The sequence below is a fragment of the Dipodomys merriami genome, unplaced genomic scaffold, assembly GCF_024711535.1.
Source record: "Dipodomys merriami isolate MVZ:Mamm:240054 unplaced genomic scaffold, mDipMer1.0.p SCAF_6, whole genome shotgun sequence".
NCBI classification, from domain to species: domain Eukaryota; kingdom Metazoa; phylum Chordata; class Mammalia; order Rodentia; family Heteromyidae; genus Dipodomys; species Dipodomys merriami.
Genome location: NW_027206179.1, coordinates 9,221,621 through 9,365,799, shown reverse-complemented (window position 1 = coordinate 9,365,799; position 144,179 = coordinate 9,221,621). Strand labels below are relative to the sequence as shown.

The 144,179-nt window shown below is 37.8% G+C and overlaps 5 protein-coding genes across 5 annotated transcripts in view; all 5 read right to left on the bottom strand.

The window, feature by feature from the left end:
- Nucleotides 1–12,135, bottom strand: part of LOC138814272 (vomeronasal type-2 receptor 116-like) — a 21,327-nt gene extending 9,192 nt beyond the window's left edge. Inside the window, 2 exon segments of the mRNA XM_070003276.1 lie at nucleotides 9–141; nucleotides 12,081–12,135. Coding sequence (XP_069859377.1) covers nucleotides 9–141; nucleotides 12,081–12,135 — 188 coding nt within the window.
- A 12,216-nt stretch (nucleotides 12,136–24,351) lies between these two features.
- On the bottom strand, nucleotides 24,352–50,610 carry LOC138814271 (vomeronasal type-2 receptor 116-like). The gene is made up of 9 exons (XM_070003275.1): nucleotides 50,568–50,610; nucleotides 47,187–47,409; nucleotides 45,323–45,469; nucleotides 36,880–37,168; nucleotides 35,025–35,828; nucleotides 33,217–33,444; nucleotides 32,077–32,200; nucleotides 28,078–28,080; nucleotides 24,352–25,274 (listed from the first exon to the last, which is right to left on the bottom strand). Exons 1-9 carry the CDS (start codon nucleotides 50,608–50,610, stop codon nucleotides 24,352–24,354), a joined length of 2,784 nt encoding a protein of 927 aa, XP_069859376.1.
- Nucleotides 50,611–55,641: 5,031 nt separating this feature from the next.
- On the bottom strand, nucleotides 55,642–74,477 carry LOC138814270 (vomeronasal type-2 receptor 116-like). The gene is made up of 7 exons (XM_070003274.1): nucleotides 74,362–74,477; nucleotides 67,922–68,086; nucleotides 61,638–61,926; nucleotides 59,696–60,502; nucleotides 58,474–58,701; nucleotides 57,438–57,561; nucleotides 55,642–56,558 (listed from the first exon to the last, which is right to left on the bottom strand). Exons 1-7 carry the CDS (start codon nucleotides 74,475–74,477, stop codon nucleotides 55,642–55,644), a joined length of 2,646 nt encoding a protein of 881 aa, XP_069859375.1.
- Nucleotides 74,478–89,624: 15,147 nt separating this feature from the next.
- LOC138814268 (vomeronasal type-2 receptor 116-like) lies at nucleotides 89,625–120,232 on the bottom strand. Its single transcript, XM_070003273.1, has 9 exons — nucleotides 120,074–120,232; nucleotides 117,579–117,690; nucleotides 114,340–114,412; nucleotides 114,027–114,173; nucleotides 104,937–105,225; nucleotides 103,052–103,855; nucleotides 101,603–101,830; nucleotides 100,387–100,510; nucleotides 89,625–90,547 (listed from the first exon to the last, which is right to left on the bottom strand). Exons 1-9 carry the CDS (start codon nucleotides 120,230–120,232, stop codon nucleotides 89,625–89,627), a joined length of 2,859 nt encoding a protein of 952 aa, XP_069859374.1.
- A 3,753-nt stretch (nucleotides 120,233–123,985) lies between these two features.
- Nucleotides 123,986–143,785, bottom strand: LOC138814267 (vomeronasal type-2 receptor 116-like). The gene is made up of 6 exons (XM_070003272.1): nucleotides 143,688–143,785; nucleotides 130,967–131,255; nucleotides 128,028–128,834; nucleotides 126,817–127,044; nucleotides 125,780–125,903; nucleotides 123,986–124,902 (listed from the first exon to the last, which is right to left on the bottom strand). The coding sequence occupies exons 1-6, from the start codon at nucleotides 143,783–143,785 to the stop codon at nucleotides 123,986–123,988; spliced, it is 2,463 nt and encodes an 820-aa protein (XP_069859373.1).
- Nucleotides 143,786–144,179: the final 394 nt, after the last annotated feature.

Below are 144,179 nucleotides of genomic sequence, written 5' to 3'. Positions count from 1 at the left end.
AGAATCACACCAAGTGTGCCATCACAGTACAGAGTTTGGCCAGAGAAGGAAAATCCACGCAAGGAGACAGATCTGAGCATTTGCCGGTAGCTGCAGATACTGTGGCTGTGGTGGCAGCGGCTGCGGTCATAGCCACCATACCTACAGAGAGAGTCCAGGATAAAGGAGCCAGAAGCAGTGGGTGAGTAGATTCTACTCAACACTTGCAAAAACTGACAAGGAGCAGTTATCTTCATCCTACAGATTGCAGACCAGAAACAACCCAGGAATCAAGACTCTGGCATGAGTAGAACCCTGATGTCCTCACTCCTTCTCAGGGAGCAAAGGAAGGAAGGCCACCCCTCCCCTCAACACCAGAGATGTCCATCTTTGATACTGACAGAGGCCCGACTGAGCCTGACCAGCCATGTTCAGCCCCACCCAGGGGAAAGTCACCCAGCCCAGGCAAAGGAAGCTCGGCCCCTGGACCAGTGACTTTCTTGACTGGGTAAATAGAGCCAGAGGCTTCCCCTTCATACAGCAGCCTTGGCAATCAATTGAAATTAGTAAACATAAACCCTGAGAATGGCTCCAGGCTGGGTTCTGTGAGTGTCTCAGAAACTAGCCCCTCAGAGAAAAGCTAGTGTTTGCTGAAAGGCCTCAACTCTACCCAGAACCTACCCTCATCAGAGCATTTCCAAACTAGAGGAAACAGCCATCTCCCTCTTTTGTGATACTCAAAGCAGATCTCCTTCCCACTGAACTGGCCTGGGAAGAATATCACAAAATCCTGGATAAGACAGAGCATTTTTCTGCCAGCTCAAACAAACTGACTTAAGAAACTAATCAAGCCACAGGAAAACCAAACACCACTAGCAGACCAGAGACTCCACCAAGAGACTGGGTACTGACACAGGGGATATACAGGATCTTCCTATTACCCCCCCCCCCGAAAAAAATCAAAGAACTCTTTTTTGTACCTTTAAAAATTATTTAAATTTTTTTTCTATTAATCCTTTTTATTTTCCTCTCATAATTTTTATTTTAGGTGCATATGTGTATGTGCTTTTTAAAAATTTTCTTCTGAACTTTTTGTCAGTTTTTTCTTTTCTTTTTTCTCTTTCATTCTTTCTTGCATGACTTAATTGCTATTCTGCTCATCCCCAGATATATACCAGTTGTAGATTTTTAGACCTAATCCCCCATTGTGTACATAGTCCAGAAATTAATTACGCAATTCACAACCTCTTAGGCTTAACTTCTTTAATAGCAGTATCATCTCTGTATATCTATATAGAGAGATATTCTCAAGTAACTAATTTTAAGAATTTTTATGTTTTATTTTTTCATGTCTCCTTTCTACCCCTACCCTCCTCTCAACCTATCCTTTCTTCTCTCAATATCATTTCTTTAATCTTATGTAATTTATAAGTTTTTCACTTTTAAAATTCAAATTTTATCCTCCCATTTTTTCTTTCTTTTTTTTTTAAAAATCTCTCTCCTATCATTCTGTCCAATCCATTTCCCTCACTGAGCTTAGGACTTGGTTAAATTCACTCTCCTTTTATTTCTCCACATCCCTCTAATCCTATTTTCCTCACATTTTCCCCTAAACCTAATAATTTCTGGTTTGCCAAATTCTTCCTTGTTGTTCTTACCCATTAATCCATAGTTGTTTGATATTGAAAGATTGTATCTATTGAACTAGATTGTATCTGCAGCCATTTAGACTGTGCAACTTCAGTGCTTTCATTGATGCTTGCCTTCAAATTGTGTTCTAGCAAAAATTGGTGTTACTTTCATACTATATAGGCAGAACAAGCCAGAAAAACAAGCAAAATGGCAAGTCCAGGTATCTCAACTTCCACTCATGGTAATCAGGTGACAGAACACTTAATGAATAATCCAGTGGAGAGTTCCCAAAAAGCTCTACAAACATTACTGGTAAACAGGGTGAATGAAAATATTGAAAACCTGCAAAGGACTCAGAGTGAGCATGATAGTGAGAAAGAGGAGGCAAACCAAAGATTAATACAGGAATCTTGTGAGCATGAGGAAGCTAGTCAAAGATTAATACAGGAATTGAGTGAGCAGGTTGAGAACAGTTAAACAGAAAGACAGGAATTGAATGAGCAGGCTGAGAACAGTCAAAGAGAAAGTTAGGAATTGCGTGAGCAGGCTGAAAACAGTCAAAGAGAACTACAGGAACTGAATGAATGTGAGGAAGCTAATCAAAGAGTAATACAGGAATTGCAAGAGTGGGATGAGAATAGACAAAGATCAATAGAGGCATTCATGGAATCTATAAACAGAGAGCTGAAAGAATTCAGGGAGAACACAAAGGGAATGCTGAATGAGCTCAACAGAAGGAATGAGAGTCCAAGGAAACCATAATCAATCAACTAAGTAATTTGAGAATAAGCAGTGAACACCAAATTAAGGAAGTAAAGAAGGTCATACAAGATCTAAAACAAAGTTCCAACAAAGAATTGTAAGCAATCAAAGCTGATCAATTAGAAGGAAAAGAAAATTTTAAAAAAGTAGAAAGTCTTGACAGTAGGTTAGACCATACAGAAGATCAAATCTCGGGGATTGAAGACAGCCTAGATATTATAGAGAAAGAACATACAACTATCCAAGACAAATCCAAGAGATATGGTAGATCCATTCAACATTTGGAAAACACCATCAGAAGGCCTTATCTGAGGATAATGGGTGCACAAGAGAACCTAGAGGCAGAAGTTAATGGTCTAGGAAATTTGTTTAATAGGATCCTAGCAGAGAACTTCCCAAACATGCAAAAAGATAGGCCTATTCAAATACAAGACACTTTTAGAACCTCAAATAGACCAGACTAGAACAGGACATCCCACCATCACATTATAATCTGCACAGGATCAATTCAGACCAAGGAAAAGATCTTTAAAGCTGTCAAGGAGAAAAGATCAATCACCTACAAAGGGAAACCAATTATAATCACCTCAGATTTCTCATCAGAGACAATTAAAGCAAGAAGAGCCTGGAATGATATATGCCATGCCCTATTGACAAACAACTCTTAACAAAGAATACTGTACCCGGCTAAACTCTCCCTCACAACTGAAGGTCAAATAAAAACCTACCATAGCAAAGAAAAACTGAAGCAATATATATCCACCAAACCAACGCTACAAAAGATACTTAAAGATGTCCTACACATAGAAAACCAAAAAGACCACAATAAAGGCCAAGAAACTGCACGCAAACTGAGAATCCAAGAACCATAGGAAGAACCCAGTGTTCGCAGCCCCCAAGAAGGTGGATAACATGGTAGTAACTACCAAATACCTCTCAGTCCTAACCCTCAACATTAACAGATTTAACTCTCCAATTAAGCGACATTGACTAGTTGGATTGAAAAGCAAGACCCTTCTATCTGCTGTTTTCAGGAGTCACACTTTGCCCATAAAAACAAACATTTTGAAAGTAAAAGGCTGGAACAAAATCTACCAAGCAAACAGCCCCCATAAACAGGCGGGAGTTGCAATCCTAATATCAGATAAAATAGACTTCAAATTAAAATTAGTGAGAAGAGATAAAGAAGGTTGCTACATACTAATTAAGGGATCTCTCCTTCAGGGCGATATTACAATTCTAAATATCTATTTGCCAACAATGAAGCACCCAAATTTATCCAAGAAACACTACGTTTCCTCAAATTTCACAAAGATCCAAAGACATTAATTGTTGTGGACTTTAACACACCACTATCCCCACTAGATAGATCAACTTGGCAAAAACTCAACAGGGAAACCGTAGATCTAAAGAACTGCATAGATCAACTAGATTTAACAGACTTCTAACGAATATTTCAACCAGCAGCATCAGAATACACTTTTTTCTTAGCAGCATATGGAACATTTTTCCAAAATAGACCAATGTGGTCGAAAAGCAAACGTCCAAATTCAGAAACATTGAAGTTATGCCTTGCATTCTCTCAGACCACAAGGGAATAAAATTAGAACTCAACACCAAAAGCCACTAAAGAATGTCCTGTAACAACAAGACTGAGGCTGAACAACAAACATTTGAATCACCAGTTGGTCATGGAAGGGATTAAAAAGGAAATTCAAATGTTCATGATATTCAACAAAAATGAACACACAAATTACCAGCTCCTCTGGGACACAGCAAAGGCAGTACTCGGAGGCAATTTTATAGCTCTGAGTTCCTACATCAACAAATTTGAGAGATATAAAACCAACAATGTGACATCTGAACCTCCTTGAAAAAGAGCAGCAAGATAAATCCCAATCCAGTAGATGGAGAGAAATAATTCAAATAAAATCAGAATTATTATTATTATTACTGTAAAAATAACATAGAGAGGTGAAAATTGCATGGGCAAGATAGTAAGTCCATTTTTTATCAAGCATTGTTGCCTCCTCATTTGTTACCCCATACCATACCTTCCCCTCTCCACCCTCCCACCCCTATACTCCCTACCACCACTACCCCTATGCCCCCCCACACCACAAAGTAGTAAAGCGCGTTTTTTAGATTAAACAAATTAGAATCCAAAAAAAAACATAGAAAGAATCAACAAAACAAAGAGTTGGTTCTTTAAAACTATTAATAAAATTGACAGACCCTTAGCAAATCTTATCAGAAAAAGAAGAGAACACACCCAAATAAATAAATTAGATTGGAAACATCACCAGAGAAACAACCAAGATTCAGAACAATAAAAGGGTATACTTCTCAAACCTTTATGCTAATAAGTTTGAGAACTTGGCAGAAATGGACCATTTCCTAGCAAATATCGACATGCCACAACTAAACCAAATGAGGTAAATCATCTTTTTTCCAGGGCTGAAGACTGAACCCAGGGCCTTGCCCACGCCGGGCAGGTGCCCTTCCGCTGGGCTAAACCCCCAGCTCCCGAGGTAAACCATCTTAACTGGCCAATATCAAGCATGAAATAGAAACAGCAATAAGAGACCTTCCATCTAAGAAAAGCCCAGGAACAGATGGTTTTACAGTGAAATTCTATAAGGCATTAAAAGCAGAGCTAACACCAATACTCCTCCAACTCTTCAATGAAATTGAAAGAGAAAGTAAACTACCAAACGCATTCTATGAAGCCATCCTAACTCTCATCCCCAAACCAGGCAGAGACTCAGCACAGAAAGAGAACTTTAGACCCATTTCTTTGATGAACATTGATGCAAAACTTCTCAAAAAATTTTTGGCCAATCGACTTCAACAATTCATCCAAAAAATCATACACCATGAACAAACAGCATTCATTTCAGGGATGCAAACTGGTTCAATATATGCAAATCAATTACTATAATTGATCATATCAACATGAGCAAGGATAAGAACCACATGATTATCTCAATAGATGCAAAAACAGCATTTGACAAGATCCAACATCCTTTATGATGAAGGTTCTGGAAAAACTAAGATTCCAAGGAACATTCCTCAATACAATAAAAACTGTAAAAGATAACCCTACAGCCAGCATTATACTTAATGGTAAAAAAATAAAGCCATTTCCTCTTCACTCAGGAATGAGACAAGGATGTCCACTCTCTCCACTTCTCTTCAATCTAGTATTAGAATGCCCAGCTACAGCAATAAGACAAGACGTAAACATAAAAGGGATCCTAATAGGGAAAGATGAAGTAAAACTTCCCCTTTTCAGATGACATGATATTGTATTTAAAGAAATCCACTGATTCCTCTCCCAAATTAAGCTGATTTATAACTTTGGCAAAGTAGCAGGGTATAAAATTAACCCTCAAAAATCAATGGCTTTTCTGTATGCCAACAATGAGAAAAGTGGGGCTGAAATCAGGAAAGTAACTCCATTCGTAATAGCCCCACAAAAATAACATACCTAGGAATTAACTTAACCAAAGAAGTGAAGGAACTCTATGATGAAAACTTTTAAAACCTGAAAAAGGAAATCAAAACAGGACTTAGATAGTGGCAAAACCTCCCATGCTCCTGGATTGGAAAGATTAACATCGTGAAAATGGCAATACTTCCCAAAGGTATCTACAAATTCAATGAGATGCCTATCAATATTCCAACCTCATTCTTCAAGGAAATAGAAGAGGCAATCCAAAAATTCATATGGAACAATAAAAGACCCCGACGATCCTTAAAATAAAGAATAGTGCTGGAGGAATATCAATAACAAATTTCAAACTCTACTATAAAGCCATAGTAATCAAAACAGCTTGGTACTGGCAAAAGAACAGACCTCAGGACCAATGGAATAGAATTGAAAACCCAGAAATGAACCAACAGACGTATAGCCATCTAACCTTCGATAAAGGAGCTAAAAATAATAGAATGGAAGAAAGACAGCCTCTTCAGTAAATGGTGCTGGCAAAACTGGTTAATCACTTGTAGAAAACTAAAGCTAGATCCTTATATATCACCCTGCACCAGAATCAACTCCAAATGGATCAAATACCTCGGAGTCAAAGCAGACACTCTGAAAACATTACAGGATGGAATAGGAGAAACCCTTTGTCTCCTTGGAACAGGCTGAAATTCTCTTAAAAGAGACCCAGAAACAGAACAAATCAAAGAAAGGTTGGACAAATGGGATTACATGAAGTTGCAGAGCTTCTGCATGGCAAAGGACATTGCTAGCAAGATCAATAGAACGCCCACGGATTGGGAGAAGATCTTCATTAGGCATACAACAGAAAAGGGTCTCATATCTAAAATATACTTGGGACTCAAAAATTAAATCCCCCAACAACAAATCCTCAAAGAAACAACTGCCCAATAAATAAGTGGGCTAAAAACTTAAAGAGAAAGTTCTCTGAAGAGGAAAGAAAGATGGCCAATAGACACATGAAGAAATGCTCAACCTCTCTAGCCATAAAAGAAATGCAAGTCACAACAACATTGAGATACCACCTTACCCCAGTTAAAATGGCTATAATCAAGAATTCTAATAACAACAGATGCTGGAGGGGATGTGTACAGAAGGGAACTCTACTGCATTATTGGTGGGAATGTAAACTTGTTCAACCACTTTGGAAAGCAGTATGGAGGTTCCTCAAAAAACTCCACATAGAGCTCCCCTATGACCCAGCAATCCCACTTTTGGCCATTACCCAAATGATCACAAACAAGACCATACTTAAAGCTACCAGCACAACTATGTTTATTTCAGCATTATTTACCATAGCTAAGATATGGAACCGACTCAGATGCCCCTCAGTAGATGAATAGATCAAGAAAACGTGGTATATATACACAATGGAATTCTATGCCTCCATCAGAAAGAATGACATTTCCCCATTTGGTAGGAAATGGAAAGACTTGGAAAAAATCTTAAGTAAAGTAAGCTTGGCCCATAGAAACCCAAGTTCCATGGTTTCCCTTATTTGCAATAACAGTATGTCTGAGACAAGCACTATAGGTCAGATAAGTTGATTTTAGGTAAAATGAACCCCAAGATACGTATTCAAATGTTTTTCTCTCTTGCAATTGTTCCTAACATGTTTATAAGATGATTTCTTTGTTGCTTTGTATGTTCCTCCCCCACGGTACAAGCCCTGCTTTCATTGTGTTTGATGTTGGTATAGTTTGTGGAGGGTAAGAGCAAAAACAAACCTTTTAAATAGTGATTCAGGTGGACCCATTGCAACAATGAGATGTACAAGTCGTTATGTCGAAAAACAAACTTTACAATTTGGTAGGAGGGAGGGTAGGGGATGGGGGTCGATGGGAAGGGGTAGGAAGGGGAAACAAAGGAGGTGGCAACAATACTTGATAAGAAATGTACACATTACCTTGACCATGTAATTGTAACCACTCTATATGTTGTTTTTACAATAAAATCTTAAAAGAACATAAATTACTGGGAATGGTCAGAAGAGGTTTTTGTTTGTTTATTTCTTTTACTTTTTTTCCATTTTATCTACCTCTTGTTTTTTTATGAATATGTTTTTGTGAGGGAATGGGGGCACAGAAATTGTGGAACAAAGTATGAACAAATGGAACAAATGTGAACTTGTGGCTCGGAATTGGAAGGAAACATAGCAAGGGAAGGGGTGACATTGTTCCAAAAGTAATGTACTCTTACTTAGGTAACTGTAACCCCACTGTACATCATCTCTATAATAGAAAATACAATACATGAAAGGACAAAAAAGCAGTGGAATAAGGCAGCCCCCCAAAAAGCATAATCATCTATCATATATCACACCAAACAGTTTAATCAAAGCAACCAAATGTGACAAGTTTGTAATGTAATGATGGAAGGATCAAATCAACAAAATGACATAACAATTGTAAATGTATATTAACACACTATCCAGGCACTTAACTGCATTTAAACACCCTTTGAGATAGTCCTCAATATAATAATATTTGACTATTTTCTGTAGAGTTCATGTATAGAGAAAATCAACATGGAGGTATCAGAATTGAATTTCACCTTTGATTAGATGAGCCTCACATTCACCTATAGAACATTGCATCCAACGTCTGACTAAACCATCTTTCATCAACATACTGAGCATTTGATCTCCAGGAGATATCATGGGGTAACACACAAAACCAGCCAGATTTAAAAAGCATTGAAAGCATATCAAGTACACCTGCAGACCATACTGTAGTAAGAGTAGAAATTAACCTGAAAATATGCCCATAACATGGAAATTAAATGAATTATTTTTCAGCCATCAATAAATAATTTAATTTAATTAAAATATTCAATTTAATGCAATGATTAATACTCGATTAAATAATTTGTTTTCAAGCCAAACTTCAAGATGATAACAGTTTTTTGGCACAAATAAAAATGAAAACAATATCAGAATCTACAGATACAGAAAAAGAGGAATGAATTGACACTGTAACTACGTTTGCTGAAATCAGGAGTACAGACACTGTACTAAAGAATCTATGCTGCATCTCATGGAACTAGAAAAATAAACCCAAGGTAAGTAGAAATATTGAAATAATCAAACAAGGAAAGGAATTAGAGAATAAAGAATATAATAGCAATAATCACTAAAGCAAAGAGGAGGCTTTACAAAAACAACAGGATAATACTGAAGTAAAAATCGTGCACTATCAAAGGCAAAAGCAACAAAATTACACATATCAACACATTTACCCCCGCCCCTTATTTTGGATCCCACTATCAGTATGTTGAAAATAGCAGTATTACTGAAAAACCAGCTACAGATTCAATGGAGTCTCCATCAAAATTCCTATCAGTTCCTTCACAAAAATAAGAAAGTCACAACTAAATTTTATGAAAAGGAAATCCTCAATTAGCCTGAGCTACCTTAAGGCAGAAGAACAACATGACAGTATCTCTATATCTGTTTTTCTCTTATACTGCAAAGCTATAATAGCAGAAAAAATTCTGATTAAAACAGACATATGGATCAAGGAAATATAAGACCAAAAAGTAATTGCAAACAATAGATATCTGATTCTTGGAGAAGGTGCCAAATAATACATGACTTAAACCCGACACCCATAGGAAGGGATGACATTGTGAAATGGGCATGCGTGGTACACTAAATCTAGACCATGTATTTTTTTTATGTGTTGCAGTTATTTGTTTTTGTTATTACTTTTTTTAAAGTATGAAAATACCATACAGAGGAGTTACAATTACATGGGCAAGGTAATGAGTGCATTGTTGCCTCCTTTGTTTCCCCTTCCTTTACCTTCAAATCTCCCGCCCACACCAAAATTGTAAATTCATTTTTTGACAGAACGTCTTGTACATCTCATTGTTGCAATGGGTCCACCTCTATCCCTATTTAAACAATTATTTTTCCTTTCCCCTCCACACTGTATACCAACATCAAATACAGAGAAAACAGGGACCATGTATTTTTTAATGTCAAAATTGATTAGTACTTTGCACTAAGCACTTGGACTGTTAAGAACCCAGGAGGCAACAATGCTTGATAAGAAATGTACTCATAACTTGCTCATGTAATTGTAACTCCTCTGTATGGTATTTTCACAATAAAAAGTTATTAATAATAAATAAAAACCATGCTGAAAAGAAAAAAAATAATATCATATACATATTCTAGTTCTGACAAATGAGGGAAATCATGTGACCTGCCTTTCTTTGGGTATCGCTTACTTCACTTAATAGAAGTTTGTCCAAGTCTTTCCATTTCCTTATTTTGTTTTTAATTGTGAAAATACTGTACAGAGGGGTTACAATTACATGGGCAAGATAACGAGTACATTTCTTATCAAGCATTGTAGCCTCCTCCTTTGTTTCCCCTTCCCATCCCTTCCCATCCTTCCCCTGTCCCCCCCACCCAATCCTCCCCGCCCCCTCCGCCAAAGTTGTAAAGTTTGTTTTCGACATAACGACTTGTACTTCTCCATTTCCTTATGTACCACATTTTCTTGATCCATTCATCTACTAAGGGACATTTGTTTTGATAATAAAGCATATGTACATGAACTACAGGTTGTGGAAACAAGAGTGTCTCATTAGACCCTGTATATAGTTTTTTTTTCACTTCATCATTGTTTTCTACTTTCTTTATTTCTATTAATTTTTGTTCCTTGTGTTTTGCATAATAGACAATGCAATATGGGGAGGGCAAAGGGAATCACAGAAACAGCAGAACAACGAATGAACCATACAAACGTTGTTACTCACTTGATACTATGTGGGATATGACATTTCAACTTTTGGGGTGGGGAAGAGGGAGGTATTAAGTTGGAAATAAAGAAGGATGGGCAAACACTGATTTAAACAAATGTACTTATAGCCTTACCTATGTAACTGTAACCCCCCGCTTATCACCTTCTCAATTAAAAAAATAAAAAATAGATTCATTCTTAATAGAGACTTGAACTTTGCATGTAATAGAGAAAATGAGGGGCCGTACACACACAGGTAACTTAAATAGAATTCAAGTAGCTCATAAAATAATAGCAAGAATTAATCTCTGCTTTTGATTGTGTGCTAGAATCCATTGTTTCATATACAAGGCCCTAAATTCCACCTCTAGCACTGAAAATGTAAAGTAGCTGTGGTGGTATCCAATTGAAAATCTACAGCACAATGAAAGAAACTTTGAAATAGCCAATTGAATAGTTAAAAATCTTGCTAGCTATTCATCTCAGAGAGGATTGGAAAAAATTATATTAAGTGAAGTAGGCCAGGCCCAAAGAAACATTGGTCCCATGGTTTCTCTTATTTGCAATAACTAATATATGTCTAAGACAAGCAGAAAAGGTAAAAAGCTATGTACATATGACCATATAAGATGATGCTAAGTTAATTGAACACCAAGATGGGTACACAAGAGGTTTTATCTTTCTTGCTGCTGTTTTTAATGTATTTATAATGTACTATGTGATTTTTTGTTTCTTTTGTATGGTATTCTCCCATGGTTTAGCCCCTGTTTTCACTGAATTTGATTCTTGTGCCCTGAATCTTGTATATATATTTTTCTAATTTAGGGAGGGGAAGGGAAATAACAAAGTACTGAAATAAGGATAGAGGTTGACCCATTGTAACAATGATATGCACATGACAATATGCTGAAATGAGCTTTACAACTTGTGGGGAGGATGGATTTGGGGAGGTGGGGAGGGAAGGGATGGTAGGGGAAAACAAATGAGGAGGTAAAAATTCTTGATGCAAAATGTACTCATTACCTTACTCATGTAACTGTAACAAAAATTGTCAGAATAGTGGGAAATAACTCTAAAACATAAGTAGAGACAAAATCTAATCAAGGAACAGACATGTAAAAATTAGAAATAGAAAATCACATCAGAAAAAATGTTCAGTAATTTGAGCAATCAGGACACATATCAGTTATTCATCAACCCAGACAAAAAATTGCAATTTTGGTAAAGGTAAACAAAAAGTAAAGCTTGGAGATTCTTCAAGAAATTGAAGCTGGGAGTTCCGGGAAGATGGCGGAGAAGAAGCTGGAGGCTAAACAAGCTCTCGCATAGAAAGTTTTAGTGTTCCAGTTAACAGTCCTAAGCGAGAGAATCACACCAAGTGTGCTATCACAGTACAGAGAGTTAAGCCAGAGAGGGAAAATCCAGGCAAGGAGACAGATCTGAGCACTTGCCAGCAGCTGCCCCTGCGGCGGCAGCTGTGGTAGCAGCGGCGGCCAGAGCCGCCATACCTGCACAAAGAGTCCGGGATGAAGGAGCCAGACTCAGTGGGCGAGCGGATTCTACTCAACACCAGCAAGAACTGACAAGGAGCAGACATCTTCAGCCTGCAGTTTGAAGACCAGAGATGACCCAGGAACCAAGACTCGACGTGAGTAGAAGCCAGATGTCCTCACTCCTTCTCAGGGAGCAGAGGAGGGAAGGCCACCACTCCCCCCCCACTACCAGAGATCTCCATCTTTGAAGGCCTGGCTAAGCTGCTAGCTCCAACTCGAGCCTTGGAAGAAAACTAGAGTCATTTAGCAGGTCACCAGAACCTAAGCTGACCTGCCAGACTCAACTCCACCCAGGGAAAAGTCACCCAACTTGGGCCACCAGCCCCAGGAGTGGCTTTCTTCACTGGGCAAATGGAGCCTGAGGCTGCCCCTCCCTTTAGCAGCCTGGACAATGTATTGAAATTCAGTAAACATAGCCATGAGAATGGCTCCCGGCTGAGCTCTGTGAGTCTTTCACAACCTAGTCCCCAGGGAATAGCTACTGTTTGCTGAAAGGCCTCAACTCTACAGAACCTAGCCTCATCACAGCATCGCCAAATTTGAGGAAACAAACATCTCCCTCTTTTGTGATACTCAAAGCAGATCTCCCTCCCATTGAACTAACCTGGGATGAGGAACACAAAATCCTGGGTAAAGCAGAGCATTTTTCTGCCTGCTCAAACAAACTGACTTAAGAAACCAACCAAGCCACAGGAAAATCAAACAACACAAGCAGACCAGAGACTCCAACAAGAGGCTGGTTATGGACACAAGGGAGATTCAGGATCTTCCCACCCCTTCCAAAAAAAATCGAAGAACTTTTTTTTCTACCTCTTATAAAATTTTTTTTTCTAAAACTTTTTATAATTTTTAATGTTTACCTTTTTAAAAATTGTTTTCTAGTAACTTTTTTTCCTTCCTCTTATAATTTTTATTTTAGGGGTATATGTGTGTGTGCGTTTTTCTTTCTTTTTAAAAAATATTTTATTTTTTGTTTTTTCTTTTGTTTAGCTCTACTGAACTTCTGATCTTTTTTTCTTTCTTTCTCATTCTTTTCACCTTTTCTTCTCTTTCGTTCTTTTTTGTGTGACTTAATTGTTGTCTGCACATCCTCAGATATAACCGTAGTCGATTATTAGACCTTATCCCTCATTGTGTACACACTTAATCCAGAAATTTATTACTCAATTCAAAACCTCTTAGACTTAAATTCCTTAATAGCAGTACTACTTCTTTATACCTATACAATATTTTAAGCATTTTTATTTTATAATTTTCCATGTCTCCTTTATGTCCTTTCCCGTCACTCATTATATACACGTTCTTCTCTGAATATATCGTTTTTATCTTGCATAATTGTAAGGCATTGCACATTTTAATTTTTAATTTTTGATTTTCTATTTTTTCTTGTCTCTTTTTTTCTCTTTCTCTTTCTTTTTTTTCTCTCTCTCTCTACTTTCATCCTATCCAATCTATTTCCCACTTCGAGATTAGGACTTGGTGAAGTTAATTCTCCCTGAGCCTTACCACATCTCTCTATTCCTATTTTTACCCACATCTCTCTGGTTTGTCAAAATCTTCTTTGCAGTTCGTAGCCCATTAATATATAGTTGTTTGAGGTTGAATAGATATATCTGTTGAACTAGATTGTATCTGCAGACTGTGCAACTACAGACTTTGGTTGATACTTGCCTTAAGATAGTGTTCTAGCACAAAACTTGTGTTACTTTCATCCAAAATAGGCAGAGTAAGCCAGAAAAACACAAGAAAAATGGCAAGTTCAGGTATCTCAACTCCCACTCATGATAATCAGGGGACAGAACAGATAATGAATAATCCAGAGGAGAGCTCACAAATAGCTCTACAAACACTGTTGGTAAACATGGTAAATGAAAAGATTGAAAACATAGAAAAGACTCTGTATGAGCGTGATAAGAAGAGAGAGGGGGCAAACCAAAGGTTAATACTGAAATATCATGAGCATGAGGAAGCTACTTAAAAACTGATACAGGAATTTCATGAGCAGTTTGAGAAGACTCAAAGGGAAAGGCAGGAATGGCGTGAGCAGGCTGACAGCATTCAAAGAGAACTACAGGAATGGTGTGAACGTGAGGAAGCTAAGCAAAGAGTAATACAGGAATTGAGAGAGCAGGATGAGAATACACAAAGATCTCTAAAGGCATTCATGGAATCCATTAACAAGGAGCTGAAGGAAGTCAGGGAGACCACAAAGGGAATGCTGAATGGAACCCAACAGAAGGAAAGGGAATCCAAGGAAACCATAACCAATCAACTAAGTGATTTGAGAATAAACATTGAACTACAAATTAAGGAAGTAAAGAAGTCCATACAAGATCTAAATCAAAGCTTCAACAAAGAATTTGAAGCCATCAAAGCTGACCAATTAGAAGGAAAAGAGATAAAAAAAGTAGAAAGTCTTGACAACAGGTTAGACCATGCAGAAGATCGAATCTCGGGGATTGAAGACAGCCTAGATATTATAGAGAAAGAACATACAAGCACCCAAATATGATAGATCTATTCAGCACTTGGAAGAGACCATCAGAAAGCCTTATCTGAGGATAATGGGTGTAGAGGAGCACCTAGAAACAGAAGTTAATGGTCTAGAAAATTTGTTTAACAGGATCCTAACAGAGAACTTCCCAAACATGCAAAAAAGATAGGCCTATTCAGATACAAGAAGCTTTTAGAACTCCAAAGAGACCAGACCAGAATAGGACATCCCACCATCACATTATAATCCACACAGGATCAATTCAGACCAAGGAAAAGATCCTTAAAGCTGTCAAGGAGAAAAGATTAATCACCTATAAAGGGAAACCAATTAGAATCACCTCAGATTTCTCAGCAGAGACAATCAAAGCAAGAAGAGCCTGCAATAATGTATGCCACGCTCTAAAGATGAACAACTATCAACCAAGAATACTGTATCCAGCTAAACTCTCCTTCATAACCAGAGGTCAAATAAAAACCTTTCATAGGAAAGAAAAACTTAAAAGTCTATCTCCACCAAACCAGCTCTCCAAAAGGTACTTAAAGATGTCCTACACATAGAAAACCAAAAAGACCACAATAAAGGTTAAAAAATGATGTGGTTTTTATCTTTGCTCTTTTTGATGAATTACATTGTTATGCGTACATTGAACCTGCTTTGCATCCCTGAAAAGAATCCTGTTTGATCGTGGTGTGTGATTTTTTTTTTTTTTGATGAGTTGTTGAAGTCGATTGGCCAAGATTTTGTTGAGAAGTTTTGCATCGCTATTTATCAAAGAAATGAGTCTTTAGTTCTCTTTCATTGATGAGTCCCTGCCCGGTTTGGGGATGAGGGTTATGCTGGCTTCATAAAAAGAGTGTGGTAGTGAATTTTTGCTTTCCATTTCATTGAAGAGATGGAGAAGTATTAGTGCGAGTTCTGCTTGGAAGGCCTTGGAGAATTCAGCAGTAAATCTATCTGGTCCTGTGCTTTTGTTGGGTGGGAGGTCTTTTATTGCTGCTTCTATTTCGATGCTTGGAATGGGTCTGTTAAGTAATTTTAAATCATGTTGGTTTAGTTTGGGCATGTCAATATTTGCTAGAAATTTGTCCTTATCTTTCAGATTCTCAAATTTACTAGCATACAGGTTTGAGAAGTATCCCCTTATTATATTCTGAATCTTGGCTGTTTCTGTAGTGATATTTCCATTCTCATCTCTGAGTTTATTTGGGTGTGTTCTCTTTTTTCTCATAAGAGTTGCTAAGGGTCTATCAATTTTATTAATTTTTTGAAAAACCAACTCTTTGCTTTGTTAATTCTTTCTATAGATTTTTGGGACTCTAATTCATTTAATTTGAATTTAATTTTAATTATTTTTTTCTGTCTACTGGATTGGGGTTTAGCTTTTTGGTTTTTTTCAAGGAGATTTAGGTGCCTCATTAAATAGTTGATTTCAGATCTTTCCAATTTGTTGATGTAGGACCGCAGAGCTATAAACTTGCCTCTGAGTACTGCCTTTTCTGTGTCGCAGAGGAGTTGATAGTTTGTGTGTTCATTTTTGTTAAATAACATGAAGATTTGAATTTTCTTTCTAATCTCTTCCATGACCAACTTGTGGTTCAACAGTATGTTTTTCAGCCTCCATGTGTTACAGTATTTCTTTGGTGGCTTTTGGTGTTGAATTCTAATTCTATTCCCTTGTGGTCTGAGAGAATGTAGGGCATAATTTCAAGCTTTCTGAATTTGGAAAGATTTGCTTTGTGGCCTAGAATGTGTTCTATTTTGGAGAATATTCCATGTGCTGCTGAGAAGAAGGTGTAATCTGATGCTGCTAGGTGAAATATTCAGTATATAATCTGTGAAGTCTAGTTGATCTATGCAGATTTTGAGATCCAAGGTTTCTCTGTCGAGTTTTTTCTAGGTTGATCTATCTAGTGGGGATAGTGGTGTATTAAATCAGCACCAATTTATGTCTTTGGATCTATGTGAGATTTGAGGGAAAGTAGTGTTTTTTTTTTATTAATAAGGTTTTTTTTTTATTGTGAAAATACCATACAGAGAGGTTACAATTGCATGAGCAAGGTAATAAGTACATTTCTTATCAAGGATTGTGGCCTCCTCCTTAGTTTTCCCTTACCATTTCTGCCCTCCTATATCCCCTCCCCCCACCAGCTTCCCTCCCTTCCCCCCTTCTCGCCAAAGTTGTAAAGTTTGTTTTTCAATATAGCGTCTTGTACATCTCATTGTTTCAATTTGTCCACCTATATCCCTATTCAAACAATTTGTTTTTGTTTCTTGTATAAATTTGGGTGCTCTGTTACTTGGTGAGTAGATATTTAGAATTGTAATATCCTGCCAAAGGAGAAATCCCTTAATTAGTATGTAGTGAACTTCTTTATCAGTTCTCATTGATTTTAAGTTGAAGTCTATTTTATCTGATATTAGGATTGCAACTCCCACCTGTTTATGTGGGCCATTTGCTTGATATATTTTATTCCAGCCTTTCACTTTCAGAATATGCTTATTTTTGTGGGCAAGGTATGTCTCTTGAAAACAGCAAATAGATGGATCTTGCTTTTTGATCCAACTGGACAATCTGTCACTTAATTGGAAAGTTAAGACCATTAATATTGAGGGTTAGGATTGAGAGGTGGCTGGCTGTCCCTACCTCTTTGTCCCTTTTTTTTTGGGTGGGGGGACGGGAAATTTGTGTCTTGGCTTTTCTTGTTGTGATTATGTATTTCTCTGTTTGTGGACAGCTTTATTGCCTATATTCTGTTCTTGTTGTTTTATTTATATGAAGAAGGTCTTTGAGAATTTTTTTGATGAGCTGATTTGGTAGCGATATATTGCTTCCAATTTTCCTTGCTGTGGAATTTTATTTGTCCTTCTACTCTGAATGAGAGCTTAGCTGGGTAGAATATTCTTCGTTGGTAGTTATTTGTCTTTAAGGCAGTAGGGTTCCCTTTTGGCATCATCCCCTCCAGCGTCTGTTGTTATTAGATTTCTTGATTATACGTATTCTAATTGGGTAAGGTAGATCTTGATGTTGTTTTGATTTTGGTATCTTTTATGGTGAGAGAGCTTGATCATTTTTTATATGTCTATTGGCCATTCGTATTTCTTCTTTTGAGAAGAATTTAAATTTTAGCCCACTTATTAATGGGATTGTTGTCTCTTTGAAGATTTGTTTTGGGGGGATTTAATTTTTTTAGTTTAAATATGTTTTAGTTATGAGTATCTTTTCTGTTGTCTGGCTAGTGAAGCTCTTTTCCCAATCCATGGGCTTTCTATTGATCTTGCTAGCTATGTCCTTTGCCATGCAGAAGCTCTGTAATGTCTTACAATCCCATTTGTCCAAACTTTCTTTGATTTGTATGTTTCTGGGTCTTTATTGAGAAAATATCAGCCTGTGACATGGAGCCCTAGACTTTCTCCTATTTCTTCCTCTAATGTTTTCAGGATTTCTTCTTTTACTTTGAGGTCTTTGATACACTTGGAGTTTAAGATGATGCATGGTGACACATAAGGAACTAACTTTAGTTATCTATAGGTGTTTAATCAATTTTTCCAGCACTATGTACTGAAGAGGCTTTCTTTCATCCATCCTATTTTTTTGTGGCTCCCTTATTGAAGACTAGGTGCCTCTAGGTCTGCAGGTTCATTTCTGTGTTTTTAGTTGTATTCATTAATCCTCAGGTCTGTTCTTGTGCCAGTACCAACCCATTTAAATTACTATGGCTTTGTAGCAGAGTTTGAAGTTTGGTATTGATATTTCTCCAGCACTTTACTTTCTGGTAAGCATTGTTTTTGCTGTTCTTGGTCTTTCATCGTTCCATACAAAATTTTATTTGCTGCTTCTATTTCATTGAAAAATGAGAATGGGATGTTGATGGGTATTTCAATGAAATTGTAGATAGCCTTTGGCAGTATTGCCATTTTCATGATGTTAATCCTCCCAATCCAGGAGCATGGGAGGTTTTTCCACTTCCTGAGATGTGCTTCACAGTTTTCTGACTTTTATCAAGTTTTACCACACTTGAGTGTGCATATAGTGTGAGTGGGCATGGTGGACTCCTTTGTCAAATTTATTTTGAGGTCCTCTGATCTATTTTCTGGTTTAAATGTTTGAGTTTGGGAAAGTACAACGCTGAGTATATTAGTAGGGCTCTGTAGTAATCTGTGTTGTAATCACTCCTGCATTACTATTTTTGTTTTAGATCGCCTTGGCTTTTGGGGATCTTTGCTTCTGTATGAGCTTTTGAACTGAATTTTCAATTTTATGAAGAGTAACTTTGGGATTTCTTATAAGAATTGCTTTAGATCTATATATACTTTTGGGTAATACAGATGTTTTCACAATATTCCTTTTCCCAAACCATTACCAATAGAGACATTTTATTTCTTCCTATGTCTTCTATTTTGTTGTGTTTCTTAGCTTATCTCTTTCCACTCCTTGCTTACATTTATTCCTAGGTATTTCAGATATTTTGTGTTGGGAAGTGGACATTGATGATTTTCCTGACTTCTTCCTCAGTCTGGTGATTGCTGTTTTGTTTAAATTGCTTTGTGATTATTTTTTAATATATCACAATTGTCATTCCTTTTTTGAAAGTGACATTTTTGAGGCACTCGGTGATATTTGATAGATTGTATTTTGAAATTGAATCTATTTGCACCCATTTTTCCAGCATAGGAGCTCAATGTGATCTTCAGTGAAAATTTTAGAGGTCTGACCCCTTAGCCTCCCAGCCTCACACAGTTTTTACCAGCCTGTGGCTTTTATTTACCCCAACTCAACCATCCACTCACAGTTTATTCTGCTCTTGGCCATTGTTTTCCTCCTTGGAAGCTGCTGAGCTACAGTTCCACACATAATGATGTAGCTGGCCCCAATGTCCTGCCCACCTGAAGCCTCTCATCTTGTTTTTCTGACAGATTTTATGTAGGTGTGTTCATTGTTTCTCTGCTAAAGTCTGTGGGGATGTACAGAAGCTTGTTCATCTCTTGGAGTTCAGGAGATGCAACAACTGCCATGGTCGTGTAGTTACTCTATCTGAAATCCACTCTGGTGCGATTTATTGATTCCAAGCTACTTTGCTTCCTGGCCTCATTTTCTTAGCTCTTCTGCTTTAAGTCATGTGATAGACTGGCTGTTTTACTGGAGGGTTCCCACAGTGAAGACTAAAAGGTAATGTTACTTTATCATAACCCTGCTAAGTCTCTTCTCTTCTACTCTGTCTTTTTTGGTTTCTTTTTTTTTTTAATTTTGGTACCATTTCTGGACACTCAGGACCTGGGAACTGTTCTTGAGTTTTTGTGCTCAATTCTAGTGATCTACCACTTTGAGCCATATCTCCATTTCCACCTTTTTATTAGTTACTTGAAGATAAGAGGCTCACAGTCTTTCCAGTCCAGGCTGGCTTTGAGCCACAATGCTCAGATCTCACCTGCCTGAGTCACTAGAATTATAGGACTGAGTCTCCAACACCAGTTTGCTCTGTGCATTATTTTTTTGTGATTTTATGCTCCCTTCCTATCAGTGCCAGCAAAGGGACTTCAATGCTTTTTTACATTCCCATCATAGCGGTGATTATAGGAATGCACCACTGTTGAGACTATCATCTGCACATGACTGTACTGGAGCTCTGATTCCTTCAATCTCCACCTTTTACAGAGCTGGGATGACAGACATCTGTCACCCCATCCAGGTAACAAATACATTAGCTTTTTTATCTCAGTTTGGATTCAGAGAGGATATTCTTATTCTCAATACAGATTATATGTGTTCAAGACTGGATTTTTGCTTAGGATTTTTCAATTTCTGCAAAACATACACTGTAATTTTCATTGAAATACCATTGAAAGTATAGTTTACTTTTGAGATTATAGTCACTTTCACAATTTTAATTCTGCCCATCTCTGAAAATAGGATGTGTTTACATTTTCTGGCTGTTATACAATTTCTTATTTCATAGTTTTGCTTTTCATTGTAGAGGTCTTTACAGATCTTTTCATAGGTTTTGAGTTCTAGGCATTTGTTTTTATAAAGCCAGAACTTGAAGGTATATATGGAAGCAAATTTGAGTCCATCTTTAGTTTCTTTTATTTTAAAGAATTAATTTTTTTTAGTCCAAATAGACAAAAGAGATATTATTTTTCCAACTCTAAGTAGATTGATTTTCTTTTGTTGGTCTTGGGGCTTGAACTCTGGCCTGGGTGCTGTCCCTGAGCTCTCCAGCTCAAGGGAAGCACCCTACCACTTGAGCCACAGCACTTCTTCTAGTTTTCTGGTGGTTAATTGGAGCTAAGAATCAAATAGAGTTTCCTGCTTGGACTGGCTTTGAACTGCGATTCTCAGAACTAAGCCTCCTGAGTAGCTAGGATTGAAGGTATGAGCCACCAACTTCAAGCTAGTGTATATAGTTAAAATGGGTTTCATTATGATCATTTTATATGGGCACATGCATTTTTTCTCCAAATGTGCTTATATCCATTACTTTTTATTTCCTCTAAAAATTGAAATTACCTTAATGGCTTCCATTACGTCATTTTCAATGATGAATTGAATCTGTAGTTCTTGATAGAATATATCTAAACCTTTTGAAAGCAACAAAAATCATATAAAATATGACATATGATCCCAATACCACACACACACACACACACACACACACACACACACACAAGATAGGCAAATCATGATTCAAGGGCCACCTCCAGCCTTCTTCTTATGAGTAAAGTTTTATTTAAAAACAAACGAAAAAAATTTATATGGCTACATTTTCCTTGTTCATTTCTCCCTACCACTCTCCTATTTTTCCATGAACTATTCCTTTACAGTCCATTAACTTTTTCCTTGTCTTCCATCCATCCAATCTTACTTCAACACATCAAATCCATCCATGCATTCTTTTTGTTTCTTCATTTAAGAGAAAAAGTGTTTTGTTTGTTTGCTGAACTCGTAAGAAAAATTAGCAAAGTCTATAAAATATTATGCAAAATCACTGAAATCACATGTTCTCACAACAATTTCACATTGTATAATCCCCATTGTCACTGTATTTGATTCCAGTGTCCTGCATCTTGTATATACATTTTTCTAATTTGGGGAGGGGAAAGGAAGAAACAAAATGCTGAAATAAGGATATAGGATGACCCATTGTAACAAGGAGATGTACAAAAGGAACTTTACAATGTCAGGTGGGGAAGAGAAGCATTAGGGAGGTGGCAAGGGAAGGGAGGGTAGGGGAAAAGCAAAGGAGGAGGTAACAGTGCTAGATAGGAAATGTACTCATTAACCTACTCGTGTAACTGTAACCCCTTTGTACAGTATTTTACAATAAAAATATATAAAAATGTGAAAAAAGAAAAGTTAGCAAGGACTACAAAATATTGTGCAAATTCACTGAAATCACATGATCTCCGAACAATTACAAATCACACAATGAAGATTCAATATTTTTTTTTCAGTTGTGGGGCCTGGACTTTGGGCCTGGGCACTGTCCCTCAGTTCTTCAGCTCAGGGCTAGTGCCATACCATTTGAGCCACAGTGCCACTTCTGGCTTTTTTTTCTGCTTATGTGGTGCTGAGGAACCGAACCCAGGGCCTCAAGCATGCAAGGCATGCGCTCTACCAATGAGCCACGTTCCCAGCCCCAGATTCAGTATTTTTTAAATGTGAAAATAGCATACAGATGGCTTATAATTACATGGGCAAGATAATGAGTACATTTCTTATCAAGCATTGTTGCCTCTCCCTTTGTTTACTCAATAATATAAACTCATCCCTATTAATGAAATTACTAACACAAAAAAAGGAAGATCGAAAAAACTGAATAGAAACTGAGGAGTATTATTTATTTATTTATTTATTTATTTATTTATTTATTTATTTATTTATTTATTTGGGGTCCGGTCATGTGTGGGGCCTGAACTATGGGCCTGGGCACTATCCCTCAGCTCTTCAGCTCAAGGTTAGTGCTCTACCACTTGAGCCACCGTGCCACTTCTGGTTTTTTCTTTTTGCTTATATGATGCTGAGGAGTCAAACCCAGGGCCTCAGGCATGCAAGGGAAGCACTCTACCACTGAGCCACCTTCTCAGCGCTGATGAGTATTTTTATATATCTAATTAACATACTGAAGAAGTTGGAAATTAATTACATTTTCATTTGTTAAACAGTATGCCCTCAACCAAAACAATGCACGAAATTTCCCCCAAATATTGTTATATTTTCAAAAAATTAATTTATAGAAAACTAGAGTCAGTTACACAGTCATTTTTTTTATGAGAAATGTAACTGTGAGAAGAGGTTGCCATCAGTTTGGGCCGGAAAGTCTATGTGGGCAGGAATGTCAATGAAAGACCAAAAGAGCTAGAAATGGAGCTGTGGCTCAAGTGGTAATACAGACATGACTGAAAAAGGTAAGGTACAGTATAGTTCAAGCATGAAAAATTTAATTAATTTAATGAATTTAATTAATGTAAGAAGAAACTTGTAATGAACACTAGAAGAGATGAGAAATGAGTACAATTGTGTCTATATGACTTGAATATGGGATTCTGTAGAAATAGTATAGAATCTACTAAGTCAACCTATTTGAAAGAATAAGTCATGCTTTCCTTATCAAATTGAGAGTTTTGAAATGTTCATATTTCAGCCAGGCACTGCTGGCTTATGCCTGTAACCCTAACTACTCAGGAGGATGAGATCTGAGGATTTTGGTTCAAAACAAGCCTGGGCAATAAAGTCTGTGGGACTCTTATCTCCAACTAACCACCAGAAACCTGGAAATCGTGCTGTGGTTCAATGGTAGATTGCTCATCTTGAGCTGAAGAGCTCACGGAGAGCACACAGTCCCAGAGTTCAAGCCCCACAACCAACAAGAAAATTAAAAATTATTCATCTTTCAACAGATTGTAAGAAGTGCTACATTAAAAGAAATAATCATATATATTCATTATTTAAAATTTTATGTATTAAATGAGTAAAAATTCATTAATGAACAACAAACTAAAAAGTATATCTAGACATGGAGAGCAAGCTATGACGCATTACAGAATTTAATCTTAGAAGAGTCAAAAGATCTTCTACATTATAATCTTAAAGTGAAGAATATTTTTGTAGCTTATCCAAGTCATTCCTAATGCCATATGAGGAAAGCAGCATGAGAGGGAGGACTGCTGAGAGAGAAGGAGATGGAGAGTGGCAAAAAGAAAGACAGACAAAGACACATCAAGAAAGGTGCCACCAAAGAGACTCAGCATACTTGCCAAAGGTGAATGTGTGAATAGAAATACAGAAGTAGTGACCAAAACAATCTCTAAGGATGATATTTAAAGAGGAAAATTTGTCAAGAGTAAAATACTAATGAAACATATTAGAGGACTCTCTATCATGGTGGTATGCAGAGAGGAAGCTAATATATTTAAAAATTTAGAAAAGTGATTTCGAAAATCATCAGTGAAAAAGACCCTAAGAAGAGGGTATGACAGAATAATGTTTAGATTGAATAGGAGGAAGCAAAAATATAGCAGAAAAACTCCACTTTAAATGGTAAATACTTGTGACTACGACGACTAGGAAATGCACAATAGATCCTTATTATCGAAGTAAAAATTTCATAATACTAAACATTACAAGAAGAAAAAAATTACTGCAAAAAAGTTAGTAATCAAAATGTGAGTATAGTCTTAAGAATGTTTGTTTCTCCTACTAAGTTTTTTATCACTGAAACCATGCAGAGAATTTTTATTTGGCACTAACAAGATGTTGTAACACTTTGGGGCAAATATGCAGCCTAGGAGTCCTGCACCAGAGGCCAAGATGGAGAAAACCTCCACAGCCACCATGACCTTCCCCGTGGCACTGTGGTATACAGGCAGGAAGGTGATCCACACACTGCAAAACACCAGCATGCTGAAGGTCAGGAACTTGGCTTCATTGAAGGTGTCAGGCAGGTTCCTGGCCAGAAAAGCCACAGTGAAGCTGGCCAGGGCCAGAGAGCCCAGGTATCCCAGGACACAGTAGAAGGCAGTGAGGGAGCCCTTGTTGCACAGGATGATGATATGGCCATGTTCAGATTGTGCATCTGTGTCCACAAAGGGAGGATAGGTCCCCAACCAGAGTCCACAGAGGGTCACCTGGATCAGAGCACAGATGGGAATGATGAGGTTTGGAGCCCCTGATACCAGCAGCCACCTCATCTTTCTCCCTGGGGAAGTGGCCTTGAAGGCCAGGACCACAGTCACTGTTTTAGCCAGCACTGTGGAAACAGCTACAGTGAACACTACTCCAAATGTAACCTGTTGCAAGATGCAGGTGACTGTGTTGGGATGGCCCAGAAAGAGCAAGGAACAGAGGAAACAGAAGATGAGGGAGATGAGCAAGATGTAGCTGAGAGTCCGGTTATTGGCCTTGACAATGGCAGTGTCTTGGTGTTTCACAAATATCCCAAGAACAGCAACAGTTAGCATAGAGAAGCAGATAGCCATGCAGGCCAGAGCCATGCCCAAGGGATCTCCAAAAGCCAGGAAACTTGCATCTCTCAGGAGGCACTGATTTCTCTGTGTGTTGACATACTGATGAGCTGCACATTTCACACACTGGCCCATATCTGGTGGGAAGGGTAAGCTACCATTAGTTCTTGTTGTGAATGTCTTTTACTTCAAAGAATTTAGGAAATTTTTCACTTAGAAGTTATCCTAACCTGTAAGCATTTACAATAAAAGTATTTTTTTCTTTTCTAAACCATGACGTGTTCCCATTATCATCTAGTTCTTTATTCAGGCTTTTACAGAAAAATTCGACTTTGTTCCTTCAGTGATTATCACATATATTAACATCATGACAGTTGGGGTATTCTAATATCCTGACAATTTTCTGCACTTTTCCTCACTCTTATGAACTGAACTGTGCCCTATTTTCCAATCCTACTGAAAATTGTAATTGTACATGTCACAATTTCCTGCATGACACTGTAAAACAATTTCATTCCTGTGGCACACACTTGAATTCATCTAATTATGTTCATCTTGCCTATTTATCTGTGAAACAGTTGGAACAGAGAAAACCGTCTTGGAAATTCTATAGTAATGCTCACTTCTTCAACTGAATCTGCCTTTCTGAACGCTTGTCCTGTGCCAAGAAGAGTTGTGGGCACTGAAAAATAGCAATATGCATGATTCATTTTTTCTGTGTGGACAAAATTGTAACTTTAAACAATCACTGTGGAATCTGTAGGAAGATGGCAGAGGAGAACCTGGAAGCTAATCCAGCTCTTGCATAGAAATCAGTTTTAGTGTTCTAGTGAACAGTCCTAGGCTAGAAAATCACACCAAGTGTGCCATCACACTACAGAGAGTTTGGCCAGAGAAGAAAAATCCCGGTTGCTTGGTCAAGGAGCACTTACCAATGTCCCTGGTGGAGGCCATCCTATCAACAGAGAGAGCCCGAGACAAAGGCACCAGACATGGTGTATGAGTGGATTCTACCCATAAGGAGCCAGAATCTTCATCCTGCTGATCACAGAACATAGATGGCCCAGAAACCAAGAGGCTGATATGAATACCTCCAAGACATCTTTACTCCTTCTCAAGGAGCAGCAGTGGAACGTAGCACCTCCACCAACACTGGAGAAGAACCCCATCTTTCATACTGACAAATGCCTGTCCCAAGCAACTAGCTCCAACTCAGGTCTTGGAAGAAAACAATAGGAGCCATTCAACAGGTCACAGGAACCTGATCCAACATGCCAGGCTCAGCTCCACCCAGTGGAAAGTTGCCTTTCCCAGGCAGAGGGAGCTCTGCCACCAGAAGAATGACTTTCTTCCCTGGGTAAAGAGAGGCAGAGGCTGTCCCTTCCCACTGCAGCCTAGACAGGACCCAGCAGCAGGAGGGATAAAAGGCAAACAATTGAAACTCAGTAAACATAAATCCTGAGAATGGCTCCAGGCTGGGCAATGTGCTTGTCTCCAGAGCTAGCCACTCAAGGAAAAGCTACTGATTGCTGACAGGCCTCAACCCTACCCAGAACTTTGCCTCATCACAACAACTCCAAGCTAGAAGAAACAGCCATCTGACTGTTTTGTGATACTCAGCAGATGTCCCTCCGACTGAACTAGCCTGGGAGGAGGATCACAAAGTTCTGGGTAAGGTAGACCTTTTTTCTGCCTGCTCAAACAAAGTGACTTAAGAAAACAATCAAGAAACAGGAAGACCAAACACCACAAGCAAACCAGATACTCCACCATGAGACTGGTTACAGACAGATTGGATATACAAATCTTCCCCCTAGTACCCAAAAAAAATCAAAGAACTCTTTTTCTACATATTTTTTAATAAAAAATTTTCTCTTTTTTTCCTTCATAATTTTTATTTTAGGGTGCGTGTATGTGTTTGTGTGTGTTCATGTTTTAAATCTCTTTTAACCTTTTGGTCCTTTTATTTTTTTCTTTATTTTTGCCTGACTTAATTGCTGTTCTGCTCATCCACAGATATATACCCGTCGTCGATTATTAGACTTTATCCTTCATTTTCAACGTACTTAATTCAGAAATTGATTACTTAATTCACAACATCTTAGTCTTAACTTCTTTAATAGTAGTATTATTTGGTTATACCTATATAGTTTTTAAGTATTCCATTATTAAATTTTTTATTTTTTATTCCTTTCCCTTTTCCTTTTTCTTTTTCCTTCTCTCATTCTATCCTTTTCTACTATCAGTATTATTTGTTTATGCTTACATAGTTTTTAAGAGTTTCATTTCTAAAATTTAAACTTCTGTTTTTTTTCTATTTTTTCTGGTTTATTTCTCTCTTTATTCAATCTATTCTACCTATTTCCTCTCTGAGATTAGGATTGGGTTAAGTTCAATCTTTCCTTTTACCTCTCCACTACATACTAATATCTCTCCTTAAGGAGGATATTGTGATCCTTAAATATCTATTCACCAAACAACGGAGCACCCAAATGTATCCAAGAAACTCTACTTCCCTTCAAATCTCACATAGATCCAAAGACATTAATTTTTGGAGTCTTTAACACACCACTATCCCCACTAGAGATCAACTCGGCAAAAACTCCACAGAGATTCTTCAGATCTAAACAACTGCATAGATCAAATAGATTTAACAGACAGCTACCTAATATTTCACCCAGAAGCATCAGAATACATGTTTTACTCAGCAGCACATGGAACATTTTCCAAAATAGACCGCATTTTAGGTCACAAAGCAAACATTTCCAAGTTCAGAAACATTGAATTTATGCCCCCCATTCTCTCAAACCACAAAGGAATAAAATTAGAAGTCAACACCAAAAGCAACCAAAGAAAGTCCTGTAACTCATGGAGGCTGAAAGCATGAGAAAGGAAAATCAAATGTTCATGATATCCAACAAAAACGAACACAGAAATTACCAGCTTCTCTGGAACACAGCAAAGGCAGTACTCAGAAGCAAATTTATAGCTCTGAGTTACTATAGCAAGAAACTGGAGATATCTAAAACCAACAATTTAATGAGACATCTGAATCTCTTTGAAAATGAGCAGCAAGCCAAACCCTAATCCAGTAGACAGAAAGAAATGAATAAAATTAAATCAGAATGAAATTAATTAGAATCCAAAAAAACCATAGAAAGAATCAACAAAAAGAAGAGAACACAACCTAATAAACAAACTCAGAGTTGAGAATGGAAATTTCATAGCAGAACCAACTAAGATTCAGAATATTATAAGCAAATACTTTTCAATCCTTTATGCTAATAAGTTAGAGAATGTAGAAGAAATGGACTATTTCCTTGCAAATATCAAGATGCTGAAACTTAACCAAGATGAATTGAACCAACTTAACAGACCCGTATCAAGCCTTGAAACACAAAAAGCAATAAGAGGCCTCCCATCTAAGAAAAGCTCAGGATGGATTTACAGCTGAATTGTACAAGAGCTTAAAAGCAGAAGTCACACCAATACTCCTCCAATTCGTCAATGAAACTGAAATTGAAATTTCACTACCGAACTCTATGAAGCCATCTTAACCCTCATCCCCAAACCAGGCAAGGACTCATCAAAGAAAGAGAACTATAGACTGATTTCTTGGATGAATATTGATGCAAAACTTCTTAACAAAATTTTGGCCAATCAACTTCAACAATTCATCCAAAAAAATCATACAACATGATCAAACAGGATTCATGTCAGGGATGCAAAACTGGTTCAATTTACACAAATCTATTAATATGATTCATCAAATCAACAGAAGCAAGGATAAGAACCACATGGTTATCTCAATAGATGCAGAAAAAGCATTTGAGAAGATCCAACACCCCTTTATGATGAAGGCTCTGGAAAAACTAGGAATTCATGGAACATTCCTTAATACAATAAAGGCCGTATATGACAAGCCTACAGCCAGTATTATACTTAATGGCAAAAAACTGAAGCCATTTCTTCTAAACTCACAAATGAGAAAAGGATGTCCAATTTCTTCACTTCTCTTCAATTTAGTATTAGAATGCCTAGCTATAGCAATAAGACAAGATACAAACATAAAAGGGGTCCAAATAGAAAAAGATCAAGTAAGACTCTCCCACTTTGCAGATGACATGATCTTGTATTTAAGGAATCCCATAGACTCCACTCCCAAATTATTCGACCTGATGTGAAACTTTAGCAAAGCAGCAGGGTATAAAATTAACCCTAAAAATCAATGGCTTTTCTGTATGACAACAATGAGAAGAGGGCACCTGAAATCAGGAAAGCAACTCCTTTTGTAGTAGCTCACAAAAAATAAAATACCTAAGAATTAACAACTAAAGTGAAGGACCTCTATGATGAAAACTTTAAAAACCTGAAAAAGGAAATCAAAGCAGAACTTAGGAAGAGGAAAAATCTCCCATGCTCCTGGATTGGAAGGATCAAAATCATGAAAATGGCAATAATTCCCAAGGGTATCTACAAGTTCAATGTGATACCTATCAATATTCTAACCTTATTCTTCAAGGAAATAGAAGAGGCAATCTAAAAATTCATATGCAACAATAAAAGACCCTGAATAGCAAAAACAATATATTACAGAAAGAACAATGCTGGAGGAATATCAATGGCAAATTTCAAACTCTACTACAAAGCCAGAGTAATCAAAATAGCTTGGTACTGGCACAAGAACAGACCTCAGGACCAATGGAATAGAATTGAAATTCCAGAAATGAACCCACAGACAGATAGCTAAATATTTTTCAATAACAGGACTAAAAAATAGAATGGAAGAAAGACAGCCTCTTCAGTAAATGGAGGTGGCAGAATTAGTTAATCACCTGTAGAAAACTTAAGCTAGATCTTTATATATCACCCTGAACCAGAATCAACTCCAAATGGATCAACGACCTCGGAGGCAAAGCAGACTCCATGAAAACATTAGGGGAAGGAATAGGGGAAACCCTAGGTATCCGTGGCATAGGCTGAAAGTTTTCTAATAGAGCCCCGGAAACACAACAAATCAAAAAAAGTTTGGATAAATGGGATTGCATGAAGCTGCAGAACTTCTGTATGGCAAGGCACATAGCTAACAAGACCAATAGAAAGTCCATAGCCTGGGAGAAGATCTTCACTAGCTATACAATGGACAAGGGTCTCATATCTAAAATTTACTTGGAATTCAAAAAAGAAATCCCCCAACAACAAATCTCAAAGAAACAACTGTCCAATAAGTTGGCTAAAGACTTAAAGAGAAACTTCTCTGAGGAGGAAATAAGAATAGCCAATAGACACATGAATGGCTCAACGTCTATATCCGTAAAAGAAATGCAAATCAAAACAAAATTGAGATTGCACCTCACCCCTGTTAGAATAATCAGCGGGGCGATGGTGGCTCACGCCTGTAATCCTAGCTACTCAGGAGGCTGAGATGTGAGGATCATGGTTCAAAGCCAGCCCGGGCAGGAAAGTCCGTGAGACTCTTATCTCCAATAAACCACTAGAAAACCAAAAGTGGTGTCGTGGCTGAAGCAGTAGAGTGCTCGCCTTGAACCGAAGAGTCCAAGGACAGCGCCCAAGCCTATGGTTCAAGACCCAAGACCGACAAAAAAAAAAAAAAAAAAAAAGAATGGCTATAATCAAGAACACTAACAACCATAGATGCTGGAGGAGATGTAGCCAGAATGGAACCCTACTTCTCTGTTGGTTGGGGTGCAAACTCGTTCAATCATTCTGGAAAACAGTATGGAGGTTCCTCAAATGACTCCACATAGACCTCCCCTGTATTCCAGCAATCCCACTTTTTGGCATGTACCCAAATGATGACAAACAAGACCATACCAAAGCTAACAGCACAACTATGTTTATTGCAGAATTATTTACTATAGCTAAGGTATGGAACCAACTCAGAAGCTCCTCAATAGATGAATGGATCAAGAAAATGTGATACACACACACACACACACACACACACACACACACACACACACATACACACAATGGAATTCTATGCCTCCATCAGAAAGAATGCCATTGCCCCATCTGTTAGAAAATGGAAAGACTTGGAAAAAATTATATTAAGTTTAGTAAATCAGGCCCAAAGAAACATGGGTCCCATGATTTACCTTATTTGCAGTAACTTATATGTCTGGGACAAGCAGAAAGATGATTATGTACATATGACCAGATAAGATGATGTTAAGTGAAATGAACCCCAAGATAGGGACCCAAGTGGTTTGTTTTTTCTTGCTATTGTTTCTAACCTAGTTATAATGTACCATGTGATTTTTTTTCTTTGTATGTTCCTCCCCCACGGTATAACCCCTCTTTTCACAGTATTTGATGATGGTGGCCTACATATTGTATATAACTTTCTCTAATTTGAGGAGAGGAAGGGAAAAACATAATTCTTAAATAGGGATACAGGTTGACCCATTGTAACAATGAGATGTACAAGACATTATGTTGAAAAATGAACTTTACAATTTAGGTGGCGGTGTGGGGGGCAGTGTAGTTGTGGAGGTGGGTGGGTAGGATAGTAGGGTAAAAACAAACTTGGAGGCAACAATGCTTGATAGGAAATGTAGTCATTACCTTGCTCATATAACTGTATCCCCTCTGTACATTATTTTTACAATAAAAACAGTATCAACATAAAAAAGATCACTGTCCTTAATAAAACTTACATTTAATTTATTTCAGTTCACCCTTGTCCAATGATTCATAAGAGGCATTCTTGCAAATAACTTTGCCTGCAGTATATCAAAAATATTACTAAATATGTAATTCAAAACAATGATATATTATATTTCACTAGCAATACCACCATACCAGAGAAAAGGTAAATGGGCTGGGCAACCCTAATGCACAACTTTCGCATTGAGTTTGTTTGACTGAGGAAAACAGGAGAGAAATGAAGAATTCCTTACTAAGACATGGACTTACCTGTCCCATTAGTGATCTCATTCTGTTGGCAAGGGTTACAAGAAAAGCAACAGGCAGCCTTTCCCTCCTGAGGAGATTTCCTGAATCCTGGACCACAACTCTCACTGCAGACAGAGTGAGGAGTCTGACGAAAGTCAGAGGTGTGTCAGTAACTGTTTAGACTCATACCCCACACTCCAAAAAGTCCATTGTTTTTTTTTTAAATCAGATTATTAAGGATTATGTTTCTATGTGGGTAAATGTAGTCAATTATTTGAATTCTGTTATAGATTCTAAATGTCATTATTCTCAAAGGCTTATGAGATGCAAACTTGATTAGTAGCCTGTTGAACTAGTGAAAAGTATGGGAAACTCATTGTGAGAAAGTAAGTCCCTGTGGAGAGCCTAATGAACTGGCTTGAGTTCATGTCATTATGTGTTGTCCCCTTCTCATGTGTAAAATGGAGAAGAGCCTGGAGGAAAACCTCCTTTTTTTATAGTTTTGTGAACCCCAGAATCATCTTTCTCTTGGTTTTCTAGTGACCATGAAGTGAGACTCTTTTCCCAGGCATCTTCAATGGTTCCTCTTCCCAAAGATGCCTATGTAGCAGGTCAACTTTCTATGGAATGAAAACGCCACAGAATAAACCATTCATCTAAATACAGTGATTCATCAGGAAAACATTAAAAAAATTTTTTGATGGTAGTCAGACCTGGGGCTTGAACTCAAGACTCTAAGCAGTGGCCTTGAGCATTTTTGCTCAAGTTTAGCACTCTACTATTTGAATTACATATCCACTTCCTGATTTTTGGTGGTTAATTGGTGATAAGAACTTCATAGATGTTCATGAGTGGACTAATTTTAAATTGTGATATTCAGATCTCTGCTATCTGAATAGCTAAGTTACAAGTGAAAGTTGCTGATAGTCAGACAGGTGTAACGTTGAATGATGACTTTTACTTACATAGATGTCCTTAAAGTTATTATGATTTTAGTGATATGGGGGAGGGCAGGAATAGTGGGAGAACAACTAGGGAAAGGGAAACAATGCTCGATAAGAATTGTACTCATTGCCTTAGTGATGTGACTCTAACGCCTCTATATAGCATCTTTACAATAAAATGAAATTTAAAAAATCATTATGATTAGAGCCAACCCACCTCTGTTGTTCCTATGGCCCACTCTACCATATCTTCAGATAAAGACAGTTGATTACCATGGAGAGCATATGGAGAAAATTTTCCTACTTTCACCTCCAGTTGAAGACCTTCTGGAAAATTCCAAATGTTCAGAATGTCATACTCTGGCTCCAATTTCCTTTTCTCATCCAAAATCACTTGGTCTCCAGCAGGGTTGTAAAATTGGATGTTTTTCAGAAAAGGGTGCAGCTAAAAGAGATACATCATTTTCTGGTGAAGTATATCTGAGTTAAGACAGAAAACCTGAAGTAAGAAAAGCTCCTGATTGCCTTCAAACTCTGTCTCTCAATCCAAGCATAGCATAGCCACCTAATGAAGTATAACAGAAGAAATTCTATGGAGGAATGAAATAATCTCTCTGAATCCTGATCTGTCAGAAAAGGATCAGAAGGCTTTTTGTTTAAATAAGAGAAACCAATTCCAAACAAACAGCCAGGAATGAGATAATACTCAGTTGCTTATCTACAGTTTTTCCCAACTATCATTTTTTTATGAATGCCTATACTTGGAGTTTGCTAAACTTTTAATATGGAAGTTGAATGAAACTAGATCACATATGAAAAATATGGATAATTCTGTTGAACAGATGATCCTTTGCTATTATTCAAGAAACTCATAGAAAGAAGCTGAATTTACAGTTTTCAAAACATTAACTATGAGCATGTTGAGGTTATTTGTAATGAAACAAACTCATAAGCCAAGATCTGGTGGCTCATGCCTATAATTTTAGGTACTCAGTGGGGGACCTGCTTTCACTATATTTGATGTCAGTATAACTTGTGGAGGAGATGGGGAAAAACCAGTTGTTTAAGGATACAGGTCGCCCTGTTGCAATAATGAGAAGTACAAGTTGTCATGTCCAAAACGAGCTTTACAAAGTCGGTGCAGGGGTGAAGGGGGGGAAGGAAAAGGATTGGGATTGGGAGGGGAGGGGGGAGTCTGGGAAGGGATATGAAGGGTAAACAAAGGAGGAGGCTGCAATGCTTGGTAAGAAATGTACGCATTATCCTACCCATGTAATTGTAACTCCTCTCTACAGTATGTTCACAAATAAAATTAAATTAAATTAAAAAAAATTTTAGGTACTCAGGAGGATGAGATCTGAAGATCATGGTTGGAAACCATTCCAGGCAGAAAAGCCTATTAGACTCTTAAAAAACTACTCAGTAAAAGCTGGAAGTGGTGGCATGGCTCAAGTGGTAGAGCACTAGGTATGAGTACAAAGTGATCTTGGAACAGCATCCAGTCCCTGATGTCAAGCCCTAGGATCCGCAAAAACCAAATTAATACAAAATACCAACAAAGGCACAAAATGCATTATAAAAATATGAATTATATTTAATTTTTGTTACTGGCCTCTTTATTTGTAAGAAAATTTGCACATATATCTAATGTATCTCTAAGACATTTGAACAAAAATAATTTCCTTGCGTAGCACTGGTGGCTCATGCTTATAATCCTAGCTACTTAGGAGGCTGAGATCTGAGGATCGTGGTTCAAAGCCAGCCCCGGTGGGAAGTCTGTGTGACTCTTATCTCCAATAAACCACCAGAAAACTGAGAATCATGCTTTGGCTCAAGTGGTAGAGAGCTAGCCTTGAGATGAAGAGCTGAGGGACAGCGCCCAGGCCCAGAGTTCAAGCCCCATGATAGATAAAAAAGTAATTTCCTGGGTTTTGGAAAAACAATCCAAATATTTAATTTCATCCAGTACATTCTCCAGGAAGTGCTTTTGCTCATGATGTGTCCCAACCAGTAAAGAGAAAGTACCTGTACAGGGGAATGCACTGTCCCTTTTCTATTTCCCATTGTTTGAACTTCTTTTTGATGAAGAAGCATCTCATGGAGAGCCTGGGCCACAGCATACACAGCATTGTATATATTGTAACTGTCTCTAGACATGGTAATGTCAAAAATGTGCCTAGGCAACCAATCCAAGGAGGCATCACGAGGACAACTGTCCCATGTTACACAGTCAGAGTCAGCATCTGAGCAGTTAAAAGAGAGAAACCACAGCTTTGCAAGAAAAAAGTCTTCTGGGTATTTGGAAGGGTGAACTGCTTTGACAAAATCTGTGAATCCAGAAACATCTGCATGATGGTGTGAGAAAATAAGAGGTACAGGGAATGAGCCTAGCATGAAATATCTCCTCGTTTTTAAATCCCATTGTGAGTTCATGATACAAACTTTGCCTTTTATTAAAAATTGCTCAACAAACAGCATTAAATCTAATAGTGATTCATTATCACCATAAATGATGAGGACATTGGCTGAAGATTTATTTATCTCATTATAAACGGCCATAATTCTGATTATATGTTCAGTGCCTTTGCTTGATATTGGTAGCTCATAGGCTACACAAACTCTATTCTTGGCCATTTCTTCTTTAAGTTCAGGAAGCATCCACAAGCCATTCTCATCTTGTGAAGTGAACAGTCCAACCCAGCTCCAGGAGAAGTGAAGCAGTAATGACACCATGGCAGTGGCTATTGATGTGTCCTTTGGGGCCACCTGATAGAGAGCAGGAAACTTGTAATGGTCACTCAGGGAATGATCAAAAGGCCCAAATGTAAGCTAAATGGAAAGAAAATTGGATGCTCCATGAACGAGAAGGTTGCCATCCATCATAATCGCAGTCTTGAAATATGTTAAGAAACAGTTGAAGTAGGTGAAAGCTAGGGTTTTGGGTTAATTTTTGAAAGAAATATTTGAATTATTTAATAGTTGTACAATCTAACCAATTACTTATAAAATGTCTCTTAATCTCTGTCACTATTTCTATCAACTTCTCCCATCTATATCAACCCTACCCATGCCTTGAGTTTTCTTTTCTATTTTCAAATATGTACATTGAATACTGTGTTGTTTTCCCTTCCAATCCATTCCCTATTCTCTACCTTTTCCCCTTAACATTTACCCTCCTCGCAGAAGATATGCTTCATCTTTCTGGAATTCCAGAAATTTTACCATGGTGTTCCACCTTTATGTATACCATACTTTAGTTGGATTGATCATGTATATATGTAAATGGCTATGTATGTGTCCTATATATTTTAATATGGCATGCTCACATTTTAGATCTAACTTTTACATATGAGAGAAAACATTTCCACTTCTCGTTCTGAGTCAGAATTGTTACACTCAACATAATATCTTGTGTGTGTGTGTGTGTGTGTATATGTGTGTTCATGTACTTTTGTTTGTGTGAATGTGCATGCTAGTACAGGGGCACAAACTCAAGGCATCAGACACTTGCTTGGCTTTTTATTTCAAGGCTTGTACTCTACTGTTTGAGCCACACATTCACATCTTGCTTTTTGCTGGTTAATTGGAAATGTTTCCTGAGTAGCTAAGATTTCAGGTACAAGTCACCAGTATTCTGCTCATCATATCTTCACACAACAAGGAAATTATTGGTAAGACTTGAAATAATAAATAATACATTGGTTAGTCTAATTCTTCTATTTTCCCAAACAGTAGGAATATACATATCCCACTAGCTTGGGGTACTTACTTTTGATACCATAAAACTTGATAGGCACATAAATTCAGGTTCTTCCTATCATTATCTTCTAACACCGAAAATGCCACCAATTAGACATTTTTGTATCCCTCCAACCCTCACCTGTGGAAATCTGTAGAGTTGTAGCAATGTCCCAATAAGGGCAGATGTTATTCCAAATGGTCCTGTTAGTACTGCTCTAGATCTGTTTTCTCTCAGACAAGAGTAGTTTGGAATCTTGTACTTCCCAAAGAGCCAAATGAAGGGATTCTTAAATATTCTCCAAGTTCCAAATTGGACATCATAGACATCAAATCCCAAAGTCAAGTTATGTAAGAGTTCAGGGTTTTTGTTGATCTCCTCAATAGCAAAAGCCAAGGCCAAAACAAACTGATAGTTCTTGAAGACAAACCTGCATAATGAGCATAGAAACTGTGGAGCATTTCAAGACTTATGACTTTGCTGCATTGAATGCTTGCTTCTTTGCTAATGAATATGTTAAAACATTATCTTCATTTGGGATGGAATAGGAATGTAGTGTTTTATGGTTGTATACAGAATCAGGTAAGGACATGAAGAGAGTATGTCATGAATGTGATTCAGAAACGTATTTAAGCAAAAAGAGCATGCATTTTCCTCACTATCATATGCACCACAACAAAAAGCTGTTGTCTGTTAAACATGGATTAGGCTTTCGTGATCATCAAATATTCCAGTTCCCTTATCATAGGATAACTAATTCTATCTGTGTGAAAAATTAATCTTGTTTTTAAGCACCCAATTTATGTTTTGTAGCTGGCCAGGCTAACTAACCAATGTTCACTTTAAGAGCAACTTTCAGAAGCAAAGTCTTATTTGCGAAAGTTTCTATACCAAGCTGTGTTCACAAACCCAACATATTGAACAGCTCTCCCAATATCATTCAGAAGAAGAGCTCAAGTATCAGGTGAGGGAATTTTATTCTTCTTTATGTAACTAAAAAATGTATGCATCCAACTCCAATGAACTCATTATGGAGAGAGGAACCTCAAACACAGTGGATGACGAGAGAATTGTAAGCAAGCTTTACATTGAAATCCTAGTACCAAAGCCAATATTGTAAAGTACAGTGATCACTACCCTCTTCCCAATATATTTAGATTGAAATACTGAAAAGAAAAGAATAGAGAGGAATAAAGGGGATCAAAGTACTCTTTTTCCTTTCTCTGTGTCCTTCTGTGTGTACAAGTGTGTGTTTGTGTGTGTATGTGCATGTGCATTATAAAGAAATTAATATCATGAAATCAACACCCATTTTTAAAAGGAAACAATATGCTTGACATATACAGTCATATGTGAAATCATCCGCATGGATGCCTATCATGTGGGTGATATCTTCTAAACAGAAGAAAATAGTGAGATTGAAGAAAAGCTGATTGATCATACACATATGGACGAGTAAACTGGAAGCAAGAGTGAAGAGTGAATAAAAGTTTCATCACCGGGCACTGGTGGCTCATGCCTGTATTCCTAAATACTCAGGAGGCTAAGATCTGAGGATTGCAGGTCAGAACCAACTCGGGCAAGAAAGTCCATGAAACTCTTGTCTCCAATAAACCACCAGAGCTGTGTGGTTCAAATAGTACAGTACTAGCCTTGAGCTGAAGAGCTGAGCGACAGCACCCAGGCCCAGAGTTCAAGCCCCATGACCGACCAAAAAAAGGTTTTGTTAAATTTTAACAACAGTATTTCAGAAAAGCAAATATTAGTGTTTTGGGGATCCACTAACTGGGTAAAAATAGAAGTAAGCACCCAAGTAGTTATAAATGAATTTATTGAAGTATAGGAGACTTTATAGAGGACAAAATTAGTATAATTCTTTAGAAATATAAAGTGAAAGCTCAACAAAATGTGTAATTGGAATCTGTGTGTGTCGGGGGGAGGTAAGACAAAAAGAAGAGGGATAGAAGTTTGAATAGGGGAAATGAGTAGGCAAGAATGCATTGTATAGGCCACAGAACTTAGAAAACAGGGATGGATAAAGGAGAGCATGTTAAAAGAATGACAGTGATGAAATGTATTATATCCATAAATTTCACTGTTAAACGACAAAATTCAACACATAATCTAATATTAAGAAAGTGAAGGAGGGCTGGGAAGGTGGCTCAGTGGTACAACGCTTGCCTTGCATGCATGAGGCCCTGGGTTCAATTCTTCAGCACCACATAAGAAAAAAGCCAGAAGTGCTGTTGTGGCTCAAGTGGTAGAGCACTAGCCTTGAGCTGAAGAGCTGCGGGACAGCTCCCAGGCCCAGAGTTCAGGCCCCATGACCGGACCCCCCCAATAAAAAAAAGTGAAGGAAGAGGAGGTGTAGGAGGGGTAGGTGAGAATGTTAAAAGTGGTGACATTGATCAAGAGGCAGTGTATTCATAAAGTTTTATGTTGAATATTAATTCCTGTTTACTAGAATCTAAAGAAAATGAGATTAAAAATTATATAAAACCTATTGGTAAGAATGAAAATACAAGCTGGGAAGGTGGCTCAGTGGTAGAGTGCTTGCCTTGTATGCATGAGGCCCTGGGTTCGATTCCTCAGCACCACATAAGTAGAAAAAAATGCTGGAAGTGGCACTATGGCTCAAGTGGTAGAGCGCTAGCCTTGAACTAAAGAGCTGAGGGACAGTGCCCATGCCAAGCATTCAGGCTCATGACTGGACCCTCCCCCCCCCCAAAAAAAAGAGTGACAAGACAACTGATCTGAGAATGTTCTAACCTAGTAAATATTCTAGACAAATTGTAAGGATAATTCTTCTGAAGAGGGAAAATTATTAATATATGTAGTGATTACTATAGAGCAATGTAAATTTGGATATCCAATATTACAAATGATGGGAGGAATACAAGGCAGTTACAGTTTTCATTTGTATTTCATTAATATTGTATCTTAAAATATTAAATGAAAGCTGGGTGGTGGTGGCTCAAGCCTGTAATTCTAGCTATTTAGGAGGCTGAGATCAGAGGATCATAGTTCAAAGCCAGACGGGGCAGGAAAGACTGTGAGACTCTTATCTCCAATAAATGACCAGAAAACTGGAAGTGATCTTATGACTCAAGAGGTAGTGTGCTAGCCTTGAGCAGAATAGTTGAGGGACAGCACCCGGGCGCAGAGTTCAAGCCCCATGACAGACTATCTATCTATCTATCTATCTATCTATCTATCTATCTATCTATCTATATTAAACTTTTTATTACATATATAATATATATTATATAATACTATATATAATATACATGATATATTATATACATAATTTATATTATGTATATTATATGTAATATATAAGATACATTATATATGTAATAATATTATGATAATATACATTATATATAATAAAAATCATAAAAATTAATGAAAAATTTCATTATAACATTTCTGCACATGTAGATGGATTTGATCATAACTCTCTACTATTTGTGTGTATTTTCTCTTTTTATTTCATCCTCATCATCATGGATTGCTGTCATCCTTCTAAAAGAACTTGTTGTAACCTATTTTAATACCGCTAAGTACCACAAAATCCAAAACGGACAAATGGGAACTCCTAATCTGGAAATCCATGTTCTCTACTATTGAACTCAATAGCCATTGAAGTCTCTAAGAAGAGAGAAAGTGTAGAAGAAGTTTTAAGAAACCTGGAGAACAAGGTACATAATGGCAGTAGTGAGATGTGATCTGTCAATAATGACTGGGATGGAAATGCAGGAAAATCTATCAATAGAATGGCTCAATGAATGAAAATTTGAGGCCAAATGATTTGTTGGTTCCAAGAAACTTCAGTTCACCATCAATGTCCCTCAATGACTGGAAGAAAGAAATGTAAGCCATACCCAGGGAAATGAATGTGCATATAGAGTGTTCACATAAATCTGCAAGTAAATAAACTAAATATAGAAACACCCCATTGAGACATGATATAGTTTACAACTATCTAGGCATTCTGCACAATGAGAATAGGGGAGGATAATCTTAGGAGAGGAATGCAAAGGCACAATAGCTATGTGCATCTGACCATATAAAATAATATTCATTGAAATGAGCTCCAGGAAATGGAAACTAGAGGTTCTTTTTCTTTGTTGTTGTTTTGATTTATCTTGTTTTGTTCATTCATATGTTTTTTGGGATGGAATGGGGACACAGAAACAATGAGACAAAGCATGAACAAGTTCAACAGTAGTACTCACTAGACAGCATATTCAAAATGAACTATATAACTTGTGGGTGAGGATGGGAGGGAAAGACAGAGCGGGATGGAAGGAGTAATAATGGTCCGAAAGCAAAGTACTCTTTATCTGACTCATGTACATGTAACCAGGCTGTACATCACCTTTATAATAACAATATACAATTCGTGAAAAAGGAATGGAATAAGGCAGTCCATGCAAATGAAAAACAAAAGAAAACTGAAGTACCCATCATATATCAGATCAAATAGACTTCAATCAAAGCACCAAAATGTGACAAGTTTGTAAAGAAATGATGAAGGATAAAATCAACAAGATGACTTAGCAATTCTGAATGTATATTAACAGACTATCAAAGCATTTAACTATATTTAAGCAGACTTTAAATAATCAACACAATAAAAGCTGAAGATTTTACGGAGAGATCATCGTAAAAATAAACAGGGAGGTACTGGAATTCAGTTTCACCCTTGACAAGATGAGCTTCACATTCACCTATTGAACAGTTCATCCAAAGTCTGAATAATTCATCTTTCATGAACATACCAAGAATTTTCCAGGAAAGATCATGGGATAGGACACAAAACTAACCAGATTTTTAAAATATTGAGTCTATCATGAACATATACAGATCACACAAGAAAAAACAGAAAATATATGCACATAACCTTTGAAAAATTTTCAACTATGAATAAATAATAAAATCAAATTACCCAATTTAATTAAATGATTACCACAAAATTAAATGAACTGTTTTTCAAAACAAATTTCCTTGCAAAAGAGAGAATATCAGAATCTGTAGGTACAGAACAGGGAGAGAAACAAATGAAAGGGTAACACTCTTTGCTTAAATCAGGAGTGCAGAAACTGTTCTAAAGGCCCAAAAATGCATCTCAAGAAACTAGAAAAATAAATCCCAACTCAGTAGAAGGTATTGAAATAATCAGTAGAAGAAAAAGTATCAGAAAATAATAACACAATAGTAATATTCAATAACGCAAAGAGGAGGTTCTACATAAATAACAGTGTGATCAGACTGAAGTCAAAATCATGAACAATCAGAGGGTAAAGCAACAAAATTACACATACCAACACAAACACTCCATTATTCTGGATGTGAGAGTCAGTCTGGTGAAAATAATCATTTTTATTGAAAAATCATCTGTAGATTCAGTGCAGTCTCCATCAAAATTCCCCATCACTTCCTTTATAGAATTAGAACAAGGAAGACTAAATTTTATGAAAAAGTAAATCCTCTATTAGCAAGAGCTATCTTAAGGCACAAGAACAATTCTGAATTATACTTACATCTGTTTTTCTCTTATACTGTTTTGCCATTTTAGCATTCTGAATTATACTTGCATCTGTTTTTCTCTTATACTGTTTTGCCATTATAGCAGAAAAATCAATATAGCAGACACATGGATCAAAGAAATATAAAACCAACAAGTAATTGCAAACAACTACAGATATCTGATTCTTGGAGAAGTTGTGAAATAATACACAGCTTACAGATGGCATCCTTATTATGGGATGGCATTGTAAAATTGAGTTTCCACACAAAAAACTAGTTTCTATTTTCAACTTGTTTTTTTTTTTAAACTAAAAATTGGTCAGGTCTTAATAGAGCCTGGAACTTTGAAAGTAGTAGAGAAAATAAGAGGATATGTACGTACACAGGTAACTTAAACAGAACTCAAATAGCTCATAAAATGACAGCAATAATTAAGCTGTGGGTTGGACTAAGTGATAGAATACTTTACCTCATTCCCAAGGCACTAAATTGCACTTATACTGTGTTGTCATAATAGTAGAAAAAATCAACAAAACAGACACATGGATCAAAGAAATATAAGACCAAGAAGTAATTGCAAACAACTACAGATATCTGATTCTTGGATAGGGAAAGAAGCTGTGGTTGTACCCAATTGAAATCTTTGGTACAATGAAAGAAATGCTAGGGCAGCCAAATGCATTGTTAAATATCTTGCTAGCTATTCATTTCATAGAGGAATAATAGCATAGTGGAAAACAGCTCCAACACTTATATACCAGTAGGATAATTCACTAAAGGAACAGACAATTTAAAAATGAAAAAGAACAAATGGAAAACCAATGAAGAAAAAAAGGCTCAACCATTTGAGCAATTAGGAAAATACAAATCAGTGATTATGTGTTGTCTATCAACCCAGACACAGATTGCAGTTTTGGTGATGGTACATAAAACTTAAAGACTGGTGATTTCTCAAGAAATTAAAACTACCTCCACTGGTGGCTCATGCTTGAAATCCTAGCCTAAGAGGAGGCTAAGAGGCAAGGGTCTTGAGACAAGGCCAGCAGTGGCAGAACAGTCCATGACACTCTTCATCTCCAGTTAACCAACAAGAAGCTAGAAGTGGAGGTGTAGCTCAAGTGATAGAGCATCAACCTTGAGAGAAAAAGCCAATCAATAGTGCAAAGCAAGCCAGTCACCATGGCTCCTGCCTCTAATCCTAACTACTTTCAGGACTCTGAAAATGAGCAGAAGAAATGATAGATATGCAGAGTGAAAAAGGACGTGGGAAAAGATATAAAAATGATCATAAATATAGTGAATGCCTCTACTCAATGTATGAGGCATGCATGGTGCAACTACAATATGGACCAGATAATTGGCACAAGCACCACATTTTATAAAAATTGGGAAACATTTCTGTAACATCAGTGGGTATAGAGTTCAGTCAAATCTCTCACCTACTGATGTCTAGTTGCCATGCTACATTTATCTACAAGAAAGTCTTATTGAATAAATACTGCTATCCATAGCCAATACTACACATAAAATTTTACTACCCCAGACCAGACTTCATTTCATATCTATGTGTAGATAAGAAACATCAATTGGCTAAAACCATAATACTTAATGCGGTTATATTAGCACATGATAAAAAGTACTCAAAAATTTTAGGAAATTAAGAGAATGAAAATCAAGTAAACTTGGTAAAATAGTGGATAATAAAAATAAACTAAGCCAGGCACTAGTGATTCACACCTGTATTCTTATACACTTAAGAAGCTGTGTTCTGAGAATAGTGTTTTGAAGCCAGCTTGGGCAGAGATGTCTGTGAGACTCTTATCTCTATTTAACCACCAGAAAGTGCCAGAAGTGGAGATGTGGCTGAAATGCTAGAGCACTAGCCTTCACCAAAACAGTTCAGGGCCAGTTCCCAGTACCAAAATAAAAGAAAGAAAGTTACCCACATCAGTGACATATAAGACAAGGATATACATCTTCTATAGCAGGGAAAAGAGTAATTCCTGTCCTGTGATCTCTGCTCTCATCTTCGGGCCCCTACATTAGGTTATACTTATAATGGAGGCACTTGAAAAGAAGTGTAAATGATGAAAACAATGACAGTAGAAACAATGCAGTAGGAATCAGGTCATTTGCCAGAATTTTTTGAAGTTCTTCATGGTCATTTTCCTTTTTTCTTTATTGGCTTTTACTTAATGAGACCCTGGAACCAACTAAAAGCCAAGAATATGCATTTGCACAAGTAAAGCAGAACTCATCAGGGCATATAAAATTTTCCCATAAGGGAAAATTTACCATGGAGCTGCCTGGTAATGCTTGGAATGTGGAGCATTTCTGACATGAAATAATGACACAAGGCTTAGTTTGCAACAGTATCTACTTGTCTTTAGTAATAATATAAGTGTGTGTCTTTGTGTGTGGCAATCCTAGGGCTTGAAATCAGTGCATCAGAAACTGTCCTTGAGTTTTTTTACTCAAAGCTAGCACTCTGTCACTTGAGAAATATCTCCACTGACAGCTTTTGGCTTGTTAATTGGAGATAAAAAGTCTTGAAGATTTTTGTGCCTTGACAGGCTTCAAATCTCCATCCTCAGACATCAGCCACCTGAGTAGTTAGGATTACAGGCGTGAGTCACCCAGCCTTCAATAAGAATTTTTATCCATGTCTTCAAAATATAGGTTTTAATAAGGAAAAGTTCTCAGATTACTGGCCCAGGGTCAGAATATGTAGCTGCATCCTTTGAGTTCCAGACTCATTCCAGGGACTCAGCTTGATTGTAATAACATTCCTTCATTTTCTGTGATGGCACCTGGGATAGAGAAGTGATAAGAGTTTCTGGACTAAAGTGAAGACCCTACCAACCTGGAAAGTAGAAGATACATGGAACAAGATAGAGTCCTTTCCTACTAGCTGTAGATATAAAACTAAATTAAGAAATTGAGCTGTTCCTGGTGCAATACGGACAGGAGGTCAGTGGAGAGGAGACAGAACATTGAGCTCCCTCAGAAACTGCCCATCCGTAGAACAAAACAGTAAGGATGAGTTACTTACGGTGTGTGGTCTTCTTTCCCAGAAGAATCGCTATTGCTATGATCAATTCCCAAAGTGTAGAGAGGGAACAATCCAGTGATCATCACATCTCCATCCATGTGTGCTCGGTGCTTCATAGTGGAGAAGCAGCTAGTGCCAGCCAAGGACCTGACAGGGAGGGGAAGCTGGAGAAGTAGGAGTGTGAAAGACAAAAGGTACATGCCTGAAGCCTCTGCCACTCTGAAATTCTGTCTAGAAGTGAGGACCCCAAGACAGATATGTTTTTATGTGCATATGTGTCCTTTTATTGATAGGAATCTATACTATAGCTCACCTTTCATCAAAGCCTCCTGTGAGCCCCAGAAGTCATGTGTAAAAGTATTCCCTGGGGCTCTACATCTGTGGCCTTTATTCAAGAGAAAACCATGAGTTGGGAAACATGTTTGTGGAATTACCCCAGGTGCTATGATTTCATCTAAGATTACAGATTGTGAGGCCCAAGAGATGGAGTTACCTTTGATGGTTTTTTTGGTCAACATCTGTGTCAAGTAGCTGTTTTCATGAAAGCCATTTGGGATGATGCAACTGGATTTCCTCAGAGGATGCCATTTGATGTGCATGGTGAAATGTCCACAAAAGTCTATACCACAAGTTACGTTACAAGGGTATCATACCAAGAAGGTTGATTCCCACCCACAATGTCCATAATAGCCACAGCACATTTGTGGTTGGTACAGGGATGTTCTCACAAGAATTCCATATGCAGTGGCCTCTAGAAATGTACCCAGTTATTGTTGCCTGAGGAAGCAATGATGCTGCTGAAACTAGCAATTACATGTGAATAAATAACTCAAAGTCAGTGTTGAGATTGAGTTCCACTTTTGCATTCTGAACATTCTCTTTCAAACAGATAATGACTAGTAAATATGCTAACACACATCGAGACATTTTCAGGATGTAGTAGTCTGAGAACGCATGATAATAGAGGAAATTTTTTCTATCACAAACCTAAGTCAATATCAAAAGCAACTCTGTGTTTTCAAGTTGTCAACATATTTTAGATTCAAATTCCATGTAGACTTCAGTGGCCCTGGAGAACAGAGATACTTCAGCATAATGAACAGTCTGTACAAGGCTGTAGTGTTGGATGCACGTTGTGGGACACTTACCCATTGTCATGCACGGGTGTCTGAAAATATATCATACATGTACTTTAAAACTGCAGGAGGAAAAAAACTTTTCTAATCATATTACCAAGAGTCATTTACATTTGTTTATTTATTACATTGATAGGATTTTATCACTTACTTTTAAAATTCTTAGTTGCATATGGTAGCTGGGCAGAGGATTCATTTAGACAGAGGGGGTAGAACCTGAGAGGGTCTAGATCCTGAGAGGGGCAAGATCCTGAGACCCTCCTTTTGGCCCAGCCTGAAACTGTCCTCAAATTTTATGACCTGTCCAGTTTTTTTTTCAGTGAGATTTTGCAGACTTTTGTTTTATAATTCCAAGATGCCTGGCTAGCTGCAGGTTGAGCTGCAGTATTCCTGGATGCTGAGCTTGTTTTTGTTTTCTGGAGAGATGTGTGGCCTTCTCTCCCTGACCCTGTCTCCCCCTGAGTGGAGCTGCTCCCCTTCCCCTGGAGTCAGATTTTTTCTGCCAGAGAGGGGAGATGCAAGGACACCAGAGTCATTTGCCATTTTGAAAAATGTCACTGTTTCTCCAGCAAGTGTTACTGTCCAGTTGCTCTGGTAGTCTCCATGCCAATATTAAAGATGACATTCTTCTCTGGTAGGGGGAAGAATTTCCTTCCAGGTGTTGTTCTTTGGAAGGAAGGGATTATGTTCTTGGTGGGGTGGTCACATTTTCTTGTGGTGTTTCCGACCTTCCACAATGTGGTGAGTTCTTTCTGCATGTGTCTGTGGCCAGCTGGGTTATGGATTTCCTTTCTTGGTAAAGTGGAAAGTCCAAGTGCATGCTGTCTCTGCTGCCATCACAGTATGTCATGGCTCCCCCAGCCACCATCTTTGCCACTGCTGACACTGGCAGGTTCTTAAATCTGTCTTGGTATGCAGGCTGCTTATAATTTTCTTCTTTTGTATTAATCCCTGTGTAATTGCAGCTTACGTCATGTAACCATCCGGACTCTAAAACTCTGCTCTTCAGAGAGAGTTCTGTTGGTCCCCTGTTAATTTTCCACCATCTTCTGGAACTCCTTCCATTCCTAGAATTTTAAAGGCAATGTGGAGATAGGGAGAGATTGAACCAAATAGACTCAAGAATATTTTAGAATGCAAATATATGAATAGACTATTGAACCAAACATACTCCATGAGCACTTTAAAATTTAGAACATTGATAAGTAGGAAATATCTTAGAGAACTAAGCAATATAATGATAGAAGGGCAGAACTTTAGTTTACATATTTAGGAAAGCAATTAGAGAAGACACAAGAAAAGGGGTAATATATTAATTTAAAAGGGTAGTATTAAATGCAGACTAAGGCTAAATTTGCAGTACAAATTAAGATTTTTCTTATAGGTAGAGCACCCTGTGTCCAGAGCAGCAAGGATCAGCAATGTGAAATCACAGCAACCAGATGCAGAAAACTTTCAAAACGTCAGGACCCCAACCAGCACACACAGTGACACAGGTTAAGGTGCGACCACAGTATCCAGATGCAGAAAACGTTCATGGTGCTAGGAATTTGACCAGCACACCCAAGGACACAGATCAAGTAGATGAGAGTCCAGCATCCAGGGGCAGGATACTTTCATAACGCAGCCGGTCAGCCCAGTACGATCATGGGGACTTGTGAATACCCACGTGAGGACCAGTCACATGGGAGGCCTGCACTGCTAATGACCCAGAGTGCTAGGCCCAGACCTCTCCCTCCCAGGACACCATACTCGAAGAGGATAAAGAGGCCAGAAACCATCTTCATCCCTCTCATTTGTCTGCTTCCAGCAAGAGACCATTGGAACTAATACTGCTTCAGAAATAAGACCAAACACCTTATGTAATCCTGGCTGCCTGTGGAAGCCTGATTTGCTAAAAAGGCAGCGGAGGCAATTTCCCTCTCACCTGTTGGGAGCATGCCCCTTCCAAAGCTCACGATCACCCCTGAGGTCTGAATTTAGACTCCCTCAGACCTTACTTCAGGCCAGCCAGATAACCCACCAGTCTGAGAAGAGCTTGCCAGCCTGGGGGCCAAGCACGTGCTAGTGCACCAGCATGAGTTAGCCCAGGGCTATGCACGGGCCACTTGCCAGGCTTAGGCCAGGGCGGGACCAAGCACTTACTACCAACCAGGTGCAAGCCAGCCAGCCCAGGGCCAAGAGCCTGCCAGTCCGATGCCTCACACCCACTCTCCGAAGGAAGTAGAAACCAACCCAGGGTCAGGAAGATGTCAGGCTAGGATACAAGTGAAAACAATTTCCTGAACCAGAATGTGGGAGCCCGCACCCTACAAGACCCACATCTGTCTCAATCCAGGACTTTGTGTGGGAACAATTTCCTGTGAAAGCAAAGTCGAAACCAGTGCCTTCCCTCCTACATCTCAAATGAGATCTGAGTGCTGGAACGCTGCTACTGGCCCCTCTGGAAATAATGTGATCCATGACTAGGGCCATAATGAGTTGCCATCTCCCTCCTTCCCTTCCCAGTATGACTAGCAGGAATTTGCCTATCCGAGACACAAACTGGGCCAAGACAGTGGTCTACTGTGTGCCACAAACCGAGAACAAGCCAGGGGGCTTAAATATAGGCCAGACATCCAATCCTTTCGCACATTTCCATCATAGGAATGATTACAGGAGTGCACTACTGTGGACACTAACATCTGTACAGGACTGCACTGGAACTCTGATTCCCTCAAGCTCCACCACTTACAGAGCTGGGAGGACAGACATCTGCTATCCACACAGCAAGAAATCCCACAAACTTTTTTTAATTGTCAAGGTGATATATGGAGGGGTTAAAGTTACACACGTAAGGTAATGAGTACATTTCTTGTCCACCATAAACTTTTTGCCCCACCTAGATTCGGAAAAAGATTTCCCTTTTTGCTCCAGCAAAAAAAATGCCCAGAAATTTTCAGGGGAAAAGCATTGAATCTATAATGTCTTTTAGGAACATAGCCACATTCAGAATTTTAATTCTTCCAGTTTGTGGACACAGGATTTCTTTCCATTTTCTGGTTTTCCAATTTCTTTATTTTCCTGTACTTTCTTCATTATTTTTTTAATTTTTTATTGTGAAAATATCGTTCCAGATGCCCCTCAGTAGATGAATGGACCAAGAAAATGTGGTATATAAACACAATGGAATTCTATGCCTCCATCAGAAAGAATGACATTGCCCCATTTGTTAAGAAATGAAAAGACTTGGAAAAAATTATATTAAGTGAAGCATGTTTTTATTAATTTTTTTTATTGTAAAAATACCGTACAGAGGGGTTACAATTACATGAGCAAGGTAATGAGTACATTTCTTATCAAGCATTGTTGCCTCCTCCTTACCATCCCTGCCCTCCCAACACCCCGCACCCAAAGTTGTAAAGTTCGTGTTTCCACATAAGGACTTGTACATCTCTTTGTTGCAATGTATCCACTTGTATCCCTATTTAAACAATTTGTTTTTTCCCTTCTCCTCCACAAATTATACCAACATCAAATACTGTGAAAACAGGAATTACACCAAGGGGGAGTTTTTCAAATTTCTTACATCAAAGCTTTACCCTTCAGTATAGGGGTCTTTTACAGGTCTTTCATTAGAATTTGTATCCTAGGTATTTTTTTTTCGTAAAGTCAACATTTGAAAGTATGTATGCCAGTCCAGTGGCTGGAGTCCCTCACTCCATGAGAAATAGAAACAAACCTGGAACAAGGAAGATGCGGGCCAAATATATGAATGAAGATAATCTCCTGCACCAGCCTGTGGGAGCTGGTCCCACGGGTGATCCACATTGTGAGAACAATCTCCCTTTAAATCATAATGGGAACCAGTGCCTTCACCTCAGATCTCAAAGGAGGGCTGGGTACTGGAATGCTGCTCCCGGTCCCTCTGGAAATAGATGCCAATCCAAGACGAGGGCCATAACAAATCCCCCGCCACCATGACTAGTATATACCATAGAAAATAAACCAGACCAAGAGTCTTGTCTTCTGTGTGCCAAATGACACCAACATGTCATCCGGGATAAACATAGGCCAGGACTTCAATCCTTTTGTACATTCCCATCATAGCTGTGATTCCAGGCACTCACCACTGTTGACACCAACATCCACTGGAACTCTGATTCCCTCCATCTCTGATTCTTACAGAGCTGGGATGACAGATGTCTGCTACCCCACCCAGGTAAGAGATCTTATAAACACTTTGTTCCAGCTGAAATAAGTCAAGCATCTTCATATTCTCAACTAAGATTATGGTGTTTGTCATTGGTTTTTGGTTTAGGATTATTTTTTTTCTATTCGTGAAAAAATTTCCAGTAATTTCAGGGAAATAGCATTGAATCTATGGTATACTTTTTGGAACATTGTTACATCCATAGTTTAAATTATGCCAGTCTATAGACACAGGAATGCTTCCCATTTTCTGGTTCTTATCCAGTTTCTTACTTCAAAGCTTTACTTTTCAACATAGAAATCTATAATGTCTTTTATTAGATTTTGGATCCTAGATTTATTTACTCTTTGTAAAGCCATCATTTGAAGTTAATATGACATCAATTGTGTGTTTGTTTAGTTTAGTTTATCTTAATGGAGTAAAAATTCAATTGGGCCAAACAGACAAAAAGAAGTTATTTTACCAACTCTAAGTAGATTGACCTTTAAATTTAGTTTGTGTATTACTTTAAATTTTCTAGTGTATATGGTAAAATCGATTTCTGTATGATATGGGCACATGAAGTCTTTTGATCCAATGTGCTCATATCAATTACTATTTATTTATTTCCTTTAAAAATTTAAATTATCTTAATGCCCTACAGTGTTTTATTTTCAAATTATCTTAATGCCCTACAGTGTTTTATTTTCATTCATGCATGTGAAATCCCTAATGTTTTAATAGAATATATCTAAGCCCTTGAAAGCAACAAAAATTAGATAATTTTTTTCATATGGCATTTGATTCTCAATACCACACACACACACACACACACACACACACACACACACACACACACACACACACACACACACACACCACCAAGATAGGCAAAACATAATTTAGGAGCCAAATCCAGCCTACTTTTCATGAATAAAGTTTTATTGTAACACAAAAGAAAAGTAACTTCATATTGCTACATTTTCCTTGTTCCATTCTTCAGGTTTCTGTCCTTTTTTTTTTTTTTAATTGTATTTTATTTTATTTGAGAACATACTGTACAGAGGGGCTACAATTACATGGGCAGGATAATGCATGCATTTCTTACCAAGCATTGGAGCCTCCTCCTTTGTTTACCCTTCACTTCCCTTCCCCGCCTCCCCCTCCCCCCACCCAATTTTACCCCCCTCCCCCACCCAATTATACCCCCCTTCCCCCCCACACACCGACATTGTAAAGCTGGTTTTGACATGACATTTTGTACTTCTCATTGTTGCAACAGGTCCACCTGAATCCTTAAACGACTTGTTTGTCCCCATCTCCTCCACATGTTATACTGACATCAAATATAGTGAAAGCGGGGGTTACACTGTGGGGGAGGGACATTCAAAGCAACAAAGAAATAATCTTATAAATGCGTTAGAAACACATTCATGAAAGAAACGAAAACATTAAAATACATATTTAAGGGTTCATTTTCCTAACATCACATTATCTGACCTTTTCCGCTTGACTCATACCTATACTAGATATTGCAAATAAGGGAAACCATGGGACCTATGCTTCTGTGGGCTTGGCTTACTTCACTTAATATAATTTTTTCCAAACCTTTCCATTTCCTAACAAATGGGGAAGTGTCATTCTTTCTGATGGAGGCATAGAATTCCATTGTGTATATATACCACATTTTCTTGATCCATTCATCTACTGAGGGGCATCTGGGTTGGTTCCATATCTTAGCTATGGTAAATAATGCTGCACTAAACATAGTGGTGCTGGTAGCTTTAGTGTGGTCTTGTTTGTAAACATTTGGGTAAATGCCCAAAAGTGGGATTGCTGGATCATAGGGGAGATCTATGTGAAGTGTTTTGAGGAATCTCCATACTGCTTTCCAAAATGGTTGAACAAGTTTACATTCCCACCAACAATGAAGTAAGGTTCCTTTCTGTCCACATCCCCTCCAGCATCTGTTGTTGTTAGAGTTCTTGATTTTTGCTGTTCTAACTGGAGTGAGGTGATATCTCAATGTTGTTTTGATTTGCATTTCTTTTATGGCTAGGGATGTTGAACATTTCTTCATGTGTCTATTGGCCATCCTTCTTTCTTCTTCAGAGAAGCTTCTCTTTAAGTCTTTCGCCCACTTATTTATTGGGCAGTTGTTTCTTTGAGGATTTGTTGTTGGGTGGTTTAATTTTTTGAGTTCCAAGTATATTTTAGATATGAGACCCTTGTCCGTTGTATGGCTAGTAAAGATCTTCTCCCAATCGGTGGGCTTTCTATTGATCTTGCCAGCTATGTCATTTGCCCTGCAGAAGCTCTGCAATCTTATGCAATCCCATTTGTCCAACCTTTCTTTGATTTGTTGTGCTTCCGGGTCTCTATTCAGAAAATTTCGACCTGAGCCAAGGAGACCTAGGATTTCTCCTATTCCATCCTGTAATGTTTTCAGAGTGTCTGCTTTGAGTTCAAGGTCTTTGATCCATTTGGAGTTGATTCTGGTGCAGGGTGATATATAAGGATCTAGCTTTAGTTTTCTACATGTAGTTAACCAATTTTGCCAGCACCATTTACTGAAGAGGCTGTCTTTCTTCCATTCTATTGTTTTAACTTCCTTATCGAAGATTAGATGGCTATAGGTCTGTAGGTTCATTTCTGGGTTTTCAATTCTATTCCATTGGTCCTGAGGTCTGTTCTTATGCCAATACCAAGCTGTTTTGATTACTATGGCTTTATAGTAGAGTTTGAAATTTGGTATTGATATTCCTCCAGCAGTGTTCTTTCCGTTGAGGAGCGTTTTTGCTATTCGGGGTCTTTTATTGTTCCATATGAATTTTTGGATTGCCTCCTCTATTTCCTTGAAGAATGAGGGTGGAATTTTGATAGGTATCGCGTTGAATTTGTAGATAGCCTTGGGAAGTATTGCCATTTTCATGATGTTAATCTTGCCAATCCAGGAGCATGGGAGGTTTTGCCATTTTTTAAGTTCTGTGTTGATTTCCTTTTTCAAGATTTTAAAGTTTTCATCATTGAGGTCCTTCACTTCTTTGGTTAAGTTAATTCCTAGGTATTTTATTTTTTGTGGGGCTATTACAAATGGAGTTGCTTTCCTAATTTCACCCACACTTTTCTCATTGTTGGCATATAGAAAAGCCATTGATTTTTGGGGGTTAATTTTATAACCTGCTACTTTGCCAAAGTTTTGAATCAGCTTGAGTAATTTGGGAGTGGAGTCTATGGGATTCTTTTTTTTTTTTTTTTTTTTTTTTTAATCAGTTATTTTTTTTTAAATTGTATTTTATTTTATTTGAGAACATACTGTACAGAGGGGCTACAATTACATGGGCAGGATAATGCATACATTTCTTACCAAGCATTGCAGCCTCCTCCTTTGTTTACCCTTCACTTCCCTTCCCCGCCTCCCCCCTCCCCCCACCCAATTTTACACCCCTCCCCCCACCCAATTATACCCCTCTCCCCCCCCCACACCGAAATTGTAAAGCTGGTTTTGACATGACATTTTGTACTTCTCATTGTTGCAACAGGTCCACCTGAATCCTTAAACGACTTGTTTGTCCCCATCTCCTCCACATGTTATACTGACATCAAATATAGTGAAAGCGGGGGTCACACTGTGGGGGAGGGACATACAAAGGAACAAAGAAATATTCTTATAAATGCATTAGAAACACATGCATGAAAGAAACGAAAACATTAAAATACATATTTAAGGGTTCATTTTCCTAACATCACATTATCTGGCCTTTTCCGCTTGACTCTTACCTATACTAGATATTGCAAATAAGGGAAACCATGGGATTGAAGAGAAGTGGAGAGAGTGGGCATCCTTGTCTTGTTCCTGAGTTAAGAGGAAATGGCTTTAGTGTTTCACCATTGAGTATAATGCTGGCTGTAGGTTTGTCATATACAGCCTTTATTGTATTGAGGAATGTTCCATGGATTCCTAATTTTTCCAGAACCTTCATCATAAAGGGGTGTTGGATCTTGACTTCTTTCTTATGTACCATTAGCTTTCTCCAGTCCTGCCATCCATGCACTCTTGCTTGAGCAAATTAATCCATCCATGTATACATTCTCTTTATTCCTTCATTTAAGAAGACAGAGAGCATGAGGCAACTTTACCGAAATCCCAACTAATAAGAAATGAGCAGGGTTCAAAATATAGGCAAAAGCACTAAAATCAAATACTCTTCCCACCATTTCATTTCACACCATGAGGATTCAGTATTTTACACAATAATATAGGCTCAATTTGCTTAACATCATCCTAAACAACAATAATTAGAAAGTTATATACAGCCATGTGTAGCAAACTATGATGCATTACAGACATTAATTTTAAGACAAAACCCAAAAGGTTCTTCTACATTGTAATTTTAAATTGAAGAGTAGTTTAGTAGCTTATACAAGTCATTTCTTACACCACCTGAGGAAAGCAGAGTGAGAGGGAAGAAGAAGAGATAGAAGGATATAGAGATAGACAAAGAGAAAAAGAGAAAGATAGAAATATAGATAATGGTCCCACGAAAGAGACTTGGGATTATTGTAAAAGGAAAATGTGTGAGTAGAAATTTACAAGTACTGAACTAAACAATCTCTACTGATCATATTAAAAGATGAAACTCTGTGAAGAGAAAAATACTAATGAAATGCATTGAAGGAATATGCAACATGGTAGAGTGTCGAAAAGAAGTTAATATACTTGAAAATTTAGAAAAATGATTCAGAAAGACAAGAGTGAACATACACTGAGAAGAGGGGATAATATGATTAAATGCAGATTAAATAGGAGGAAACAAACTATACGAGGAACATTTAAATTTAAATAGTGAGCACCACCACTTATGGCTGCTACTAGTAGAAAAATGAGCAAAAGATCCTTATTCATTGAAATAAAAATTTCACAATACAAACTAGTATAACAATGGGAAATTACTGTAGATTTAGACCAGACATATATACTAATCAAGCATATGAGTTTAAACATAAGAAAATTAATTTCTTCTACTATATAGTCTTTTATCCCTGAAGCCATGTAGAGAACCTCTGTTGAGCATTAACAAGATATTGTAGCACCTTGGGGCAAAAATGCAGCCTAGGAGTCCTGCACCAGAAGCCAAAATGGAGAAGACCTCCACTGCCACCATGACCTTCCCCTTGGCACTGTGGTAGACAGGCAGGAAGGTGAGCCACACACTGCAGAACACCAGCATGCTGAAGGTCAGGAACTTGGCTTCATTGAAGGTGTCAGGCAGATTCCTGGCCAGAAAAGCCACAGTGAAACTGGCCATGGCCAGGGATCCCAGGTATCCCAGGACACAGTAGAAGGCAGTGAGGGATCCCTTGTTGCACAGGATGATGATGTGGCCATGTTCAGAATGTGCATCTGTGTCCACAAAGGGAGGATAAGTCCCCAACCAGAGTCCACAGAGGGTCACCTGAATCAGGGTGCAGATGGGAATGATGAGGTTTGGAGCCCCTGATACCAGCAGGCGCCTCATCTTTCTCCCTGGGGAAGTGGCCTTGAAGGCCAGTACCACAGTCACTGTTTTGGCCAAAACAGTAGAAACAGACACAGTGAATGCAACCCCAAATGTGATCTGTTGCAGGATGCAGGTGACTGTGTTAGGACGGCCAATGAAGAGCAAGGAACAGAGGAAACAGAAGATAAGGGAAATGAGCAAGATGTAGCTGAGAGCCCTGTTATTTGCCTTGACAATGGCAGTATCTTGGTGTTTCACAAATATCCCAAGAACAGCAGCAGCGAGCATAGAGAAGCAGAGAGCCATGCAGGCCAAAGCCATGCCCAAGGGATCTCCAAAAGCCAGGAAACTTTCAGCTCTCAAGAGGCAGTGGTCTCTCTGTGTGTTGGCATACTGATGATCTGGACACTTCATACACTGTTCCATATCTGGTAAGAAGTTTGAGCTTCCATTATCACTATTTCTTGTTGAGAAGCCCCTTTCTTCAAAGAAATTAGGGTATTGTTCATTTGGATATAATTCTAACATTGAGTATCATAAACCTACTTTTATGTATTTTCTAAACCATAGCTTCCTCTCCTTTGCATCATTTTTATTTTGGCTTTTGTATTCAACTTGTTTTTTCTTTCAGTGATTATCACATCTGTTGATAATGTGCCATTTGGGACATTCTAATGTACCAGTGACTTCCTACACCTTTTTCTAATGTTTATTAACAGAATTATATCCTGTTCTGCAATCCAATTGAAAATTGTAAATAATATGGCTTACATTTTCCTACATGTCTCTGTAAAACCTTAATTTTATCCTGTGGCACATCCTTGATTCATCTCATTCTATTTTTCTCTCCAACTCATCTGTGAAGTAGTAGGAACAGAGTAACCACTCCTGGACACATATTCATGCTCACTTCTTAAAATGAATCCACCTTTCTAAATACTTGCTTTGTGATATGAGCAGTTCTGGGCAGAGGGAAATATATTTGCAACATCCATGTGTTCTGTGTGAACAAAATGTAAATTTTAAGATGACTGTGTTTACTTTCATATTAGAGTTTATAGTTGTGTTAACCCTAGGTGATAAGAGAGATTAATGAAATAACTTGGCCTGCAGTAGACTAGAAAATACCATTAAAATATGTAACTCAAGGTCATGACCTATCATATATCAACTAGCAATACTACCACTTGTGAAAATGAAATTATTAACAGAGAGAAGTAAAATGATGTACAACTTTTGCATTGACTTCATTGAATTGAGGAAAACGGGGGAGAGATGAACAATTTCTTAGTAAGTTACAGACTTACCTGTCTCATTAGAAATCTCATTCTCTGGGCAAAGGGTACAATCAAAACAACAATCAGCCTTTCCTTCTTGATGAGATTTCCTGAATCCAGGACAACAATTCTCACTGCAGACAGAGTGAGGAGACTGAGGAAAATCAGGTATATGTCAGTAACTCTTCAAACTTTCTTAACTAGTTCTTCAAAAATCCATTGTTTTAAAGAATCAGATTATTAAGCATAATGTTTCTATGCAATTAAGTGCAGTCAATTAATTGAATTCAGTTATACATTCTATATCCCATTATTCTCAAAGACTTTTATGTTCCACCTGAATTTCTAGCTTGTTGAACTATTGAACAGTATGGACTCTTTAAAAGTTAGAAACTAATGGTGAAGAAAAAGTCCTAATATACAGTGCCATGGAGCTTTTGAGAATTCATGTCATTATATTTTGTCTCCTATTCATCTGTGACATGCGGCAAAGCAAGGAGGAGGACCTAGCTCTTATAAGGTTATGTGAACCCAGGCCTAAGTTTCTGGTGGCTCTGAAGAATAAATCTTATCACAAACACCTTCAAAGTTTCCTCTCACAAAAGCTGCCTAAGTAGCATCCGCAGAAGGGAACAAACTAAAAGGTTCCACTACATAAAGTGATTCCTCAGGTATTTTATCACAGTGTAGGGAACCTACCAAAAGGATACAATTTATATTTTATGACAATATTCTAAATCAATATTAAAAACATTTAATTTTTTGTTGCTGATCCTGGGGTTTGAACTCAAGATCTAGGCAGTGGCCTTGAGTTTTTTTGCTCAAGGTTATAACTCCACTACTTGAGTCACAGCTCTACTTCCAGATTTTTGGTGGTTAATTGGCAGTAACAGTCTCATAAACTTTCCTGCTTGGGCTGACTTTAAACCATGATATTCAAATCACAGCTATCCAAGTAGCTAGGAATAAAGAGGAAAATGGCTGGCACTCAGTCAGGTATAAATTTAAAAGATGACATTTGTTTATGTATTTGTCCTTAAAATAATTATGATTAGATCCAACCCACCTCTGCAGTTCCTATGGTCCACTCTACCATATCTTCTGATAAGGACAGTTGATTATCATGGAGAGCATATGGAGAAAACTTTCCTAATTTCACTGTAAGTTGAAGACCTTCTGGAAAATTCCAAATGTTCAGAATGTCATACTCTGGCTCCAATTTCCTTTTCTCATCCAAAATCACTTGGTCTCCAGCAGGATTGTAAAATTGAATGTTTTTCAGAAAAGGGTGCAGCTAAAATAGATACATCATCTTATGGTGAAGTATATCCCAGAGTTAAGACAGAAAACCTGAACTAAGAAAAGTTCCTGATTGCCTTTAATCCCTGATTCTGAATTGAAGAATAGGAGAGATACCTAATGAAATATCACAGAATAAAACCTATGGAGGAATAAAAATAATCTTTTTGAATTCTGGTCACTTATAAAGGAATAGATGATCTTTAATCCCAAAGAGAAACCAAAGGAAGACCTACAGAACATAAGGAAAAACTGCATTTCCAGTTTTCACAACATTTGCTATGAGCATATTGAAGTTATCTGTAACTAAATGATTTCATAAGCCAGGTGGTTAACACCTCTACTCTCAGCTATTCAGGAGGCTGAGATTTGAGGATTGCCCTAAAATCCAGAATGGGCTGAAAGTCCATGAGACTTGTCTCCAATAAACTACTCAGAAAAAAAGAGAAGTACTGGTATGGCTCAAGTGATAGAGTGCTAGCCTAAGGCAAAGGGACCCAGATAAAACATTCATGCCTCTGAACCAAGAAAATAAAAACAATATACAGAATCATGGAATACATTTTATTCTTGTTACTGGCCAGTTGATTTCAGAAGAACATTTGAACATATGTCTGTAAGACCTCACAATATGTAAACAAAAGTTACTTCCTGGCTGGGTGCCAGTGGCTCATGCCTGTAATCCTAGCTACTCGGGAGCCTGCGATCTACGGATCACAGTTCAAAGCCAGCCTGGGCAGGAAAGTCTGTGAGACTCTCATCTCCAATAAAAACCACTATAAAACTGGAAGTGGTGCTGTGGCTCAAGTGGTAGAGTGTTCGCCTTGAGCTGAGTAGTGCCCAAGCTGAGAGTTCAAGCCCCAAAACTGACAAAAAAGTTATTTCCTGAGTTTGGGAAAACACCTGGAATATTTAATTTTATAGAATAAAACACATTCTAGGAAGTTCCTTTGTTCATGGTGTATGCCATTGGACAAAGGTGAAATTACCTGTACAGGGGAAGGCACTGTTCCTTTTCTATTTCCCATTGTGTGATCTTCTGTTTGTTGAAGAAGCATCTCATGGAGAGCCTGGGCCACAGCATAAACAGCATTGTATATATTGTAACTATCTCCAGACATAGTCATGACAGAAATATACCCAGACAACCAATCCAAGGAGGCTTCATGAGGACAATTGTCCCATGTTACACAGTCAGAGTCAGCATCTGAGCAATTAAATGACAGAAACCACATCCTAGCAAGAAAAATGTCTTCTGGGTATTTGGAAGGGTTTACTGCCTTGATAAAATCTGTGAATCCAGAAAGATCTGTATGATGATGTGAAAAAATAAGAGGAACATGCAATGAGCCTAGAATGAAATATTTCCTTCTCATGGTTAAATCCCACTGTGAGTTCATGATACAAACTTTGCCTTTGATTAAAAGTTGCTCAATACACACCATTAAATCTAGTAGTGATTCATTATCACCATATATGATGAGGACATTTGCTGAAGATTTATTTATCTTGTCATAAACTTCCATTAATTTGAATATATGAGACACACCTTTGCTTGAGATCAATAGCTCATAGGCCACACAAACTCTGTTCTTGATCATCTCTTCTTTCAATTCAGCAAGAACCCATGAACCATTTTCATCCTGTGAGGTCAATAGACCCACCCAGCTCCAGCTGAAGTAAAGCAGTAAGGAGACCATGGCAGTGGCTATTGATGTGTCCTTTGGGGCCAGCTGATAGAGAGCAGGAAAATTGTGATGGTCACTCAGGGCATGATCAAAAGGCCCCATGGTAAGCTAAAGAGAAGGAAAATTGGATGCTTCATGAGTGAGAAGATTACCAGTAGGTAAAGTAGGTGGAAGGTCGGTTTTGTTTTAGTTTTGAAAAATTTAGTATAATTGTTTTTGAATAGTTGTAGAACATGTGAAATTATTTGTGAAATGTCTCCTGATCTGTCACTATTTTTATGAACTTTTCACATCAATATCAACCCCACCCACTCCCTGCCTTTTCTAATTCCATTTTCACACATGTATATTGAATATTACATTGTTTATTTCCACCCATCCATTCCGTGTTCCTCTGCCTTTTCTGTCAACACCTGCCTGACTCAGAGAAAATATGCAATCTGGTTTTTATTTTTTATTAGAAAAGTCACAGCATGGACTTTCACCCCTATGTATACCATACTTTCACCAGATTGATCATATATATATATATATATATATATATATATATATATATATATATATACATATATAAATATATATATGTAAGAGGCTATGTGTATGTGCCATATTAATTTCGTATTACATAGTTCATATTTTAGATCTAACTTTCACATATTAGAGAACACATTTCACATTTCTCAATCTGAGCCTGACTTACTTCATTCAACATAATTTCTTGCACGTCTCTGTGTGCAAGTTTGCAGTTACAAGCCAGTAGAGGGGTGAAAACTCATGTCCTCATGCATTTCCTTGTTTTTTCCCCTCAAGACTGGTCGATCACTTGATCCACACATTTACTTTCTGCTTGTTGCTGGTTAATTGCAGATACAAGTTTCCTGATTAGTTAGCATACAGGTGTGGGTCACCAGTACCCTGCTCAACATATCTTCGCACTACAAAGTCATTTTCCATTTACTGATTTTATTAAAGAAAATTATTGATAAGGCTTGAAACAATAAATTATTTGTCTGCTCTAACTCTCCATTTCCCCTTTCTTGAAGAGTGAATACACACACACACACACACATACACACACACACACACACACACACACACACACACATCCCACTTTATATATAAGTTTGAATACTTACTTTTTGATGCCACAAAATTTGATAGGCTCATAAGTCTCTTCCTTCATTCTCTTCTAGTACATGAAATATTAGTCATTTTTATATCCTTCTACATCTTCCACCCTCACCTGTGGAAATCTGTAGAGTCCCAGCAACGTCCCAATTTGGTCGGATGTTATTCCTGATGGTCCTGTAAGTACTGCTATAGACCTCCTTTCTCTCATACAGGAGTAGTTTGGAATCTTGTACTTCCCAAAGAGCCAAGTGAAGGGATTCTTGAACATTGTCCAAGCTCTGAAGTGAATATTATACATATCAAATCCCAGAGAGAAGTTGTGTAAAAGATCAGGGTTTTTGTTGATCTCCTCAATAGCAAAAGCCAAGGCCAAAACAAACTGATAGTTCTTGAAGATAAGCCTGTATAATAATTATAGAAATTTAGGAGGATTTTTACAAAACTTAGGATTTTCATGGATTGAATTCCAATTCTCTGCTAATGACTGTTAAAATATTATCCTAATTGGAATAGAATGTGAATGCAATGTCTTATGTTTGTATATAGAATAAGTTAAGTACATGAAAGGAACATGCCATGAATGAGATTCAGAAACTTAATTAAACTGAGAGACATCTTCCTTTTCCCCCACTATTGCATGCACCACAGCAAAAAGCTGTTATCCATTGCATTAGGTTTTCATGAGGCAGAAAATATTCTGGAAATCTTGTGTTTGGGTCACCCAGTTATGTTATGGGTTTGTATGGCAGGTCAGACTATCTAATGAATGTTCAAATTAAGAGCAACTTTCAGAAGCAGTGTTATTTATGAAAGATTATATAGCAAACTGTACTAACAGACTCAACTTGTTGAAAAGCTCTTCCTGGAATATCAACCAGAACAAGAGCTAAAATATAAGGTAAGAGGAATTTTATTTTTATTTATGCAATAAAGCAAAAGGGTTGCATCCAACTCCAATGAACTAATTATGGAGAGGGGAGCATCCAATATGGAGGTTGAGAAGAGAATTGTAAGGAAGAATTACAATGCAATCCCAATTCCAAGGCCACCATGATAAAATGCTGTGCTCACTATTCTCTTCCAAATATATATAGATTGAGAAACTGAAAAGGAACAAATAGAGAGAAATAAAAAGTTTCAGAGTGGGCTGGGAAGGTGGCTCAGTGGTAGAGTGCTTGCCTTGCATACATGAGGTCCTGGTTTCGATTCCTCAGCACCACATAAGCAGAAATAAAAGCTGGAAGTTGTGCTGTGGCTCAAGTGGTAGAGCGCTAGCATTGAGCTGAAGAGTTGAGGGACAGCACCCAGGCCCAGAGTTCAGGCCCCATGACCGGACCCCCCCCAAAGAAAGTTTCAAAGTACTCTTCTATTTTTCTGTGTTTCATGTCTATGAGTGCCAGGTGTGTGCATGTGTACATGCACGTGCACGTGCACATGCGCACACACGTGCACATGTACGCACTTGGCCACATGTGCATGTGTTATGCACATTCTAAAGAAATTTATATAATGAAATCAACAGACATTCTTCAAAAATGGAAACAATGAAGGCACATCAGAACTACTAATTAAAGGATAAACTTGTTCAACATATGCTGTAGGTATATATGAAATGATCACAATGAAAACCTATCATGTTTGTGAAGTCTTCTAAACAGAAGAAAATAGTGACTTTGAGGGAAATGTAATTGAACTACACATATGGCAAAGCAAACTGTAAGTAAGAATGAAGATGTGTGAAAAGGTTTGTCAAAAGTTGATTATTTTCAAAAAAGGAATTGTAACAAGGATACAGCGTACTATTCCTTAACATGAAGGGCAATGAAATTTTTGACTATAACACCCACAGCAAGCTGTCTCATCATGATTTCACGAGTGAGATACATATACAGGGAGGATTCTCTAAACTATAACAGAAATGGGGCTCATATCATATAGGTGTGTTGTCATTTCCCTAATAGCTGAATCCTCAGTAGTATCCATATAATCTAGAGAATGTGGCAAGAAATCTTTACAGTCATAATGCAGATAAAATATATGTAAATTATCCACAAAGAATACTGAGCTTACAAAAAATATCCTTTAGAAATGAAGAAAGGATAAAGATGTTCTCAGAGAAGCACAGTTAAGAGTATCTGAGTAATGAATGAGCTAATGACTTCAGAGAGACTTCTCAGAAGAAGAAATAAGAATGGCAAATAAACACATTAAAAAATGTTGAACATCTCTTTCCATAAAGAAATGCAAATGAAGACAAAACTGGGACTGTGTCTCAACTCAAAATGGCTATTATCAAGAAAACAATAAGAAATGTTGGTGAGGATGTGGTCCAAAGAGACTCTATTACACTGTTGGTGGGAATAGAAATTTGTTCAACTAGTTTGGAAAGTAGTATAAAAAGTACATAAAACTACCCTAGGAGCCAATAACTCCACTTCTGAGCATATATCCAATATTGAACAAACAAAGACACATTAAAGCTATCACCACAACCATGTTTATTGCAGCTTTATTTAATATAGCCAAGGTATTGAATTAGCCCAGATACATCTATATACACAATATAAATTCTACTTATTCATGATAAAGAATGGCATTGAACCATTAATAAACAAATGGAAGCCAGGGGCCGGTGGCTCACACCTGTAATCCTAGATTTTCAGGAGGCTGAGATCTGAGGATCACAGTTCAAAGCCAGCCTGGGCAGGAATGTCCCTGAAACTCTTATCACCAATAAACCACCAGAAAACTGGAAGTGGCACTGTAGCTCAAATGGTAGAGTGCTCATCTTGAGCTGAAGAGCTGAGGGACAACACTTAGTCTCAGAGTTCAAACCCAAAAAAAAAATTAAAAAGATAAAGAAATGGAAAGATTTGGAGAGGATTATGAAATGTGAAGTAAGTCAGACCCAGAGAGAAACACAGATTGTATGATTTCTCTCTTTAATGGAAACTAGAATGTGTCTATAAATCTGAAAGTAAGCACACTGAGCGGTATCCAAGCCATTTAAAATGAATTAACTGAAGTATAATAGAATCTATGGAGACCCCAAGATAAATATTCAAATGTTTTTTTTTCTTTCATGCAATTGTTTGTAACATATTTATAAGATGATTTCTATGTTGCTTTGTAGGTCCCTCCCCAAGGTATAACCCTTACTTTCACTATATTTGATGTTTGTATAATTTGTGGAGGGGAAGGGCAAAAACAAATCGTTTAACTAGGGATACAGGTAGACCCATTTGAAACAATGAGATGTACAAGTAGTTATGTTGAAAAACGAACTTTACAACTTTAGTGGGGGGGGGAGGATCGAGTGGGGGAAGTAGGGAGAGTAGGGGAAGGGATCGGAAGGGGAAACAGAAGAGGCAACAATGCTTGATAAGAAATGTACTCCTTAACTAGCCCATGTAATTGTAACTCCTCTGTACAGTATTTTTACAATAAAAATTTTTTTAAAAAAAGAATCTATGGAGAGCAAAAATAATGTAATTACTAAGAAAGATAAAGTCTAAGCCCAACAAAATGAGTATTAGGAATACCTGCAGGGTGTAGGAGGTCAAATGTATAGAAATAGAAGCATGAATATGGGAGATGAGTAGAATGCAGGCAAGAAAGCATTGTATATGCCACAAAATTAGGACAAATAAGGGAAGGGTTGGGTGAAACATATTGAAGGGATGACACAGATCAAGATGCATTGTATACATGAATTGCTTTGATAAATGGCAAAAAATCAAGATCTAATCTAAAATTAAGAAAATGAAGCATGAGGTTCAGGTGGGAGTGATATTGAAGCACTGAATTCATCAACTGCTCTCTTTATACAACTGCATAAAGCAAATAAAATTTAAAAAAATCTATTAAACTTACTAGTAAGAGTGACTATAATATTGAGCTGAGAATGTTCCAACAATGCTACCACTACAACCATGCTTACTGCAGCTTTATTTACTATGGGCAAGATATGGAAGCAGTCCAGATGTTCCTCAGTGGAGGAAAATGTAGTCTGTATACACAATGGAATTCTGTTCATCCATTACAAAAAATGACATCAAACCATTCATAAAGAAATGGAAGACTAGGAGAGGATTGTGTTAAGTGAAGTAAACCAGACTCAGAGAAGCACAGGTTGTATGATTGTTGGGAACTAAAATGTGCCTGGGGCACACAAGCATTTATAAATGAATTAACTGAGTTTAATAGAATCTATGTAGAACACAAATAGAGTCCAAGTCCAAAAAATGAGTGCCAGGATGGGGGTATATATGAATCAGTATACATAAAGTGCACATAACTTGTTTGTTAAATGGCAAAAAACCCCAATTCAATACATAACCTAAAATTGAGAAAAGAAGGGAGTGTGGTGGGAGGTATGGGTGAGAATGTTGAAAGGGGTGACACTGATCAAGAGGCACTGTATTCATAAACTGTTCTATTGAATGGCAATTTGTTGTACTTCTACCAAAAGAGAATAAAAATTTAAAACTGTATAAAACTTACTGGTAAGAGTGACTATACAAAGTGACCTGCGAATGTTCTAACATTGTAAATGTGGTAGACAAATCTTACACATAATTCTTATGAAGAGGGAAAAATTGGTAATATATCTAGTAATTACCATAGATCAATGTAAAATTGAATATCCAATTTACAAATGATGGGAGGAATACAATGCAGTTGCAGTTTTCATTTGTATGTTTTTAATATTTTATCTTAAGATATTAAATGAAAAAGTTTCACTAACAGTTAAATGAAAAGATTTCATTATAACCTTTCTGTAATTCATTTATGGATATGATCACAGTCCTCTAATATTTTTGTGTGTATATTTTGTTTCTGTTTTATCATGGATAAAACATGGATAGTTGTCCATCATTCCCAAATAGTTTGTTGTAATCTATTTTAGCCCCACAAGCACCACAGAATGTATAACTGACAAATTAAAACTCATATTCCAAAAGTCAAAAGTCACTACTATTGAACTCAATAGAAGATTCTAGATGGAGAGGAAGGGTGGAAGAAGTTGCAATAAACCTGGAGAAGAAGTCACATATTGGAAGTAGTGACAAGTGATCTGTCAATAATGACTGGGAATGGAAATGCAAGAAACTACCAATAAGAGTTAGAATGTCTGAATGAATAAAACCTCCAATCCAAATGATAGTGTGATTCCAAGAAACACAATTCACCATCAGTGGCCCTCAATGAGTGTAAGAAAGGAATGTAAGGCAGACCCACAGAAACATAGTTTGCATGGTTTTTCTGAGTGTAGTAGCTAGAATGTACTTCTAAATCTACAAATAAACAAGTCAAATGATAAAAAAAAAAACCAATAAAAAAAGACACTTGGGATGGGTGCTGGTGGTTCATGACTGTACTCCTAGCTACTTCGAAGACTTAGATATGAGGATCATGGTTCAAAGGGAGCCCAAGCAGGAAAGTCCTTGAAACTCTTAACTCCAAAGAACCACTAGAAAACCAGAAGCGGTGCTGTGTCAAGCGTATAGTGCTTGCCTTGAGCTGAAGAGCTCAGGGACAGCACCAGAGTTCAAGCCCCATGACCACCACCAACAACAATAAAAGTCACTTGAACATGATAAATTGTACAGGTCTCTAGGTACTCCACATATAATATAATAAATATATATAATAAATATAATAAAGATTATATTTAGGAGAGGAACACAAAGGTGAAATAACGATGTGCATCTGATCATGCAAAATTATATTTGTCGAAATGAACTCCAGTAAATGGTCACAAGAGGTTTTAGTTTGTTTGTTTATTTTACTGATTTTGCTATTTTATCTACCTTTGGTTTGTTCATGCATGTGTTTTTGTGAGAGCATGGGGGCACATAAATGGTGGAACAAAGTGTAAACAAATGAGGCAGTGCTACTCACTAGACACTGTTGAAAATAAACTATTGAAGTTGTTCCTGAGGATGGGAAAGAAACATAGCAAGGGAAGAGGTGACATTGTTCCAAAAGAAATGTACTCTTTCACTTATGCAACTGTAACCCCCTCTGTACATCAGCTTTATAATAGAAATAAACAATAAGTGAAAGGACAAAAAAGCAGTGGAATAAGGTGGCTCACGCACATAAAGGCCAAAAGAAAGCAGAAGCATCCATCGTATATCACAAACAGACTTTAATCAAAGCAACCAAATGTGACAAGTTTGTAATGTAATGATGGATGGATCAAATCAACAAGATGACATAACAATTGTAAATGTATATTAACACACTATCCATTCACTTAACTCTATTTCAGCAGCCTTTGAAATGGTCCTCGATATATTAATAGTTGAAGATTTTCTGGAGAGATCATCCAGAGAAAATCAATAGGGAAGTATCAGGATTAAATATCACCTTTGATTAGATGTGTCTCACATCCACTTATAGAACATTTCACCCAACGCGGGAATAAACCATTTTTCATCAACATACTGAGCATTTGATCTCCAGAAGAGATCGTATGATAACACAGAGATCCAGCCAGATTTAAAAAGTATTGAAAGTATATCGAGCACACCTGCAGACCACACTGTAGTAAGACTAGAAATTAACCAGGAAAACACCGAAAATATACCCATAACATGGAAATGAAATGAATTATTTTTCAGGTAAAAAAATAAATTTAATTTAAAATATTCAATTTCATTCAGTGATTAATGCATCATTAAATTATTTGTTTTCAAGCCAAACTTCAAGAAGATAACTGCTATTTGAAACAAAAAAATGAAAACAATTATCAGAATCTACAGATACAGAAAAGAGGAATGAAATGGCACTTTAACAACCTTTGCTGAAATCAGGAATACAGACACTATACTAAAGAATCTATGCTGCATCTCATGGAACTAGAATAATAAACCCAAGATAAGTAGAAATAATGAAATAATCAAGTATAAGGAAAAGAATTAGAGAATAAAGATCACAATAGCAATAATCAATAAAGCAAAGAGGAGGCTTTACAAAAACAACAGGGGGATAAGACGGAAGTAAAAATCGTGCACTACGGCTGGGAAGGTGGCTCAGTGGTAGAGTGCTTGCCTTGCATGCATGATGCCGTGGTTTGATTCCACAGCACCACATAAGCAGAAAAAGCTGGAAGTGGCACTGTAGTGGCAGAGGGCTAGGCTTGAGCTGAAGAGCTGAGGGACAGTGCCTAGGCCCAGAGTTCGGCAAAAATTAAAAAAAAAAAACAAACGTGCACTGTCAAAGGCAAATGCAACAAAATTACACATATCAACACATACCACCCATTATTCTGGATCCCACTATCAGTATGGTGAAAATAGCAGTATTACTGAAAAACCAGCTACAGATTCAGTGGAGTCTCCATCAAAATTCCTATCAATTCCTTCAAAAAAAATAAAAAGGCACAACTAAATTTTATGAAAAAGGAAATCCTCAATTAGCCTGAGCTACCTTAAGGCAGAAGAACAACATGACAGTATCTCTTTATCTGTTTTTCTCTTATACTGCAGAGCTATAATAGCAGAAAAAATTCTGATTAAAACAGATACATGGATCAAGGAAATAAAAGACCAAAAAGTAATTGCAAACAATAGATATCTGATTCTTGGAGAAGGTGCCAAATAATACATGGCTTAAACCCGACACCCATAGGAAGGGATGACATTGTGAAACTGGGCATTTATGCGTGAAACACCATATATTTTTAATGTCAAAATTGATTAGTTCTTTGCACTAAGCACTTGGGTTATTGAGAACCTCTGTTAAGAATATCATATACATATTCTAATTCTTAAAAATGAGGGAAATCATGTGACAAGCTTTTCTTTGGGTCTGGCTTCTTTCACTTAATATAAGTTTTTACAAGTCTTTCCATTTCCTTATGAATGGAACAATGTTATTCTTTCTGATGGACGCCTAGAATTCCATTGTGTGTATATACCACATTTTCTTGATCCATTCATCTACTGAGGGGCATTTGGTTTGATAATGAAGCATATGAACATGAACTACAACTTGTGGAAACAAGAGATTCTCATTAGACCCTGCATATAGTTTTTTTTAACCTTCATCATTGTTTTTTTCTTTATTCATTTCTATTAGTTTTTTTGTACCTTGTGTTTTGCATAATAGACAATGTAATATGTGGAGGGGAAAGGGAATCACAGAAGCAGCAGAACAATGGATGACCCATAGCAACATTGATATTCATTTGACACTATGTAGGATATGAACATTTCAACTTTTTTGGGGGAGAGGGAAGTGTTAAGTTAGATGTAAAGAAGGATGGGGAAACAATGATTAAAAACAAATTTACTTATAGTCTTACATATGTAATTGTAACCCCCAGCTCATCACCTTTTCAATAAAAAAAAATAGATTAGTTCTTAATAGAGACCTAAATTTCCAAGTAATAGAGAAAATGAGGGGACCATACACACACAGGTAACTTAAATACAATTCAAATAGCTCATAAAACAACAGCAAGAATTAATCTCTGCTTTTGACTATGTGCTAGAATCAATTGTCTCATATAGAAGGCCTTAAATTCCACCTCCAGCAATGGAAGTTAAAGCAGCTGTGTTGGTATTCAATTGAAAATATACAGCATAATGAAAGAAACTTTGAAACAGACAATTGAATAGTTAAAAATCTTGCTAGCTTGGGCTGGGAAGGTGGCTCAGTGGTAGAGCACTTGCCTTACATGCATGAGGCTCTGGGTTCGATTCCTCAGCACCACATAAGCAAAAAGAAAAAAGCCGGAAGTGGCGCTGTGGCTCTAGAGCGCTAGCCTTGAGCTGAAGAGCTGAGGGACAGCGTCCAGGCCCAGAGTTCAGGCCCCACGACCGGATCCAAAAAAAAAAAAAATATTGCTAGCTATTCATTTCAGAGAGGACTGGAAACAATTATATTAAGTGAAGTAAGCCAGGCCCAAAGAAACATAGGTTTGATAGTTTCCCTTATTTGCAATAACTAATATATGTCTAAGACAAGCGGAAAAGATAAAAAGCTATGTACATATGACCATATAAGATGATGCTAAGTGAATTGAACCCCAAGATAGGGACACAAAATTTGGGGAGGGGAAGGGAAAAAACAAAATGCAGGTTGATACAGGTTGACCCATGGTAACAATGAGATGTACAAGACATTATGTTGAAAACGAACTTTACAACTTTTGGGGAGGTGGGATGGAGCAGTTAGGGAGGTAGGGAGGGAAGCGATGGTAGGGGAAAAATAAAGGAGGAGGTAAGAATGTTCAATGGGAAATGTACTCATTACCTTACTCATGTAACTGTAACCCCTCTGTACACTATTTTTATAATAAAAACATTTTTAAAAAACAAAAAATAGGTTTTATCTTTCTTGCTGTTGTTTTTAATGTATTTATAATGTACTAAGTGATTTTTTTTTTGTTTCTTTTGTATGTTCTCCCATGGTAAGACCCCTGTTTTCACTGTATTTGATTCTGGTGCCCTGAATCTCACCTATACATTTTTCTAATTTGGGAAAAGGAAGAGAAATAACAAACTGCTGAAAGAAGGATACAGGTTGACCCACTGTAGCAAAGAGATGTACATGACCTTATGTTGAAAATGAACTTGGGGAGGAGTTGGGGAGGTTGGGAGGAAAGGGTGGTAGGGGAAATCAAAGAAGGAGGTAACAATGATCGATACAAAATGTACTCATTACTTTACTCATGTAACTGTAACCCCTCTGTACAGTATTTTTTATTATATATATATATATATATATATATATATGAAACAAATAGTGAGAAACAACTCAAAACACCAGTAGAGACAAAATCTAATCAAGAAATACCCACTTAAAAATTAGAAATAGATATTGCAAATAAGAAAACAATGGGACCTATGTTTCTTTGGGGCTGGCTTACTTCACTAAATATAATTTTTTCCAAGACAAGCAGAAATGGTCAGATAAGTTGATGTTAAGTGAAATGAACCCCAAGATAAAGACTCGAATGCGTTTTCTTTCTTGCTATTGTTTCAAACATACTTATAAAATATTTCTTGGTTGCTTTGTATGACCCTCCCCCATGGTATAACCCATGTTTTCACTGTATTTGATGTTGGTATAATTTGTGGATGGGAAGGGAAAAAATTGTTTAAATAGTTATACATGTGGACCCATTGCAACAATGAGATGTACAAGATGTTATGTCAAAAATGAACTTTACAACATTGATGTGGGGGGAGAAGGGAAGGGGGAGAGAGGTGAGGACAGGGTGGGGGGAGATGTGAGTGAATGGTAAGGGGAAACAAAGGAGGAGGCAATAATGCTTGATAAGAAATGCATTCATTATCTTGCCCATGTAATTGTAACCCCTGTGTATGGTATTTCTACAATAAAAAAATTAGAAATAGAAAATCACATCAGAAAAAAATGTTTAATCATTTGAGCAATCAGGATATACATCAGTTATATATCAATCCAGACAAAAATTGCAATTTTGGTAAAGGTATATAAGAAGTAAAGCTTGGAGATTCTTCAAGAAATTGAAGCTATCTCTAATGGTGGCTTATGTCTGCAGTCCTAAACAGGAAGCAAAGGGCTAAGAATTCTGAGTCAAAGCAAGGTGGTACAGAAAAGACCACGACACACTTTATCTCTAGTTAACTAACAAAAAGCTATAAGTGGAAGTGTAGCTCAAGTGGTAGAGTATCAGTTTTGAGAGGAAAAGACAATCAAGAATGTAAAGCAAGCCAATGATCAGTGGCTCACTCCTAGCTACCTCAGAAAAATGAAAATGAGTAAAAGAAATTGGAAATACTGTAGAGAAAAAAAGAAATGTGACACAATAAAATGGTTATAAAAGAATGTGTGAATATTATCAAAATATGTTACATGCATGGTGGAACTACAATATGAATCAGGTACTTGGCATAAGCTCTATATTTTATCAAAATTGATAAGCATCACCCCAAATCAATGGGTGTAGACTTGAGTCAAATCTGTCACCTACTCATGTCTAATTGCAGTGTGCTATTTATCTACAAGAATGACTTAGTCAATAATTATTACTATCTGTAGTCAATAGCACATATAAAATTTTCCTAATCCAGGTAAGACTTTACTTCATATCTATGGGTAGCTAAGAAACATCATCGGCTGAAACCATACTACTCAATGTGTCTATATCAATGCCTTAACAAAAGCACTCAAATATATTTTGGGAAATTAAGAGAATGAAAATCAGCCACACGTGTGTAAATAGTGGGTAATATAAAGAATAAGTTAAGCCAGACACTGGTGTGTCATGCCTGTAGTCTTAACTACTCATGAGGCTGAGATATGAGGATTGTGTTTTGAAGCTAGCTTAGGCAGGAATATCTGTGAGACTCTTATTTCCATTTAACCACCAAAAATGCTGGAAGTGGAGCTGTGGTTTAAGTGCTAGAGCACTAGCCTTCAGCAAAATGTTCAAGGACAGCACAGTGCCGGGCCCTGAGTTCCCAGCACTAAAGAAAGAAGAATGTACTAGTGACAAATATGGAAAAATATATTCTATTGCAGGGAAGAGAGCAATTCCTATCCTGGGATCTCTGCCCTTAATTGTGGGCAGCTACCTCAGTCTATATTTGTCACACCAGTACTTGAAAAGGAGTGAAAATGATAGACACAATGACATTTTCTTTTGCAGTAGGAATCACTTTGCTAGAATTTCTTGAAGTTCTGTGCAGTTATTTTCTTTTCTTTTTTACGTTTTTATTGTTCAAAATATTGTGTATAGAAGGGTTACAGTTTCATGAGTAAGGTAATGAGTACATTTCCTATAGAGCATTGTTACCTCCTCCTTTGTTTTTTCCCTATCATCCCTTCCCTCCCCACCTCCCCAACTACTTCCTTTCTTTTTTTAGTACAGCTATTTATTGCTGAGACCTTATGTTACAGACCCAAATTTAAGAATATGAATGTGCACAAGTAAAGCAGAACTTACCGTGGCAGATAAAATTCTCTAATAATTGATCCTTATCACACTAACCTGCCTGGTAAGGCATGGGTTGTGCATCATATTTGACATAAAATAATGATACAATGCTTAGTTTGGAACAGTAACTACTTGTCTATAGTAAGAATATGTGTGTGGACATGTGTGAGAGAGAGACAGAGAGCAAGACACAGAGAACAGACAGAGAAAACGGAGAGAGCCACGGAGGAGACACAGTCCTAGAGCGTGAAATCAGTGTCTGGACACTGTCCTTGAGCTTTTTATGTTCAAGGCTAGCACAATGTCACTTGAGCCACACTTCTAGCTTTGGGTTGGTTAATTGGAGATAAAAGTGTCACAGATTTTTGTGCCTGGGCCAGCTTCAAACTTCCATTCTTAATTATCTGCCCCATGAGTAGTTATGACTACAGGCATGAGCCTCCAGCCTGCCATACGACACTTTATCAACATTCTCAAAATATAGATGTTCCTAGAGAAAAGTTCACAAAACTACTGGCTTAGGGGGCCAGGAAATGTAGCTACAGCCCTTTAGTACAGATGCCATGCCAATGATTCAGGTTGATTGTAATAACATCACTTCACTTTCTGCAATGACAGCTGAAGTATAGGAGATACAGGCATGCAGAAGTAAAGTGAAGAATTTACTGGCCTGCAAAGGAGAAGCTGAATGGAAATTGAATCCTGTCCTAATAGCAGGCAGAAAATCACTCAACAATAGATGCAAGATAAAACAATGAAACTGAGCTGTTCCTGCTTCAATACAGATGATAGTCAGTGTAGAAAATACAGACATTGATGTGTGTACCTAGAGTTCCCTCAGCCATCACCCATCCTCAGAACAGAACAGTACCTGGGAATAAAATATTGAATTACTTACAGTGTGTTCTCTTCTTGTCTGGAAGCATCAAAGTTACTATGAGCATTTTCCAGAGCATAGAGAGGGAAAAACCCAGTCATCATCACATCTCCATCCATGTGTGCTCGTTGCTTCATCGTAGAAAAACAGCTAGTGCCAGCCAAGGACCTGATAAAGAATGGAAACTGGAGAAGGAGTGTGAAAGTCATAGGCCACATCCCTGAATCATATTCCAAGCTGAAATACTGGCTGGAAGTGAGGCCCACAATTTCAGGTATGTATCTTCATATATCATTATATATGTACGTATATATCTTTACATTGACAGAGGTATACACTATAGCTCACCTTTCATCAAAGCCTCTTGTGTATCACCAGAAGTAATTTGTAAAACTCTTCCCTAAGGGCTGGCCTCGGTGGCCTTCTTCCAGGAAAAAAATATGAGTTGGAAAACATATTTGCAGATTTACCTTCTTCACTCCAGGTGCTATGATTTCATCCAAGACTGCAGAGAATGAGGCCCAAGAGAGTTATCTTGGATGTATTTGGTCCATGGTCTGTGTCAAGAAACTATTTTCATGAAAGCCATATGATGCAACTGGACTCCCTCAGAGGATTCCATGTCCTGTGCATGGTGAAGTGTCCACACAAAGTCTATGCCTGTGAGATGTCAATGAAAGTTATAAGGGCATCACACTCAGAGGATTGATTCACACACACACACACACACACACACACACAAACACACACACACTATATACATACATACATACATACATATATATGGAGAGACAGAGAGAGAGAGAGACAGAGAGAGAGAGACAGAGAGAGAGAGACAGAGAGACAGAGAGACAGAGAGAGAGAGAGAGAGATGTAGATATATAGATATATGCCAGCCACAGAACATTGGTGGCATTGGTGGTTGATAACAGGGAGGTTTCAATAAGAATTCCATGTGCAGAGACCTCTAGAAATGCTGTTGCCCAAGGAATCAGTGATGCTGCTGAAACAAACAATGACAAGTGAATAACTCAAGGTCAATGGTGAAATTGAGTTACACTTTTGCATTCTCAACTTTTACCTTCAAACAGGTAACTAATATGTATGTTGCTAACAGATCAAGACATTTTCAAGATGCAGTGGTCTGAGAACATGTGATAATAGAGGAAATTCTTTTCTGTCAGAAACCTAAATCAATATCAAAAGCAACTCTGTGTTTTCTACTTGTCAACATATGTTAGACCCAAATTCCATTCAGAGACTTCAGTGGCCCTGGAGAACAGAGCTACTTGAGGGCGGTGGACATACTCTACACAAGGCTGTAGTTTTGGATGCATATTTTGGTACACTTGTTCACAATCATGCATTAGGGTATCAGACAATATACATCACATATGTACTTTAAAATGTGGGAGGAAAAGAAAAAAATGTTTCTAATGAAATTGCCACTGGTCTTTTAAAGTTGTATAATCATTACATTTTAAAAGATCTGATCAGTTACTTTAAAAATTCTTAGTAGCATATGTTAGATGGATAGAGGATTAACTTTGTTGTGTACATGTATGCATGCAATGGGCCTCAGCCTCACAAGATGGTGGCACTGGTTCATATCATAAATCTATTTTTTCTTGAGGATCCTACATATTGATTTCTATAGTGGTTGCATGAAATTACATTCCCATGTATAATATGTAAGTATCCCCTTTCACTATATTCTTACGAAAATTCCTCAGTTGTATTTTTGATGATAGACTGTGTCACTGAAGTGACATAAAATTTAGTGTTGTTTGGCTTTGCTTTTCCTTTATTAACCATTTATGCTTCTGGTTTTGAGAAGTGTGCTTAAGTTTGTTTGGCAATTTGTTAGTTGGATTTTTGATTCTTTAGGAGTTTAACTTTCTGAGTTTCCTTTATATTCTGGTTATGAATCACTTGCCAGATGTTCAGTTGGCAAATTCTACAGGCCATCTATTTAGTCTTGTGACTGTTAACTTTGTTTAACCAAAGGCATTTAGTTTGATATACTCACATTTGTAAATTCTTGTTCTTATTTACTGAGTTATTTGAAATTTTAATTAGGAAGTGACTGCCTATACTAAATATTTTGTTGTTTTTGTTATCTGTTCCATACTGGGTTAAGTTTTAGTTTCTGAATTCATGGAGGGTAGGAAAATAAGGATCATTCATAAATTAGGTCATCCTGAGCTACCTGGCCCCAGGGTCCTGGAGAAGATGGCGGCAAGGTGGCATAGAGATAGAAGGTCTGTTTGTGGAAACATGTAATCAGCACACGTACTGCCATTGTGTGTATGCAAGTTGGACTTTTGCAACCATAGACAACCTCCCTGGATCGTAGATGAGAAGTCTTCCTGCATCCAGAAGTTGCTTCCAAGATGCTGAGAAAGGAATCTTGTATGGTGAAGCATTTATCCATTTGGTATTTTTAAGAATTACACTGTTACATAGAACTAATGTTTCCAAATTTTCCCACTACTATATTAGGAAACCTAATGTATTTCTACTCATAACAAGGAATATATGAAGCATTTTACCTTTTACTTACTCAAGTAACAAGTGCAGCTTCTCTATTTCCCTAGAGTGATTGTGTGTAGGGTTTGTCATTCCCGGTGTCATTTGTGTGCAAACCATTGGCGTTGTGTCCTAGGTGCAGGTGAGTTTTTACAAGGTGTTTTAGTACTAGACTTCACTTGTCATAGTTTCTGAATTCTTCAAAATGTTCCACCCAGCATTTAAAAATATTCCATAGAATTCAGGTGGGGAATCCTCATCTAACAAAGCAGAGGATGTGGTCACTTCCTGGTCAGAACTGAGGAACCACCATGTGTGACTGCTGACCAAAGGAACCAAAATGTCTGAGACCATTTCACTCACTGCGTCAGGAATCTTAGATGGGTCGAGGAGTCTGTAAAGTTACAGTCTTCTAGGATGAGTTAGGAAGAAAAATGCCTTGGTACAAAAGCTAGAACAAGCCTTTGGAAGTGCAAGAATAGCATGACCCCAGAAAATACTAAGAATGGCTTGTTTTTCTGGAGAGAAGTGTCTGTATGTGACTTGTGTTCAGTGAACTGAAGATTTGGATCTTGAGAAATATTGAATAATGTACATGAATTTAATGATAATTGACGTGTAAGAGTATGTTTCCTGGTCACTGACAATTGAGCTACCGCATGAATTGTGACCTTAGTGTACACAAGGACTTCCTTATTTCTTTCTTTGTAGTTTTTTTTACATTTTTATATGTTTTTATTGTAAAAATACTGTGCATAGGGGTTACAGTAACATGAGCAAGATAATGAGGACATTTACTATCAAGCATTGTTTACTCCATCCTTTTTTCCCCACCATAATTTCCCTCCCACAACTAAACTCCCCTCCTCCTCCACTTAAATAGTAAAGTTCATTTTATAACATGGTGTATTTTACATCTCATTGTTAACAATAAGTCAACTTGTATCCCTATTTAAGCATTTTTCCCTTCCACTCCCCAAATTAGAGAAGTGTATATACAAGATGCAGGGCACCGACATCCAATAGAGTGAAAAAAGGGGTTATACCAAGGGGGAGGAACACACACACAAAAAAATCATATGGTACATTATAAATGTTAGAAACAATAGTAAGAAAGAAAAAAAGCCACTTGTGTCCCTATCTTGGGGTTCACTTCACTTATCATCATCAATTCTGGTCAAATGTACGTAACTTTTGACCTTTTCTGCTTATCCTAACATATACTAGTTATTGCCAATAACAGAAACCATGGGACCTATGTTTTTTGGGTTCGCTTACTTCACTTAATATAATTTTTTCCAAGTCTTTCTATTTCCTAACAAATGGGGTGGATCATTCTTATTGGTGGACGGATAGAAATTTTGTATATGTATATATACCACATTTTCTTGTTCCATTCATCTACCAAGGGGCATCTGGGTTGTTTTTATATCTTAGCTAAGGTAAAGAATGTTGCAATAAACATAGTTGTGCTGATAGCTTTAGTATAGTCTTGTTTATGATCATTTGGGTAAATGCCCAAAAGTGGGATTGCTGGGTCATAGGGGAGCTCTATGTGGAGTCTTTTGAGGAATCTGCATACTTTTTCCCGAAGTGGTTGAACAAGTAAAACTCTCTCCATTTTTGCAGATGACATGATCTTGTGTTTAAAGAATCCCATGGACTCCACTCCCAAATTACTCGAGCTGATTTGAAACTTTGGCAAAATTGCAGGGTATAAAAGTAACCCTCAAAAGTCTTTAGTTTCTTTTATTTTAAAGATTTAAATTTTTTTAGTACAAATAGACAAAAGAGATATTAATTTTCCAACTCTAAGTAGATTGATTTTCTTTTGTTGGTTTTGGGGCTTGAACTCTGGCCTGGATGCTGTCCCTGAGCTCTTCAGCTCAAGGGAAGCACCCTACCACTTGAGCCACAGCACTTCTTCTAGTTTTCTGGTGGTTAATTGGAGCTAAGAGTCAAATAGAGTTTCCTGCTTGGACTGGCTTTGAACTGCGATCCTCAGAACTAAGCCTCCTGAGTAGCTAGGATTGAAGGCGTGAGCCACCAACATCAAGCTAATGTATATAGTAAATATCGGTTTCATTATGATCATTTTATATGGACACAAGAGTTCTTTTCTCCAAATGTGCTTTTATATCTATTACTTTTTATTTCCTCTAAAAATTGAAATTACCTTAATGGCTTCCATTACGTCATTTTCAATGATGAATTGAATCTGTAGTGCTTGATAGAATATATCTAAACCTTTTGAAAGCAACAAAAATCATATAAAATATGACATATGATCCCAATACCATACACACACACACACACACACACACAAGATAGGCAAATCATGATTCATGGGCCACCTCCAGCCTTCTTTTTATGAGTAAAGTTTTATTTTAACACAAACGAAAAAAATTTATATGGCTACATTTTCCTTGTTCGTTTCTCCTTACGACTCTCCTATTTTTCCATGAACTATTCCTTTACAGTCCATTAACTTTTTCCTTGTCTTCCATCCATCCAATCTTAATTCAACACATCAAATCCATGCATGTGTTCCTTTTGTTTCTTCATTTAAGAGAAAAAGTGTTTTGTAAGTTTACTGAAATTGTAAGAAAAATTAGCAAAGTCTATAAAATTTTATGCAAAATCACTAAAATCATATGTTCTCACAACAATTTCACATTGTGTAATCCCTATTGTCACTGTATTTGATTCCAGTGTCCTGCATCTTGTATATACATTTTTCTAATTTGGGGAGGGGAAAGGAAGAAACAAAATGCTGAAATAAGGATATAGGATGACCCATTGTAACAAGGAGATGTATATAAGGAACTTTACAATGTCAGGTGGGGAAGAGAAGCGTTAGGTGGGAAGGGAAGGATTGTACGGGAAAAGCAAAGGAGGAGGTAACAGTGTTCAATAGGAAATGTACTCATTAACCTACTCATGTAACTGTAACCCATTTGTATGGTATTTTACAATAAAAATATATAAAAATGTGAAAAAAGAAAAGTTAAAAAGGACTACAAAATATTGTACAAAATCACTGAAATCACATGTTCTCCGAACAATTTCAAATTACACAATGAAGATTCAGTATTTTTTTAAATGTGAAAAAAGCATACAGATGGCTTACAATTACATGGGCAAGATAATGAGTACATTTCTTTATTTTTTTATTTTAAATTTTATTTTATTTTATTTGAGAACATACTGTACAGAGGGGTTACAATTAAATTGGCCGGATAATGCATACATTTCTTACCAAGCATTGCAGCCTCCTCCTTTGTTTACCCTTCACCTCCCTTTCCAGACTCCCTCCTCCCCCCCACCCAATCATACCCCCCTCCGCCACACACACCAACATTGTAAAGCTTGCTTTGACATGACATTTTGTAATTCTCGTTGTTGCAACAGGTCCACCTGAATCCTTAAACGACTTGTTTGTCCCCGCTCCTCCACATGTTATACTGACATCAAATAAAGTGAAAGCGGAGGTTACACTGTGGGGGAGGGAGATACAAAGCAACAAAGAAATAATCTTATAAATGCGTTAGAAACACATGCATGAAAGAAACGAAAACATTAAAATACATATTTAAGGGTTCGTTTTCCTAACATCACATTATCTGACCTTTTCCGCTTGACTCATACCTATACTACATATTGCAAATAAGGGAAACCATGGGACCTATGTTTCTTTGGGCCTGGCTTACTTCACTTAATATAATTTTTTCCAAGTTTTTCCATTTCCTAACAAACGGGGCAATGTCATTCTTTCTGATGGAGGCATAGAATTCCATTGTGTATATATACCACATTTTCTTGATCCATTCATCTACTGAGGGGCATCTGGGTTGGTTCCATATCTTAGCTATGGTAAATAATGCGGCACTAAACATAGTGGTGCTGGTAGCTTTAGTGTGGTCTTGTTTGTATACATTTGGGTAAATGCCCAAAAGTGGGATTGCTGGATCATAGGGGAGATCTATGTGAAGTCTTTTGAGGAACCTACATACTGCTTTCCGAAGTGGTTGAACAAGTTTACATTCCCACCAACAATGAAGTAAGGTTCCTTTCTGTCCACATCCCCTCCAGCATCTGTTGCTGTTAGAGTTCTTGATTTTTGCTGTTCTAACTGGAGTGAGGTGATATCTCAATGTTGTTTTGATTTGCATTTCTTTTATGGCTAGGGATGTTGAACATTTCTTCATGTTTCTAGTGGCCATCCTTCTTTCTTCTTCAGAGAAGCTTCTCTTTAAGTCTTTCGCCCACTTATTTATTGTGAAGTTGTTTCTTTGAGGATTTGTTGTTGGGGGAGTTAATTTTTTGAGTTCCAAGTATATTTTAGATATGAGACCCTTGTCCGTTGTATGGCTAGTAAAGATCTTCTCCCAATCCGTGGGTTTTCTATTGATCTTGGTAGCTATGTCATTTGCCCTGCAGAATCTCTTCAACCTTATGCAATCCCATTTGTCCAACCTTTCTTTTATTTGTTGTGTTTCTGGGTCTCTATTCAGAAAATTTCGGCCTGAGCCAAGGAGACCTAGGGTTTCTCCTATTCCATCCTGTAATGTTTTCAGAGTGTCTACTTTGACTTCAAGGTCTTTGATCCACTTGGAGTTGATTCTGGTGCAGGGTGATATATAAGGATCTAGCTTTAGTTTTCTACATGTAGTTAACCAATTTTGCCAGCACCATTTACTGAAGAGGCTGTCTTTCTTCCATTCTATTGTTTTAGCTTCCTTATCGAAGATTAGATGGCTATAGGTCTGTAGGTTCATTTCTGGGTTTTCAATTCTATTCCATTGGTCCTGAGGTCTGTTCTTGTGCCAATACCAAGCTGTTTTGATTACTATAGCTTTATAGTAGAGTTTGAAATTTGGTATTGATATTCCTCCAGCAGTGTTCTTTCCGTTGAGAAGTGTTTTTACTATTCGGGGTCCTTTATTGTTCCATATGAATTTTTGGATTGCCTTTTCTATTTCCTTGAAGAATGAGGGTGGAATTTTGATAGGTATTGCATTGAATTTGTACATAGCCTTGGGAAGTATTGCCATTTTCACGATGTTAATCTTTCCAATCCAGGAGCATGGGAGGTTTTGCCATTTTTTAAGTTCTGTGTTGATTTCCTTTTTCAAGGTTTTAAAGTTTTCATCATTGAGGTCCTTCACTTCTTTAGTTAAGTTAATGCCTAGGTATTTTATTTTTTGTGGGGCTATTACAAATGGAGTTGCTTTCCTAATTTCAGCCACACTTTTCTCATTGTTGGCATACAGGAAAGCCATTGATCTTGGGGGGTTAATTTTATAACCTGCTACTTTGCCAAAGTTTTGAATCAGCTTGAGTACTTTGGGAGTGGATTCTATGGGATTCTTTAAATACAAGATCATGTCATCTGCAAAGAGGGAGAGTTTTATTTCTTCTTTCCCTATTTGGATCCCCTTTATGTCAGCATCTTGTCTTATTGCTGTAGCTAGGCATTCTAATACTAGATTGAAGAGAAGTGGAGAGAATGGGCATCCTTGTCTTGTTCCTGAGTTAAGAGGAAATGGCTTTAGTGTTTCACCATTGAGTATAATGCTGGCTGTAGGTTTGTCATATACAGCCTTTATTGTATTGAGGAATGTTCCATAGATTCCTAATTTTTCCAAAAACTTCATCATAAAGGGGTGTTGGATCTTGTCGAATGCTTTTTCTGCGTGTATTGAGATAACCATGTGGTTCTTATTCTTGCTCCTGTTGATGTGATGAATAATATTAATTGATTTGCGTATATTGAACCAGCTTTGCATCCCTGAAATGAATCCTGTTTGATCGTGGTGTATGATTTTTTGGATGAATTGTTGAAGTCAATTCGCCAAAATTTTGTTGAGAAGTTTTGCATCAATGTTCCTCAAAGAAATGGGTCTATAGTTCTCTTTCTTTGATGAGTCCCTACCTGGTTTTGGGATGAGGGTTATGATGGCTTCATAGAATGTGTTCGGTAGTGAGCTTTCTCTTTCAATTTCATTGAAGCGTTGGAGGAGAATTGGTGTGAGCTCTGCTTTGAAGGCCTTGTAAAATTCTGCTGTAAAACCATCTGGTCCTGGACTTTTCTTAGCTGGGAGGTCTCTTATTGCTGTTTCTATTTCAATGCTTGATATGGGCCTGTTAAGATAGTTTAACTCATCTTGGTTTGGTTTTGGCATGTCAATATTTGCTAGGAAGAGGTCCATTTCTGTCAAGTTGTCGAACTTATTAGCATAAAGTTTTGAGAAGTATTCCCTTATAATGTTCTGAATCTTGGTTGTTTCTGTGGTGATGTTTCCATTCTCATCTCTGAGTTTATTAATTTGGGTGTGTTCTCTTCTTTTTCGGATAAGATTTGCTAAGGGTCTGTCAATTTTGTTAAGTTTTTCAAAGAACCAACTCTTTGTTTTGTTGATTCTTTCTATAGTTTTTTTGGATTCTAATTCATTTAATTCTGATTTAATTTTGATTATTTCTTTCCGTCTATTGGATTGGGGTTTATCTTGCTGCTCTTTTTCAAGGAGGTTTAGATGTGTCATTAAATTGCTAGTTTCAGATCTCTCCAATTTGTTGATGTAGGAGCTCAGAGCTATAAACTTGCCTCTGAGTACTGCTTTTGCTGTGTCCCAGAGGAGCTGGTAATTTGTGTGTTCATTTTTGTTGAATAGCATGAACATTTTAATTTCCTTTCTAATCTCTTCCATGATCCACTCATGATTCAGCAGTGTGTTGTTTAGCCTTCATGTGATACCGGACTTTCTTTGGTGGCTTTTGGTGTTGAGCTCTAATTTTATTCCCTTGTGGTCAGAGAGAATGCAGGGTATAACTTCAATGTTTCTGAATTTAGACAAGTTTGCTTTGTGGCCTAGAATGTGGTCTATTTTAGAAAACGTTCCATGTGCTGCTGAGAAGAACGTGTATTCTGATGCTGCTGGGTGAAATGTCGGTAAATGTCTGTTAAGTCTAGTTGATCTATGCAGCTGTTTAGATCTGCGGTTTCTCTGTTGAGTTTTTGCTGAATTGATCTGTCTAGTGGGGAGAGTGGTGTGCTACAATCCCCAACAATTAATGTCTTTGGATCTATATGGGATTTGAGGGAAAGTAGTGTTTCTTTGATAAATTTGGTTGCTCCATTGTTTGGCGAATAGATATTTAGAATTGTAATATCCTCCTGAAGGAGAGATCCTTTAATTAGTATGTAGCGACCTTCTTTATCTCTTCTCACGATTTTTAATTTGAATTCTATTTTATCTGATATTAGGATTGCAACTCCCGCCTGTTTATGAGGGCCGTTTGCTTGGTAGATTTTGTTGCAGCCTTTAACATTGAAAATGTGTTTGTTTTTACGGGCAAGATGTGACTCCTGCAGGCAGCTGATAGAAGGGTCTTGTTTTTTAATCCAACTAGACAGTGTGTGTCGCTTAATTGGAGAGTTCAGTCCGTTAACGTTAAGAGATAGGACTGAGAGGTATTTGGGAGTTCCTGCCATGTTATCCACCTTCTTGGGGGCTGCAAAAACTGGGTTCTTCCTATGGTTCTTGGATTCTCAGTTTGGGTGCAGTTTGTGGGCCTTTATTGTGGTCTTGTTGGTTTTCTATGTGTAGGACATCTTTAAGAATCTTTTGTAGGGCTGGTTTGTTGGAGATATATTGTTTCAATTTTTCTTTGCTATGGAAGGTTTTTATTTGGCCTTCAGTTATGAAGGAGAGTTTAGCTGGGTACAGTATTCTTGGTTGATAGTTGTTTGTTTTTAGGGCATGGCATACATCATTCCAGGCTCTTCTTGCTTTGATTGTCTCTGCTGAGAAATCTGAGGTGATTCTAATTGGTTTCCCTTTATAGGTGATTAATCTTTTCTCCCTGACAGCTTTAAGGATCTTTTCCTTGTTCTGAGTTGATCCTGTGTGGATTATAATGTGACAGTGGGATGCCTGTTCTGGTCTGGTCTATTTGGGGTTCTAAAGGCTTCTTGTATCTGAATAGGCCTATCTTTTTGCATGTTTGGGAAGTTCTCTGCTAGGATCCTTTTAAACAAGTTTCCTAGACCATTAACTTCTGTTTCTAGGTGCTCCTCTACACCCATTATCCTTAAGTTAGGCCTTCTGATGGTGTCTTCCAGGTGTTGGATAGATCTATCATATTTCTTGGACTTGTCTTGGATGGTTGTATGTTCTTTCTCTATAATATCTAGGCTGTCTTCAATCCCTGAGATTCGATCTTCTGCATGGTCTAACCTGCTGTCAAGACTCTCTACTTTGTTTTTAATCTCTTTTCCTTCTTATTGGTCAGCTTTGATGGCTTCAAGTTCTTTGTTGAAGCTCTGTTTTAGGTCTTGTATGAATCTCTTTACTTCCTTAATTTGGTGTTCAGTGTTTGTCCTCAAATCAATTAGTTGATTGGATATGGTTTCTTTGGACTCCAATTCCTTCTGTTGGGTTCCATTCAGCATTCCCTTTGTGGTCTCCCTGACTTCCGTCAGCTCTTTGTTAATGGATTCTATGGATGCCTTTAGTGATCTTTGTGTGTTCTCTACCTGGTCTCTCAATTCCTGTATTACTCTTTGTTTAGCTTCCTCACGTTCGTGGGATTCCTGCAGTTCTCTTTGAGTGTTCTCTGCCTGCTCACGCCATTCCTCCCTTTTTCTTTGAGTATTCTCAAGTTGTTCACCCAAATCCTGTATCAGTTTTTGAGTAGCTTCCTCACGCTTATGATATTCCTGTATAAACTTCTGGGATGCCTCCTCTCTCTCCGTATCACGCTCATAGAGAGTCCTTTGTAAGTTGTCAAACTTCTCATTTATCATGTTTGCCACCAGTGTTTGTAGAGCTATTTGGGAACTCTCCTCTGGATTGTTCATTATCTGATCTGACCCCTGACTATTAAGATTCGGAATTGAGATACCCGAATTTGCCATTTTTCTTGTGTTTTTCCGGCTTACTCTGCCCATTTGAGATGAAGATAGTACCAGCTTTGTGCTAGAACACTATCTTAATGCAACCATCAACCGAAGTTTGCATTTGTACAGTCAATAGTCTACAGATACAATCTAGTTCAACAGATACATCTATTTAACATCAAACAACTATATTTTAAAGGACTTCGAACCGCAGAAAAGAATTTGGAAAACCAGAAATTATTAGGATTAGGGAGAGATGTGGGTGAAAAATAGGAATAGATTTGTGTGGGGAGGCACAGGGAGAGTGAACTATGTCCTAATCACAATGTAGGAAATGGGTTGGGTAGGATGCAAGTAGAGAGAGAGAGAAAAAGAAGAGAGGCATAGGGCAATGAAAATAGACCAGAAAAAAAATAGAAACCTAAAAATTAATGTTATTGTAGAGATTAAAAGACCATCTATTTAGAGAGGAATGTGAATATGTTGTGAGAAAGGGAGGGACATAGAAGAGATATGAAAAACTTTAAGGATGGGAAAGGGAGAAGAAAAGATCAGAAGTTCAGTAGAGCTAGACAAAAAACAAAAAGATAATTATGAAAGAAAGAAAAAGAGAAAGAAGATAAGAAAAGAAAGGAAAACGCTCATTTACATATTCCTAAAATGAAAATTATAAGAGGAGAAAAAAAAGTTACTGGAAATCAATTATTTTTTCAGAAGAGGCAAAAATTAAAGATTAATAAAAGTTTTAAAAGAGAAAAAAAATTTATACATATATAAGGTAACAAAAAACAAAAAACAAACAAAAATAAGAAAAGAAGAAGAAAAAAAAGTCCTTTGATTTTTTTTGGGGGGGGGAAAGGGTGGGAAGAATCCTGTATCTCCCTTTTGTCTGTAACCAGCCTTTTGTTGGAATCTCTGGTCAGCTTGAGGTCCTGTGGCTTGATTGGTTTCTTAAGTTGGTTTGTTGGAAGAGGCAGAAAAATGCTCTGCTTTACCCAAGATTTTGAAATCCCCATCCCTGGTTAATTTTCTAGGAGGTTGATCTGCTTTGAGAATCACAAAAGGGGGGGATGCAGTGGTGAGGCTAGGTTCTGGGTAGATTTGAGGCCTTTCAACAATCAGTAGCTTTTTCCTGGGGCTGTTTTGTGCAAAAAAAAAAATGTCCCAGAGCCCAGCCTGGAGCCGTTCTCAGGGATTCTGTTTTTCAATTGATTGTTGAGGCTGCTAGAGGGAAGGGCAGCCTCTGGCTCTGGTTACCCACTGAGGGAAGCCACTCCAATGGCTGGCGCCTGAGCTGGGTGACTTTTCCCTGGATGGAGCCGAGTCTGGCAGGTCACTTTGCCATTAAGTTCTTGTGACCTGCTAACTGACTCGTTTTATTCCAAGGCCTGAGTTGGAGCTAGCAGCTCCTCCGAGCTTTGTCCGTATCCAAGATGGAGATCACCGGTGCTGGGGGGGGAGGGGTGGCCTTCCCTCCTCTGCTCCCTGAGAAGGAGTGAGGACGTCGGGCTTCTACTCACGCCGAGTCTTGGATCCTGGGTCATCTCTGGTCTGCAAGCTGCAGGATGAAGATGTCCGCTCTTTGTTGGTTCTTGCTGGTGTTGAGTAGAATCCGCTCGCCCGCTGCGTCTGGCTCCTTTGTCCCGGACTCTCTGTGTGAGCGCTCAGGTATGGTCCCTGGCTGTGGTCTCCCATGCTTGCTACTCTGCCGCCACCGCCGCGGCGGCTGCTGGCGAGCACTCAGGTGTTTCTTTTTGGTTTGGCTTCCCTCTCTTGTCTAACTCTCTGTCCTGTGGTGGCACACTTGGTGTGATTCTCTGGCTTAGGACTGTTCACTGGAACTCTAAAACTGCTTTCTATGTGAGAGCTTGTTCAGATTACAGCTTCTCCTCTGCCATCTTCCCGGAACTCCTCCGAGTACATTTCTTATCAAGAATTGTTGCCTCCTCCTTTGTTTACTCAATAATATAAACTCATCCCAATTTATGAAATTCCTAACACAAAAAAGGAAGTCGAAAAAACTGAATAGAAACTGATGAGTATTATTATTTATTTATTTATTTATTTATTTGGGGTCCGGTCGTGCATGGGGCCTGAAATTGGGCCTTGGCACTATCCCTCATCTCTTCAGCTCAAGGTTAGCGCTCTACCACTTGAGCCATCATGCCACTTCTGGTTTTTTCTTTTTGCTTATATGGTGCTGAGGAATCGAACCCAGGGTCTCAGGCATGCAAGGCAAGCACTTTACCATTGAGCCACCTTCTCAGCCCTGATGAGTATTTTTATATATCTAATTAACATACTGAAGAAGTTGGAAATTATTACATTTTCATTTGTTAAACAGTATGCCCTCAAGCAAAACGATTCACATAATTTTTCCCAAATATTGTTATATTTTCAAAAAATTAATTTATAGAAAACTAGAGTCAGTTATACAGTCATTTCTTTATGAGAAATGTAACTGTGAGAAGAGGTTGGCCATCAGTTGGAGCAGGAAAGTCTATGTGGTCAGGAATGTCAATGAGAGACCAAAAGAGCTAGAAATGGAGCTGTGGCTCAAGTGGTAACACAGACATGACTGAAAAAGGTAAGGCACAGTATAGTTCAAGCATGAAAAATTTAATTAATTTAATGAATTTAATTAATGTAAGAAGAAACTTGTAATGAACACTAGAAGAGATGAGAAATGAGTACAATTGTTTCTATATGACTTGAATATGGGATTCTGTAGAAATAGTATAGAATCTACTAAGTCAACCTATTTGAAAGAATAAGTCATGCTTTCCTTATCAAATTGAGAGTTTTGAAATGTTCATATTTCAGCCAGGCACTGCTGGCTTATGCCTGTAACCCTAACTACTCAGGAGGCTGAGATCTGAGGATTTTGGTTCAAAACAAGCCTGGGCAATAAAGTCTGTGGGACTCTTATATCCAACTAACCACCAGAAACCTGGAAATCGTGCTGTGGTTCAATGGTAGATTGCTCATCTTGAGCTGAAGAGCTCACGGAGAGCACACAGTCCCAGAGTTCAAGCCCCACAACCAACAAGAAAATTAAAAATTATTCATCTTTCAACAGATTGTAAGAAGTGCTACATTAAAAGAAATAATCATATATATTCATTATTTAAAATTTTATGTATTAAATGAGTAAAAATTCATTAATGAACAACAAATTAAAAAGTATATCTAGACATGGAGAGCAAGCTATGACGCATTACAGAATTTAATCTTAGAAGAGTCAAAAGATCTTCTACATTATAATTTAAAGTAAAGAATATTTTTGTAGCTTATCCAAGTCATTCCTAATGCCATATGAGGAAAGCAGCATGAGAGGGAGGACTGCTGAGAGAGAAGGAGATGGAGAATGGCAAAAAGAAGACAGACAAAGACACATCAAGAAAGGTGCCACCAAAGAGACTCAGCATACTTGCAAAAGGTGAATGTGTGAATAGAAATACAGAAGTAGTGACCAAAACAATCTCTAAGGATGATATTTAAAGAGGAAAATTTGTCAAGAGTAAAATACTAATGAAACATATTAGAGGACTCTCTATCATGGTGGTATGCAGAGAGGAAGCTAATATATTTAAAAATTTAGAAAAGTGATTTCGAAAATCATCAGTGAAAAAGACCCTAGAAGAGGGTATGACAGAATAATGTTTAGATTGAATAGGAGGAAGCAAAAATATAGCAGAAAAACTCCACTTTAAATGGTGAATACTTGTGACTACGACGACTAGAAAATGCACAATAGATCCTTATTATCGAAGTAAAAATTTCATAATACTAAGCATTACAAGAAGAAAAATATTACTGTAAAAAAGTTAGTAATCAAAATGTGAGTATAGTCTTAAGAATGTTTGTTTCTCCTACTAAGTTTTTTATCACTGAAACCATGCAGAGAATTTTTATTTGGCACTAACAAGATGTTGTAACACTTTGGGGCAAATATGCAGCCTAGGAGTCCTGCACCAGAGGCCAAGATGGAGAAGACCTCCACAGCCACCATGACCTTCCCCGTGGCACTGTGGTAGACAGGCAGGAAGGTGACCCACACACTGCAAAACACCAGCATGCTGAAGGTCAGGAACTTGGCTTCATTGAAGGTGTCAGGCAGGTTCCTGGCCAGAAAAGCCACAGTGAAGCTGGCCAGGGCCAGAGAACCCAGGTATCCCAGGACACAGTAGAAGGCAGTGACGGAGCCCTTGTTGCACAGGATGATGATATGGCCATGTTCAGATTGTGCATCTGTGTCCACAAAGGGAGGATAGGTCCCCAACCAGAGTCCACAGAGGGTCACCTGGATCAGAGCGCAGATGGGAATGATGAGGTTTGGAGCCCCTGATACCAGCAGCCACCTCATCTTTCTCCCTGGGGAAGTGGCCTTGAAGGCCAGGACCACAGTCACTGTTTTAGCCGGCACTGTGGAAACAGCTACAGTGAACACTACTCCAAATGTAACCTGTTGCAAGATGCAGGTGACTGTGTTGGGATGGCCCAGAAAGAGCAAGGAACAGAGGAAACAGAAGATGAGGGAGATGAGCAAGATGTAGCTGAGAGTCCGGTTATTGGCCTTGACAATGGCAGTGTCTTGGTGTTTCACAAATATCCCAAGCACAGCAACAGTTAGCATAGAGAAGCAGATAGCCATGCAGGCCAGAGCCATGCCCAAGGGATCTCCAAAAGCCAGGAAACTTGCATCTCTCAGGAGGCACTGATTTCTCTGTGTGTTGACATACTGATGAGCTGCACATTTCACACACTGGCCCATATCTGGTGGGAAGGGTAAGCTACCATTAGTTCTTGTTGTGAATGTCTTTTACTTCAAAGAATTTAGGAAATTTTTCACTTAGAAGTTATCCTAACCTGTAAGCATTTACAATAAAAGTATTTTTTTCTTTTCTAAACCTTGACCTGTTCCCATTATCATCTAGTTCTTTATTCAGGCTTTTACAGAAAAATTTGACTTGTTCCTTCAGTGATTATCACATATATTAACATCATGACAGTTGGGGTATTCTAATATCCTGACAATTTTCTGCACTTTTCCTCACTCTGATGAACTGAACTGTGCCCTATTTTCCAATCCTACTGAAAATTGTAATTGTACATGTCACAATTTCCTGCATGACACTGTAAAACAATTTCATTCCTGTGGCACACACTTGAATTCATCTAATTATGTTCATCTTGCCTATTTATCTGTGAAACAGTTGGAACAGAGAAAACCGTCTTGGAAACTCTATAGTAATGCTCACTTCTTCAACTGAATCTGCCTTTCTGCACGCTTGTCCTGTGCCAAGAAGAGTTGTGGGCACTGAAAAATAGCAATATGCATGAATCATCTTTTCTGTGTGGACAAAAATGTAACTTAAAACAATCACTGTGGAATCTGTAGGAAGATGGCAGAGGAGAACCTGGAAGCTAATCCAGCTCTTGCATAGAAAGCAGTTTTAGTGTTCTAGTGAACAGTCCTAGGGTAGAAAATCACACCAAGTGTGCCATCACACTACAGAGAGTTTGGCCAGAGAAGAAAAATCCTGGTTGCTTGGTCAAGGAGCACTTGCCAATTTCCCTGGTGGTGGCCATCATATCAACAGAGAGAGCCCGAGACAAAGGCACCAGACATGGTGTATGAGTGGATTCTACCCATAAGGAGCCAGAATCTTCATCCTGCTGATCACAGAACATAGATGGCCCAGAAACCAAGAGGCTGATATGAATACCTCCAAGACATCTTTACTCCTTCTCAAGGAGCAGCAGTGGAAGGTAGCCCCTCCACCAACACTGGAGAAGAACCCCATCTTTCATACTGACAAATGCCTGTCCCAAGCAACTAGCTCCAACTCAGGTCTTGGAAGAAAACAATAGGAGCCATTCAACAGGTCACAGGAACCTGATCCAACATGCCAGGCTCAGCTCCACCCAGTGGAAAGTTGCCTTTCCCAGGCTGAGGGAGCTCTGCCACCAGAAGAATGACTTTCTTCACTGGGTAAAGAAAGGCAGAGGTTGTCCCTTCCCACTGCAGCCTAGACAGGACCCAGCAGCAGGAGGGATAAAAGACAAACAATTGAAACTCAGTAAACATAAATCCTGAGAATGGCTCCAGGCTGGGCAATGTGCTTGTCTCCAGAGCTAGCCACTCAAGGAAAAGCTACTGATTGCTGACAGGCCTCAACCCTACCCAGAACTTTGCCTCATCACAGCAACTCCAAGCTAGAAGAAACAGCCATCTGACTCTTTTGTGATACACAGCAGATGTCCCTCCGACTGAACTAGCCTGGGAGGAGGATCACAAAGTTCTGGGTAAGGTAGACCTTTTTTCTGCCTGCTCAAACAAAGTGACTTAAGAAAACAATCAAGAAACAGGAAAACCAAACACCACAAGCAAACCAGAGACTCCACCATGAGACTGGTTACAGACAGATTGGATATACAAATCTTCCCCCTAGTACCCAAAAAAATCAAAGAACTCTTTTTCTACATATTTTTTAATAAAAAAGTTTCTCTTTTTTTCCTTCATAATTTTTATTTTAGGGTGCGTGTATGTGTTTGTGTGTGTTCATGTTTTAAATCTCTTTTAACCTTTTGGTCCTTTTATTTTATTCTTTATTTTTGCCTGACTTAATTGCTGTTCTGCTCATCCACAGATATATACCCGTCGTCGATTATTAGACTTTATCCTTCATTTTCAACATACTTAATTCAGAAATTGATTACTTAATTCACAACATCTTAGTCTTAACTTCTTTAAAGTAGTATTATTTGGTTATACCCATATAGTTTTTAAGTATTCCATTATTAAATTTTTTATTTTTTATTCCTTTCCTTTTTCCTTTTTCTTTTTCCTTCTCTCATTCTATCCTTTTCTACTATCAGTATTATTTGTTTATACTTACATAGTTTTTAAGAGTTTCATTTCTAAAATTTAAACTTCTGTTTTTTCAATTTTTTCTGGTTTATTTCTCTCTTTATTCAATCTATTCTACCCATTTCCTCTCTGAGATTAGTATTGGGTTAAGTTCAATCTTTCCTTTTACCTCTCCACTACATAGTAATGTCTCTCCTTGAGGAGGATATTGCGATCCTTAAATATCTATTCACCAAACAACAGAGCACCCAAATGTATCCAAGAAACACTACTTCCCTTGAAATCTCACATAAATCCAAAGACATTAATTTTTGGAGACTTTAACACACCACTATCCCCACTAGACAGATCAACTCGGCAAAAACTCAACAGAGATTCTGCAGATCTAAACAACTGCATAGATGAAATAGATTTAACAGACATCTACCTAATATTTCACCCAGAAGCATCAGAATACATGTTTTTCTCAGCAGCACATGGAACATTTTCCAAAATAGACCGCATTTTAGGTCACAAAGCAAACTTTTCCAAATTCAGAAACATTGTACTTATGCCCCCCATTCTCTCAGACCACAAAAGGAACAAAATTAGAAGTCAACACCAAAAGCAACCAAAGAAAGTCCTGTAGCTCATGGAGATTGAAAGCATGAGAAAGGAAATTCAAATGTTCATGATATCCAAGAAAAATGAACACAGAAATTACCATCTCCTCTGGGACACAGCAAAGGCAGTACTCAGAGGCAAATTTAGAGCTCTTGGTTCCTATAGCAACAAACTGGAAATATCTAAAACCAACCATTTAATGAGACATCTGAATCTCTTTGAAAATGAGCAGCAAGCTAAACCCCAATCCAGTAGACAGAAAGAAATGAATAAAATAAAATGAGAATTAAATTAATTAGAATCCAAAAAAAAACCATAGAAAGAATCAACAAAAAGAAGAGACCACACCCTAATAAACAAACTCAGAGTTGAGAATGGAAACTTCATAGCAGAACCAACTAAGATTCAGAATATTATAAGCAAATACTTTTCAATCCTTTATGCTAATAAGTTTGAGAATGTGGAAGAAATGGACTATTTCCTTGCAAATATCAAGATGCTGAAACTTAACCAAGATGAATTGAACCAACTTAACAGACCCGTATCAAGCCTTGAAACACAAAAAGCAATAAGAGGCCTCCCATCTAAGAAAAGCTCAGGATGGATTTACAGCTGAATTGTACAAGAGCTTAAAAGCAGAAGTCACACCAATACTCCTCCAATTCGTCAATGAAACTGAAATTGAAATTTCACTACCGAATTCTATGAAGCCATCTTAACCCTCATCCCCAAACCAGGCAAGGACTCATCAAAGAAAGAGAACTATAGACCCATTTCTTGGATGAATATTGATGCAAAACTTCTCAACAAAATTTTGGCCAGTCAACTTCAACAATTCATCCAAAAAATCATACACCATGATCAAACAGGATTCATTTCAGGGATGCAAAGCTGGTTCAATATACGCAAATCAATTAATATTATTCATCACATCAACAGGAGCAAGAATAAGAACCACATGGTTATCTCAATAGATGCAGAAAAAGCATATGACAAGATCCAACACCCCTTTATGGTGAAGGTTCTGGAAAAATTAGGAATCCATGGAACATTCCTCAATATAATAAAGGCTGTATATGACAAACCTACAGCCAGCATTATACTCAATGGTGAAAAACTAAAGCCATTTCCTCTTAACTCAGGAACAAGACAAGGATGCCCACTCTCTCGACTTCTCTTCAATCTAGTATTAGAATGCCTAGCTACAGCAATAAGACAAGATGTAGACATAAAGGGGATCCAAATAGGGAAAGAAGAAATAAAACTCTCCCTCTTTGCAGATGACATGATCTTGTATTTAAAGAATCCCATAGACTCCACTCCCAAATTACTCAAGCTGATTCAAAACTTTGGCAAAGTAGCAGGTTATAAAATTAACCCCCAAAAATCAATGGCTTTTCTATATGCCAACAATGAGAAAAGTGTGGCTGAAATTAGGAAAGCAACTCCATTTGTAATAGCCCCACAAAAAATAAAATACCTAGGAATTAACTTAACCAAAGAAGTGAAGGACCTCTATAATGAAAACTTTAAAATCTTGAAAAAGGAAATCAACACAGAACTTAAAAAATGGCAAAACCTCCCATGCTCCTGGATTGGCAAGATTAACATCGTGAAAATGGCAATACTTCCCAAGGCTATCTACAAATTCAACGCGATACCTATCAAAATTCCACCCTCATTCTTCAAGGAAATAGAGGAGGCAATCCAAAAATTCATATGGAACAATAAAAGACCCCGAATAGCAAAAACGCTCCTCAACGGAAAGAACACTGCTGGAGGAATTTCAATACCAAATTTCAAACTCTACTATAAAGCCATAGTAATCAAAACAGCTTGGTATTGGCATAAGAACAGACCTCAGGATCAATGGAATAGAATTGAAAACCCAGAAATGAACCTACAGACCTATAGCCACCTAATCTTCGATAAGGAAGCTAAAACAATAGAATGGAAGAAAGACAGCCTCTTCAGTAAATGGTGCTGGCAAAATTGGTTAACTACATGTAGAAAACTAAAGCTAGATCCTTATATATCACCCTGCACCAGAATCAACTCCAAATGGATCAAAGACCTTGAACTCAAAGCAGACACTCTGAAAACATTACAGGATGGAATAGGAGAAACCCTAGGTCTCCTTGGCTCAGGTCGAAATTTTCTGAATAGAGACCCGGAAGCACAACAAATCAAAGAAAGGTTGGACAAATGGGATTGCATAAGATTGCAGAGCTTCTGCAGGGCAAATGACATAGCTGGCAAGATCAATAGAAAACCCACCGATTGGGAGAAGATCTTTACTAGCCATACAACGGACAAGGGTCTCATATCTAAAATATACTTGGAACTCAAAAAATTAAACCACCCAACAACAAATCCTCAAAGAAACAACTGCCCAATAAATAAGTGGGCGAAAGACTTAAAGAGAAGCTTCTCTGAAGAAGAAAGAAGGATGGCCACTAGAAACATGAAGAAATGTTCAACATCCCTAGCCATAAAAGAAATGCAAATCAAAACAACATTGAGATATCACCTCACTCCAGTTAGAACAGCAAAAATCAAGAACTCTAATAACAACAGATGCTGGAGGGGATGTGGACAGAAAGGAACCTTACTTCATTGTTGGTGGGAATGTAAACTTGTTCAACCACTTCGGAAAGCAGTATGGAGGTTCCTCAAAAGACTTCACATAGATCTCCCCTATGATCCAGCAATCCCACTTTTGGGCATTTACCCAAATGTTTACAAACAAGACCACACTAAAGCTACCAGCACAACTATGTTTATTGCAGCATTATTTACCATATCTAAGATATGGAACCAACCCAGATGCCCCTCAGTAGATGAATGGATCAAGAAAATGTGGTATATATACACAATGGAATTCTATGCCTCCATCAGAAAGAATGACATTTCCCCATTTGTTAGGAAATGGAAAGGTTTGGAAAAAATTATATTAAGTGAAGTAAGCCAGGCCCAAAGAAGCATAGGTCCCATGGTTTCCCTTATTTGCAATATCTAGTATAGGTATGAGTCAAGCGGAAAAGGTCAGATAATGTGATGTTAGGAAAATGAACCCTTAAATATGTATTTTAATGTTTTTGTTTCTTTCATGCATGTATTTCTAATGCATTTATAAGATTATTTCTTTGTTGCTTTGTATGTCCCTCCCCCACAGTGTAACCCCCGTTTTCACTATATTTGATGTCAGTATAACATGTGGAGTAGATGGGGACAAACAAGTCGTTTAAGGATTCAGGTGGACCTGTTGCAACAATGAGAAGTACAAAATGTCATGTCAAAACCAGCTTTACAATGCCGGTGTGGGGGGGGGAGGGGGGTATAATTGGGTGGGGGGAGGGGGGTAAAATTGGGTGGGGGGAGGGGGGAGGCGGGGAAGGGAAGTGAAGGGTAAACAAAGGAGGAGGCTGCAATGCTTGGTAAGAAATGTATGCATTATCCTGCCCATGTAATTGTAGCCCCTTGTACAGTATGTTCTCAAATAAAATAAAATACAATTTAAAAAAAAAAAAGATGCTGAAACTAAAACAAGTTGAGTTAAACCAACTTAACATATCAAGCCTTGAAACACAAAAAGCAATAAGAGGCCTCCCATCTAAGAAAAGCTCAGGACCGGATGGATTTACACCTGAATTGTACAAGGGCTTAAAAGCGGAACTCACCCCAATACTCCTCCAACTCGTCAATGAAACTGAAATTGAAATTTCACTACCGAATTCTATGAAGCCATCTTAACCCTCATCCCCAAACCAGGCAAGGACTCATTAAAGAAAGAGAACTATAGACCCATTTCTTTGATGAATATTGATGCAAAACTTCTTAACAAAATTTTGGCCAGTCAACTTCAACAATTCATCCAAAAAATCATACATCACGATCAAACAGGATTCATGTCAAGGATGCAAAACTGGTTCAATATACACAAATCTATTAATATGATTCATCAAATCAACAGAAGCAAGGATAAGAACCACATGGTTATCTCAATAGATGCAGAAAAAGCATTTGAGAAGATCCAACACCCCTTTATGATGAAGGCTCTGGAAAAACTAGGAATTCATGGAACATTCCTTAATACAATAAAGGCCGTATATGACAAGCCTACAGCCAGTATTATACTTAATGGCAAAAAACTGAAGCCATTTCTTCTAAACTCACAAATGAGAAAAGGATGTCCAATTTCTTCACTTCTCTTCAATTTAGTATTAGAATGCCTAGCTATAGCAATAAGACAAGATACAAACATAAAAGGGGTCCAAACAGGAAAAGATCAAGTAAAACTCTCCCTCTTTACAGATGACATGATATTGTATTTAAAGAATCCCATAGACTCCACTCCCAAATTACTCTACCTGATGTGAAACTTTGGCAAAGTAGTGGGGTATAAAATTAACAGTCAAAAATTAATGGCTTTTCTGTATGACAACAATGAGAAGAGGGCACCTGAAATCAGGAAAGCAACTCCTTTTGTAGTAGCTCACAAAAAATAAAATACCTAAGAATTAACAACTAAAGTGAAGGACCTCTATGATGAAAACTTTAAAAACCTGAAAAAGGAAATCAAAGCAGAACTTAGGAAGAGGAAAAATCTCCCATGCTCCTGGATTGGAAGGATCAAAATCATGAAAATGGCAATAATTCCCAAGGGTATCTACAAATTCAATGTGATACCTATCAATATTCTAACCTCATTCTTCAAGGAAATAAAGAAGCGATCTAAAAATTCATATGGAACAATAAAAGACCCTGAATAGCAAAAACAACCTTTTATAGAAAGAACAATGCTGGAGGAATATCAATGGCAAATTTCAAACTCTACTACAAAGCCAGAGTAATCAAAATAGCTTGGTACTGGCACGAAAACAGACCTCAGGACCAATGGAATAGAATTGAAATTCCAGAAATGAACCCACAGACATAGAGCTAAATATTTTTCAATAACAGGACTAAAAATAGAATGGAAGAAAGACAGCCTCTTCAGTAAATGGTGGTGGCAGAATTAGTTAATCACCTGTAGAAAACTTAAGCTAGATCTTTATATTATCACCCTGAACCAGAATCAACTCCAAATGGATCAACGACCTCGGAGGCAAAGCAGACTCCATGAAAACATTAGGGGAAGGAATAGGAGAAACCCTAGTTATCCTTGGCATAGGCTGAAAGTTTTCTAATAGAGCCCCAGAAACACAACAAATCAAAAAAAGTTTGGATAAATGGGATTGCATGAAGCTGCAGAACTTCTGTATGGCAAGGCACATAGCTAACAAGACCAATAGAAAGTCCATAGCCTGGGATAAGATCTTCACTAGCTATACAATGGACAAGGGTCTCATATCTAAAATTTAGTTGGAATTCAAAAAAAGAAATCCCCCAACAACAAATCTCAAAGAAACAACTGTCCAATAAGTTGGCTAAAGACTTAAAGAGAAACTTCTCTGAGGAGGAAATAAGAATGGCCAATAGACACATGAATGGCTCAACCTATATAGCCAAAAAAGAAATGCAAATCAAAACAACATTGAGATTGCAGCTCACTCCTGTTAGAATAATCAGCGGGGCGATGGTGGCTCACGCCTGTAATCCTAGCTACTCAGGAGGCTGAGATGTGAGGATCATGGTTCAAAGCCAGCCCGGGCAGGAAAGTCCGTGAGACTCTTATCTTCAATAAACCACTAGAAAACCAAAAGTGGTGTCGTGGCTGAAGCAGTAGAGTGCTCGCCTTGAGCCAAAGAGTGCATGGACAGCGTCCAAGCCTATGGTTCAAGCACCAAGACCGACCAAAAAAAAAAAAAAAAAAAAGAATGGCTATAATCAAGAACTCTAACAACTATAGATGCTGGAGGGGATGTGGCCAGACTGGAACCCTACTTCTCTGTTGGTTGGGGTGCAAACTCGTTCAATCACTCTGGAAAACAGTGTGGAGGTTCCTCAAAAGACTCCACATAGACCTCCCTGTTTCTCAGCAATCCCACTTTTTGGCATGTACCCAAATGATCACAAACAAGACCATACCAAAGCTAACAGCACAACTATGTTTATTGCAGAATTATTTACTATAGCTAAGATATGGAACCAACTCAGATGCTCCTCAATAGATGAATGGATCAAGAAAATGTGATACACACACACACACACACACACACACACACACACACACATACACACACACACACACTGGAATTCTATGCCTCCATCAGAAAGAATGCCATTGCCCCATCTGTTAGAAAATGGAAAGACTTGGGAAAAATTATATTAAGTTTAGTAAATCAGGCCCAAAGAAACATGGGTCCCATGATTTACCTTATTTGCAGTAACTTATATGTCTGGGACAAGCAGAAAGATGATTATGTACATATGACCAAATAAGATCATGTTAAGTGAAATGAACCCCAAGATAGGGACACACGTGGTTTGTTTTTTCTTGCTATTGTTTCTAACCTAGTTATAACTACCATGTGATTTTTTTCTTTGTATGTTCCTCCTCCACGGTATAACCCCTCATTTCACAGTATTTGATGTTGGTGCCCTACATATTGTATATAACTTTCTCTAAATTGGGGAGAGGAGGTGAAAAACATAATGCTTAAATAGGGATTCAGGTTGACCCATTGTAACAATGAGATGTAGAATACATTATGTTGAAAAATGAACTTCACAATTTAGGTGGCGGTGTGGGGGGCAGTGTAGTTGTGGAGGTGGGTGGGTAGGATAGTAGGGTAAAAACAAAGGTGGAGGCAACTATGCTTGATAGGAAATGTAGTCATTACCTTGCTCATATAACTGTATCCCTTCTGTACAGTATTTTTACAATAAAAACAGTATCAACATAAAAAAGATCACTCTCCTTAATAAAACTTACATTTAATGTATTTCAGTTCACCTTTGTCCAATGATTCATGATAAGAGGCATTCTTGCAAATAACTTTGCCTGCAGTATATCAAAAATATTACTAATATGTAATTCAAAACAATGATGCATTATATTTCACTAGCAATACCACCATACCAGAGAAAAGACAAATCGGCTGGGAAACCCTAATATACAACTTTTGCATTGAGTTTGTTTGACTGAGGAAAACTAGAGCGAAATGAAGAATTCCTAACTATGACATGGACTTACCTGTCCCATTAGTGATCTCATTCTGTTGGCAAGGGTTACAAGAAAAGCAACAGGCAGCCTTTCCCTCCTGAGGAGATTTCCTGAATCCTGGAACACAACTCTCACTGCAGACAGAGTGAGGAGTCTGACGAAAGTCAGAGGTGTGTCAGTAACTGTTTAGACTCATACCCCACACTCCAAAAGTCCATTCTTTTTTTTTAAAAAAATCAGATTATTAAGGATTATGTTTCTATGTGGGTAAATGTAGTCAATTATTTGAATTCTGTTATAGATTCTAAATGCCATTATTCTCAAAGGCTTATGAGATGCAAACTTGATTAGTAGCCTGTTGAACTAGTGAAAAGTATGGGAAACTCATTGTGAGAAAGTAATTCCCTGTGGAGAGCCTAATAAACTGGCTTGAGTTCATGTCATTATGTGTTGTCCCCTCCTCATGTGTAAAATGGAGATGAGCCTGGAGAAAAACCTCCTTTTTTATAGTTTTGTGAACCCCAGAATCATCTTTCTCTTGGTTTTCTAGTGACCATGAAGTGAGACTCTTTTCCCAGGCATCTTCAATGATTCCTCTTCCCAAAGATGCCTATGTAGCAGGTCTACTTTCTATTGAATGAAAACACCGCAGAATAAACCATTCATCTAAATACAGTGATTCATCAGGTACTTTATCACCGTGTGAGAAACTTACTAAATATATATTATTTATTTTTATGAAGGTATTCAAAATCAACATTTAGGAAAACATTAAAAATTTTTTTGATGGTAGTCAGACCTGGGGCTTGAACTCAAGGTCTAAGCAGTGGCCTTGAGCATTTTTGCTCAAGTTTAGCACTCTACTACTTGAATTACAGCTCCACTTCTGGATTTTTGGTGGTTAATTGGCGATAAGAGTCTCACAGATGTTCATGTGTGGGCTAATTTTAAATTGTGATATTCAGATCTCAGCTATCTGAATAATTAAGTTACAGGTGAAAGTTGATGATAGTCAGACAGGTGTAAAGTAGAATGATGACTTTTACTTACATAGGTGTCCTTAAAATCATTATGATTTTAGTGATATGGGGGAGGGCAGGAATAGTGGGAGAAAAACTAGGGAAAGGGAAACAATGCTCGATAAGAATTTTACTCATTGCCTTAGTCATGTGACTGTAACCCCTCTATATAGCATCTTTAGAATAATATGAAATTTAAAAAATCATTATGATTAGAGCCAACCCACCTCTGTAGTTCCTATGGCCCAATCTACCATATCTTCAGATAAAGACAGTTGATTACCATGGAGAGCATATGGAGAAAATTTTCCTACTTTCACCTCCAGTTGAAGACCTTCTGGAAAATTCCAAATGTTCAGAATGTCATACTCTGGCTCCAATTTCCTTTTCTCATCCAAAGTCACTTGTTCTCCAGCAGGGTTGTAAAATTGGATGTTTTTCAGAAAAGGGTGCAGCTAAAAGAGATACATCATTTTCTGGTGAAGTATAGCCGAGTTAAGACAGAAAACCTGAAGTAAGAAAAACTCCTGATTGCCTTCAAGCTCTCAATCCAAGCATAGCATAGCCAACTAATGAAGTATAGCAGAAGAAATTCTATGGAGGAATGAAATAATCTCTCTGAATCCTGATCTGTCAGAAAACGATCAGAAGGCTTTTTGTTTAAATAAGAGAAACCAATTCCAAACAAACAGCCAGGAATGAGATAATACTCAGTTGCTTAGCTACAGTTTTTACCAACTATCATTTTTTTAATGAATGCCTATACTTGGAGTTTGCTAAACTTTTAATATGGAAGTTGAATGAAACTAGATCACATATGAAAAATATGGATAATTCTGTTGAACAGATGATCCTTTGCTATTACTCAAGAAACTCATAGAAAGAAGCTGAATTTACAGTTTTCAAAACATTAACTATGAGCATGTTGAGGTTATTTGTAATGAAACCAACTCATAAGCCAAGATCTGGTGGCTCATGCCTATAATTTTAGGTACTGAGGAGCATGAGATCTGAAGATCATGGTTGGAAACCATCCCAGGCAGAAAAGCCCATAAGACTCTTAAAAAACTACTCAATAAAAGCTGGAAGTGGTGGCATGGCTCAAGTGGCAGAGCACTAGGTATGAGTACAAAGTGATCTTGGAACAGCATCCAGTCCCTGATGTCAAGCCCTAGGAGCAGCAAAAATCAAATGAATACAAAAAACCAACAAAAGAAAAAATGCATTATAAAAATATGAATTATATTTAATTTTGTTACTGACCTCTTTATTTGTAAGAAAATTTGCACATATATCTAGAGTATCTCTAAGACATGTAAACAAAAATAATTTCCTGGTGTAGCACTGGTGGCTCATGCTTATAATCCTAGCTACTTAGGAGGCTGAGATCTGAGGATCGTGGTTCAAAGCCAGCCCAGGTGGGAAGTCTGTGTGACTCTTATCTCCAATAAACCACCAGAAAACTGAGAATTGTGCTTTGGCTCAAGTGGTAGAGAGCTAGCCTTGAGCTGAAGAGCTGAGGGACAGCGCCCAGGCCCAGAGTTCAAGCCCCATGATAGATAAAAAAGTAATTTCCTGGGTTTTGGAAAAACAATCCAAATATTTAATTTCATCCAGTACATTCTCCAGGAAGTGCTTTTGCTCATGATGTGTGCCAACCAGTAAAGAGAAAGTACCTGTACAGGGGAATGCACTGTCCCTTTTCTATTTCCCATTGTTTGAACTTCTGTTTGATGAAGAAGCATCTCATGGAGAGCCTGGGCCACAGCATACACAGCATTATATATATTGTAACTATCTCTAGACATGGTAATGTCAAAAATGTGCCTAGGCAACCAATCCAAGGAGGCATCACGAGGACAACTGTCCCATGTTACACAGTCAGAGTCAGCATCTGAGCAATTATAAGAGAGAAACCACAGCTTTGCAAGGAAAAAGTCTTCTGGGTATTTGGAAGGGTGAACTGCTTTGACAAAATCTGTGAATCCAGAAACATCTGCATGATGGTGTGAGAAAATAAGAGGTACATGGAATGAGCCTAGCATGAAATATCTCCTCGTTTTTAAATCCCACTGTGAGTTCATGATACAAACTTTGCCTTTTATTAAAAATTGCTCAACAAATAGCATTAAATCTAGCAGTGATTCATTATCACCATAAATGATGAGGACATTGGCTGAAGATTTATTTATCTCGTTATAAACGGCCATAATTCTGATTATATGTTCAGTGCCTTTGCTTGATATTGGTAGCTCATAGGCTACACAAACTCTATTCTTGGCCATTTCTTTTTTAAGCTCAGGAAGCATCCACAAGCCATTCTCATCTTGTGAAGTGAACAGTCCAACCCAGCTCCAGGTGAAGTGGAGCAGTAATGACACCATGGCAGTGGCTATTGATGTGTCCTTTGGGGCCACCTGATAGAGAGCAGGAAACTTGTGATGGTCACTCAGGGAATGATCAAAAGGCCCAAATGTAAGCTAAACGGAAAGAAAATTGGATGCTCCATGAATGAGAAGATTGCCATGCATCATAATCACAGTCTTGAAATATGTTAAGAAGCACTTGAAGTAGGTGAAAGCTAGGGTTTTGGTTTAATTTTTGAAAGAAATATTTGAATTATTTAATAGTTGTATAACCTATCCAATTACTTATAAAATGTCTCTTAATCTTTGTCACTATTTCTATCAACTTCTCCCATCTATATCAACCCTAACCATACCTTGAGTTTTCTTTTCTATTTTCAAATATGTACATTGAATACTGTCTTGTTTTCCTTTCCAATCCATTCCCTATTCTCTACCTTTTCCCCTTAACATTTACCCTCCTCGCAGAAGATATGCTTCATCTTTCTGGAATTCCAGAAATTTTACCATGGTGTTCCACCTTTATGTATACCATACTTTAGTTGGATTGATCATGTATATATATAAATGGCTATGTATGTGTCCTAAATATTTTAATATGGCATGCTCACATTTTAGATCTAACTTTTACATATGAGATAAAACATTTCCACTTCTCATTCTGAGCCAGAATTGTCACACTCAACGTAATATCTTGTGTGTGTGTGTGTGTGTGTGTGTGTGTGTGTGTGTGTATGTGTGTGTGTGTGTATGTGTTTATGTGCTTGTGTTTGTGTGAATGTGAAGGCTAGTACAGGGGCACAAACTCAAGGTGTCAGACACTTGCTTGGCTTTTTATTTCAAGGCTTGCACTTCACTGTTTGAGCCACACATTCACATCTTGCTTTTTGCTGGTTAATTGGAAATGTTTCCTGAGTAGCTAAGATTTCAGGTACAAATCACCAGTACTCTGCTCATCATATCTTCACACCACAAGGAAATTATTGGTAAGACTTGAAATAATAAATAATGCATTGGTTAGTCTAATTCTTCTATTTTCCCAAACAGAAGGAATATACATATCCCACTAGCTTGGAGTACTTACTTTTGATACTATAAAACTTGATAGGCACATAAATTCAGGTTCTTCCTATCATTATCTTCTAACACCGAAAATGCCACCAATTAGACATTTTTGTATCCCTCCAACCCTCACCTGTGGAAATCTGTAGAGTTGTAGCAATGTCCCAATGAGGGCAGATGTTATTCCTAATGGTCCTGTTAGTACTGCTCTAGACCTGTTTTCTCTCTGACAAGAGTAGTTTGGAATCTTGTACTTCCCAAAAAGCCAAATGAAGGGATTCTTAAATATTCTCCAAGTTCCAAATTGGACATCATAGACATCAAATCCCAGAGTCAAGTTATGTAAGAGTTCAGGGTTTTTGTTGATCTCCTCAATAGCAAAAGCCAAGGCCAAAACAAACTGATAGTTCTTGAAGACAAACCTGCATAATGAACATAGAAATTGTGGAGCATTTCAAGACTTACGACTTTGCTGCCTTGAATGCTTGCTTCTTTGCTAATGAATATGTTAAAACATTATCTTCATTTGGGATGGAATAGGAATGTAGTGTTTTATGGTTGTATACAGAATCAGGTAATGACATGAAGAGAGTATGTCATGAATGTGATTCAGAAACGAATTTAAGTTGAAAAGAGCATGCTTTTTCCTCACTATCATATGCACCACAACAAAAAGCTGTTGCCTGTTAAACATGGATTAGGCTTTCGTGATCATCAAATATTCCATTTCCTTTATCATAGTAAAACTAGTTCTATCTGTGTGAAAAATAAATCTTGTTTTTAAGCACCCAATTTATGTTTTGTAGCTGGCCAGGCTAACTAACCAATGTTTACTTTAAGAGCAACTTTCAGAAGCAAAGTCTTATTTGTGAAAGTTTCTATACCAAGTTGTGTTCACAAACCCAACATATTGAACAGCTCTTCCAGCAATACCATTCAGAAGAAGAGCTCAAGTATCAGGTGAGGGAATTTCTAAAAACAACTGCCCAATAAATAAGTGGGCTAAAGACTTAAAGAGAAACTTCTCTGAAGAAGAAAGAAGGATGGCCAATAGACACATGAAGAAATGCTCAAAATCCCTAGCCATAAAAGAAATGCAAATCAAAACAACATTGAGATAGCACCTCACTCCAGTTACAATTGCACAAATCAAGAACTCTAACAACAGATGCTGGAGGGAATGTGGACAGAAGGGAACCTTACTTCATTGTTGGTGGGAATGTAAACTTGTTCAACCACTTTGGAAAGCAGTATGAACGCTCCTCAAAAGACTTCACATAGACCTCCCCTATGACCCAGCAATCCCACTTTTGGGCATTTACCCAAATGTTTACAAATAAGACCACACTAAAGCTACCAGCACAACTATGTTTATTGCAGCATTATTAACCAAAGCTAAGAGATGGAACCAACCCAGATGCCCCTAAGTAGATGAATGGATCAAGAAAATGTGGTATATATACAAAATGTAATTCTATGCCTCCATCAGAAAGAATGACATTGTCCCATATGTTAGGAAATGGAAAGGCTTGGAAAAAATTATATTAAGTGAAGTAAGCCAGGCCCAAATAAACATAAGTCCCCTGGTTTCCCTTATTTGCAATACCTAGTATATGTATGAGTCAAGCGGAAAAGGACAGATAATGTGATGTTAGGAAAATGAACCCTTAGATATGTATATTAATGTTTTTTCTTTCATGCATGTGTTTCTAATGCATTTATAAGATGATTTCTTTGTTGCTTTGTATGTTCCTCCCCCACAATATAACCCCTGCTTTCACTATATTTGATGTCAGTATAACTTGTGGAGGAGAGGGGGAAAAACAAGTCATTTAAGGATACAGGTGGACCTGTTGCAACAATGAGAAGTACAAGTTGTCATGTCCAAAACTAGCTTTACAACGTTGGTGCGGCTTGGGGGGGTGGGGGTGGAGAAAGGATTAGGATGGAGGGTGAGGGGAGAGGCTGGGAAGGGATGTGAAGGGTAAACAAAGGAGGAGGCTGCAATGCTTGGTAAGAAATGTATGCATTATCCTGCCCATGTAATTGTAACCCCTCTGTACAGTATGTTCACAAATAAAATAAAATATATATTAAAAAATGTATGCATCCAACTCCAATTAACTCATTATGGAGAGAGGAACCTCAAACATAGTGGATGAGGAGAGAATTTTAAGCAAGCTTTACATTGAAATCCCAGTACCAAAGCCAATATTGTAAAGTACAGTGATCACTACCCTCTTCCCAATATATTTAGATTGAAATAGTGAAAAGAAAAGAATAGAGAGGAATAAAGAGGATCAAAGTACTCTTTTTCCTTTCTCTGTGTCCTGTCTGTGTGTACAAGTGTGTCTTTGTGTATGTATGTACATTATAAAGAAATTAATATCATGAAATCAACACCCATTTTTAAAAGGAAACAATATGTTTGACATATACAGTCATATGTGAAATCATCCGCATGGATGCCTATCATGTGGGTGATATCTTCTAAACAGAAGAAAATAGTTAGATTGAAGAAAAGCTGATTGATCATACACATATGGACGAGCAAACTGGAAGCAAGAGTGAAGGGTGAATAAAAGTTTCATCACTGGGCACTGGTGGCTCATGCTTGTATTCCTAAATACTCAGGAGGCTAAGATCTGAAGATTGCAGTTCAAAACCAACTTGGGCAAGAAAGTCTATGAAACTCTTGTCTCCAATAAACCAGCAGAGCTGTGTGGTTCAAATAGTAGAGTACTAGCCTTGAGCTGAAGAGCTGAGCAACAGCGCCCAGGCCCAGAGTTCAGGCCCCATGACCAGACCTCCCCCCCAGAAAATAGTGAAGGAAGAGGAGGTGTAGGAGGCGTAGGTGAGAATGTTAAAAGGGGTGACATTGATCAAGACTCAGTGTATTCATAAATTCTTATGTTAAATATTAATTCGTGTATACTAGTATCTAAAGAAAATGAGATTAAAAATTATATAAAACCTATTGGTAAGAGTGAAAATACAGGCTGGGAATGTGGCTCAGTGGTAAAGTGCTTCCCTGTATGCATGAGGCCCTGGGTTCGATTCCTCAGCACCACATAAGCAGAAAAAAAAGCTGGAAGTGGCACTGTGGCTCAAGTGGTAGAGCGCTAGCCTTGAGCTAAAGAGCTGAGGGACAGTGCCCAGGCCAAGCATTCAGGCTCATGACCGGACCCCCCCCAAAAAAAAAAGAGTGACAAGACAACTGATCTAAGAATGTTCTAACCTAGTAAATATTCTAGACAAATTGTAAGGATAATTCTTCTGAAGAGTGAAAATTATTAATATATGTATTGATTACTATAGAACAACCTAAATTTGGATGTCCAATATTACAATTGATGGGAGGAATACAGGCAGTTACAGTTTTCATTTGTATTTCATTATTATTGTATCTTAAAATATTAAATGAAAGTTGGGTGGTGGTGGCTCATGCCTGTAATCCTAGCTACTGAGGAGGCTGAGATCAGAGGATCATAGTTCAAAGCCAGATAGGGCAGGAAAGACAGTGGGATTCTTATCTCCAATAAATGACCAGAAAACTGGACGTGATCTTATGACTCAAGAGGTAGTGTGCTAGCCTTGAACTGAATAGATGAGAGACAGCACCCAGGCGCAGAGTTCAAGCCCCATGACAGACTATGTATCTATCTATCTATCTACCATCTATCTATCTATCTATCTATCTATCTGAAACTTTTATTACATATATAATATATAATATATAATACTATATAATATACATAATATGTAATATATTATATACATAATTTATATTATGTATATTATATGTAATATATAATATACATTATATGTGTAATAATATGATAATATATATTGATAATATACATAATATATAATAAAAATCATAAAAATTTAATGAAAAATTTCATTACAACATTTCTGCACATTTACATGGATTTGATCATAACCCTCTACTATTTGTGTGTATTTTCTCTTTTTATTTCATCCTCATCTTCATGGATTGTTGTCATCCTTCTAAAAGAACTTGTTGTAACCTATTTTAATACCTCTAAGTACCACAAAATCCAAAACAGACAAGTGGAAATTCCTAATCTGGAAATCCATGTTCTCTACTATTGAACGCAATAGCCATTGAAGTTTCTAAGAAGAGAGAAAGTGTAGAAGAAGTTTTAAGAAACCTGGAGAACAAGGTACATAATGGCAGTAGTGAGATGTGATCTGTCAATAATGACTGGGATGGAAATGCAGGAAAATCTATCAATTGAATGGCTCAATGAATGAAAATTTGAGGCCAAATGATTTGTTGGTTCCAAGAAACTCAGTTCACCATCAATGTCCCTCAATGACTGGAAGAAAGAAATGTAAGCCATACCCAGGGAAAAGAATGTGCATACAGAGTGTTCACATAAATCTGCAAGTAAATAAACTAAATATAAAAACACCCCACTGAGACATGATATATTTTACAACTGCCTAGACATTCTGCACAATGACACTAAGGGAGGATAATCTTAGGAGAGAAATGCAAAGGCTCAATACCTATGTGCATCTGATCATATAAAATAATATTCATTGAAATGAACTCCAGGAAATGGAAACTAGAGGTTCTTTTTCTTTGTTGTTGTTTTGATTTATCTTGATTTGTTCATTCATATGTTTTTTGGGATGGAATGGGGACACAGAAACAATGAGACAAAACATGAACAAGTTCAACAGTAGTACTCACTAGACAGCATATTTAAAATGAACTATATAACTTGTGGGTGAGGATGGGAGGGAAAGACAGAGCGGGATGGAAGGAGTAATAATGGTCAGAAAGCAAAGTACTCTTTATCTGACTCATGTACATGTAACCAGGCTATACATCACCTTTATAATAACAATATACAATTCGTGAAAAAGGAATGGAATAAGGCAGTCCATGTAAATGAAAAACAAAAGAAAACTGAAGTACCCATCACATATCAGATCAAATAGACTTCAATGAAATCACCAAAATGTGACACGTTTGTAAAGAAATGATGAAGGATAAAATCAACAAGATGACTTAGCAATTCTGAATGTATATTAACAGAATATCAAAGCATTTAACTATATTTAAGCAGACTTTAAAATAATCAACACAATAAAAGCTGAAGATTTTATGGAGCGTTCATCGTGAAAATAAACAGGGAGGTACTGGAATTCAGTTTCACCCTTGACAAGATGAGCTTCACGTTCACCTATTGAACAGTTCATCCAAAGTCTGAATAAATCATCTTTCATGAACATACCAAGAATTTTCCAGGAAAGATCATGGGATAGGACACAAAACTAACCAGATTTTTAAAATATTGAGTCTATCATGCACACATACAGATCACACAAGAAAAAACAGAAAATATATGCACATAACCATAGAAATGAATTTTTTTTCAACCATGAGTAAATAATCAAATTAAATTACTCAATTTAATTAAATGATTACCACAAAATTAAATAAACTGTTTTTCAAAACAAATGTCCTTGCAAAAGAGAGAATATCAGAATCTGTAGGTACAGAACAGGGAGGGAAAAAAATGAAAGGGTAACAATCTTTGCTTAAATCAGGAGTGCAGAAACTGTTCTAAAGGCCTTAAAATGCATCTCAAGAAACTAGAAAAATAAATCCCAACTCAGTAGAAGGAATTGAAATAATCAGTAGAAGAAAAAGTATCATAAAATAATAACACAATATTAATATTCAATAACGCAAAGAGGTGGTTCTACATAAATAACAGTATGATCAGACTGAAGTCAAAATCATGAACAATCAGAGGGTAAAGCAACAAAATTACACATACCAACACAAACACTCCATTATTCTGGATGTGAGAGTCAGTCTGGTGAAAATAATCATTTTTATTGAAAAATCATCTGCAGATTCAGTGCAGTCTCCATCAAAATTCCCCATCACTTCCTTTATAGAAATAGAACAAGGAAGACTAAATTTTATGAAAAAGTAAATCCTCTATTAGCAAGAGCTATCTTAAGGCACAAGAACAATTCTGAATTATACTTATATCTGTTTTTCTCTTATACTGTTTTGCCATGATAGCAGAAAAAAATCAATAAAGCAGACACATGGATCAAAGAAATATAAAACCAACAAGTAGGGCTGGGAAGGTGGCTCAGTGGTAGTGTGCTTGGCTTGCATGCATGAGGCCCTGGGTTCGATTCCTCAGCACCACATAAGCATAAAGAAAAAAGCCTTACGTGGTGCTGTGGCTCAAGTGGTAGAGCGCTAGCCTTGAGCTGAAGAGCTGAGGGACAGAGCCCAGGCCCAGAGTTCAGGCCCCACGACTGGACCAAAAAAAAAAAAAAACAAGTAATTACAAACAACTACAGATATCTGATTCTTGGAGAAGTTGTGAAATAATACACAGCCTAAAGATGGCACTCTTATTATGGGGTGGCATTGTAAAATTGAGTTTCCACACAAAAACTAGTTTCTATTTTCACCTTGTTTTTTTTTTTAACTAAAAATTGGTCAGTTCTTAATAGAGCCTGGAACTTTGAAAGTAATAGAGAAAGTGAGAGGAAATGTACATACAGAGGTAACTTAAACAGAACTCAAATAGCTCATAAAATGACAGCAATATTTAAGTTGTGGGTTGAACTTTATCTCATTCCCAAGGCACTAAATTGCACTTATACTGTGTTGTCATAATAGTAGAAAAAAATCAATAAAACAGACACATGGATCAAAGAAATATAAGACCAAGAAGTAATTGCAAACAACTACAGATATCTGATTCTTGGATAGGGAAAGAAGCTGTGGTTGTACCCAATTGAAATCTTTGGTACAATGAAAGAGATGCTAGGGCAGCCAAATGCATTGTTAAATATCTTGCTATCTATTCATTTCATAGAAGAATAATAGCATAGTGGAAAACAGCTCCAAAACTTATATACCAGTAGGATAATTCAATAAAGGAACAGACAATTTAAAAATGGAAAAGTACAAATGGAAAACCAATGAAGAAAAAAAGGCTCAACCATTTGAGCAATTAGGAAAATACAAATCAGTGATTATGTGTTGCCTATCAACCCAGACACAGATTGCAGTTTTGGTGATGGTACATAAAGCTTAAAGACTGGTGATTTCTCAAGAAATTAAAACTACCTCCACTGGTGGTTCATGCTTGAAATCCTAGCTGAACAGGAGGCTAAGAGGCAAGGGTCTTGAGCCAAGGCCAGCAGTGGCAGAACAGTCCATGACACTCTTCATCTCCAGTTAACCAACAAGAAGCTAGAAGTGGAGGTGTAGTTCAAGTGATAGAGCATCAGCCTTGAGAGAAAAAGCCAATCAATAGTGCAAAGCAAGCCAGTCACCATGGCTCCTGCCTCTAATCCTAACTACTTTCAGGACTCTGAAAATGAGCAGAAGAAATGATAGATATGACAGAGTGAAAAAGGACGTGGGAAAAGATATAAAAATGATCATAAATATAATGAATGTCTCTACTCAATGTATGAGGCATGCATGGTGCAACTACAATATGGACCAGATAATTGGCACAAGCACCACATTGTGTAAAAATTGGGAAACATTTCTGTAACATCAGTGGGTATAGAGTTCAGTTAAATCTCTCCCCTACTGATGTCTAGTTGCCATGCTACATTTATCTTCAAGAAAGTCTTATTGAATAAATACTGCTATCTATAGCCAATACCACACATAAAATTTTACTATCCCAGACCAGACTTCATTTCATATCTATGTGTAGATAAGAATCATCAAATGGCTAAAACAATAATACTTAATGCGGTTATATTAGCACATGATAAAAAGTATTCAAAAATTTTAGGAAATTAAGAGAATGAAAATCAAGTAAACTTGGTAAAATAGTGGATAATAAAAATAAACTAAGCCAGGCACTAGTGATTCACCCCTGTATTCTTATACACTTAAGAAGCTGGGATCTGAGAACAGTGTTTTGAAGCCAGCTTGGGCAGGGATGTCTGTGAGACTCTTATCTCTATTTAACCACCAGAAAGTGCCAGAAGTGGAGATGTGGCTGAAATGCTAGAGCACTAGCCTTCAGCAAAACAGTTCAGGGCCAGTTCCCAGTACCAAAATAAAAGAAAGAAAGTTACCCACATCAGTGACATATAAGACAAGGGTATACATCTTCTATAGCAGGGAAAAGAGTAATTCCTGTCCTGTGATCTCTGCTCTCATCTTCGGGCAGCTACATTAGGTTATACTTTTCATAGAGGTACTTGAAAAGAAGTGTAAATGATGAAAACAATGACAGTAGAAACAATGCAGTAGGAATCAGATCATTTGCCAGAATTCTTTGAAGTTCTTCATGGTCATTTTCCTTTTTTTTTTATTGGCTTTTACTTAATGAGACCCTGGAACCAACTAAAAGCCAAGAATATGCATTTGCACAAGTAAAGCAGAACTCATCAGGGCATATAAAATTTTCCCAGAAGGGAAAATTTACCATTGAGCTGCCTGGTCATGCTTGGATTGTGGAGCATTTCTGACATGAAATAATGACACAAGGCTTAGTTTGCAACAGTATCTACTTGTCTTTAGTAATAAGTGTGTGTGTGTTTGTGTGTGGCAATTCCAGGGCTTGAAATCAGTGCATCAGAAACTGTCTTTGAGTTTTTTTACTGAAAGCTAGCACTCTGTCACTTGAGAAATATCTCCACTGACAGCTTTTGGCTTGTTAATTGGAGATAAAAATTCTTGAAGATTTTTGTGCCTTGACAGGCTTCAAATCTCCATCCTCAGACATCAGCCACCTGAGTAGTTAGGATTACAGGCGTGAGTCACCCAGCCTTCAATAAGAATTTTTATCCATGTCTTCAAAATATAGGTGTTAATAAGGAAAAGTTCTCAGATTACTGGCCCAGGGGTCAGAATATGTAGCTGCATCCTTTGAGTTCCAGACTCATTCCAGGGACTCATCTTGATTGTAATAACATTCCTTCATTTTCTGTGATGGCACCTGGGATAGAGAAGTGATAAGAGTTTCTGGACTAAAGTGAAGACCCTACCAACCTGGAAAGTAGAAGATACCTGGAACAAGATAGAGTCCTTTCCTACTAGCTGAAGATATAAGACTAAATTCAGAAATTGAGCTGTTCCTGGTACAATACGGACAGGAGGTCCGTGGAGAGGAGACAGAACACTGAGCTCCCTCAGCAACTGCCCATCCTCAGAACAAAATAGTAAGGATGAGTTACTTACGGTGTGTGGTCTTCTTTCCCGGAAGAATCGCTATTACTACGATCAGTTCCCAAAGTGTAGAGAGGGAACAATCCAGTGATCATCACATCTCCATCCATGTGTGCTTGGTGCTTCATAGTGGAGAAGCAGCTAGTGCCAGCCAAGGACCTGACAGGGAGGGGAAGCTGGAGAAGAAGGAGTGTGAAAAACAAAAGATACATCCTTGAAGCCTCTGCCACTCTGAAATTCTGTCTAGAAGTGAGGACCCCAAGACAGATATGTTTTTATGTGCATATGTGTCCTTTTATTGATAGGAATCTATACTATAGCTCACCTTTCATCAATGCCTCCTGTGAGTCCCCAGAAGTCATGTGTAAAAGTATTCCCTGGGGCTCTAGATCTGTGGTCTTTATTCAGGAGAAAACCATGAGTTGGGAAACATGTTTGTGGAATTACCCCAGGTGCTATGATTTCATCCAAGACCACAGAATGTGAGGCCCAAGAGATGGAGTTACCCTGGGTTGTTTTTTTGGTCAACATCTGTGTCAAGTAGCTGTTTTCATGAAAGCCATTTGGGATGATGCAACTGGATTTCCTCAGAGGATGTCATTTGATGTGCATGGTGAAATGTCCACAAAAGTCTATACCACAAGTTAAGTTACAAGGGTATCATACCAAGAAGGTTGATTCCCACCCACAATGTCCATAATAGCCACAGAACATTGGTGGTTGATACAGGGATGTTCTCACAAGAATTCCATATGCAGTGGCCTCTAGATATGTACCCATTTATTGTTGCCTGAGGAAGCAATGATGCTGCTGAAACTAGCAATTACATGTGAATAAATAACTCAAAGTCAGTGTTGAGATTGAGTTCCACTTCTGCATTCTGAACTTTCCCTTTCAAACAGATAATGACTACTAAATATGCTAACACACATCAAGACATTTTCAGGATGTAGTAGTCTGAGAATACACAATAATAGAGGAAAATATTTCTATCACAAACTTAAGTCAATATCAAAAGCAATTCTATGTTTTCAAGTTGTCAACATATTTTAGATACAAATTCCATGTAGACTTCAGTGGCCCTGGAGAACAGAGATACTTCAGCATAATGAACAGTCTGTACAAGGCTGTAGTGTTGGATGCACATTGTGGGACACTTACCCATTATCATGCACTGGGTGTCAGAAAATATATCATATATGTACTTTAAAACTGTGGGAGGAAAAAACCTTTTCTAATGATATTACCAAGGGTCATTTACATTTGTTTATTTATTACATTGATAGGATTTTATCACTTACTTTTAAAATTCTTAGTTGCATATGGTAGCTGGGCAGAGGATTCATTTAGACCCAGGGGGTAGAACCTGAGATGGTCTAGATCCAGAGAGGGGCGAGATCCTGACACCCTCCTTTTGGCCCAGCCTGAAACTGTCCTCAAATTTTATGACCTGTCCATTTTTTTTTCAGTGAGACTTTGCAGACTTTTTGTTTTATAATTCCAAGATGCCTGGCTAGCTGCAGGTTGAGCTGCAATATTCCTGGAATGCTGAGCTTGTTTTTGTTTATGTTAGAGATGTGTGGCCTTCTCTCCCTGACCCTGCTTCCCCCTGAGTGGAGCTGCCCCCCTTCCCCTGGAGTCAGACTTTTTTCTGCTAGAGAAGGGAGATGCAAGGATAACAGAGTCATTTGTCCTTTTTAAAAAATGTCACTATTTCTCCAGCAAGTGTTACTGTCCAGTTGCTCTGGAAGGCTCCATGCCACTATTAAAGATGACATTCTTCTCTGGTAGGGGGAAGAATTTCCTTATAGGTGTTGTTCTTTGGAAGGAAGGGATTATGTTCTTGGTGGGGTGTTCACATTTTCTTGTGGTGTTTCAGACCATCCACAATGCGGTGAGGTCTATCTGCATGTGTCTGTGGCCAGCTGGGTTGTGGATTTCCTTTCTTGGTCTCTGAGTTCATGGTGAAGGTAAAGTGGAAAGTCCAAGTGCATGCTGTCTCTGCTGCCATCACAGTATGTCATGGCTCCCCCAGCCACCATCTTTGCCACTGCTGACACCGGCAGGTACTTAAATATGTCTTGGTATGCAGACTGCTTATAATTTTCTTCTTTTGTATTAATCCCTGTGTAATTGCAGCTTACATCATGTAACCATCCAGACTCTAAAACTCTGCTCTTCAGAGAGAGTTCTGTTGGTCCCCTGTTAATTTTCCACCATCTTCTGGAACTCCTTCCATTCCTAGAATTTTAAAGACAATGTGGAGATAGGGAGAGATTGAACCGAATAGCCTCAAGAATATTGTAGAATGAAAATATATGAATAGACTATTGAACCAAACATACTCCATGAGCACTTTAAAATTTAGAACATTGAAGTAGCCGGGCGCTGGTGGCTCACGCCTGTAATCCTAGCTACTCAGGAGGCTGAGATCTGAGGATCCCTGTTCAAAGCCAGCCCGGGCAGGAGAGACCGTGAGACTCCTATCTCCAATAAACCACCAGAAAACCGGAAGTGGCACTGCAGCTCAAGTGGTAGAGCGCTCACCTTGAGCTGAAGAGCTGAGGGACAGTGCCCAGGCCCAGAGTTCAAGCCCCACGGCCGACAAAAAAAAAAATTAGAACATTGATAAGGGGGAAATATCTTAGAGAACTAAGCAATATAATGATAGAAGGGCAGAACTTTACATATTTAGGAAAGCAATTAGAGAAGACACAAAAAAAGGGGTAATATATTAATCAAAAAGGGTAGTATTAAATGCAGACTAAGGCTAATATTGCAGTACAAATTAAGATTTTTCTCATGGGAAGAGCAACCTGTGTCCAGAGCAGCAAGGATCAGCAATATGAAATCACAGCAACCAGATGCAGAAAACTTTCACAATATCAGGACCCCAACCAGCACACAGCGACACAGGTTAAGGTGTGACCACAGTATCCAGATGCAGAAAAAGTTCATGGTGCTAGGAATTTGACCAGCACACCCAAGGACACAGATCAAGTAGATGAGAGTCCAGCATCCAGGGGCAGGATACTTTCATGTGCAGCCGGTCAGCCCAGTACGATCATGCGGAACTGTGAATACCCACGTGAGGACCAGTCACATGAGAGGCCTGCACTGCTAATGACCCAGAGTGCTAGGCCCAGACCTCTCCCTCCCAGGACACCATACTCGAAGAGGATAAAGAGGCCAGAAACCATCTTCATCCCTCTCATTTGTCTGCTTCCAGCAAGAGACCACTGGAACTAATACTGGTTCAGAAATAAGACCAAACACCTTATGTAATCCTGGCTGCCTGTGGAAACCTGATTTGCTAAAAAGGCAGCGGAGGCAATTTCCCTCTCACCTGTTGGGAGCATGCCCCTTCCAAAGCTCACGATCACCCCTGAGGTCTGAATTTAGACTCCCTCAGACCTTACTTCAAGCCACCCAGATATCCCACCAGTCTGAGAAGAGCTTGCCAGCCTGGGGGCCAAGCACGTGCTAGTGCACCAGCATGAGTTAGCCCAGGGCTATGCACGGGCCACTTGCCAGGCTTAGGCCAGGGCGGGACTAAGCACTTACTGCCAACCAGGTGCAAGCCAGCCAGCCCAGGGCCAAGAGCCTGCCAGTCCGATGCCTCACACCCACTCTCCGAAGGAAGTAGAAACCAACCCGGGGTCAGGAAGATGTCAGCCTAGGATACAAGTGAAAACAATTTCCTGAACCAGAATGTGGGAGCCCGCACCCTACAAGACCCACATCTGTCTCAATCCAAGACTTTGTGTGGGAACAATTTCCTGTGAAAGCAAAGTCGAAACAAGTGCCCTCCCTCCTACATCTCAAATGAGATCTGAGTGCTGGAACGCTGCTACTGGCCCCTCTGGAAATAATGTGATCCATGACTAGGGCCATAATGAGTTGCCATCTCCCTCCTCCCCTTCCCAGTATGACTAGCAGGAATTTACTTATCTGAGACACAAACGGCCAAGACAGTGGTCTACTGTGTGCCACAAACCGTGAACAAGACACGGGGCTTAAATGTAGGCCAGAAATTCAGTCCTTTCGCACATTCCATCATAGGAATGATTACAGGTGTGCACTAGTATTGACACTAACATCTGTACAGGACTGCACTGGAGATCTGATTCTCTCAAGCTCCACCACTTACAGAGCTGAGAGGACAGACATCTGCTATCCACACAGCAAGAAATCCCATAAACTGTTTTTTTAATTGTCAAGGTGATATACGGAGGGAATTCAGTTACACACGTAAGGTAATGCTTCCCATTTTCTGGTTCTTATCCAGTTTCTTACTTCAAAGCTTTACTTTTCATCATAGAAGTCTATTATGTCTTTTATTAGATTTTGGATCCGAGTTTTATTTACTGTTTGTAAAGCCATCATTTGAAGTTAATATGACATCAATTGTGTGTTTGTTCAGTTTAGTTTATCTTAATGGAGTAAAAATTCAATTGGGCCAAACAGACAAAAAGAAGTTATTTTACCAACTTTAAGTAGATTGACCTTTAAATTTAGTTTGTGTATTACTTTAAATTTTCTAGTGTATATGACAAAATGGATTTCTTTATGATATGGGCACATGAAGTTTTTGATCTGATGTGCTCATATCCATTACTGTTTATTTATTTCCTTTAAAAATTTAAATTATCTTAATGCCCTACAGTGTTTTATTTTCATTCATGCATGTGAAATCCCTAATGTTTTAATAGAATATATCTAAGCCCTTGAAAGCAACAAAAATTAGATAATTTTTTTCATATAGCATTTGATTGTTAATACCACATACACACACACATACACACACACACACACACACACACACACACACACACACACACACACACACACACACACACACACACACACACCACACCACACCAAGATAGGCAAAACATAATTTAGGAGCCAAATCCAGCCTACTTTTCATTAATAAAGTTTTATTGTAACACAAAAGAAAAGTAACTTCATATTGCTACATTTTCCTTGTTCCATTCTTCATGTTTCTGTCCTTTTTTTACTCTATAAGCTTCTTTTTTATGTGCCATTAGCTTTCTCCAGTCCTGCCATCCATACACTCTTGCTTGAGCACATTAATCCATCCATGTATACATTCTCTTTAGTCCTTCATTTAAGAAGACAGAGAGGATGATGCAACTTTACTGAAATCAACTAGTAAGAAATGAGCAGGTTCAAAATATTAGGCAAAAGCACTAAAATCAAATATTCTCCCAACCATTTCATTTCACACCATGAGGATTCAGTATTTTACACATTAATATAGCCTCAATTTGCTTAACATCATCTTATGTGGACATATGTACATAGCTTTAGACCTTTTCTGCTTGTCCTAGACATATACTAGTTATTGCAAATAAGGAAAACCATGGGACCTATGTTTCTGAGGGTCTGGCTTACTTCACTTAATATAATTTTTACAAATCTTTCCATTTCCTAACAAATGGGACAATGTCATTTTTTCTTATAGAGGCATAGAATTCCATTGTGTGTGTGTGTGTATGTGTACATACATATATATGTGTGTATACATATGTCACATTTTCTTGATCCATTCATCTACCGAGGGGCATCTGGGTTGGTTCCATATCTCAGCTATGGTAAATAATGCTGTGATAAACATAGTTGTGCTGGTAGATTTAGTGTACCCTTGTTTGTGATCATCTAAGTATATCCCCAAATGTGGGATTGCTATGACCATATAAGATGATGATAAGTGAAATGAACCCCAAGATAGAGACACAAATGGTTTTTCCTTTCTTCCTATTGTTTTTAACATATTTCTAATGTACTATTTGAATTTTTTGTTTCTTTGGTATGTTCCTCCCCCATGGTATAACCCCTGTTTTCACCGTATTTGATTTTGGTGCTATGCATCTTGCATATACACTTTTCTAATTTGGGGAGGGAAAGGGATAAAACAAAATGCTTTTGTTGGGGGAGGGTGCCTGCTATCCATAGTCCCACTCTCAGGCCTGGTGAGAGGGAGTTCTGGGGGTTTCAGGTTTGTAGACTGTTAACATAGGCCTGGAGCTCTGTACCCAGTTTTCCCAGGTAGTCACAAGCTCCTTAGGAACTAAGCTTATGTCACTGTTTTGTTCTGGTACGATCCCTCCCTTTTGCAAGGGGGCTGGGGTCAGAGAGCTTTGGGATCCCACAGGGATTGCCACCCAGGGAGTGGACTCAGTTGGGTTACTCATGAGGTCTGAAGCTGGTGCTGTGCTGGACCGGAGAGCCTGTGCTCTGGCGGGTAGGATGGAGTTGGCAGGTTCTCAGTCAGAAGGTCTGGGTGATGGCAGGTACAGATGGGGGGGTGGCTCTGCTGATGCTGAAGGGTCTCCTCTGTGGTGGCATGGGGAGTCTTGGTGCTGAGGTCCCAGGTGGAGGTTGGTGCAGCAGGCTGATGATGTGGGCTGCAGGAGTACATGCTGGTTTGCAGCAGAAGCAGAGGGAGATGGCAGGCCGGCAGTCAGGGCAGCCTTGGGGCTGTCTGCCTGCAGCTGCTAGGTGTTTCTGTGAAGATGCCTATAGAATCTTGGTGGTGCTGAGGCTGTGAGAGCCAGGGTGGCAGCAGGGAGGGAGCCGGTCCCAGCAGAGTGCCAAGTCTTCAGGGGAGTTGGCCCAAAGAGCTTAGAGCAATGGATTGGCTGTGGCTATGGTTTCCTGGGAACCTTGTGGGGTTGGCAGGGGCCCAAGGGAATCCTGTCAGCACTACAGTCTTGGGCTGAGTTTGGGGACTTACACAGTGGTGCGAATTTCTGGCGATTGTAATGGCAGTATTGCTGAGTTCACTCCTTTCCCATAGCCGCCCCAGGGGAGGAGGTGGGTTGAGGTGGGGGATTCACTTGCTTGGAGGTCTTCAGCAGATTCCCTCCTAACTTTCTGTGGGTCTAGTGTTGAGCACTTTCTTCAGTTTTTGGGTGCTCCTCTGCTTAAAGTCTGCAGACAGTCCCAGAGCAGGTTGTTGGGGGAGTGAGGGGAGGGAGGGCAGGGGTGGTAGGGGGAGCCTCCTGGTGCAGCTGCTCTGCAGGGGTCCCATTCACTGTTTCTCTTTCTTCTTTCCTTATTTGCCTGCTAGGATAGTCCTCTTGTAGTAGAAAAAGTGTTTAGGAGTTTAGAGTTTGATTGGCATGGATCTCTTGAGGTAAAGTGTGGCTGTGCCCCTGGATCTTCTTTTGGTCCAAGACACATAGTGGGGGCTACCTGTAAGAGCACTGTCATGATGCTGGAAGGGATGTGGTCAAAGGGAACGCTACTGCATTGTTGGTGGGAGTATAAACTTGTTCAAACACTCTGGAAAGCAGTATGGAGTTTCCTCAAAAGACTCCACATAGAGCTCTTTTATGACCAAGCAATCCCACTTTTGGGAATTTAACCAATTGATCATAAACAAGGTCATATCAAAGCTACCAGGACAACCATGTTTATAGCAGCATTATTTACCATAGCTAAGATATTAACCCAACCAAGATACCTCTCAGTAAATGCATGGATCAAGAAAATGTGATATATATATGCATATGTATATATATATATATATATATATCAATAATGGAATTCTATGCCTCTGTCAGAAAAAGATGACTGCCTCTTTTGTTAGGAAATGGAAAGAGTTGGAAAAAATTATATTAACTGAAGTAATCCAGGCACAAAGAAACATAGATCCCATGGTTTCCCTTGTTTGCAGTGACTAGTACATGTCTAGGACAAGCAGAGAATGTCAAAGGCTATGTACATATGAGCACATGAGATAATGCTAAGCAAAGTGTACCCCAAGACAGGGACACAAGAGGTTTTTTTGTAATTTATTTTTCTTTCTTGCTTGCTAGTGTTTTTAATGTACTTATAATGCACTATGTGATTCTTTTGTTTGTATTGTATGTTCTTCCCTCATGGTATAACCCCTGTTTTCACTGGACTTGATACCCGTGTTCTGCACCTTGTATATACATTTTTATAATTTGGGGAAGGGAATGGATATTGCAGAATGCTTAATTGGGGATGCAGGCTGACCCATTGTGATGATGAGATGTACAGGACCATATATTGAAAATGAACATTACAATGTTGGGGTGCAGGTTGGGGGATGGGTGGGACGAGTTTGGGTGGTGGGGAGGGAAGTGATGGTAGGGAGAAAATAAAGGAGGAGGTAATAAAGTTCACTATGAAATGTGCTCATTACCTTACTCATGTAACTGTAACCCCCTTGTACAGCATTTTTTATAATAAAAGAGGAAAGAAAAAAACAAAATAATGTTAAATAAGGATACAGGTTGACCCATTGTAACAATGAGATGTATACAGAACGCTATGTGGAAAACAAACTTTACAACTTCAGCAGGGTGGGGGGGGAGTAGTTGGGGAGGTGGGGAAGGAAAGGATGGTAGGGGAAAAACAAAGAAGGAGGCATCAATGCTCGATAGGAAATGTTCTTATTACCTTACTCAAGTAACTGTAACCACTCTGTACAGTATTTTTACAATAGAAATATAGAAAAATAATATAGACTTAACTCTAATAATGGAATTGTAACATCTATATGAAAAATAGATTAAAACTCAATAGAAACTGGTAAGTATTTTGATCATATCCTGATTACCATGCTGAGGAAGTTGGAAATAAAACACACATACATTTTTCAATTGTTAAACACCATGCCCTTAAGAAGAGAGCATGCACAAAACATTTTTGTCAATATGTTGTTTTATTGTCAACTAAAATTTAATTAATAGAAATTAATAGTCACTTACATAGTCATTTCTTTGTCAGAAATATAAATGTGAGAAGAGAGTTAAAGTCATCCTGATCAGGAAAATCCATGAGATTCTTATTTCCAATTAAAGATGATAAAGCTAGAAATGAAGCTGGGGTTCAAGGTAGCCTTGAGTGAAAATGGTAAAGACAGTCTAGGCCTAGAGTTCAATCATGTATAAATTTACTTAATATCAGAAGAAACATGTAATGAGAATTAAAAGAAACAAAAAAAGAATGTGATTGTGTTCATATGTCTTAAATATATGATTGGGTAAAAAATAGTACAGAACCCACTAAGTCAACCTAATTGAAACAATAACTAATGCTTTCCTTATCAAATTAAGAGTTTTTGAATATGACAAAAATGTTCATGTGTCAATAGAGTGTAAGAAGTGATGCCATTATAAGAAATAATCTTCCGTATATTAAATGCAGAAATTTCTATTTACCAAATTAATAAAGGGTTATTAAACAACAATAATTAGAAAATTATATACAGCCATGTGTAGCAAACTATGATGCATTACAGACATTAATTTTAAGACAAAACCCAAAAGGTTCTTCTACATTGTAATTTTAAATTGAAGAGTAGTTTAGTAGCTTATACAAGTCATTTCTTACACCACCTGAGGAAAGCAGAGTGAGAGGGAAGAAGAAGAGATAGAAGGATATAGAGATAGACAAAGAGAAAAAGAGAAAGATAGATATATAGATAAGATAATGGTCCCACAAAAGAGAATCGGGATTATTGTAAAAGGAAAATATGCGAGTAGAAATTTACAAGTACTAAACTAAACAATCTCTACTGATCATATTAAAAGATGAAACTCTGTGAAGAGAAAAATACTAATGAAATGCATTAAAGGAATATGCAACATGGTAGAGTGTCGAAAAGAAGTTAATATACTTGAAAATTTAGAAAAATGATTCAGAAAGACAAGAGTGAACATACACTGAGAAGAGGGGATAATATGATTAAATGCAGATTAAATAGGAGGAAACAAACTATACGAGGAACATTTAAATTTAAATAGTGAGCACCACCACTTATGGCTGCTACTAGTAGAAAAATGAGCAAAAGACCCTTATTCATTGAAATAAAAATTTCACAATACAAACTAGTATAACAATGGGAAATTACTGTAGATTTAGAGAAGACATATAAACTAATCAAGCATATGAGTTTAAACATAAGAAAATTAATTTTTTCTACTATATAGTCTTTTATCCCTGAAGCCATGTAGAGAATCTCTATTGAGCATTAACAAGATATTGTAGCACCTTGGGGCAAAAATGCAGCCTAGGAGTCCTGCCCCAGATGCCAAAATGGAGAAGACCTCCACTGCCACCATGGCCTTCCCCTTGGCACTGTGGTAGACAGGCAGGAAGGTGAGCCACACACTGCAGAACACCAGCATGCTGAAGGTCAGGAACTTGGCTTCATTGAAGGTGTCAGGCAGGTTCCTGGCCAGAAAAGCCACAGTGAAACTGGCCATGGCCAGGGATCCCAGGTATCCCAGGACACAGTAGAAGGCAGTGAGGGATCCCTTGTTGCACAGGATGATGATGTGGCCATGTTCAGAGTGTGCATCTGTGTCCACAAAGGGAGGATAGGTCCCCAACCAGAGTCCACAGAGGGTCACCTGGATCAGGGTGCAGATGGGAATGATGAGGTTTGGAGCCCCTGATACCAGCAGCCACCTCATCTTTCTCCCTGGAGAAGTGGCCTTGAAGGCCAGGACCACAGTCACTGTTTTGGCCAAAACAGTAGAAACAGACACAGTGAATGCAACCCCAAATGTGATCTGTTGCAGGATGCAGGTGACTGTGTTAGGACGTCCAAGAAAGAGCAAGGAACAGAGGAAACAGAAGATGAGGGAAATGAGCAAGATGTAGCTGAGAGCCCTGTTATTGGCCTTGACAATGGCAGTATCTTGGTGTTTCACAAATATCCCAAGAACAGCAGCAGTGAGCATAGAGAAGCAGAGAGCCATGCAGGCCAGAGCCATGCCCAAGGGATCTCCAAAGGCCAGGAAACTTTCAGCTCTCAAGAGGCAGTGGTCTCTCTGTGTGTTGGCATACTGATGATCTGGACACTTCATACACTGTTCCATATCTGGTAAGGAGTTTAAGCTGCCATTATCATTAGTTCTTGTTGTGAAGCCCCTTTCTTCAAAGAAATTAGGGTATTTTTCATTTGGATATAATTCTAACATTAAGTATCATAAACCTACTTTTATGTATTTTCTAAACAATAGCTTCCTCTCCTTTGCATCTTTTTTATTTTGGCTTTTGTATTCAACTTGTTTTTTCTTTCAGTGATTATCACATCTGTTGATAATGTGCCATTTGGGACATTCTAATGTACCAGTGACTTCCTACACCTTTTTCTAATGTTTATTAACAGAATTATATCCCGTTCTGCAATCAATTGAAAATTGTAAATAATATGGCTTACATTTTCCTACATGTCTCTGTAAAACCTTAATTTTATCCTGTGGCACATCCTTGATTCATCTCATTCTATTTTTCTCTCCAACTCATCTGTGAAGTAGTAGGAACAGAGTAACCACTCCTGGACACATATTCATGCTCACTTCTTAAAATGAATCCACCTTTCTAAATACTTGCTTTGTGATATGAGCAGTTCTGGGCAGAGGGAAATATATTTGCAACATCCATGTGTTCTGTGTGAACAAAATGTAAATTTTAAGATGACTGTGTTTACTTTCATATTAGAGTTTATAGTTGTATTAACCCTAGGTGATAAGAGAGATTAATGAAATAACTTGGCCTACAGTAGACTAGAAAATACCATTAAAATATGTAACTCAAGCTCATGACCTATCATATATCAACTAGCAATACTACCGCTTGTGAAAATGAAATTATTAACAGAGAGAAGTAAAATGATGTACAACTTTTGCATTGACTTCATTAATTGAGGAAAACGGGGGAGAGATGAACAATTTCTTAGTAAGTTACAGACTTACCTGTCTCATTAGCAATCTCATTCTCTGGGCAAAGGGTACAATCAAAACAACAGTCAGCCTTTCCTTCTTGATGAGATTTCCTGAATCCAGGACAACAATTCTCACTGCAGACAGAGTGAGGAGTCTGAGGAAAACCAGGTATATGTCAGTAACTCTTCAAACTTTCTTAACTAGTTCTTCAAAAATCCATTGTTTTAAAGAATCAGATTATTAAGCATAATGTTTCTATGCAATTAAGTGCAGTCAATTAATTGAATTCGGTTATACATTCTATATCCCATTATTCTCAAAGACTTTTATGTTCCACCAGAATTTCTAGCTTGTTGAACTATTGAACAGTATGGACTCTTTAAAAGTTAGAAACTAATGGTTAAGAAAAAGTCCTAATATACAGTGCCATGGAGCTTTTGAGAATTCATGTCATTATATTTTGTCTCCTATTCATCTGTGACATGCGGCAAAGCAAGGAGGAGGACCTAGCTCTTATAAGGTTATGTGAACCCCAGGCCTAAGTTTCTGATGGTTCTGAAGAATAAATCTCATCACAGACACCTTCAAAGTTTCCTCTCACAAAAGCTGCCTAAGTAGCATCCACAGAAGGGAACAAACCAAAAGGTTCCACTACATAAAATGATTCCTCAGGTATTTTATCACAGTGTAGGGAACCTACCAAAAAGATACAATTTATATTTTATGACAATATTCTAAATCAATATTTAAAACATTTAATTTTTTGGTGCTGATCCTGGGGTTTGAACTCAAGATCTAAGCAGTGGCCTTGAGTTTTTTTGCTCAAGGTTATAACTCCACTACTTGAGTCACAGCTCTACTTCCAGATTTTTGGTGGTTAATTGGCAGTAACAGTCTCATAAACTTTCCTGCTTGGGCTGACTTTAAACCATGATATTCAAATCACAGCTATCCAAGTAACTAGGAATATAGAGGAAAGTGGCTGGCACTCAGTCAGGTTTAAATTTAAAGGATGACATTTGTTTATGTATTTGTCCTTAAAATCATTATGATTAGATACAACCCACCTCTGCAGTTCCTATGGTCCACTCTACCATATCTTCTGATAAGGACAGTTGATTATCATGGAGAGCATATGGAGAAAACTTTCCTAATTTCACTGTAAGTTGAAGACCTTCTGGAAAATTCCAAATGTTCAGAATGTCATACTCTGGCTCCAATTTCCTTTTCTCATCCAAAATTACTTGGTCTCCCACAGGATTGTAAAATTGGATGTTTTTCAGAAAAGGGTGCAGCTAAAATAGATACATCATCTTATGGTGAAGTATATCCCAGAGTTAAGACAGAAAACCTGAACTAAGAAAAGTTCCTGATTGCCTTTAATCCCTGATTCTGAATTGAAGAATACGAGAGATACCTAATGAAATATCACAGAATAAAACTTATGGAGGAAAAAAAATAATCTTTTTGAATTCTGGTCACTTATAAAAGGAATAGATGATCTTTAATCCCAAAGAGAAACCAAAGGAAGACCTACAGAACATAAGGGAAAACTGCATTTACAGTTTTCACAACATTTGCTATGAGCATATTGAAGTTATCTGTTACTAAATGATTTCATAAGCCAGGTGGTTCACAGCTATTCAGGAGGCTGAGATTTGAGGATTGCCCTAAAATCCAGAATGGGCTGAAAGTCCATGAGACTTGTCTCCAATAAACTACTCAGAAAAAAAGAGAAGTACTGGTATGGCTCAAGTGATAGAGTGCTAGCCTAAGGCAAAGGGACCCAGATAAAACATTCATGCCTCTGAACCAAGAAAATAAAAACAATATACAGAATCATGGAATACATTTTATTCTTGTTACTGGCCAGTTGATTTCAGAAGAACATTTGAACATATGTCTATAAGACCTCACAATATGTAAACAAAAGTTACTTCCTGGCTGGGTGCCAGTGGCTCATGCCTGTAATCCTAGCTACTCGGGAGGCTGCGATCTACGGATCACAGTTCAAAGCCAGCCTGGGCAGGAAAGTCCGTGAGACTCTCATCTCCAATAAAAACCACTATAAAACTGGAAGTGGTGCTGTGGCTCAAGTGGTAGAGTGTTCGTCTTGAGCTGAGTAGTGCCCAAGCTGAGAGTTCAAGCCCCAAAACCGACAAAAAAGTTCTTTCCTGAGTTTGGGAAAACACCAGGAATATTTAATTTTATAGAATAAAACACATTCTAGGAAGTGCCTTTGTTCATGGTATATGCCATTGGACAAAGGTGAAATTACCTGTGGAGGGGAAGGCACTGTTCCTTTTCTATTTCCCATTGTGTGATCTTCTGTTTGTTGAAGAAGCGTCTCATGGAGAGCCTGGGCCACAGCATACACAGCATTGTATATATTGTAACTATCTCCAGACATAGTCATGACAGAAATATACCCAGACAACCAATCCAAAGAGGCTTCATGAGGACAATTGTCCCATGTTACACAGTCAGAGTCAGCATCTGAGCAATTAAATGACAGAAACCACATCCTAGCAAGAAAAATGTCTTCTGGGTATTTGGAAGGGTTTACTGCCTTGATAAAATCTGTGAATCCAGAAAGATCTGTATGATGATGTGAAAAAATAAGAGGAACATGCAATGAGCCTAGAATGAAATATTTCCTTCTCATGGTTAAATCCCACTGTGAGTTCATGATACAAACTTTGCCTTTGATTAAAAGTTGCTCAATACACACCATAAAATCTAGTAGTGATTCATTATCACCATATATGATGAGGACATTTGCTGAAGATTTATTTATCTTGTCATAAACTTCCATTAATTTGAATATATGAGACACACCTTTGCTTGATATCAAAAGCTCATAGGCCACACAAACTCTGTTCTTGATCATCTCTTCTTTCAATTCAGCAAGAACCCATGAACCATTCTCATCCTGTGAGGTCAATAGACCCACCCAGCTCCAGCTGAAGTAAAGCAGTAAGGAGACCATGGCAGTGGCTATTGATGTGTCCTTTGGGGCCAGCTGATAGAGAGCAGGAAAATTGTGATGGTCACTCAGGGCATGATCAAAAGGCCCCATGGTAAGCTAAAGAGAAAGAAAATTGGATGCTTCATGAATGAGAAGATTACCAGTAGGTAAAGTAGGTGGAAGGTCGGTTTTGTTTTAGTTTTGAAAAATTTAGTATAATTGTTTTTGAATAGTTGTAGAACATGTGGAATTATTTGTGAAATGTCTCCTGATCTGTCACTATTTTTATGAACTTTTCCCATCAATATCAACCCCACCCACTCCCTGCCTTTTCTAATTCCATTTTCACACATGTATATTGAATATTACATTGTTTATTTCCACCCATCCATTCCGTGTTCCTCTGCCTTTTCTGTCAACACCTACCTGACTCAGAGAAAATATGCAATCTGGTTTTTATTTTTTATTAGAAAGGTACAGCATGGACTTTCACCCCTATGAATACCATACTTTCACCAGATTGATCATATATATATATATATATATATATATATATATATACATATACATATATAAATATATATATGTAAGAGGCTATGGGTATGTGCCATATTAATTTCATATTACATAGTTCATATTTTAGATCTAACTTTCACATATTAGAGAACACATTTCACATTTCTCAATCTGAGCCTGACTTACTTCATTCAACATAATTTCTTGCACGTCTCTGTGTGCAAGTTTGCAGTTACAAGCCAGTAGAGGGGTGAAAACTCATGTCCTCATGCATTTCCTTGGTTTTTCCCCTCAAGACTGGTCGATCACTTGATCCACACATTTACTTTCTGCTTGTTGCTGGTTAATTGCAGATACAAGTTTCCTGATTAGTTAGCATACAGGTGTGGGTCACCAGTACCCTGTTCAACATATCTTCGCACTACAAAGTCATTTTCCATTTCCTGATTGTATTAAAGAAAATTATGGGCTGGGATGTAGCTCAGTGGCAAATCAAAACAACATTGAGATATCACCTCACTCCAGTTAGAACAGCAAAAATCAAGAACTCTAACAACAACAGATGCTGGAGGGGATGTGGACAGAAAGGAACCTTACTTCATTGTTGGTGGGAATGTAAACTTGTTCAACCACTTTGGAAAGCAGTATGGAGGTTCCTCCAAAGACTTCACATAGATCTCCCCTATGATCCAGCAATCCCACTTTTGGGCATTTACCCAAATGTTTACAAACAAGACCACACTAAAGCTACCAGCACAACTATGTTTATTGCAGCATTATTTACCATAGCTAAGATATGGAACCAACCCAGATGCCCCTCAGTAGATGAATGGATCAAGAAAATGTGGTATATATACACAATGGAATTCTATGCCTCCATCAGAAAGAATGACATTTCCCCATTTGTTAGGAAATGGAAAGGCTTGGAAAAAATTATATTAAGTGAAGTAAGCCAGGCCCAAAGAAGCATAGGTCCCATGGTTTCCCTTATTTGCAATATCTAGTATAGGTATGAGTCAAGCAGAAAAGGTCAGATAATGTGATGTTAGGAAAATGAACCCTTAAATATGTATTTTAATGTTTTCGTTTCTTTCATGCATATGTTTCTAACGCATTTATAAGATTATTTCTTTGTTGCTTTGTATGTCCCTCCCCCACAGTGTAACCCCGCTTTCACTATATTTGATGTCAGTATAACATGTGGAGGAGATGGGGGCAAACAAGTCGTTTAAGGATTCAGGTGGACCTGTTGCAACAATGAGAAGTACAAAATGTCATGTCAAAACCAGGTTTACAATGTCGGTGGGGGGGGAGGGGAGTATAATTGGGTGGGGGGAGGGGGGAGGCTGGGAAAGGAGGTGAAGGGTAAACAAAGGAGGAGGCTGCAATGCTTGGTAAGAAATGTATGCATTATTCTGCCCATGTAATTGTAGCCCCTCTGTACAGTATGTTCTCAAATAAAATAAAATAATATTAAAAAAAAGAAAATTATTGATAAGGCTTGAAACAATAAATTATTTGTCTGCTCTAACTCTCCATTTCCCCTTTCTTGAAGAGTGAATACACACACACACACACACACACACACACACACATCCCACTTTATACATAAGTTTGAATACTTACTTTTTGATGCCACAAAATTTGATAGGCTCATAAGTCTCTTCCTTCATTCTCTTCTAGCACATGAAATATTAGTCATTTTTATATCCTTCTACATCTTCCACCCTCACCTGTGGAAATCTGTAGAGTCCCAGCAACGTCCCAATTTGGTCAGATGTTATTCCTGATGGCCCTGTAAGTACTGCTATAGACCTCCTTTCTCTCATACAGGAGTAGTTTGGAATCTTGTACTTCCCAAAGAGCCAAGTGAAGGGATTCTTGAACATTGTCCAAGCTCTGAAGTGAATATTATACATATCAAATCCCAGAGAGAAGTTGTGTAAAAGATCAGGGTTTTTGTTGATCTCCTCAATAGCAAAAGCCAAGGCCAAAACAAACTGATAGTTCTTGAAGATAATCCTGTATAATAAGCATAGAAATTTAGGAGGATTTTTACAAAACTTAGGATTTTCATGGATTGAATTCCAATTCTCTGCTAATGACTGTTAAAATATTATCCTAATTGGAATAGAATGTGAATGCAATGTCTTATGTTTGTATATAGAATTAGTGAAGGACATGAAAGGAACATGCCATGAATGAGATTCAGAAACTTAATTAAACTGAGAGACATCTTCCTTTTCCCCCACTATTGCATGCACCACAGCATAAAGCTGTTATCCATTGCATTAGGTTTTCATGAGGCAGAAAATATTCTGGAAATCTTGTGTTTGGGTCACCCAGTTATGTTATGGGTTTGTATGGCAGGTCAGACTAACTAATGAATGTTCAAATTAAGAGCAACTTTCAGAAGCAGTATTATTTATGAAAGATTATATAGCAAACTGTACTAACAGACTCAACTTGTTGAAAAGCTCTTCCTGGAATATCAACCAGAACAAGAGCTAAAATATAAGGTAAGAGGAATTTTATTTTTATTTATGCAATAAAGCAAAAGGGTTGCATCCAACTCCAATGAACTAATTATGGAGAGGGGAGCATCCAATATGGAGGTTGAGAAGAGAATTGTAAGGAAGAATTACAATGCAATCCCAATTCCAAGGCCAACATGGTAAAATGCTGTGCTCACTATTCTCTTCCAAATATATATAGATTGAGAAACTGAAAAGGAACAAATAGAGAGAAATAAAAAGTTTCAGAGTGGGCTGAGAAGGTGCCTCAGTGGTAGAGCGCTTGCCTTGCATACATGAGGTCCTGGTTTCGATTCCTCAGCACCACATAAGCAGAAATAAAAGCTGGAAGTTGTGCTGTGGCTCAAGTGGTAGAGCGCTAGCATTGAGCTGAAGAGTTGAGGGACAGCACCCAGGCCCAGAGTTCAGGCCCCATGACCGGACCCACCCCCAAAGAAAGTTTCAAAGTACTCTTCTATTTTTCTGTGTTTCATGTCTATGAGAGCCAGGTGTGTGCATGTGTACATGCACGTGCACGTGCACATGCGCACACACGTGCACATGTATGCACTTGGCCACATGTGCATGTGTTATGCACATTCTAAAGAAATTTATATAATGAAATCAACAGACATTCTTCAAAAATGGAAACAATGAAGGCACATCAGAACTACTAATTAAAGGATAAACTTGTTCAAAATATGCTGTAGGTATATATGAAATGATCACAATGAAAACCTATCATGTTTGTGAAGTCTTCTAAACAGAAGAAAATAGTGACTTTGAGGGAAATGTAATTGAACTACACATATGGCAAAGCAAATTGTAAGTAAGAATGAAGATGTGTGAAAAGGTTTGTCAAAAGTTGATTATTTTCAAAAAAGGAATTGTAACAAGGATACAGTGTACTATTCCTTAACATGAAGGGCAATGAAATTTTTGACTATAACACCTACAGCAAGCTGTCTCATCATGATTTCACAAGTGAGATACATATACAGGGAGGATTCTCTAAACTATAACAGAAATGGGGCTCATATCATATAGGTGTGTTGTCATTTCCCTAATAGCTGAATCCTCAGTAGTATCCATATAATCTAGAGAATGTGGCAAGAAATCTTTACAGTCATAATGCAGATAAAATATATGTAAATTATCCACAAAGAATACTGAGCTTACAAAAAATATCCTTTAGAAATGAAGAAAGGATAAAGATGTTCTCAGAGAAGCACAGTTAAGAGTATCTGAGTAATGAATGAGCTAATGACTTCAGAGAGACTTCTCAGAAGAAGAAATAAGAATGGCAAAAAAACACATTAAAAAATGTTGAACATCTCTTTCCATAAAGAAATGCAAATGAAGACCAAACTGGGACTGTGTCTCAACTCAAAATGGCCATTATCAAGAAAACAATAAGAAATGTTGGTGAGGATGTGGTCCAAAGAGACTCTATTACACTGTTGGTGGGAATAGAAATTTGTTCAACTAGTTTGGAAAGTAGTATGGAGGGTCCTCAAACACTAAATATAAAACTACCCTAGGAGCCAATAACTCCACTTCTGAGCATATATCCAATATTGAACAAACAAAGAAACATTAAAGCTATCAACACAACCATGTTTATTGCAGCTTTATTTAATATAGCCAAGGTATTGAATTAGCCCAGATACATCTATATACACAATGGAAATTCTGCTTATTCATGATAAAGAATGGCATTGAACCATTAATAAACAAATGGAAGCCAGGTGCCGGTGGCTCACACCTGTAATCCTAGATTTTCAGGAGGCTGAGATCTGAGGATCACAGTTCAAAGCCAGCCTGGGCAGGATTGTCCCTGAAACTCTTATCACCAATAAACCACCAGAAAACTGGAAGTGGCACTGTAGCTCAAATGGTAGAGTGCTCATCTTGAGCTGAAGAGCTGAAGGACAGCGCTTAGTCTCAGAGTTCAAACCCCATGGCTGACCAAAAAAAAAAAAAAATTAAAAAGATAAAGAAATGGAAAGATTTGGAGAGGATTATGAAATGTGAAGTAAGTCAGACCCAGAGAGAAACACAGATTGTATGATTTCTCTCTTTAATGGAAACTAGAATGTGTCTATAAATCTGAAAGTAAGCACACTGAGCGGTATCCAAGCCATTTTAAATGAATTAACTGAAGTATAATAGAATCTATGGAGACCCCAAGATAAATATTCAAATGTTTTTTTTCTTTCATGCAATTGTTTCTAACATATTTATAAGATGATTTCTATGTTGCTTTTTAGGTCCCTCCCCAAGGTATAACCCTTACTTTCACTATATTTGATGTTTGTATAATTTGTGGAGGGGAAGGGCAAAAACAAATCGTTTAAGTAGGGATACAGGTAGACCCATTTGAAACAATGAGATGTACAAGTAGTTATGTTGAAAAATGAACTTTACAACTTTAGTGGGGGGGGGAGGATCGAGTGGGGGAAGTAGGGAGAGTAGGGGAAGGGATGGGAAGGGGAAACAAAGAAGAGGCAACAATGCTTGATAAGAAATGTACTCCTTATCTAGCCCATGTAATTGTAACTCCTCTGTACAGTATTTTTACAATAAAAATTTTTAACAAAAGAATCTATGGAGAGCAAAAATAATGTAATTACTAAGAAAAATAAAGTCTAAGCCCAACAAAATGAGTATTAGGAATACCTGCAGGGTGTAGGAGGTCAAATGTACAGGAATAGAATCATGAATATGGGAGATGAGTAGAATGCAGGCAAGAAAGCATTGTATATGCCACAAAATTAGGACAAATAAGGGAAGGGTTGGGTGAAACATACTGAAGGGATGACACAGATCAAGATGCATTGTATACATGAATTGCTTTGATAAATGGCAAAAAATCAAGATCTAATCTAAAATTAAGAAAATGAAGCATGGGGTTCAGGTGTGAGTGATATTGAGGCACTGAATTCATCCACTGCTCTCTTTATACAACTGCATAAAGCAAATAAAATTTAAAAAATCTATTAAACTTCCTAGTAAGAGTGACTATAATATTGAGCTGAGAATGTTCCAACAATGCTACCACTACAACCATGCTTATTGCAGCTTTATTTACTATGGGCAAGATATGGAAGCAGTCCAGATGTTCCTCAGTGGAGGAAAATGTAGTCTGTATACACAATGGAATTCTGTTCATCCATTACAAAAAATGACATCAAACCATTCATAAAGAAATGGAAGACTAGGAGAGGATTGTGTTAAGTGAAGTAAACCAGACTCAGAGAAGCACAGGTTGTATGATTGTTGGGAACTAAAATGTGCCTGGGGCACACAAGCATTTATAAATGAATTAACTGAGTTTAATAGAATCTATGGAGAACACAAATAGAGTCCAAGTCCAAAAAATGAGTGCCAGGATGGGGGTATATATGAATCAGTATACATAAAGTGCACATAACTTGTTTGTTAAATGGCAAAAAACCCCAATTCAATACATAACCTAAAATTGAGAAAAGAAGGGAGTGCGGTGGGAGGTATGGGTGAGAATGTTGAAAGGGGTGACACTGATCAAGAGGCACTGTATTCATAAACTGTTCTATTGAATGGCAATTTGTTGTACTTCAACCAAAAGAGAATAAAAATTTAAAACTGTATAAAACTTACTGGTAAGAGTGAATATTCAAAGTGACCTGCGAATGTTCTAACATTGTAAATGTGGTAGACAAATCTTACACATAATTCTTATGAAGAGGGAAAAATTGGTAATATATCTAGTAATTACCATAGATCAATGTAAAATTGAATATCCAATTTACAAATGATGGGAGGAATACAATGCAGTTGCAGTTTTCATTTGTATGTCTTTAATATTTTATCTTAAGATATTAAATGAAAACGTTTCACTAACAGTTAAATGAAAAGATTTCCTTATAACCTTTCTGTAATTCATTTATGGATTTGATCACAGTCCTCTAATATTTTTGTGTGTATATTTTGTTTCTGTTTTATCCTCATTGTCATGGATAGTTGTCATCATTCCCAGTTTGTTGTAATCTATTTTAGCCCCACAAGCACCACAGAATGTATAACTGACAAATGAAAACTCATATTCCAAAAGTCAAAAGTCACTACTATTGAACTCAATAGAAGATTCTAGATGGAGAGGAAGGGTGGAAGAAGTTGCAATAAACCTGGAGAAGAAGTCACATATTGGAAGTAGTGACAAGTGATCTCTCAATAATGACTGGGAATGGAAATGCAAGAAACTACCAATAAGAGTTAGAATGTCTGAATGAATAAAACCTCCAATCCAAATGATAGTGTGATTCCAAGAAACACAATTCACCATCAGTGGCCCTCAATGAGTGTAAGAAAGGAATGTAAGGGAGACCCACAGAAACATCGTTTGCATGGTTTTTCTGGGTGTAGTAGCTAGAATGTACTTCTAAATCTATAAATAAACAAGTCAAATGATTAAAAAAAAACAATAAAAAAAGACACTTGGGATGGGTGCTGGTGGTTCATGACTGTAATCCTAGCTACTTCGAAGACTTAGATATGAGGATCATGGTTCAAAGTGAGCCCAAGCAGGAAAGTCCTTGAAACTCTTAACTCCAAAGAACCACTAGAAAACCAGAAGCGGTGCTGTGTCAAGCGGTATAGTGCTTGCCTTGAGCTGAAGAGCTCAGGGACAGCACCAGAGTTCAAGCCCCATGACCACCACCAACAACAATAAAAGTCACTTGAACATGATAAATTATACAGGTCTCTAGGTACTCCACACAGTGTGAATAAAGATTATATTTAGGAGAGGAACACAAAGGTGAAATAACGATGTACATCTGATCATGCAAAATTATATTTGTCGAAATGAACTCCAGTAAATGGTCACAAGAGGTTTTAGTTTGTTTGTTTATTTGTTTATTTTACTGATTTTGCTATTTTATCTACCTTTGGTTTGTTCATGCATGTGTTTTTGTGAGAGCATGGGGGCACAGAAATGGTGGAACAAAGTGTAAACAAATGAGGCAGTGCTACTCACTAGACACTGTTGAAAATAAACTATTGAAGTTGTGGCTGAGGATGGAAAAGAAACATAGCAAGGGAAGAGGTGACATTGTTCCAAAAGAAATGTACTCTTTCACTTATGCAACTGTAACCCCCTCTGTACATCAGCTTTATAATAGAAATAAACAATAAGTGAAAGGACAAAAAAGCAGTGGAATAAGGCAGCTCACGCACATAAAGGCCAAAAGAAAGCAGAAGCATCCATCGTATATCACAAACAGACTTTAATCAAAGCAACCAAATGTGACAAGTTTGTAATGTAATGATGGATGGATCAAATCAACAAGATGACATAACAATTTTAAATGTATATTAACACACTATCCATTCACTTAACTCTATTTAAGCAGCCTTTGAAATAGTCCTCGATATATTAATAGTTGAAGATTTTCTGGAGAGATCATCCAGAGAAAATCATTAGGGAAGTATCAGGATTAAATATCACCTTTGATTAGATGTGTCTCACATCCACTTATAGAACATTTCACCAACGTCTGAATAAACCATTTTTCATCAACATACTGAGCATTTGATCTCCAGAAGAGATCGTATGATAACACACAGATCCAGCCAGATTTAAAAAGTATTGAAAGTATATGGAGCACACCTGCAGACCACACTGTAGTAAGACTAGAAATTAACCAGGAAAACACCGAAAATATGCCCATAACATGGAAATGAAATGAATTATTTTTCAGGTAAAAAATAAATTTAATTTAAAATATTCAATTTCATTCAGTGATTAATGCATCATTAAATTATTTGTTTTCAAGCCAAACTTCAAGAAGATAACTGCTATTTGGAACAAAAAAATGAAAACAATTATCAGAATCTACAGATACAGAAAAGAGGAATGAAATGGCACTTTAACAACCTTTGCTGAAATCAGGAATACAGACACTATACTAAAGAATCTATGCTGCATCTCATGGAACTAGAATAATAAACCCAAGATAAGTAGAAATAATGAAATAATCAAGTATAAGGAAAAGAATTAGAGAATAAAGAACACAATAGCAATAATCAATAAAGCAAAGAGGAGGCTTTACAAAAACAACAGGGGGATAAGACGGAAGTAAAAATCGTGCACTACGGCTGGGAAGGTGGCTCAGTGGTAGAGTGCTTGCCTTGCATGCATGAGGCCGTGGTTTGATTCCACAGCACCACATAAGCAGAAAAAGCTGGAAGTGGCACTGTAGTGGCAGAGGGCTAGGCTTGAGCTGAAGAGCTGAGGGACAGTGCCTAGGCCCAGAGTTCGGCAAAAATTAAAAAAAAAAAAAAAAAAAGTGCACTGTCAAAGGCAAATGCAACAAAATTATACATATCAACACATACCACACATTATTCTGGATCCCACTATCAGTATGGTGAAAATAGCAGTATTACTGAAAAACCAGCTACAGATTCAGTGGAGTCTCCATCAAAATTCCTTCAAAAAAATTAAAAAGGCACAACTAAATTTTATGAAAAAGGAAATCCTCAATTAGCCTGAGCTACCTTAAGGCAGAAGAACAACATGACAGTATCTCTATATCTGTTTTTCTCTTATACTGCAGAGCTATAATAGCAGAAAAAATTCTGATTAAAACAGATACATGGATCAAGGAAATAAAAGACCAAAAAGTAATTGCAAACAATAGATATCTGATTCTTGGAGAAGGTGCCAAATAATACATGGCTTAAACCCGACACCCATAGGAAGGGATGACATTGTGAAACTGGGCATTTATGCGTGAAACACCATATATTTTTAATGTCAAAATTGATTAGTTCTTTGCACTAAGCACTTGGATTATTGAGAACCTCTGTTAAGAATATCATATACATATTCTAATTCTTAGAAATGAGGGAAATCATGTGACAAGCTTTTCTTTGGGTCTGGCTTCTTTCACTTAATATAAGTTTTTACAAGTCTTTCCATTTCCTTATGAATGGAGCAATGTTATTCTTTCTGATGGAAGCCTAGAATTCCATTGTGTGTATATACCACATTTTCTTGATCCATTCATCTACTGAGGGGCATTTGGTTTGATAATGAAGCATATGAACATGAACTACAACTTGTGGAAACAAGAAATTCTCATTAGACCCTGCATATAGTTTTTTTTAACCTTCATCATTGTTTTTTTCTTTATTCATTTCTATTAGTTTTTTTGTACCTTGTGTTTTGCATAATAGACAGTGCAATATGTGGAGGGGAAAGGGAATCACAGAAGCAGCAGAACAATGGATGAACCATAGCAACATTCATATTCATTTGACACTATGTAGGATATGAACATTTCAACTTTTTTGGGGGAGAGGGAAGTGTTAAGTTAGATGTAAAGAAGGATGGGGAAACAATGATTAAAAACAAATTTACTTATAGTCTTACATATGTAATTGTAACCCCCAGCTCATCACCTTTTCAATAAAAAAATAGATTAGTTCTTAATAGAGACCTAAACTTAGCAAGTAATAGAGAAAATGAGGGGACCATACACACACAGGTAACTTAAATGCAATTCAAATAGCTCATAAAACAACAGCAAGAATTAATCTCTGCTTTTGACTATGTGCTAGAATCAATTGTCTCATATACAAGGCCTTAAATTCCACCTCCAGCAGTGGAAGTTAAAGCAGCTGTGTTGGTATTCAATTGAAAATATACACCATAATGAAAGAAACTTTGAAACAGACAATTGAATAGTTAAAAATCTTGCTAGCTGGGGCTGGGAAGGTGGCTCAGTGGTAGAGCACTTGCCTTACATGCATGAGGCTCTGGGTTCGATTCCTCAGCACCACATAAGCAAAAAGAAAAAAGCCGGAAGTGGCGCTGTGGCTCTAGAGCGCTAGCCTTGAGCTGAAGAGCTGAGGGACAGCGTCCAGGCCCAGAGTTCAGGCCCCACAACCGGATCCAAAAAAAAAAAAATCTTGCTAGCTATTCATTTCAGAGAGGACTGGAAACAATTATATTAAGTGAAGTAAGCCAGGCCCAAAGAAACATAGGTTTCATAGTTTCCCTTATTTGCAATAACTAATATATGTCTAAGACAAGCGGAAAAGATAAAAAGCTATGTACATATGACCATATAAGATGATGCTAAGTGAATTGAACCCCAAGATAGGGACACAAAATTTGGGGAGGGGAAGGGAAAAAACAAAATGTAGGTTGATACAGGTTGACCCATGGTAACAATGAGATGTACAAGACACTATGTTGAAAGCGAACTTTACAACTTGTCGGGAGGAGGGACGGAGGAGTTAGGGAGGTAGGGAGGGAAGGGATGGTAGGGGAAAAATAAAGGAGGAGGTAAGAATGTTCAATGGGAAATGTACTCATTACCTTACTCATGTAACTGTAACCCCTCTGTACACTATTTTTATAATAAAAACATTTTTAAAAAACAAAAAATAGGTTTTATCTTTCTTGCTGTTGTTTTTAATGTATTTATAATGTACTATGTGATTTTTTTTGTTTCTTTTGTATGTTCTCCCATGGTAAGACCCCTGTTTTCACTGTATTTGATTCTGGTGCCCTGAATCTCACCTATACATTTTTCTAATTTGGGAAAAGGAAGAGAAATAACAAACTGCTGAAAGAAGGATACAGGTTGACCCACTGTAGCAAAGAGATGTACATGAACTTATGTTGAAAATGAACTTTACAATTTGGGGGGAGGAGTTGGGGAGGTTGGGAGGAAAGGGTGGTAGGGGAAATCAAAGAAGGAGGTAACAATGATCGATACAAAATGTACTCATTACTTTACTCATGTAACTGTAACCCCTCTGTACAGTATTTTTTATTATATATATATATATATACATATATATATGAAAAAAATAGTGAGAAACAACTCAAAACACCAGTAGAGACAAAATCTAATCAAGAAATACCCACTTAAAAATTAGAAATAGATATTGCAAATAAGAAAACAATGGGACCTATGTGTCTTTGGGGCTGGCTTACTTCACTAAATATAATTTTTTCCAAGACAAGCAGAAATGGTCAGATAAGTTGATGTTAAGTGAAATGAACCCCAAGATAAAGACTCGAATGCATTTTCTTTCTTGCTATTGTTTCAAACATACTTATAAAATATTTCTTGGTTGCTTTGTATGTCCATCCCCCATGGTATAACCCCTGTTTTCACTGTATTTGATGTTGGTATAATTTGTGGATGGGAAGGGAAAAAATTGTTTAAATAGTTATACATGTGGATCCATTGCAACAATGAGATGTACAAGATGTTATGTCAAAAATGAACTTTACAACATTGATGTGGGGGGTAGAAGGGAAGGGGGAGAGAGGAGAGGACAGGGTGGGGGGAGATGTGAATGAATGGTAAGGGGAAACAAAGGAGGAGGCAATAATGCTTGATAAGAAATGCATTCATTATCTTGCCCATCTAATTGTAATCCCTGTGTATGATATTTTCACAATAAAAAAATTAGAAATAGAAAATCACATCAGAAAAAATCTTTAATCATTTGAGCAATCAGGATATACATCAGTTATATATCAATCCAGACAAAAATTGCAATTTTGGTAAAGGTATATAAGAAGTAAAGCTTGGAGATTCTTCAAGAAATTGAAGCTATCTCTAATGGTGGCTTATGTCTGCAATCCTAGCTAAACAGGAAGCAAAGGGCTAAGAATTCTGAGTCAAAGCAAGGTGGTACAGAAAAGACCACGAAACACTTTATCTCTAGTTAACTAACAAAAAGCTATAAGTGGAAGTGTAGCTCAAGTGGTAGAGTATCAGTTTTGAGTGGAAAAGACAATCAAGAATGTAAAGCAAGCCAATGATCAGTGGCTCACTCCTAGCTACCTCAGAAAAATGAAAATGAGTAAAAGAAATTGGAAATACTGTAGAGAAAAAAAGAAGTGTGACACAATAAAATGGTTATAAAAGAATGCGTGAATATAATCAAAATATGTTACATGCATGGTGGAACTACAATATGAATCAGGTACTTGGCATAAGCTCTATATTTTATCAAAATTGATAAGCATCACCCCAAATCAATGGGTGTAGACTTGAGTCAAATCTGTCACCTACTCATGTCTAATTTCAGTGTGCTATTTGTCTACAAGAATGACTTAGTCAATAATTATTACTATCTGTAGTCAATAGCACATATAAAAATTTCCTAATCCAGGTAAGACTTTACTTCATATCTATGGGTAGCTAAGAAACATCATCGGCTGAAACCATACTACTCAATGTGTCTATATCAATGCCTTAACAAAAGCACTCAAATATATTTTGGGAAATTAAGAGAATGAAAATCAGCCAAACATGTGTAAATAGTGGGGAATATAAAGAATAAGTTAAGCCAGACACTAGTGTGTCGTGCCTGTAGTCTTAACTACTCATGAGGCTGAGATATGAGGATTGTGTTTTGAAGCTAGCTTAGGCAGGAATATCTGTGAGACTCTTATTTCCATTTAACCACCAAAAATGCTGGAAGTGGAGCTGTGGTTTAAGTGCTAGAGCACTAGCCTTCAGCAAAATGTTCAAGGACAGCACAGTGCCGGGCCCTGAGTTCCCAGCACTAAAGAAAGATGAATGTACTAGTGACAAATATGGAAAAATATATTCTATTGCAGGGAAGAGAGCAATTCCTATCCTGGGATCTCTGCTCTTAATTGTGGGAAGCTACCTCAGTCTATACTTGTCACACCAGAACTTGAAAAGGAGTGAAAATGATAGACACAATGACATTTTCTTTTGCAGTAGTTATCACTTTGCTAGAATTTCTTGAAGTTCTGTGCAGTTCTTTTCTTTTTTACATGTTTTTATTGTTCAAAATATTGTGTATAGAAGGGTTACAGTTTCATGAGTAAGGTAATGAGTATATTTCCTATAGAGCATTGTTACCTCCTCCTTTGTTTTTCCCCTATCATCCCTTCCATCCCCAGCTCCCCAACTACTTCTTTTCTTTTTTAAGTACAGCTATTTATTGCTGAGACCTTATGTTACAGACCCAAATTTAAGAATATGAATGTGCAAAAGTAAAACAGAACTTACCGTGGCAGATAAAATTCTCCATTAAGTGATCCTTATCACACTAACCTGCCTGGTAAGGCATGGGTTGTGCATCATATTTGACATAAAATAATGATACAATGTTTAGTTTGGAAGAGCAACTACTTGTCTATATTAAGAATATGTGTGTGGACCTGTGTGAGAGACAGAGAGCAAGACACAGAGAACAGACAGGGAAAACGGAGAGAGCCAAGGAGGAGACACAGTCCTAGAGCGTGAAATCAGTGTCTGGACACTGTCCTTGAGCTTTTTATGTTCAAGGCTAGCACACTGTCACTTGAGCCACACTTCTAGCTTTGGGTTGGTTAATTGGAGATAAAAGTCGCACAGATTTTTGTGCCTGGGCCAGCTTCAAACTTCCATTCTTAATTATCTGCCCCATGAGTACTTATGACTACAGGCATGAGCCTCCAGCCTACCATACGACACTTTATCAACATTCTCAAAATATAGATGTTTCTAGAGAAAAGTTCGCAAAACTACTGGCTTAGGGGGCCAGAAAATGTAGCTACAGCCCTTTAGTATAGATGTCATGCCAGTGATTCAGGTTGATTGTAATAACATCACTTCACTTTCTGCAATGACAGCTGAAGTGTAGGAGATACAGACAGGCAGAAGAAAGTGAAGAATTTACTGGCCTGCAAAGGAGAAGCTGTATGGAAATAGAGTCCTGTCCTAATAGCAGGCAGAAAATCACTCAACAATAGATGCAAGATAAAACAATGAAACTGAGCTGTTCCTGCTTCAATAGAGATGATAGTCAGTGTAGAAAATACAGACATTGATGTGTGTACCTAGAGTTCCCTCAGCCATCACCCATCCTCAGAACAGAACAGTACATGGGAATAAAATATTGAATTACTTACAGTGTGTTCTCTTCTTGTCTGGAAGCATCAAAGTTACTATGAGCTTTTTCCAGAGCATAGAGAGGGAAAAACCCAGTGATCATCACATCTCCATCCATGTGTGCTCGTTTCTTCATTGTAGAAAAACAGCTAGTGCCAGCCAAGGACCTGATAAAGAATGGAAACTGGAGAAGGAGTGTGAAAGTCATAGGCCACATCCCTGAATCATATTCCAAGCTGAAATACTGGCTGGAAGTGAGGCCCACAGTTTCAGGTATGTATCTTCATATATCATTATATATGTACGTATATGTCTTTACATTGACAGAGGTATACACTATAGCTCACCTTTCATCAAAGCCTCTTGTGTATCACCAGAAGTAATTTGTAAAACTCTTCCCTAAGGGCTGGCCTCGGTGGCCTTCTTCCAGGAAAAAAATATGAGTTGGAAAACATATTTGCAGATTTACCTTCTTCACTCCAGGTGCTATGATTTCATCCAAGACTGCAGAG

Excerpts from the sequence above, each read along its gene's own strand:
- LOC138814271 (XM_070003275.1), bottom strand. The coding sequence starts at position 50,610 with ATGGAGGGAATCAGAGTTCCAGTGGATGTTGGTGTCAACAGTG. Across the intron at positions 45,470-47,186 it reads AACTCACCACATTGTGGAAG|GTCCTTGGCTGGCACTAGCT; the intron begins GTCGGAAACACC and ends CCTCCCTGTCAG. Across the intron at positions 35,829-36,879 it reads AACTCTACAGATTTCCACAG|CTTACATTTGGGCCTTTTGA; the intron begins GTGAGGGTTGGA and ends CTTTCCATTTAG.
- LOC138814270 (XM_070003274.1), bottom strand. The coding sequence starts at position 74,477 with ATGAAGCAACGAGCACACATGGATGGAGATGTGATGATGACTGGGTTT. Across the intron at positions 68,087-74,361 it reads AGACAAGAAGAGAACACACT|TCTTACTACAGTGTGGTCTG; the intron begins GTAAGTAATTCA and ends GTTAATTTCTAG. Across the intron at positions 60,503-61,637 it reads GACTCTACAGATTTCCACAG|CTTACCATGGGGCCTTTTGA; the intron begins GTGAGGGTGGAA and ends CCTTCTCTTTAG.
- LOC138814268 (XM_070003273.1), bottom strand. The coding sequence starts at position 120,232 with ATGAGTAACCCAACTGAGTCCACTCCCTGGGTGGCAATCCCTGTGGGA. Across the intron at positions 117,691-120,073 it reads TGACTACCTGGGAAAACTGG|GCTGACATCTTCCTGACCCC; the intron begins GTACAGAGCTCC and ends CTTGTATCCTAG. Across the intron at positions 105,226-114,026 it reads GGGAAAGAAGACCACACACC|GTTTGTCTTCAAGAACTATC; the intron begins GTAAGTAACTCA and ends TTCATTATGCAG.
- LOC138814267 (XM_070003272.1), bottom strand. The coding sequence starts at position 143,785 with ATGGATGGAGATGTGATGATCACTGGGTTTTTCCCTCTCTATGCTCTG. Across the intron at positions 131,256-143,687 it reads AGACAAGAAGAGAACACACT|GATTATCTTCAAGAACTATC; the intron begins GTAAGTAATTCA and ends CTTATTATACAG. Across the intron at positions 124,903-125,779 it reads TGAGATTGCTAATGAGACAG|ATATGGAACAGTGTATGAAG; the intron begins GTAAGTCTGTAA and ends ACTCCTTACCAG.